The sequence below is a fragment of the Vitis vinifera genome, chromosome 7 (genome assembly GCF_030704535.1).
Source record: "Vitis vinifera cultivar Pinot Noir 40024 chromosome 7, ASM3070453v1".
Taxonomy (NCBI): Eukaryota; Viridiplantae; Streptophyta; class Magnoliopsida; order Vitales; family Vitaceae; genus Vitis; species Vitis vinifera.
The window spans coordinates 26,993,947-27,100,631 of record NC_081811.1 but is presented as its reverse complement, the minus strand read 5'-3'; the positions used below and the strand labels follow the sequence as shown (position 1 = coordinate 27,100,631).

The 106,685-nt window shown below is 34.8% G+C and overlaps 8 protein-coding genes across 13 annotated transcripts; 2 read left to right on the top strand and 6 right to left on the bottom strand.

Moving 5' to 3' along the window:
• Positions 1–6,789: 6,789 nt before the first annotated feature.
• AP2 (transcription factor APETALA2) lies at positions 6,790–10,690 on the bottom strand. Of its 2 annotated transcripts, none has more exons than XM_010654480.3 (10): positions 9,367–10,690; positions 9,191–9,216; positions 9,016–9,046; positions 8,802–8,889; positions 8,498–8,643; positions 8,350–8,394; positions 8,134–8,225; positions 7,872–8,032; positions 7,551–7,757; positions 6,790–7,453 (listed from the first exon to the last, which is right to left on the bottom strand). In XM_010654480.3, the coding sequence occupies exons 1-10, from the start codon at positions 9,882–9,884 to the stop codon at positions 7,244–7,246; spliced, it is 1,524 nt and encodes a 507-aa protein (XP_010652782.1). In that variant the 5' UTR covers positions 9,885–10,690; the 3' UTR covers positions 6,790–7,243.
• Positions 10,691–20,925: 10,235 nt separating this feature from the next.
• On the bottom strand, positions 20,926–27,977 carry LOC100262903 (polyadenylate-binding protein 2). Its single transcript, XM_002283069.5, has 9 exons — positions 27,271–27,977; positions 24,713–24,831; positions 23,889–24,545; positions 23,691–23,768; positions 23,530–23,619; positions 23,043–23,180; positions 21,898–22,077; positions 21,541–21,744; positions 20,926–21,427 (listed from the first exon to the last, which is right to left on the bottom strand). The coding sequence occupies exons 1-9, from the start codon at positions 27,524–27,526 to the stop codon at positions 21,185–21,187; spliced, it is 1,965 nt and encodes a 654-aa protein (XP_002283105.1). The 5' UTR covers positions 27,527–27,977; the 3' UTR covers positions 20,926–21,184.
• A 7,213-nt stretch (positions 27,978–35,190) lies between these two features.
• On the top strand, positions 35,191–41,563 carry LOC100257777 (CBS domain-containing protein CBSX1, chloroplastic). The gene is made up of 8 exons (XM_002283043.5): positions 35,191–35,635; positions 35,859–35,946; positions 36,027–36,091; positions 38,138–38,186; positions 40,305–40,357; positions 40,949–41,064; positions 41,160–41,217; positions 41,314–41,563. The coding sequence occupies exons 1-8, from the start codon at positions 35,396–35,398 to the stop codon at positions 41,383–41,385; spliced, it is 741 nt and encodes a 246-aa protein (XP_002283079.1). The 5' UTR covers positions 35,191–35,395; the 3' UTR covers positions 41,386–41,563.
• A 736-nt stretch (positions 41,564–42,299) lies between these two features.
• LOC100233129 (drought responsive element binding protein) lies at positions 42,300–43,006 on the bottom strand. Its single transcript, NM_001281194.1, is given in 1 exon segment — positions 42,300–43,006. A coding segment is annotated over 1 exon segment (459 nt). The 3' UTR covers positions 42,300–42,547.
• A 3,460-nt stretch (positions 43,007–46,466) lies between these two features.
• On the bottom strand, positions 46,467–53,424 carry LOC100247532 (RNA-binding protein L). Of its 4 annotated transcripts, none has more exons than XM_010654485.3 (10): positions 52,919–53,397; positions 51,736–51,798; positions 50,316–50,400; positions 50,157–50,225; positions 49,819–49,894; positions 49,557–49,605; positions 47,857–47,969; positions 47,687–47,756; positions 46,830–46,915; positions 46,467–46,734 (listed from the first exon to the last, which is right to left on the bottom strand). In XM_010654485.3, exons 1-10 carry the CDS (start codon positions 53,276–53,278, stop codon positions 46,692–46,694), a joined length of 1,014 nt encoding a protein of 337 aa, XP_010652787.1. In that variant the 5' UTR covers positions 53,279–53,397; the 3' UTR covers positions 46,467–46,691. The 4 variants fall into 4 exon arrangements, with proteins under 4 accessions (XP_010652787.1, XP_002283118.1, XP_059594664.1 ...); XM_002283082.5 differs by having other exon boundaries at positions 49,819–49,891; positions 52,919–53,383; XM_059738681.1 differs by having other exon boundaries at positions 46,467–46,915; positions 52,919–53,424.
• Positions 53,425–62,158: 8,734 nt separating this feature from the next.
• LOC100242395 (SUMO-conjugating enzyme SCE1) lies at positions 62,159–69,547 on the bottom strand. The gene is made up of 5 exons (XM_002283094.4): positions 69,213–69,547; positions 69,044–69,127; positions 64,700–64,852; positions 64,476–64,589; positions 62,159–62,690 (listed from the first exon to the last, which is right to left on the bottom strand). Exons 1-5 carry the CDS (start codon positions 69,279–69,281, stop codon positions 62,622–62,624), a joined length of 489 nt encoding a protein of 162 aa, XP_002283130.1. The 5' UTR covers positions 69,282–69,547; the 3' UTR covers positions 62,159–62,621.
• A 14,823-nt stretch (positions 69,548–84,370) lies between these two features.
• On the top strand, positions 84,371–100,862 carry LOC100247311 (kinesin-like protein KIN-4A). 2 transcript variants are annotated; one of them, XM_010654484.3, is made up of 26 exons: positions 84,371–84,866; positions 86,001–86,147; positions 86,255–86,404; positions 87,471–87,724; positions 88,836–89,023; positions 89,122–89,246; positions 89,984–90,020; positions 91,550–91,641; positions 91,784–91,894; positions 92,005–92,118; positions 92,309–92,402; positions 92,729–92,844; positions 94,143–94,238; positions 94,319–94,432; positions 94,523–94,639; positions 94,742–94,822; positions 95,027–95,098; positions 95,526–95,619; positions 95,696–95,727; positions 96,092–96,189; positions 96,272–96,370; positions 96,530–96,751; positions 99,087–99,249; positions 99,518–99,670; positions 99,748–100,053; positions 100,447–100,862. In XM_010654484.3, exons 1-25 carry the CDS (start codon positions 84,750–84,752, stop codon positions 99,958–99,960), a joined length of 3,099 nt encoding a protein of 1,032 aa, XP_010652786.1. In that variant the 5' UTR covers positions 84,371–84,749; the 3' UTR covers positions 99,961–100,053; positions 100,447–100,862. The 2 variants fall into 2 exon arrangements, with proteins under 2 accessions (XP_010652786.1, XP_010652785.1); XM_010654483.3 differs by having other exon boundaries at positions 84,372–84,866; positions 94,319–94,438.
• Positions 100,863–101,747: 885 nt separating this feature from the next.
• On the bottom strand, positions 101,748–105,208 carry LOC100264683 (probable inactive receptor kinase At5g67200). Its single transcript, XM_002283131.5, has 2 exons — positions 103,576–105,208; positions 101,748–102,433 (listed from the first exon to the last, which is right to left on the bottom strand). The coding sequence occupies exons 1-2, from the start codon at positions 105,020–105,022 to the stop codon at positions 101,865–101,867; spliced, it is 2,016 nt and encodes a 671-aa protein (XP_002283167.1). The 5' UTR covers positions 105,023–105,208; the 3' UTR covers positions 101,748–101,864.
• Between the last annotated feature and the right edge of the window lie 1,477 nt (positions 105,209–106,685).

The window sequence follows — 106,685 nt, the reverse complement described above, 5'->3', positions numbered from 1 at the left end:
CACCATAAGTAACACACCAGAACTTCTTCGCCAATTAAAAATTCCAACTGTCTCATATTCCAAATAACCCATCAAGACTGAATTTGAGCTTTCTGGACGATATGGTAATAATGGAAGAGCCCTCACTAGTCATGTTCATGGTGCATGTGACAGAAACTGACAATGCATTCCTGTAACATGTTTTGCTAATATTGCCTATCCCCTTTTGGAATCTAAGGTGAACCATTATTGACCACAATGATAATTGATTTTGGACCATATGATGTATGAACAGGAGTCCTGAAAACCAACCCTAAAATTGTGGTCCATTGCCTAATGGGGCATTTGGGTTAGGCTTTAGATATTTCAAACAACCCCTCCACTTTCTACCAGTCTGGGCTGGCCTCCCATTGAGTAGTTGGAGAGCATGAGGCAAGGCATGTCCCATTATTGGAGTCTAGAAGACCCCAACACATGCCAACAATGGCATATTTCAAAGAATCCAGAGAAAACCGTTCTCCATAAAATTGCTTTATTTTCATTCTTCGAACTTGCAAAATCAGGGATACAAACATGGGTTCCAACTGGTTGCCCATTTTCTAGCCTTTTCAAGGTTGCAATAATAGGGGTACATGCATTGAAGTGAAAAGATATCATAGCTTATAATTGTTAGGGCATTCTGAGTAAACGATTTAGTATAAAGAAAAGTAGAAAACTTTAGCTTAAGAAATCAAATACACTAAAATTGGAAGTTGGGTGAAGAGTATAGGTTGCGTTAAGAACCAAACTTTGTACTACGAAAGGAAAAGGACACCCCCCCAAAAAGTACATCCCCAAGCAACAAAGCTTAATAAAAAAACATACAATAAATAAGAGAAAGCTGTAAAGAGAAAGAACCTCTCCAAAAGTATAAGGCCAACCCTTGTGCTTTATTTAGCAATTTAGGTGCAAGTGTTTCCTCTTCGACCTTTATGGGTGCTACCCACTTTTATTATTTCTACAAGAGACTCTCAATGAGCACCATTTAGTGAAAAGCATTGGTTGAAAATTTAATGCAAAGTCGTCCTTCCCAATTTGGAAATTCCTAGTCACCTCTCCCTCCCCCCTCGTTCACACCCACCCACCCACATTTCACTTCTTCATTTGCCGCATACCCTCTTTTTATTTTTACTATTTGCTAACGATATTGTCCAAAAATAACATGTGGGTATTATTTTTAAGAAATAAGGTTCCAAGGATATTCATGGTATTTCAACTAAGTCCTGGCCCTACAAAAATCTTTGTCCGTTTGTGCCGACTCTTCTTCCTACACTCAAGATTTTAAATCTAAAATAACCCAAAATTAAGAAAAGATCAAAAGAATAAAATAATTTCGAAGTGCTTTAATAAAAATGCCAGGTATGCCAAAAGAAGAAATCACCATAGAAATACCTTGCAAAAAGTCTTTCTTCCTTTCCCATTAAGGTTACGTGTTCATCTTCAAATAAAAAAAGTGACGTGTAAATAATCATGTTAGAGAAGGATTTGAAGATAACCTCCAAGTGGGCCCATGTCTTTCTCGGAACGATCAATTTAAATGACTTCAAAAAATTGGTCCATTCCTTTGATCTTTAAGCTCATTTTTAATAATTTGAACAAATTTTCTTCTTCTAAATTTGAAGTCACAATGTGATAGTGAATATATTAATAAACAATAATACGAGAAAAATTAAAACATTAAGGGCTTTCAAAATCTAATCAACTCAAATGATTTATGTACGCACAAAATTTTTCAAACTTGTACCTAAATTAGTTAGGATATCTGTCATTTGGTTTAATATGAATTAAAAATATTTGATTGAAATTTTTCATTAGTTAAGTAGCATATCAAAAGTAAAAACCAAATCATCTCTTTTAACCTCATATAAGGTTAAAATATTTTTTTTAAAAATGCTCAATTAGTGAAAGGGAATTAACCCCACTTTCTCGATACATTGTTTTTATTTAAATAATATGAAAGCTACACTTTGCTCATGTATCATGGCATTTAGGACATTTGATATAAATTAAGTTAAGCCAATGTCCAAAAACTTCTGTAGGAAACTTGACCTTGGAAATAAAGTACAAAATAATTTATTCATGTCACGAAATTATTAATTATCAGAAAGTTGATTGATTTGGATCACCTATCTTTATTGAAGGTGTTAGATAATTTTGAAGATGGCCATGGCCACCTAACACATGCGACACATTGGTTTCATATATATATAATTTAATATTTCCCAACTTTCCATATTCATTCCACAGAATGGGAAACGAAAGGCTATAAATGATTGGCTTGTCGTGGCAGCTTAGAAGCCTCAACAAGCCCATCTATAAAACCTTTCTAAAATAAGAAAGTCATCCAAGAAAATAAAAATAATATAAGAAAAAGGCAAAGCTGTTGCCTTTTTTTTTTGGCCTGTATTTATTTATTAATTTATTTTTGTCAATCTCCTACAAGATCATATCCCACTTACCCCCTTACGCAACAACAAGAGCGCGTGGGAGACCCACCTCGACCCCACAACTTTATGATGAATCTGAACCCTGTGGACAATAATACCACGTGCATACGAGCCTGTAACACTCATTTATGGGTTTAAATTCATTCAAATGAGTCAGTAGTAAAAGCTATGAAATAGATCAAACCCCACCCTTTTTTTTTTTTTTTTTTCTTTTTTTCGTTTTAAAATTTTCTGGGGTTTGCTCAGTTACTTTACAGAAGGCGGCAGAGAAAGAGAGAGAGAGAGAGGAGTTATTAGAGTTACAGACGAATAATCACTTTCAATGCTGTTGTCTTCTTGTTGTAAGGGTAAAATAATAGGCATGGACGTCTTTTTTTTATGGAGTTTGGGGAGTTTTGTTTGTATCTCTCTCTCTCTCTCTCTCTCTATGCCTTTTTTGATCACTAAGAGCTAAAGATGAAAACCTCATTTCATCTTTTGCATTTATTGGACATAAGCTACGAGAGGTTCCCATATTATACTGCATGCTCCTCAAAACTTCAAACACTCATTGCTTTGGTTTATGCCCACCCCTCACCATTAGTTGCATTCATTCATGCACTACCCTTCTCTCTCTCTTTAACTCACATTATTCAAAATGTTTTTCATATTTTATTATAGCTAGCTACCCAGATTTTATTTAGTGCTCCTCCTTATGACATACCAAACATTTTTTGTAGTATGATTATTTACATCACATACATGCATATGCATCTTGATTTAACAGAAAATTAATGGAGAATCATAGAGGTTAAAGAAGTATAGTAGTAAGAGAATGATTGAGCAAAAGATGTTCTGTAAGGCCCCAGAAGATCAGAGAGAAATGCATTAACATGCGGCAGTGGTACGGTAGAAAGAAAGAGAGAGAGAGAGAGAGAGAGATGATTAGGGATTGATAAAGGGGCTGGGACAAGACGGCCACCTTCTCCGTTTCTGGGTGCTGCATGCATTTTTCAACTTCTTCTTCTTCTTCTTCTTTTTTTTTTTGTAAATTTTTCATGTGGTCCAACTGCATAAACGTAAGACTCCAGAGTGAGTTATGATCTCAATTGATTGAGCTATTTTCTACGGATGCATGCATGGTGGGGAATATGTATAGTGGATGCTCCTGCTTAATTATTTTCTCAGTTGGCTGATTGGGACATGACTTTCCTCTGCTTACACCCATGGTCCATCGGAATTTCCCATGACACTCAAGTCTCCTTGGAAATTGATAGTTTTTACTAACTTCAACTTCCTTACATATTCAAAAAAAAAAAAATCAATATCTAGAGATGGGCATTAATATTTGTCATTAATTAATTAGTGTACATTTGATTTGGTTCAAACATATTGATGGGGGGTGGGGGGTGGGGGGGAGTTGCATTGTTTGCATACAGATCATCTTCATTAATGGGTAGCTTAAAAAGGACTCAATTTGGTTTGATCCCTTCTAAACCTAACCTATAATTATTAGGCCTTTGGTAGACTAAAGTACTACACTTAAGGATGATTAAGAAGTGTAGATAAGTTGGGCTTCATGACCAAAGTGACGCAATGAAAAGAAAGGAAGACCAATAAATAGGAGACAACGGTGGGATTATGCAGGCCTACATATTAGATTACCAGAAAAAGAAAAAGCAAAAGAAGATTTGAATTATTAGTTTATTTAATGGGTATGATTGGGTTATTACTTATTACCCAACAGTTGTAAGCTTTTAATTTATTTAGATTTTGGCCTAAACCCTTTTGATATGGCCAATTTCATAAATGGGTATGTGGGTGCATGTGCCCCAGACAAGCCATAGGAGACACCAGCACAGCTGGATTTGGCTTATCTTATAACTCAGCTGGACATAGAGGATATGGGGATGCTGCTGAAGAAATCCACACACACCTTGGGGCCTTATGTTGATAAGCCAGATTCTGCTATGGCTATTTTCAATATCAGAAGTGTATACATAGGACAATTCCAAGATGTGGAGATGGTCACGAGAGTACTCAGCTGGATGGTCCAAAAATGATAACCCGAATGCTTCCGTAGTACATTGCTATCCTCCTCAAAAAGATGATCAGTCACACCTAAATTCATTGCATATGTTGAAAAAGTATTTTAAGTTAAAAGCGAAGTGGAAAGTACAAATGATGGATGCTCTAACAATTAATACTGAAAATGATGATATAACTGCTGAAAGGAGGGTGTGTTGGAGTGTTTTGATCTGGGGTCTTTCTTGATGTTAAGTTATTAGTGAAAAGGTGGTGGAGAAGTGTGTAAATTCATGGAAGGTAATTAGCAAGACACCAGAGGGAAAGGAGAAAAAGGGGCCATAAGGGGAAAGGATTGGGAATATATATATATATATATATATATATATATATATATATATATATATATATATATAGAGAGAGAGAGAGAGAGAAGGGGGGGGGGGGGGGAGGAAGGAATGGGAAATGGGGTTTGGGATTACAAGGTGAATCATGGAATTGGGAAGGGCGCGTCCCAGAAAGGGAAACCAAAAGAGTTGTTTGTCTGAGTAAATGTAGAAAGCGATCTAACGTTAACAGCAGAATTGGGGCAATCCAAGAGTGAAGCCCCAGTCGCAGTGGCAGTCGTATTCATCAGTACTCTCTCTCCACAACCCAACACGACGCCCCTCCCTCTCCTCATGTATCAAAAAAATTCCCCACCGTTGAAGAAATTCTATATATAGAAACCCACCCCCTCGTCTTCAAAAAGGCAATATGGTAACAGCACCAACCCTAATCCCACTTTGCTTTTTACTCTTTTCTGATTCCACCCCATCCTTTCCTTTATTACTTTCCTGTCCCCATTATCAATGCCCCTTCTCAGTTCTCTCTCACATTTCACATTACATCTCCCCACCACCCCTACCTTCAAAATTAATGGCATAAAGCAAAGAGACTAGAGAGAGAAAAAACAAACCAAACCAAACCAAAAGCCCAAAAAAAAAAAAAAGGAAATGAATCTGTCTGAAGTTTTGCAGTGTTTCATAGATCCAGTGCAAAGGAAAGAATCTAGGAAGACCCCTCTTCTTTAACCTACTACAAGACAGACTCACTTTGTTCCCATTATAAATGGAGCTTTTCTCCATGCAAATTTGGGATTAGCACTGTGGGGGAGAGAGAGAGAGAGAGAGGACATGGACATGGACCACCACCTCTAGGGGATGATGCTACTGGCTTGTGGGTGTGTGATGGAACAACAACAAAACCTAAGTATTTTAACTTCGTGGAACTAATGGTCAAAAGAAAGCACAGAGAGCTAAGAAAAAAAAAAAGAAAAAGGATGATAACGATGAAAAGGGGCACGATTCATTGGCCCCAAACTTGTCTGTCTCAACTCTTACATAGCAACAGTGTTGACACACACACACCAAAAATAAATAACAGAAGAATAAAATGAGTCATATTATAAAAGTGGGAAGGGACAGAAACTCTCTCTTACAATCTGTGTGATGACGTCCCTGATGAGCCAAGCATTCTAATTTTTATTCATTTCCACCTAACTATTCTATCACAATTCCATGTCCTCTTTTTTCTTAAATAATGGGATTCATCTCTTTGGGGAATGATCTCCCTCCTACCTCTCTCCACTCTATCTCCCATATTTTAATTAGGGCTACCTCATCAGTCATCACCACCCTCTTAACAACATTAAAAGAAAATTCCTCAAGAGGTACCATCATTTGCAGGAAAAAAAAAACCACAAGTTCAAATTCATTCCCAAGTCCTAATGACATGATGTATTATAGTAATTAGTACAAATAAGAGTTGCTCGACATTTAGGACAATCATGTTATTGGGGGTTTCATCAAAATTCAGAGTGCAGATGGGGAGGGGTTGGGGTTTCCTCGTAGAAAGTGGCCTGGTTAAACTCATTCAAGTCTCATCCAATTACCCTTTTGGGGGGCTCTCCATCTCAAGGCGTCCTTTGAGGCTTTGGGTTAAGATGATAGGTCCTTCTCGCCATAATAGCCATGTCTGACTGCTTTTGGCCGAGAGAACTGATTCAAAGGACATCATTGACAGCGACAATTCATCACCGTCCAGCGATATTTCCCAGAAAACAATCCCCAGTTTTAACCCCCAAGCTCTTTCTCTATCCACTCCTTGAAATGGAATTTCATCGGAAATTTTCTTTCTTATGTCACACTTTCTAAGATATTATTACTCGATCAGGGAACCATAGAATCAGTTCCAACAGCTTTTACAGTCCAAGAGGAATAGGTGGAAAAACAAAACAAAAAAAATTAAAAATAGTAAGAAATTCACACAACAATCGATATTCTTAAAGACATGGAAATTGGTATTGAAAAGGATGATAACTAAAATATTAGAAAAGGTGCAGTTATAAATAGCAGAGGGGCAAAACAAATCATCATCAATACATATAAACAGATCAGCAGTAGTTTTAGTCAGAAGCCAGAATATCTAGTTGAAGATTTAGTTCCTTTGTTAGTTTGACCGACGACCCACATTTCCCCAGAGACAAGGAATCCTTCCTCTTCATATCCCCCAACACCACCCCTCAAACCTCCTTGGTTTTGTTCTTGTCTCTGTAAAGGAGGTTTTGAGAGGTAGAAGACAGACAGCCACGTACACAACACTGATTTCCTTTCTTTTTACATGGTATGGTGGGGCTTGAAAAAGAATGGAAAATGGGAGGTGATGGCTGAGGCAGAAAAGAGAAAAAAGATTGGAAAGAAAAAAAAAAAAGAAAGAAGAATTGTTTGTATGGGTCAGGAGGGTCTGATGAGAGAGTGGAACCCATTTTTCTGCGGCCATTGTTGGTTGGGTCTAATCATCTGCGGTGGGAATCCTGATGATGCTGCAGCAGTTGCAAACAATTGTGGGGGACCGGATTGCCATTGTTGATGGTTTGTGGCCAGAGAGAGATCTCCTCCGTTGACAGCAATTCGGCCTCCGTTACTGCTGCTTGGAAACTGAATCTACAAAATTCAAACAATAATTGGGTTTCAGCATTTTTTTTTTCAGGCACCAGCAATTCATGAGATGGGTTTGTCTTGTCGATTTGTGGGTACCCACCTGATAATTTGGTGAGCTGAGCTGTGGCGGAAGTATATGAAGCATCTGGGTTTCTCCAGCTCTTCTGAATTGCCCATATCTGTACATTTCACCTGGCTTTAATGCCGCTGGCGATTGTAGGTGGGTGTGGCTCAGAAGCTGCATGGTTTCCATTTCATTATATCCATTTCTCCGGAGGGCATCCCCATCGCTTTTACACGCCTCCTGCTGCAGGTTGAACTAGGTTTCATGGACAAGTAGAGAACATCACCATCTAGGACTGAATATGCACAGCTTATAACACCTAATTATCCAGCTGAAAGAATCAAATCTGTTTAGTACCTTAGGTCTGAAGCCCCGACTCCGCCAATCAGCTTCAAATGACATCCCCACCGAATGCTGATCCATTGTAACAACTTGGCTGTCATCCCCCAATTCCAGATTGTTCTGCTTGGATGCGGAGCCACCCAAGCTCAAATCGAGATTGTGATCTGCAGCATTACCTGAGAATTGTGCCAGACATGATCTAATTGAATACACACCAATGCATAAAGAGACTGTTGATCACTAGAGAAGTGAAACGATTCATCTTTCCATTACTCACCGGATGAGTTGAGCTCATTTTCATAAATACTGGGATCGAAGTTGGTGACAGCCTCTTTGCCATTACATTTAATTGCAGCTTTGTCATAGGCCCTACAAAAATTAACGCTACATCATTCAAATCCCACTGAACTCTTATCTATTCCTTACCGATATGTGCATTGGAAATACTGTAATAAACCCAGGCAGAAAAATGAAAATAGCAATCAACACTAACCTAGCAGCTTCAATTTCTGTATCGAACAGGCCCAAGTACACATACCTGTGGAATCCAAATTCAAAAAACAGTCGAAGGTTAGAGCAAGAAATGAGACTCAAAAACAATAAACCCCACATAATCAAGAATTCAAGATGAACTAGATTACTTTTTGCCTAAAAATTGGCCCATTCTAGCTTCCCATCTTCCGCACTTGTGTAAGGTTACACCTCTATACTTGGAGCTTCCTCTCGGAAAACCAGTACTTTGTCGGCGAAGGACATGCACAAACTCTTCCTTGGTTAGATTGCCCATCTGTGCATTCAACATTACATGTATACATGAAAAACAATCCACTTTCTTTTTTTTCTTCATTTTTGCTATTTCTCAACTAGCAACAATCAGAAAAGCGAATCAAAATACTGTAGAAGATAAGGTGGAACTGTACAAGATAAGGTGAAGCCCCTCTCTACCTGTTTTAAGTCTTCCTCATAGTCTTCAAGGCTGAAATTAATGTCTGCCTCCACTCCCCGGAACTTGATAGCAGCCCTATCATATGCGCTGAAAAAGAAAAGAAGAAAAAAAATCTCTTTCAGTATCACATTCTCCTTAGAAAATTTTCATTCGCTCATTCATTTTTCGTATGAAACGAACAAAAGTTGGAAGGAATATAGAGGAAGAGCTCACCGAGCAGCTGCATGTGCGGTGTCAAATCCACCTATTCAGACACCAAAGAGAAAAAGGAAAAATGGAAAACCCATCTCATCAGTCATCACAATCGGAAAAAAGATTATGTTATCTACAATGTTGCCCTATCAACCAAAACAAAGTAATTTTATTTTTCTTTTTAGAGAAAACATACCTAAATAAACTTGTTTTCCACAGTCCCTGCATCAACAACAAAGGCAAAACATGAATTATGGTTGAAGAGATGAAGAAGAGATTTGCGCTGAAAAGAAGACAGAAAAACAATTGAACAAGAGAAAAGAAAGTCAAGGGAGAGGGAAAATGGATCGGTAACAGTGGAAGAGGACGAACCATATGTGGGACTCCCACCGGCCAGTTCTCCGGTAAAAGGTAACGCCGCGGTACTGGGAGCTTCTAGACCTGGGGCCACGGCGGCTCTTCTTCAAGGGCTGAGACGCCTCCAGTGACTTGGCGGTGGCAACGCCTGCGGTGTTGAGTGGCTCCGACTGGCAGAATTTGACACCAACCCAGTGAGCTCGAGGGAAGGCCGCAGCACCACCGCAGGAAGTAGTCCCCATTTCCGACTCCTCCATCGGAAAAAACTGCCGGGTAACCGGTGGCTCACCCTCATCTTCATGGGTCACTGAGAAGCCGAATATTTTACTGCTTCGCTTCCTCTGACCCCTCTCTCCGTCTTCTTCATCGGATCCGTCCTCGATTACTACAGCTGACGAGCTCGAATTCTCGTTGGAAACCGATCCGACCCTTTTGCCCTTGTCGTCGATGGAGTCCACCGAGGTCTTCTGTGAAGAACAGCCTTCCGATTCATCGTCCCTCCTCTGATCAGGCGAGTCGTTGAGATCCCACATTGAATTTTGGGGATTTTTTTGCCTCAAACCTCTCCTCCTCTCTCCCTCCAGAAAAGCGATGAAATACAATAATTGTTTCACCAGAGAAAACCAACCAAAAAATAAAAAACAAACCTCAAACCTCAGTCTTCAAAGAAGAAAACCTACGACTGAGAGCTGTGTGGCAAAAAGGCAGTAGGGGTGAGAGATGTTAGAAAATCGTCTATCCTCAACTGCCCAATACAGCATAGACGAGGCGTTTTTTCTTCAAGCTTAGCCGAAAGCAGCATCCTTAATACCCCTCTCCCTCTCTCTCTCTCCCTCTCCACTTGCATCCTTTTTTCAATAACTCATAATTCTCTCTCCCCCAAAACCATTCTTTTCTATTTTATTTATTTCTCCTCCAGGGGGTGATTTTCAATGATTCAGAAATTCACACACTCATGCCAGCATTAACCCCCCCGCCTTTAACAGTGAAAACTTTACTCTCTCTCTCTCTCCCACTCTTTCTCTCCATCCATCTCTCTATCTCTATCTTATAGGTGTTTAAAGGAACCCATCTCAAAGGAAAATAGGAAAGAAAGAACCATCTCTTTCTTACACAACTTTCCCACGTTAACCAAATCGAAAAGCACCCATCGCCCCTCTCTCTCCAGTGTTTATCTCTCCATATTACCCACTAATGGAAATAGACAGCGCCAAGACTAAAAGGATGGGTAATCACTCAATGCCCTTTATTAGCTACTAATAATTGTCATCATTCACACCTCACGTCACAAGTCATCTCCATCTCTCCATCTCTCCCCCTCCCCCCCCCTTCAAATATTTTCCCACTTTTTTATTTCATTTCACCTGGGATTTGCTATATTGCAAAGGTGAAGCAGTAAATAGTGAGCTGTGAAAGGGGTTTTTTTGGGAAAATGAAATGGGGGTGAGGGGAGAATTATTGTGAGAGAGCAGAGAGGCAGGCGGGTTTGGTTTCAGAAAAGGAAATGGGAATAATGGTAGGAAAAGGAAAATCTTTCCAGAAAAGTCCAATCCAAGAGTACGGGAGAGGGCCACATTTTGCTTGTTTCGTTCTTCCAGCAACCAATGCCCTTCCCACCCTCTGTACCTCGTATTTATGGCCCTCCCTCCCTTCCCCACTCTCTCTTCCCTGCGCGTCCTCCCCCGTTTCTTACTCAATTGTGTTTTCTCTTTGTTTGGGACAAGATTATCCCTTGGGACCCCCCCCCCCCCCTTTGGGCCTGGCCCAATAATCTCCCCACCAACGAGTCTTCATACTTAGCTCTGCCCCTTCCCCCTTCTCCTTCTTCTTCTTCTTCTCCATCATTGTCCACTGTTGATATCTCCCATCCAATCATTATTTTGTTTTCTCCCTCAAGTTTTGTCAATCAATATATATATAACTTCAACCCCCACCCACCAATGAATCCCTCATAGTCAAAAAATGAGGCCCATGTACCATGGACCTATGTTTAAGGTTAGAAGTTACAACTTTTTGTTTCAAGGTGGAATAAATACTTAATTTAAAACATTTCTAGAAAGGATCCAAAATCTTGTTTTGAACAATAAAATAGTGGAATATAATATTTAAATAAAGAAAATATCGACTAAAAATAATGTAAGTAAATGCATTTAATAAAATCAATATAAATAATAATTAGAGGTACGAAAACATAAAAGCTAAAAAAAATAATTGATCAGGTTTTGCTCATAATGGAAGTATTTTTAATTATTATTTTTTATATAATATATATCCGTGATGGATTTAACATCGATAATGTCGCTTATAACACATAAAATACAAGATTAAAAATGTTAATTATATGATCTTAATATCATTTTGTTATGGCCATAAAGAAACCTTTGAAGTCATTGAAGGGACAAAATCTTCAACGAGGCTAGCGTTGGTGCACGCGCAAGAGAAGACCGTGGGGAAGAGAGTACCAAGTGAAAGGAAAAATGGTGAAGCTAAACTCGAAGCATAGCATAGATTGATGGATAGATTCGTAGATTTAAGATATCATAATGTGGTTGACATCATCAACGTTCATAAATTTTTTTATTTAAATAATAAAAATAAAAATAAAGGAGGGTGCGCCTGATGGGAAACACAAAAAAACAAAAAATAAAAAAGAAAAAATGAGCTCAAAAAATAAATATAATATTTTTTATAAGAGAGAGAGGGGGAGATAAGCGGGGCCCACTCGGGGTGGGTAAAAGATGCCACGTCACAAGGGCACCCAGACAAGTCACAAAAACAGGGGCCAGCTCAGAAAAATTTGTGTGCTATCCGTCTAATCTATCTCTCAACCTTGGAATGGGTTCAAAACAAACCTTCCAATAATGGAAGTGGGACGAGGCTATGCTATAACACCCTGTTTTCCTCAAGTAGAAACAGTCCTCCTTCAAGTGCCTCTCTCTCTCTCTCTCCATCTCTTCAATTATATACAACTTTGGGCCCACCACTCCACTGAATATCAAGCCCTGACCCCACTCTCCTTTACACAGTCCCTAACCCCCACGCCTCACCTTTCTTTCTTTCTAACCCAACTGATGTTTTCTTCCCCTTTTGTGTGATTATGCAATTTTCATTAATTATGTTTTGTTTGCTCAAGTCTCTTGCCCTAATTTTAATTTATTCTTATAAAACAAAATAATGATTGATAAGAATAATGATTGATAAGTGCGGGATGGTTAGTACTATGGTATCTAAGTCGAAAGTATGCGATGAATTTCAAATAGTATTAACACTATAGTATCTGAGTTAAAAGCATATGATGAATCTTAAATAACGCCGCATTTTAAATAGTGTTATTTTTTTATATATAGTAAAAATGTAATAGATTTTTTTTAATTAAAAAGATTAAAAAAAAGACGAGATATTCTTCCATCATATACAAATATGGATCAAGATAAGGGAATGAATTTCTTTATGAAAGCTCATATAACTTACAAAAATGGGAAACTTTATGAAACAACATTTGAAATAATAAACATTAGATAAACTTGAGAAAGCATATAATCTTTAACAAAGGATATCAATTGATTTGCTCCTATTTTACCCTGTTCATTCTCCACATAATTAGCAAAGTGAGAAACTTTTTTAATGGAGCATCCTAGTGAGGAATCCATGAAATTGAGCATCCCAATTTTGTGACAATGTCGAATATTTGGCACACCACCCATCAAATCTCTATAAACCTTTTTTTCTTTTTATACACTCATAAGATAACAATAGGAGAATCCCGCTTCACCATAAAATTAGACAAGTTCAACGAATTACTGAATCTTAATGATCTTTAATGGCACACCACCCATCAAATCTCTCTAAACCTTTTTTCTTTTTATCCACTCATAAGATAACAATAGGAGAATCCCGCTTCACCGTAAAATTGGATAAGTTTAATGAATTACTGAATCTTAATGATCTTTAATCACATCGATAATTCTAAGTTATCCTAAGATCCCTAAAACACATCTATCAAAGTCTAATTCAATTACTTCGTCAATTGGCATTAGTTATACTTTTGACATTTTTCTAACCAATCTCTTTGACTTGTTAACAAGTCACGAGTTTTAACTTTATAAGGCTCAAATGGATGCCTCTAAAAGCATAAAAAAGAGATAAAGAAAAAAAAATCAGTTCTAAAACATATTCACTATTCCCTTAGTGTTGGGACGTCATTTGTTTGTTTGGCCCTGGTCAGCCGTACCACCGGGACTTAGCCGGAATGGGCCGGACCAGAGTGACCTCCCCAGGATTCGAACTCAAGACCAAGCCTTAAGGACGTTGAGGTTGCCCTCCTGGTACCATCTGCGCTAGGTTCGAATCCTGGGGAGGCCACTCTGGTCCGGTCCATTCCGGCTAAGTCCCGGTGGTACGGCTAGCGCAGATGGTACCAGGAGGGCAACCTCAACGTCCTTAAGGCTTGGTCTTGAGTTCGAATCCTGGGGAGGCCACTCTGGTCCGGCCCATTTCGGCTAAGTCCCGGTGGTACGGCTGACCAGGGCCAAACAAACAAATGACGTCCCAACACTTAGTATCTTAAAAAATTCTTTATTTATTTTCTATCATATTGACTAAATCATACCAATGCTTGCAATATCCTATAGAAACTTTCCTTTTGCATGATTTCCAAACTCTTTGAAGGAAATAGTCATCATCTCAACTAATAAACATTGTAGTAACTAATCCATTTTGATGAGGTTGAATAATCTATGTCATAAGGCTAAATTCATTGAATAGTGAAAAAAATATGATCAATTAATTTTTCATTCTAGTTACACAACATACACCACTCTAGATTATATAAGTTACAAAAGATATCAATTGAGCTAATTTCATAGATTCTTGATTTTTAAGATTTTAGTGAAAGTTAGAATTTCAAGTTAGGGTGTGGAATGAGGGTATAAAAACCTTGGCACCCGAAAAAAGATTGGGTACCGACTACAAAACGGTGAACTGTCACAACAAATATCTTCCCATTAACTTATGTTTCTTTCCCTTCCATTTTAGGCGTTATTATATAGACTTCAACTATGTTTTCTTTATTAAATTCTAATTAATTCTTTAAAAAAAAGGAAAAAGAAAATCTATCAATGATTAAGTGTGACATGTCCATGCTAATAAAAAGTATGGATGATAAGTAAAATATCAAAAATAAATTGTTTTAAGTTAAGATGATTTTCTAACTATGGTACCATTATGGAAAAAAAATTAAGATAACCTTTGTTTCCAATGCAAGTTACATTTCCCTCTTTTATATTATGTGTAATTTCTTATTGTATTTTTTTCATTAAACTTTCAAACCCAATATTTAATTATTTCTTAAAAAAATAAATAAATAAACAAACAAACAAATGGTGGGTGAAGGACATTGTAGTAATTAGCAAAGCATGAACAATTATTAATTCATAGAAAATGATCATTTCAACTATAGTATAAAAAAATTTATGAAGTAAGTTAGGACTATGACTATATGTATATATTTTTTTATTTTTTCTTCTACACTAATAATTATGCATTAATTGATGTGATTTTTGCTTGTATTTGAAGGGGCTATCAGTATTGTAGCATGATTTGTGGAGTTCTATCTTTGTCTTGGGATCAAATTCTCATGCTTTAACCACTTCTCTCTAATCATGGAGGATTGAACTCCAAGTGAGGAAGTTGAAGGTGGTGATATAACCCTATATGGTATAGAAAAGAAGTTTGTACATCATGTCTTATTAACAAAACAAGCCATGAGAAAGATACAAAGTGGTAGGTTTAACCATACATGACAATTAGAACAATGGTGGTTTTCTTCATCTTCATCTACACTCAAAAATACTTAGCTAGTGTGTGCTTCACAATAGCTAAGGTGGGTTTTTTTTCTAATGTTTTTTGAGTCACCATAACACCATGTACAATTAGGTACGTATATACCACATTTTTATCCTGATCTAGGTTTGAATTTACCAATGTGAGATATGGGTAGCCATCTTTCTCCATATGGGGCTCACCATATGTGACTTGTTCCTCTCAAAGCCAACCCCCACCAGCTTTGCAACCTTCCTCCCATACCAAACTCATGCTATGTATGAGTAAATCTATAAACCCCATCATTTTATCTTGAAGATTAATGTTATTATACATACAAAGGCTTTTGAAAGAAAAGGAGGGCCCTTATAAATGAGGTTAGAAATCCTTTAATACTATCCCTTAATTATTTGGGATGATTATTGTTATTTTTATAATTACCTTTATAATAATTTTGAAAAATTAAAATGGATAATTAGGATATTTATTTAATGATATAAATTAATTTATCTATTTTAAATTTCATATCTTGGCACATGTCATTCTCTTACTTGAGAACATAAAAGACACGATAGTAAAATTTAATATGCATCTACATTTGTATTATTAACTTGCTGATATCATTTTATTTGAAATCATGAATGTCACTCGACTTTTTTTTATTTATTATAAATTTTCTATGTGATATGACAAATTCTCATTTGCTATTCAAGACAAATATCAATTTATGATTAATAATTTATTAACTCGTGATAATTAATAAGTAGACAAATTTTTTCCTTTTATAGATATTTCTTATGAATAATTTTTTTAAGTATTTATTCTATTGTTAGGGTTAGGGTTATGTCCACTGTTTAGGGTATAAGTTTTTAAATTAAATTAACAACTTAATATCATATTTTAATCTTACATTATCGTGGATTCGAATTTCATTATTCACTTATTTTCTTTATTTATTATATTTATGCACAAGTCAAATAAAAAATTATCGATTCATTATTTATTCCCATGTTTGCAAAACAAATGTACAAACAAAAAGAAAACTATCAAGTAACAGGATACTTAATAGCTGGACACCAATAAAAATAATGCTAAAATAATACAAATCATCTTATTCTCTTTGTCAAGAAGGATTTTTTTTTTTTTTTTTTCTTTTCCTTCCTCATGGTTCTTGTTCTTGTTTAGCCTTATTTACACTAGGGATAAGAAGGCACAAAAGGCTACATGTGGCACCAGCAGGGCCTTCACTAAGTGGGGAGGGGAAGTCATATTCATTATTCCTAGCTTGTAGATCACACAACCCTTTCCTTGAGATAATGTAATTAGAACTCCTCATACATTGCATCATAAACACCAATTACAGCCAAATATTTTTTATTAGATTTCAGCAGTGCAAGTACTTGGAACATCAGGAAAAGATATGCGATAAGCCAACGTGTGTACTTCCCATAAAAGGAACCATTCTATTATGGGGATTTTTTTATAATATTTTAATTCAAAGCCAACCAACCCCTCTTGGGCATCCGAGGAGATTCATCTCTAATGGGTTTTCTTGAAAATTTTTATCATTGACAAGTTGTACCCAGATCTCCTCAAGATACCCATCACCACACCAATCAATGAGTGTGGGAAAGAAATGGGTTTTTGATTACCAATCAGTCAAATCAAATCAAAATCATCCCATTTTTTTAATTCCTTGTGGGGGGTCCAGACTCCAAACTCAACATATTTTAGTGTTGGGGGAGGACCTATCATATGGAGAACAAATAAATAAACAAAGGCACAATTCTACTCCACACAAAAAGGGGGAGGCCGTGTTGGAAGTTGTAAATTTTATATTAGATGTGATAAAAATTATATCATTGAAAGAAGTCAAGTATGGGATAGTGTTTGTCATACTCATACCCATATGGTTAAGGAATCAAAGATGTGGCTTCAGCAAGTGTGTGTAGATAAGATTTTGGGTATCAAATATGAACGTGAGTCATGTGTGTATATATATATAGTTTTAACACTTTTGTGTGGCCATGTGCAGTTGGGGGCTTGTTTTTAAATGTGATTTTATGACGACCACCTAACTGCTGCCTGTTAGAGATAAGGTATCTGAAAGCTTCCTAGTCCTATGATCTTATTCTTCCCTCAATAATTCTATTCAACAATTCTTGGTATTCATCAATACAAAAATGTTAATCAATCTTAGGTGTCGCTTGTTTGTGTATTCAATGCAACGATTTGATGAGTAGGTGGAACTCGTGGAATAACGTGTTGCTGACCTGATCGGATGATATTTTTAGTTCTAATAGAAATGACTTGCCATCTCATTTTGTTGATCGAAGAAGCAATTAGAAAAGAAATGATATTTATGAAGGAAGGGTCTTATCAATAAAGATTAATATGATTCAATTTTTTTTGTTTTATTGAATTAAGTATATGATTTTGATTTCAATGGCATGATGGGAGGAGGAGGAGGAGGAGGAGAGTAGTCAAGGAAATGCCTACCTTTGCTGAAAAGCCCACAAAACCAAAAGGGGAAGGAAAAATAGTATCAAAAACCAAATTGAATTGGTTGAATGAGAGTGGATAGAGTGGATCAAAACCTAAAAATTATTCATTTTAAAGCATGTTCAGGCCTTTGTTGACCATACCCAACCTGCCAATTGCCAGCTTTAGCTACCAAAATGGTACAACCATTTGTTAAAATTTTTATTTAATTTCCCCACATAGCTAGCCAATACCCAATACCCAATACCCAAATCCCACTTTACAAGCTGTAAAGAGAATTAAGAGAACTCAATTCCACCAAGGAGCCATGGTGTTGTCGTGTTGATGTCAACCAAAATAGAAGCCCATGTTCCTTTTTGGTTCCATTTGTATCATTTCTCAAAAATGGGGGCATACATTGAAAACAAATATGGAAATGTCTAGACGTATGGGAGAAAAAATAAGTAAGTAATGACACTTGGAACATCCAAAAAAGCACAAAATGTCACAAATGAAAAAACAAAAATAAAGAAAGAAGAGAAGGGAAGAGAAGAGAAACCACTTGAAATGTCCATGTTCATTCATACCCTAAACCACTTTGCTTCCCTTATCATTTTCATTGCTATTTTCTATTGTTTTTCCTCTCAAATATGAATCCCACTTGTTTTAAATCTTGCCCATTATGTTAAACATTTTGGAGCTTGTTTCTCATTTCTCTTTCCCTTCTTCAGCCATCTCTAGGTAAAGGGTCCCAATTTCCAATAAGTACAAGTCCACATTGATGAAGCCAAAGTATATATATACACACAAATACATATAAGAGCATTCTTCTTAGAAGGTGAAGCAGTTAATAATACTCTCTCTCCAACCAACCCCATAAACCAGAAAAAGAAAAGGAGAAAAACGAAGCATAATAATAGTGCAGCCCCTCAAGTGGGTTTACCAAAACAGCAACGGCATTGAATGGTGTCAAAAAGTTTGGATTGAAACCATAATGGTAAGTAATACCTTGTATATCCTTCCGCAAATGGGGTGGTCCCAATTCATAAAAACAAAAGAAATGGTCCCGGAAGCAAGGGACACCGACAACCCAACTCTCTCAGATTTTCTACCAGGGTAACTTGCTCCAAATATCAGGAATCATCATGGATTATTCTACGACAAAACTTTAGCTTATAAACATATAAAGGCAACAACCTCTCCGCTCAAATAGGAAAAGCCAGAGCTATAAGCTAGAGGTCGCTTGTTTTATATGCATTTATTGATTGATGTCAAACTTACAAAAGTGAAAGACAAGGCAAAAAAGAAGAGAAGGGGGAGGTGGGGTGGGGGACCAAAATTGAAGAAGAAGGGCAAGGCATCATGCCCAAATGCTGTGTATGTGGTGGAAAAGGCAAGAGCTTGTGGATCTCAGACCTCCTTCACGTGCCCCATATGTGCTTAAATTTACATTTTCAGCTCAACTCTAGATGCTTTTTTTTTATGCCTATCTTCTATTTCTTTATTTATTTACTTTTTTATTATTTTCTTTTTCTTTAAAATAAAAAACAAACCCATACTTTAATGATTGCAGCTTACTCATACTTGATTGATACGAGGAAATAGGGTGTTTGCCTAAACAGGAGTCGGATGCTGGGAGGGCATGGGGTCCATTGTCCTTCATACGCCCCCATGTGTCTTATCAAAACCCTACACCTTTTGATGCAGACTATTCATGTGTTTGGGACATAGCCCAAATTCACCCTGGCAGGGGGGGGTTTACCACTCCTACCCTACAGGCTACAACTCCCTTCATATTTGACAGTTTTTTTTCTTTTCTTTTTCTTTTAGAGTATAAATAAAACTAAGGTGGGTGTTTGGTTAGTAGGATAGATAGCTTCATATCTCTGTCTTTGGAAATTGGACGGTATGGCAGCAGCCCATTACCTATGATAAACAGGCCGGTTCCCCCTTTAGTTAAGGACCTGTGAGAGCCTAAATTGCCCTATACTGCATGGTACACAAGAGAATTTGAAGGTACAGGACTGTTTATGTTGAATGAATTTGGAGGGTGTAGTCCTTATTAAGGGAAAAAAATGGAAGGGTACCCAAGCAGTGTATGGCCTTCCTTTTAGAAACTTGCCGTTAAGAACAATGCAATTGATATGAACTAAACTCTCTTTACCTTTGCCGGTACAAGAGGTATACTCTAAATCATTGGCATAAGCATCTCTTTTGCAGCACCCAAGGTATATGCTTATTGAGGGATGGTCCAATTTCCTAAGCCAATTATAGGCAATCAGCTTAACTTTGTATGGTTTTTTTATTTTTTATTTATTTTTAATTACAAGGGCTATAAACAAAAATATCAACAAATAGTTAGCCTACAGCATAATTGCGTTTGGTGGGATTTGGGGGTCTGTCTGGATCTCAAGCATGGGGTCCCCTATTACTCAAAATTTCAATAAACAAGCATTTGTCACCTTATGATTATTCATTAAGTTGACAATTGATTATTTTTAATTAAAAAAAAATTAACTTGGGTAATTGAAACTCTTGGTACGACTCAGTTGATTGCCCTTGACACAAAAACTACGGCATAACTAACAACTAATCTGATTAGAGAACTCAACTGTTGCTTAATTATGCAGTCCTCATAACTTCCTTTATGGGAGGACGGCAGCCATTCTAACTTCTTGCTAAATTATTCTATGCATCTCTTCGGAGACCAGAACCCAAACTTAACAATATCCCACTTCCCAGAATCTGGTCCAAAGCCCACAACCCTAACTCCGCTCGTTGTATATCTAAATCCACTGCTGCAAGCCCATAACCAACAGAGTGTCCAACCGCAACTCAAAGCGCCTCTTCATTTGAGGCACAGAACCTGGTCGAGGACTCGGCCCAAGAATTTGAGCCTCCCTGGACCCAAAAGAGTTTTCAAGTACGACTAGCTGAGATGGTGGCAGCATTTTCTGCGCTCAAACCCCAACTCTTAATGGCCCTCGCATGGATTTTAATTGAGGTTTAGAAAGCAGAGCCCAGACCCAAGAAGATTTTTCCTTTGCCTGAAAGGCTCATTCTGTATGGGGAGAAGAGGCGCCAGAGACTCTACCCTGTTCTAGCAATATCCTATTCACCACTGCTACTCCAGATCTGCATTGAGATGAGAACAAGGAATGCTGAAATCAAATCAGCTCCCATGCCAAATGCAGCTCAAGCGATCACTAACATGGAAGCTACAGAAACATACTATACTATTTTGACAAGCAACAGATTCCACATAGATAAACATATAGCAAGCATTCATAGGATTACTTAAATGGAGAAGACAATAAAGAAGCACACAAACCAGGCATCAAGGGCGAGTAATTTTTCAAGTCCTAAAAGAAAAATTAAATAAATAAAAATCTCAGTCAAGTATCAACTTCCTCTCTTTAAAGCAACTCAGATTAAACTTAATAGAAGCCACACCAAAACTTTCGTTTGAAGTTAGGAAGCCACACCAGAAAGTATGATCCTAATGGTCATGCCCCGACTGTTGCAAGCAAATTCAGGAAGTAAGAGTGTCATTTAGCGACAGTGAGGCCATTCGATCCGTTGGGTTGTTCGCCTGTTGCTGAGCAACATTCCTCAGAACTTCCATAGCCTCAGCAACTTTTGCTTTTAAAGCTTCCGGTGATTCTAGCAAATGCAAAACCTCAGTCTGGTCCATCTCTAGTAGCATGCCTGTCACCTTAGCTGCCATTTCATGTTCCAGCTGATCCACAAGTGGGTACAGATTCTCACCCAACAACTGCACGCAACACCCCAGAGGAAGATTCCAGCAATTAGACACCACATTATATGAGGTTACAACAGTCATATCTAAGCATTTCTAAAAATATACTGAAGAAGTCATAAACTTACTGTCCTCTGCTGATCAGGTGGTGCATTTGCAAGGGCAGTAGCCAGTGCCCCAATCGGCATAGGTTGTGAGACTGCAGCATCACGGAATGGCATTCCAGCCATGTCATAAGGAGCAGAAAGCATGCCTCCAGGAACACCAGGAATGGGAACATCAGCCATGTTACGTCCAGGGGGATAACGGTAGACACGTCCCCTGGGTAGCATCTGTGACTCAAACAAAGAAAAATTGAGGGAAAATTGGGAGGGGAAGAGGACTAAGTAATGTTAAGAAGAGAGGGTTTTAGACACAAAAGGGGATAAATGAGACAAACCAAATTATGAGATGAAAGAACATCTAAACATACAAGTACAACATACCTGCTGCTGCATTAGTGGTAGTGGTTGCTGGGTTTGTTGCACTGGCCCTGTTCCAGAACGACGACCTCCTGGCCGCTGATTTGGCTGACCCGGCTGAACCATAGGAACAAAGAAATTTGGCATGGGAGCTGCACCAGGTCTCATCCCAGGAACTAGTTGGTGCTGGTACCCAAATCCAGGCTGACATGTATTATAGTCATGTTATTAGCTTCCTAGAATTGTCTATTAAGGTCTAACAACAGGAAAGAAGTAGCCACCACTTACATCTTCAGTTTTTCACAATCCTTCAGAAAATATATAGGTTGGTAATTGGAATATGCACTGATGTTCAAGTATATCTAGGCACAGATTAATGATTTTTCCAAGGATATGAAACAAGTAGCGAAATGGATGTATAAACATTCAAGCAATAATCATGAATTCAGAGAGAGGGAGAGAGAATAGGATTCACATGCACTACACAAAAAGTTGAAACCACCAACACTTAGCTATAGGGGTTTCTTAAAAGTAAAATTCAAGGAACACCCCAAGGCTTCTCCCTACCTGATTAAAAACATCAAGAGGACACAACGCGAAGTGGTGAGGAATGCATATATATGATCGTTCCACTTTGGCAGCTTTGATTTTCTAATAGTGGATGGCATGCTTGTTTAAAATCCATCCATGTTTGTAGAGGGTAGGGCTTATGATGCCCCTTTCCATGTCTGCCCCATAGCTGTCTTACATGCGATAGTTGGTACCAAAAGTAAAATAATAAAACTATATTGCCCTACACTGCCCCAAACAACTAGAATTGAGCATAGGGACACAATTAATTAGTAGATATTTGAATATGACTTAAGATGATTGTGTGCAAAATATGTGCCTCTTCAACAAAGAAGCTACTGTGTAAACCTTCTAAACTCCATGAATGATAATTCTTATAATCATCCAAATAAGCACATGCATATCATTATACCCAGGCCTTGAGGATATCTAATTAATCAACCTATATACCACACACAAAAATTAACCATACCAATTGCTAAGCTTAAATCATGCAATACGCATAAAACTTGAAAGCAAAAAAATTCTGCAACACAAAAATACACATAAAACTGAAATTGGAAAAAAGTGGTATTAACAGACAAGAAAATAGCTATTACTTGGGGAGGGATAAGAGCTGGGGGGCCTTGACCATAGAATAGTTGTTGTCCAAGACCTGGAGCACCAGGGGGATACATGGACATTCGAGGGCCTACTGAAGGTGCCATTGCAGCTGGACGCATTTGTGAAAATTGTGCCTGTAAAAAAAAATAATAAGACTCCTACTTAAGGAAGAAAAACATGGATAGTTAGCTACAATTTCTACCACTTACAATAAAATGCTTTGTGATTAAATTTCAGTAAAGATCCACAACCCCCATGAAGAAACTTTTCTATCCACAAACCACAGTGTATTTTGGAACTAAAAGTGGGTGTCTATTGATACAAATGTTACATCCCAGGATTTTTTTAGTGAAAAGGTTTTTATATTTCTACTTTTTTGCATGGGGACAGGGCAATTTCCTCTTTGATTTTTCACCAGTGCAACCTAGTAACTTCCAATAAGAGACAGTTCAACAATAGGCTCTCATTATTTAACATAAATACCTGCAACCTTGCTCTCCTATCTTCTTTCCGCTGTGCAAGTGCAACATAAAGGGGTTTGCTAGCAACCATTTTACCATTCATGTCCGCAAGCTACCAAAAAGGAAAAAGTTAATTTAGTATATGAACATATTTACAGAAAGGTACAGAAAGTAGAAGCCTACCGCTCGGGATGCTTCTTCTGCAGTCGAGAAGGCAACAAAACCCGATCCTCTACTAATACCATTAGGGTCACGCATAACCTGTTGAATACTCACAAGGGAGAAAATAAAAGAATAAGGTTTACCAACAAACACTTATATTCAAATAACTGATAGCACAACACGAATTCATAATCAAGGGACATGGGACATTTTATGTACCTTGCATGAAGTAATAGTCCCAAATTCTGAGAATAATTCCCTTAATTTATCATCAGCAATGCTATCATCTAGGTTTTTTACATATAAATTCAGTCCTTGAAATTTGTCTACAGCCTCCTTCAAACTCTGCTCAAACCGTCCTTTCAGTTCAACCTCTCTTTCAGTTTTTTTCTGGGCTTTCCCAACATACCACTCTTTATCATCAAACTTCTTTCCATTGAGAGCCTCGACAGATCGAGCAGCATCATCTGCATTCTCAAAGTTCACAAATCCAAAGCATTTAGATTTTCCATCTCCATCTTGCATCACTACAGCACTAGTAATCGGTCCATATTCACCAAATATATTCTTCAGATCTTCATCAGTTGTTGATTCTAGCAAATTCTTTACATAGACATTGTTGAATTTTGTCTTATTTGTAGCAGACTCCCTTTCCTGTTTACGTACAAAGGGTCCAACATAAACTTGTTTATCATTCAGTAACATGCCATTCAGCTTGTCTGTAGCATTTTTAGCAGACTCCTCATTATCAAATTGTACAAAACCATATCCTTTTGACTGACCAGATGCGTCAGTAGCTATCTTGCATGATAGAATAGCCCCAAATGTAGAAAATGTATCATAGAGTGCTTTGTTGTCAATTGCCTTATCCAAATTCTTCCAACACAAAATAAAAACATAAAACAAAAAACAAAAGAAGAAAGAAATTAAATATCAGAATCTGTCGGAGAGGGAAAAAGAATTAAAGAAAATCTTTTTATCCACCAGAGGCAAGAATCCAAGTACATAATCATAAAGAAGAAACAACAACAAAATTATAGTACCTTGATAAAAATATTAGCGGTCCCACTTCTACGAATACTAGGATCTCGAAAAGAATACATAATCCTAATTGGCTTCCCATTGAGAGGAGTGAAGTTCAACATATCCAATGCCCGAGCAGCTGCCATTACCAATAATCATATATACAAAAATTGGAGGGAAAGAGAGAATAGCAGTCTCAAATACAAAGCAAGAAAGTAACAAGTATAAAATCACTTTCAACAAAGAAATACACATGTTCATTGTGAGCAGAGGTGTGGCAATGTAAGGTATTTTCCAATTAAAAACGAAAAAAGGAAAAGTCATTTTGCAAACAGTGCGAATTACTTGTGTTTTTGTTAGGACTTCACCAAATATAAATTTAGCAAAAAAAACACCTAAAATTTTAACTATCAAATGGTAAGGATTGAACCCAAACTAAAAGATCATATAAGCAAACAACAGCAATGAACTCCAAATTCAAACCATGAATCATAAATAGATCATGTGGCAATATGGTGATGTAAATGATGTGGGTGGAGTGGTCATCATGGTAATGATAGACATAGTTGAACTCTGATGGGTGATTATGGTGTGGAGATGGCGATGGTGTTGTGTGGCCATTAGGAATTTTTTATCCCTGGAGAAGAGAGGGGACCCAGGGTGGTGATATGGGACACATAATACAAGGGATAAAGTTTTTTTAAGGTTTGAATCTTTGTTGAGGAGTTTATATTATATACTTTACAGTGTCCTTGTTAAGAGTATTACCATATTTAGAATTCTCTGTTGAATTTTTACTTCTCTTGCCTCTTTGCAGCTGCATAAGAAGTGCTAGTTCTGATCGAATATATTTTTTGGTACTTTGAATTGTTAGTTCAAACTTTTCTCAATTTATAGGATACCAAACCAATGCAGCCTGGTTGCTAGTTCTAAAACCATTAGGGTTCATATGCCCATCCAACTTAGAAATTAAGTTAGGAAGAGGTTATTCCCAAGTTTGTCTGAAAGATCTAGCAGTACATAATGATCAAAGTAACTTCTCATATCTTCCAATTGCAAAGTTGAGACTAGCTTACTGCTGCATCAAATTGGTATAATAGCAACTCTTTTAGTTTAGTACAACATCAAACTCACTTTACAAATAACTTTAATTCATAAATTTCAAGACCAGCGAGTGGCTTAACTTCACAAATTTTTTATAGGCAAGTAACTTTAGTTTATAACTGGCAACGAATTATCAAAAATCTCCTTAACACAAACAATGGAGCCGCAAGAATGGGAAATCCCACCATAATTAAAGGAAATCTATGTTTATATGGAGGATTAAAGTAATCTTACATTTATATGGAGAACAGATTGTAGTTTTAGAGTCACCGGCTATATGAAATGAATATTTTGAAGAAGCTTATTTCGCTGTTCCTCCCATTTAAAAGAACAATAACCCATATGAATACTTGTTTTATTTAACTTTCTACAGTGAAGCCCCTTGAATTTCAATTACTTCATCAACCACTTTAGTCATACAATAGACAATGAACTATACAACATTTTACTCCAAACTCAGACTTGATGGTGATAGGAAAAAACAAGGTTACCATGATGAATGCATGCTGCACATGATATTAGCTATCCTAATTTCACCAAATTCCATAACTCAAAACCCACTAAACTTCCCCATTGTTCACCTTACCCATTGACTCAATTACATCCATGATAATTAACCAAGGGCTAACAAATATGCACATTCACAATAAATAGACAGAATGCCACTCAACCCATTTATAATGATAATCTCTACCCACAATCCCAAAGCTTTCAGATACAGGAAGAATCATTCTAGATGTGGGTGTGAAAAATCTTGATCCCCCATCTCTCCAGAGAGTCAATGCACACACAGATCAATTATTCCAAACTATGCCCCCAAAGTTCTGTTAACAAAATAAAGCAAGCAATGACATTGTATCTCAAATCAAGAGATCACAAATAATCAGTTGGACATATGAACTTGATGGTGAAGCCCCTTGAATTTCAATTACTTCATCAACCACTTTATCCGTACAATAGACAATGGACTATACAACATTTTACGCCAAACTCAGACTTGATGGTGATAGGGAAAAACAAGGTTACCATGATGAATGCATGCTGCACATGATATTAGCTATCCTAACTTCATCAAATTCCATAACTCAAAACCCATTAAACGCTTCCCCATTGTTCACCTTACCCGTTGACTAATCACATTCATAATAATTAACCAACGGCTAACGAATATGCACATTCACAAATGATAGATAGAATGCCACTCGACCCACTTATAATGCTAATCTCTACCCACAATCCCAAAGCGTTCAGATGCAGGAAGAATCATTCTAGATGTGGGCGTGACAAATCTAGATCCCCATCTCTCCAGAGAGAGAATGCACACACAGACCAATTATTCTAAACTATCCCCACAAAGTTTTGTTAACAAAATAAAGCAAACAATGACATAGTACCTCAAATCAAGAAATCACAAATAATCAGTCAGACCTATGAACTTGAAACCCAAAACCAGGCTCACACAAAATCAACTAACCATCTTGGGTGTTGCCATAGTTGACATAACCGTAACCAAGAGACCGCCGGGTACTCAAGTCCCTGCAGACACGAACGGACACCACCGGACCCAGCTGACCAAACAAATCATAGAGATGCGAGTCGGTGACGTTTGATTCTAGGTCACCGACGTATAGCGACGTCGACACGAACTGGTTTCCACCACCATTGCTAGCCCCTCCATTTGCAGCAGAAACTGGAGGCTGAGCCTGTGCCTGGACCTGAACCTGTGCCATTCTGCAAATTCCACAGCGATTCCTTCCCCTTTTTGTAATCTCACTCGGCCCTTAAAACGGAACCCTAGAAATCAAAATGGGGGGATTTTGGGAGATTTTTCTAACTTTTTTAGGGATTTTTTTTTATTTTGGAGATGGGGATAAATGAAGTGATAACTGATCGGAGATCAGCGCCGAACGTAAGGACGACGGTAGAAGAGGGATAGAGACGACCGGAAGTGGGCAGCACTGACGGCACCGCAGCGACTGAGGTGGTGATGGGTGGCTTATATACCTTGAACAGGTGGTGACAAAACCCTAGTGAAATTTGGGGATTGGATTTCCACCGTCGGATGTTTAGACGTTTCAAATCTGACAACGGTTGCGATGTGCCCGAGGAGAGAACAATGCGACAAGAGCACCTTAGCACGTACGCATATTTTTTGGCGTCACTTTTTGATTCTTTTTAAAGAGTATAATAAAAGGAGGGTGAGTCCGGTGCCAAAATATGATTTAAGTTGTGGTATTTGATTTTATGGATATATCGATTAGATATTTTAAATATATATATATATATATATAATTGATTAAAATTTATAAAAATATAAAAAAAAATTTTATAAAAATGTAATTAAAAGTATAATGATATTTTTAAGTTGTTTTATTAAATAAATTGATATATGTATAATATGATTTATCATATTTGATAATAATATTATATGTATCGATAAAAATATAAATTTTATAAATGTACATTTATTATTAAATTACATCTAATATTATGATATTTGATTATAATACGTATAATTTTAAAATATATATTAATATTAAAATTATGATCTATTTAATTCAATTGTATTAAATAATATAAAATAAATTATGATATATGTACAATTTTTTTATATTTAATTAATTATTAATGATATTAAAAACAAAATTATATCATTTTTATATTTTTGGTAATTAAAAGAAAATTTTACATTTAATTATAAAATAATTATAATTAATTTGCTCTTTAAAATATTTTTTTAATATTTTCTTTATATAATAAGTTTAACTATATATAGGTTTAGTGCATATTATTTAACAAGGGTAAGTTTGCCCGCATGGTAGTTGGTTTGGGGTTCGATTCCCCTCATCAACAGAAGAAAGGTCATTTTGAGGGGACTATAGCAGCTTTGACTTCACTGTAACGCGTTTGACCCGTTGACCCGCTAACCCGCATTGACCAGGTGAGATATTGAGGAAAATCGCCACGGTGATTTCTCCCGAAATTTCGCCAAATCCGTTTTGTTGTGGGATTTAAAAATAAAAATTTGTTTTTAAAATTTTTTAATGTTGTTTGGCTGTTGTTCTCTAAAAATTATTTTTAAAACCAAAATGAAATAGAGAACAATTTTTAAATAACAAATATGAATTATTTTAATTAGTTTTAAAAAATAAAAGGAAAACACAAATTAGTTTGACCATGTTTTTTAAAATTTGTTTTTAAAAACTATTTTTATCTAACTATTCTCTTGATCTATTTAATTCACATAATTTTAAAAAAATATGATTCTGATTTTTGTACTCAACTCATATTTTGTGATTTTTGATTTTATACTTGAGTATCTATTTTTGTATTAAAGTTGCATTTTGAATTCAATTTTGATTTTGTATAAAGTTAAATATTTACAAAATGCAGTTTTTAGCAGTACAAAATCAAAAGTCACATTTTCAAAATATAGTTATAATTTGATTTTAAAAAAATATTAATAATAAATCATGTAACTTGGATAATTTTTGGGCCATATAGGTCATTTTGGCCCATACTCGATTACCTTAACATCTATGGTTAAGGTGGAAATAGTTGGTCCAAATGTACTAGGTAAAGTGTGGAATGAACACATCTTTTATTTCAACAGACTTTACTCGAGAAAAGCAATTGAATAAACTATATCTGGACGGGCTATGTATAGATAACCTATGTTTGGATAAACTATGTTTGAATAAGTTGTGTCTAAGCATACCATGTCTAGATAAACTATGTACAAACAAATTACATTCGACTCTTTCTAAACATGCTAAATTCAAACAGATTATATTTGAACATATAAACAAATTAATTAGCATAAAATGTTCGTTTATGTATAAAATGGCAAACCAAGGAGGAGAAAACTCTCTCCATAAAAGTCATATATCATGTAGTTTGACTTAATTTACAAATAAGTTTGCCCAAACAATAGTTCGAACACACTTTTTTTTATAAGAATACCTAAGGGAAATAGGCACGAAAGAGTAAGGTCCCAACATTTTTCGCTTTATTTTCAAAGAAAAACATGAAGATATTTTTTAGATGAAATAAGTGTTACAATCTAAAGTAAAATGTTTTTGCTAAAAACAAGTTGAAAAGCTCAAAGTCTAGTAAGATATTTTCTAAAATTAGGGATTTTAATTCCTCATGTAATCCTCAAATTGTCAAATTGTTGTGATACATAATGCCTAACACGCCCTATAAATATGGGTTGTAATAAAATAATAAGATAATCTTTTTGGCTCCTACACTTTAGTGTCGTTGTGGCAAAAGAACTAGGCGCCCTAATCTCGACAAAGGGATTAAACATCAAAACTAATTAGAAATTACAATCCTTAATGTAATGGAATAAATCTTGAGTTAGAGACGATAAGGAATTACAACAATAATTATGTCAATGATTTTCAGTTCCTTTCCCATTGACTCATCCTCTAGCATCATAGTCTCAATGAGGATACTATTTTCCTTCCTCAAATAAGAAGAAATCATTTTGAAATTTAACAACTCGATCCATCAAAGAACAAAAAGAAAAATATGCTTGTTAGTGTGGAAGAGTCTCTACCCAAAGGCCTACAAACATACCAAGTTAAAAGATTTTAACTATATAATTCTAATAGGAATGACCTAAGTACTTGTTTGGATCACTAATTTGTCATTTTTTCATTTGCCTTAGTTGTTTGTTGGGTAAGAATGACCCAAATATTTGATGTTCTTCCTTAGCAGCTAAAAAAAATTATTGCTTCCAAACACGGTCTCTAACAATAATAATACCAAACTTGTAGTGGAATCGCAACAGAATTTCTTTGGAAAATGGCCACAACTATATTTTTTTTTCCCCTATAATGGAACAAACTCTTCCAATCCAATGTTCTTCCTCAATGACTAAAAAAAATATACATATTTGCTTCCTCAAACACTCTCTCTAATAATAATAATACTAGATTTGTAGTGGAACAATTATCAAGTTCCTTGAAATATCTACATTTCATCTTCAAAGAGAAGAATCGTAGGTTGTAAATTCCTTGTTCTATATAGGATAATAATATCATCCCAACAACCAATGACCTATAAAAATGTTAAACGCATATTACACAAGGAGAATGACGGATAAATATAGAAATGTAAAGTTGTAATTCATAATCAAGATGCATGATCCATTTTTCAACATCACAATGGTATGCAAAGCATTGATAGTTTTCCCCAAAAAAAAAATAAACCTACGAGTTAAATAAGGATGCTAAGTGTGAAATCAAGGTTTGGTTAATCTCGGTTTTTATGATAACAAAATAAGGTTTAGAACTAATGATTATATTTCAAGTGTGATTAGGTAAGACAATTTCCAAATTAGCAATCACAAAGACAAATCAAGCCAAGGAAAAATCATGACGAAAAAGACCACCTCAAAGAGAAGTGTTTTTCAAGACTCAAGCTTCATAAGATCTCTTTGTAAGGTTGTTGGTGCACTAGAATTTCATGCATTACATTTTTTACTTATGCATCAAAATCATCAAAGAGTTATTTTGTTTCAAATATTTTAAAATTAGATGATTTCATGTTTTCAACTAAAACCTTATGTCAAATGTTTTTAAAACTTGTTTAAAAGGTTTTAAGTTAAAAAAAGTTGGTTATTGAGCCAAAAACGACTCAACCGGTCGAATCGGATGAGGAACCGATCGATTGCCAGCTCAACCGGTCTAGGAGCAGGTCGATCCCTAGTTCAACCGGTCAAGGGTGTGAATAGTAATCGGTCGACCGCCAACTCAACCGGTCGAGGAATGCAAAAAACTTTCTCTCTCTTCCAGAATAGTTGTTCAACTGGATAAAGAACCAGTCAACCCACACCTCAACTGATCAAGGTCTAACGGTCACCTACCAAACATTAAATGCTAATGGTTAGTTAACCAGTCGAACCCCCAACGGCTAGTTTGATTTTTTTTCCTCTATAAAAAAGCTCAAAACCTTTCTTGAATATATTTGAACCTTGGAATAGTGTTTTTTAGTGCACCATTGTTTTAAAACTTGCATACTTTTAGTGCACCATTGAATCCTAATTTTCTTGTATTATTTGAGCTTAAAGTTTTTGTACTAGGATTTTGTGAGATAAATTATTTGTATATCTTTGAGATGAAGATTTTCAAGTATGGGGTATCACTTGAGAGGTTGTTTAAGAGTGAGGTGTCTCTTGAAGATTGTAAAGGATGCTTAGAGACAAAAGTCCAAGATGGTAGATTGGAACCATAACTCAATTGTATTGCTTAAAGGTTTGGTTTGAAAGTCTTGAATTAGTGGGACCTCAAGCTTGGGATTAAAGTTAGAGGGAAATGGATGTAGGCTGGGTTGCGTCGAACCACTAAAAAATCTCGTATTTGCATTCTCTCTTTCCTACTCTTTTACTTTATATACAATTGTCTTTATATTATTTTATTATACACTTGCATATATTTGTCTCTTACATTCACATAGTTTAAATTTGCAAAAATATACCATCACCCTATTCACCCCTCCTCAAGGGTGATTACCATAAGTTGGATTAACCTAATTTTTCTAACACTAAGTAATATTGTAAACAAAACTTAATACATATATAATTTAATATTGGCCAAAATAAATATTATGATATTAGTTTCATTAGTCTGTTAGTTCATTTGTAGAGAAGATTGGGTAGAAAAATAAAAAAATAAAAATTTGACTACCAAAATTCTACTTAAAAGTAATACCTATATGTATATATCTGAGCCACCAGTAATTGATTGGTTTTCAGACTTGGTGTAATTAAATGGGATTTCATATGTTTAATGATGTTCTAACCAAATAGAATTAAAATCTTTTCAAATCATGAAAAAACACGGTATTTTTTAAGTTCAACATTAATTTCATGGTAATACAATTGGAAGTTTGAATTTTCAAGAAACTTAAGTTTTTTTTTTAGTTTTCCAAGAATTAGACTTATAACTAAGTTGAAAACTTACTAGTACAAAATGGTCAAAAAAAACATTTATACACGGAAGTGCATCATGTTTAGATAAGTCACAATCCATTGGTATATAGTGTAGATTCAAAAGTGAGAGTTATTTACACATCCTTATATCTATAGTATTACAAGAAGAATAACCTACTAGAAGTTTAGTGGATCATCAAAGACAATGATATGTTATCTAACATTTAGGCCTTAATCTATCATATAAAAGCCAATAAGGAGTACCACTTATTAAGATAAAACAAGAAAAATATAAAACAAAGACAACATGTTGGAATTGAAAGATGCAAGTTATGCTCATGATGACACTAAAAATTAAAGACACCAAAAAGATTTTAAAATTTTGACATAAGCATTGAAGTAAGTATTAAACTTTACCAAAGAATTGAGGTGATATGTGCTCCTTTCATCTAAACCTTCATATAGGATATTGAGATATATCTCAGTAGACAGAGTAGACAATGCTATTAATATGCCATCCGTGTTTTCATGGCCAGTCTCCCAAACAACAACTACAATGTCCAAACCAAAAACCATCAAAGATTTCCTAATGCTCATCATATAGTAGAACTAAATAACTTTTTATGACATGCCACATGCCATTATAAACACATGAGGAGGACTCGAAAAAAATTGTTGAATAGGATTAAGTTTTCTACAACCTCCTGCCTTTCGATCACAAGCCAATAGAAAATTTACGTTTGTTTGCTTCAAAAGCTAGTCAAATGAGCTATCCATGTGCTTGATATGAGTCCACATGAATAAAATAAGGTAAAAACAAACCTTTTTCCAAACACGGAGACCTTAACAACTTATGTATTGAAGTCTTAAGAAATAATTTTCTAAATGAGACATGTCTTCCTTACTATAAACACACTCACATATGTCATGCAAAGAAATGAAGTAAATTAATGATGTCAAGGCTCAATACCAAGATTGTAACATTTTATTCTTACTATAATCCATTTCACAATGATGGTATGTGATAAGCACTCATCCGTTGTACAATCCCAATTGTCTTTTTTTTTTTCTCATGGCCTAACAAATGACTAATAAAGAGATTCAAACATTTTAAACAATATTGAAACAACATAATGTTTTTCTTTATGCCCAAAAAATGTTTGTGCCTGCAACATTAATATCACAATTGAAATCGCATATTCCAATGTTTGACCTTCTTCATTTTGTAAATGAGAATAATGAAAAGCAATTTATTATTATAGTTGATATTAATATTGGAATTTTTAATGTAAGGGATGAGTCAAGTGTTTATTCGTTCATCCACTTCATATGAACATGACTTTGGAGGCTCAGGGTTTCTAAGATAGACCACCAAATACCAAATCACAAATGCAAAAATGAAATGAGTGGTAAAAGTGATAATTCACATAAAAATTTGTTAAATAATAACAAGAAGTACAATCCATAGTCTAATGACTTCATTGCAAAGTACGTCAAAATCAAAGTTCCATCGGAGATTCATTAAAATTACAAGATTTAATTTTCCATATAGTATTCAAATTGATGTGATGTATAATTGCTTCACTGTAGATACAAATTATAATATTTGAGAATAGCTTTATAGGAGTTTAAAATTTCTCAAAATGCTACAAGTTGCAAAACTATTCCATCAAAAGATATCTCTTCAATATACATTGGTAGGAAGTGGAAATATCCTTGGATCGTTTTCTTTCTATAGTTTCATTACATTTGGTAAGAGGCTACTACTCAACTTCACGTTTTTTTTGTGTAGGTGCCGTGATGTTCTCGAATTGTCATTGATTGGATCCCATGCCAAATTTTTTTAATTTTAAAATTTAGGTGGGTTTGTTCTTTTGGCTTTTTATTGAAAACAATTTGTCTTTATTGTGACGACGATAAAAAAATTTAAAAGACGTGTTTGTTTCCCTTCTCTCACAAATTTATCACTATGTAGTTTTCTAAATTGAGATTTATCACCGTAAAAAAGAAGCATGTCATAGCACTGTCTTAGGAGTCATAAAGGAAAGCAAGGAGCTAGAGAGAGTTTTTTTTAAAAAAATAAAAAATAAAAAATTGGACAATATATATATATATATATATATATATATATATATATATATATATATGTATCCTTGAAAATATCTATTTTCCATCTCATCGATTAATTCATTCCGATGAAAGTTTTGTTTGGTGACGTGGATGCACTCAAAATAAAATTTGGATGCACCCCGCATATGGAAGTAATCGCATGGAGCCAAAAAGCGACGCCCCTAACTAAACCCAGAGCATTATAAAAACTATATTTAATCCGTGATCCAATAATTACTATTTTAGTAACTATTAAATTAATGTAAAAATGAGAAGAGGGTGGTGACGTGGCAATAGACCCGCGACCACGTGTATCAAGCGTAGAGGTGAAGTGGAGCAAATTGCTACGGGCAGCTGAGAGACTTGCCTAGTTTTAATCACTACAGACATTCACCGTTCACCACCGTTTTATTTATTTTTTTATTTATATAAATCTGAAGGTAGGAGCTAACCCTCATTTTCGTTTCGGCTTCTGCGTTCTCCGCTGAAGCCACGCTTCGCGCTGAATAACAGTTGTCTCCTATCGTCAACCGCGCCAAGAAACCCTAAAATGGACGCGATTCTTCTGCCGGAAACTCTCGCCGTCGTTGGCATCCGTCCCGCTTTCGCCTCCGCATTCGGCTCCGGCTCCGCCTCATTTCCTCATCAGATGCCGTGCACACTCCTGTTTCAGCCTGGGCGGAAACCTCCAGTGGGTTCCACCGTCGGTTCTCGGTCCGAGCGTATTTCAGGGATTCGCAGGTCCCCCGCGCTGGCCGCCGCCGGCACCTTGATGGCCAATTCAGTACCGGTATGTTATCTTACCTTATCCGCTTCGTTTAGCATGTGTTTACCCGAATTGAACACACTACACACCATGGAATTGTACGGCCACGGCACGGATATCTTTTATTTTATCTTATTTTATATTTTTGAAGTATTCCTTTTTAGTGTTTTTTTTAGCATCTGTCGGTATTTGTTGTTAATTGTGCTCACTGGTAAAGAATTTCAATGTTTGAATTTTTTGGTTTCAGTCAAAAAATGGAGTGTACACAGTTGGTGATTTTATGACTAGGAAAGAAGATTTACATGTGGTGAAGGCTACGACTACTGTAGAGGAAGGTATTTCAGATGCTTTGATGAATTCTGGAACTGCTTTACAAGTCTACCTTTGTCTAATTCGTCTGCCTTTGTGGCCGCAGCATTGGAGATTCTCGTGGAGAACAGAATCACTGGTTTTCCTGTAATTGATGATGATTGGAAATTGGTAGGTTCTTATTGCTCTATTCCTTTGTCTTGTTGGGAGAAGGAGTAGTCCCACTAATTTCCTAAAAATACGGTACTAAATCAAACTCCTCATTTATCCAGAAATATGAAATAATCTTTCAATTATAATCATGCGGTTAGGAAAAGGAGTAGTCCCACTAATTTCCTAAAAATATGACACAAAATCAAACTCTTCATTTATCCAGAAATATGAAATAATCTTTCAATTATAATCATGCGGTTAGGAAAAGGAGTAGTCCCACTAATTTCCTAAAAATATGACATAAAATCAAACTCTTCATTTATCCAGAAATATGAAATAATCTTTCTATTATAATCATGTGGTTACTTTCATAAGGAATCACGGTGTAGAATTTTGAGACATCATTATTGATGTTTCAGTCACAGGATTCGTTTGAGCGAAGCATTGGATCATGTACATGTTTTTTGTTTATTTGGGAGGAATTGAAAGGGATAGACAAAATTCTATTGTTTCTGGGAAGCAGGGTTGATCAATGTATTTGTGCTTGAGATGTTAGATTAGTGGCATGTTTACTTGAATAGCAATATGCAATAATCTTATATTGAGAATTCTAAACAACACAAGTCAAGTACCATTTTATATGTCTCATGTTGTCCATTTTGCTTTATGCTTTGGACTGCATCTAAAAATCGATTTGAAGAAGTAGAATGTTTGGTGCTAGTGAAGGTGCAAAACTAATATATATATATATATATACACACACACACAAATATGTTTTGAGGAGCTAAGGTTTAAAACTTGGAGTAACTTTGGCCACTATGAGTGGAACCCAATCAAGAAATTTTAAAATCAAACTTCTACTGAAGTCAGTAATGTTGCAAATTCTAGTTCTTAGTTATCTCTTATTGGGAGTGGAATTTTCAAGAGCCTAGGAGTTATAATTGTTTATCCCATAGTTAGTTTGGTTTGTGATTGTCATATTAATTGGTCCACTATATGTGGACCAATCAAGAAATCTCAAAACCAAACTTCTAGTGAAGTTGATAATGTTGCAAATTCTAGTTCCCAATTATTGCTTATCAAGTGTGGAATTTGCAAGAGCTTAGGAGTTATAATTGTTTATCCTATAGTTAGTTTGGTTTGTGATTGTCATATTAATAAACTTTCATGCTGAGTTTGCCAAGTATAGGTATATATATATATATATATATTGATAGATAAAAGCAGAACTAAATTTATAAATGAAGAAAAAGGGTGCTCAATGGACAACCCAAGGCATACAGGATTGCCAAGTATAGGTATATCTTTAGCCTGCTCGTGATTTTGGCGGGGGTGGGGTGGGGGGGGGGTGGTTGGGGGGAGAGGGACTAACGCTTGATTCTGGAGTAGCTTTTTGGAAATTTTAGATGATTTAAGCCCAAACCAATATTGGTTATATAAAGATCTAAACTCATTTTTTGGTTGAACTCAGGTAAATGAGAGCACAGTATTAATTTAGATAAGGTTCTAGTTATTAATATGGATCAGGTTTTAGTCAGTATGTGGAAGCACTTTCAAAATTGTATTGGTAAGTCAATTCACTCCAAAAGTGGAGAGTTAATTCATCAAAGGTTATGAAAGCTATGGAAAAATGATCATGAGAGAGAGCCACTTGTGGACTGGTACCTATGAGGCCAGAAATGAAGCATGATATCCTTTTCTTCAAGATTCATTTTTTCCTCCCTACCAATCAATTTAAGTAGTCTTACTAAACTTGAAATTTGTGAATATTATTAGACTCAGGTGCAAGAACATATTTTTCAGTTTAATAGCACAAATATGCTGTCTACATAATTACCGATTTGCAGCTATCCTTTTTCACAACTTTTTGGTTTTTGCTTCAGCTTTTCAATGTTGTTATATCAATAGTTAGACTCCTTACTTTTGCAGTCAAATATCATCCCTGACTTGCTTCTGTATGGGTGTTCAATTTAGATTTTAAATTTATTTCTATGATTGGGCCTAAAGCATGCAAGGAGAATTATATCATTTTATATGTCTTCAAATGTTACTCTGTTGCTTCAGGTTGGTCTCGTTTCAGATTATGACTTGTTAGCACTGGACTCCATATCAGGTAAGTCAAAACTATAAAGCAAAACCTGATCTTGTCATTCCATGTTGTTGTAGAGAAGTTTTCATAATTTCCTTTTACTTGGTTATAGCAATTTGTTGAATTAATTTTAATTTACAGATTGCTGAAAGCATTCATCAAATCAGGTTAGTAATTGTAAACCTTGACAAATATAGGTGACGGTTTCACTTTTCTGGTGATAAGACAGAATAGGTTCAGGACATTGCAGTGCTATGGAAATAATAAGAAGTTCAAAATTTTATTGTATTGGGGGATAGGCATTTTTTTTTGTTGCATGAATCTCTAGAAATCCAGATGAGTAGGCTTGCCTTTTAGACAGATATTCAGCTAATACCTCAGAAAATTTTATTGGAACTTTTTTACTAATATAGCCTTTTGGTATATTACAAGATTGCAACTCGGTGTTTTGGGTTGGGTTGGTAATCAAACCATGCTCAAAATTTTCCAAGGGAATGGATTGTGGACAATCTGCATTGCTAGGAGATAAGAAGTTCAGAATTTTGTTATATTGGAGGAAGGGCAGTATGTTTTGCATGGATCTCTAGAAAATGCAGTCGAGGAGGGAGGTTCAATTTTAGCCAGAAATTCAGCTTACATGTTAGGAAATTTCATGGGAACTCCTTTATCAATGTGGGTTTTGGTCTATTACAGGGTTATAACTTGATAGGTTGGGTTGTTTGGTAATCAACCAAAAAAAAAAACCCTCAACCTGAAGCCAACCTCCAACCTAAACTCATGCTTTTAAGCTGAGGTTCAGTTCAAGTTAGCTAGAGATGGCAGGGTTGCACAAGTTGAGCAGGCTGGATGAGATCTTTTCTTTACTTAATTCAAAATTTTATTCTCATTGCTTTTCCCAAACTTTTCCTTTGCAACCAAGGAGAGCATGCAAGAGATTGTGTTAAAAAGAGAGTAAAGATTAGGAGAAAGAATTTATTCTTAATGCTGAAATTTTCCATTGAGGATGAGAAGAGGACCTGCCCATCATCTGTGAAGTGGCAAGAAGATTGATTTGGTACAAGAGAGGAGGGTGACAAACAGCTAAGAGGGAGGAGGAGAAGGTGGGAGGACATTGGCCCAAACCAAAGAGAGGAGAACGGAAGCAGTTGAGAGGGAGATAAGAGTACAAGAAAGCTCTATTAAAGAAGATAGATGGGGTGGGTGAAAATGAGATTTTTTTTGTGGGGGTGGGTGGGGGTTGGGGGGGTGTTTGAAAAAGGGGAAGAGGGTGCAAAAAAGGGTGTTGAGATTTGAGAGGGTTCGGGATAGCTGAGAGGTTGAGAGAGTTTTGCTTTTGATTATGCGTGTGTATCAAATAAGCCTAACCCAATCAAAGAATTCTTTTGTATGTGGCCTCCCAAAGGTTGTTTTGGGTTCAGGCAGGGTTGGGTTGACTTGCCCGAGTTGCACCCTGGTCTATTATGTTTTTTGATCCCATTTAGGAGGGTAAAATTCAAGTCACAATTTGTCAGGTGTCCATATTAAAAAAATTGTCTATGATTGGTTAAATTATGGTCATACCAGAATTACCCCAACTCAAGCATGTGCCAGAAGATATAAGTGGCAAATCCTTAGTTTTGCATGGATCTTTAGAAAGGCAGATGAAGAGTGTAAGCTTTCAGCTAGAAAGTCCTCCAATACCCCTAGAAAATTTCATGGGAATTCCTTTTATCAGGGTGGCCTTTCAGTCTCTTCTGTATTTGGAACCTTTATGGAGGGGTAAATTTGGAATCACATTTTGGTGAAGTAAAATTTGAAGTACTCACAATTTGTGTTGTGTTGTCCATATTAAAAGCCTGCCTGTAATCGTTTTAAAATTGCCTTACGTCATTCAGTTGTGAATGAAGAATATTGTTCAATTTGCCATGGCTGTTAGACAAAAATCTCATATGCACGTCTTTCCTTTGGGGAAGATTCAATACAATTCTTTCCTGTGCTTTCTTGATTTGTAATGCAATTGATGAATTGATTTTGCATTATATACATTCCAATATTTTTTTTCCATCTACCCTAGGCTGTTGTGAAGTCTTAAATAAAAATGCAAATTTTTTTGTGCTGGTCAGTTATTCCTGACTGCTGTGGATGTTCTGATATTTGGATCAGGCGGTGGACTAACTGATACTATCATGTTTCCTGAAGTTGACAGCACCTGGAAAGTAAGATAAAGCATCTCTCTTCTTGAATAGTTTCCTATGGTAAATGTTTACTTGATTGAATAACAATTTTGGCTAAGGTTTTTGAAACCATCAAAACTTCACTTTTATACCAAGATGCCTTTTTATGGTATTTTTACACCAAGATATTTCTTTATGATATTGGTGGAGGCTTTTACATGCTTCAGTCACTGTGTCACTACTTCATTTTGAAGGATTTTATGTGCCTAAGTTACTATTATAATGTCACTATCTGCACTCTATTTGGTTGGAATTGAACCACTTCATCCGTAGGATTTGTTATAAAGACTAGTGTAAAGTGATGCTTATCCAAATCACAAAGTGACTGATTCTATTCTATCATTTTCAAACGCCATCAGTATGGAATGCTCTTATTCGGTAACTTTTTGTGGTCTACAAGAACCTAATCAAATGATATGAACTATTTGACTTTTTCCTTTTCTGTGAAGTGCGTTAACACAATCAGACCCTGTAGATTGGAAAGGCAAAATAACTTGGGTTGTGTAGCATTTGTGACATCTGTAAAATGTCCAATCCAGAACTGGAATCTCAAATTTTTATTAAACATTGCAGACATTCAATGAGCTGCAGAAGTTGCTAAGTAAGACCAACGGAAAAGTGGTCGGTGATTTGATGACGCCAGCCCCAGTTGTTGTCCGTGAAACCACCAATCTGGAGGATGCTGCTAGGTTCTTTATCCTTTACCCTTATCTTATTTAGCTAAGATTCTTATGCCAGGGTTTGAAGTAGCATGTTTAGAACGTTGAACTTGTTTTAATGTCAGATTATTGCTCGAGACAAAGTATCGCCGACTTCCAGTTGTGGACAGTGATGGGAAGCTGGTAAGAAACATTAATCCTTTCCTTTTTTTGTTTGATGCCCATTTTTTTCCCAACATTTCTCACTGACTGTTATTTATTGATATTTCTACTTTAAAGGTTGGGATTATCACTAGGGGAAATGTTGTGAGAGCCGCACTTCAAATAAAGCGAGCTGTTGAAGGATTTTGAGGCAAACAAACTTTTGCAAGTGGGCTTTGCATTTGTCGCAACTGGCTGTTGTTATCCTTATGCCACCGAAGAGTCCAAGAATCTCCACTGATTGATATGTACAATTTTGGCTTACGTTTGTATAATTCTTGCAAGTTCTTCCTCAGCTTCAAAGAGAGATATATTTGCAGTCCTTCAACCCCTATAGTCCACCGTTAATGGCTCAACAACCCGGAATAAAATTATTAGCGTCTCATATTTAATAATCAGTAACCTGAAGTTAAAATCATTCATCAAAAGCAACACATCAGGATTCAGGGGAAACTTCAATTGGAGTTGTCACCATTCCAGCTCTGCCCTGCCCTGCTCACTTATTATTTTATTTATTTATTTATGTGTAAGAAGTTGAAAGTAAAATTGAAAATGAATCTTCAATCCTCCTGTTTCTGGGAGATGATGGAGGTTTTCACTGCTGAGTGTTGAATGAGTGGAAAAAGGTAAAAGGAAGAGCAGAAAAAGAAAGGTGGGGAAAATGGAAAACAAAAGAGGCGATGTGGGCACAGGAGGGGCCATCGCCATCGTCATCAATGGTGATTGTCATCCACTAGCTGGTGCTGTCACTCTCCAAAGCTGGTCATCTGCAATACACTGTAGAGAACCAGAAAATACCTAACTCCCCCATCCTGTCATGTAGGCCATGCACCTCTGCTCTGCCCCCCACAACCATACACCCCTTGCATTTCAGTTTCCCACTCATACTTTGTATCTCCTCTCTTTTTCCACAGCCTCCCCTCCCCTTCGTATATCCGATATCACTCTCATGCGTACATGTGTACAACCCTTATATCTATGCGCCTATGTATGTACAACCCTAATCCTAAAATTATTATTACTGTTAAAAGCATGAAAGGAAAATTGTGTATATGCAAAAAAAAAAAAAAAAAAAGGACCCAAGTAATTAACATTAACCCTTTTTTACAACACCAAAATTTCTTACCTAAAAAATCCAAAGAAACGTTTGAAAAAAAGAAAAGAAAAAAAGAACCAAGCAAGGAGGAAGAAGAAAGGACAGAAAATTCACACAAAGAAGTAAGAGAAAGAGAGAGGGCCCATCCTATTGTTTGGCCGCCAGCACTCAGCAGTGGTCTCCCCGGCGCATGTTAGCAAAAAAAAACAGGGTTGCTCAGAGATGATAGTGGTGGTCATCGTCAACATCCGAATTTTCAGGATCCGGTTCTTTATTGAGGTCGGGTTTCTCAGAGAAGGCGCAGGATTTGTATTGGTTGGAAGCCGTCCTGGCACATTCTATAGCGTCTACTGTCGCCCCCACCTCCGTAGCTTTTTTGCGTATAGACGCAGCGGAGGTGTCGTGGAGCCCACCTTCTCCCACCAGGTACTCCGGGAAGTTGAGCCTCGCCGACGGTCCTCTCAGGTGAAAGACGGCGGTGTCGTAAGCACGGGCAGCGGCCACCGGTGTGGAGTAGGAGCCCAGCCATATGCGTGACCTCTTGTTGGGTTCTCTAATCTCAGCCACCCACTTCCCCCACTTCCTCATCCTTATCCCCTTGTACCGCTTCTCACCTTGCCCCGTCACCCTCTTCCTCGTCTCTCTGCTCGAACAACACTCCTGTCCTCCCTCCATCTCACCCTCCTTTCAAACCCTAAACCTCTATATATCCAAAACCTCTCTCCTCACTCCTCCTCGACCCACTTGTCAAAAACCCAGCTTTTAAGGGTAATTTTTAAAGAGAGAGAGAGAATGAATATCCAGCACAATCTATCGACTGCAAATCACGCCAGCTTGTGGCATGCCCCTTTAGGCTCTGATGCTACCTGGACTGGAAGCTTGTCATCCGGGTAGCCTCCCACGTCTATATTCCGCAATACAAAAAAGCTATAAATCCAAATTCACCGACTCTCCCCTCTCAACACTTCTAAGAAATTAGAGGGAATTTCTTAAATGGGTCGTTTCCTCATTTGTAGAAAAACAGCTCGGAGACGTAGATGCTTTGCCCTTTGCATCTGGAGATCCCTCTGTTCGGCAAAACTCATCACATAAAACAATAAAATATGGATGGGGGGATGAGTGAAGAGTGAATGGGTGGTGTCGTTTGTGGGCTACTGAAGTGGAATTCAAAGCCCTTACAAAAGCAATTTGTCACCTGTCATGGTTGAGAGACCTTCAGAATAAAAACACACACAGTTTGTGAGATTTTTTTTTTATTTTTTTATTTCCCCATCAAATAAATAAATAAATAATTTATCATGCCCGTAGAGTAGGTCGGTGGTCGGTGGATGGTGGATAGATATCGTTAGGAATTGACTTTTTCTAACTAATTGTCTTCAATCACTCCATTACCCCTTCCTGCCCGTTCCTCTGTTTCATCAGGTAAGGGGCAAAATTGTCACATTTTAATATTTGCATGCTCCAATCTAGCAAAAGGTTGGGGTGCCCCTCCCCCTCTTATTATTATAAAACAGGGGCAGTCCCCATTTTAATTTTATTTTTTATTTTTTATTTTTTTAAATATATATATATATATATAGCCAATACCTAAGCTCATTAGATTTGATAAAGTATGGTATTATTATAATATATGATCCCCATTAAAAATTATAATGTGATATTGAAGAGTAAGTGAATCAATAATTAAGATTGATTATAAATTTTGTCCACAATTTAGTTGGTTGGACCCCTACCCAGGTATGGAAATTAGAAATATTTATGTAATTGTTTAGTATCCTTGGGCTGCTCTAGAGGTGGGCCTGGCCCAATCTGACCCATAGGAGATCTTGTTGGGCTCAGGTCGGTATGCCTCTAATTCCATATTTTAAAGAAATATTTAGTTAAAAGGATGAAATAATCTCCAAAATTAGAAATCTAACCCTTCCCATGTTTTTTCTAAAAAAGTAATCCATTTTTAACATAAATGTCTTTTTCAATATTAAGTATTTACATGTATGTTTTAAAAGAAATGATTATTTTTACAAGAAAATAATGATGATATTTTTGTCCAAATAATGCCAAAAAAGAATGGGAGGTTAAATTTCAAAATTTAGGTTTTAAGAGACTCTTTTAATAAAATAACCCTATTTTTAATCAGATGTCACATACAAATTAAAGATTTCTTTTTCTTTTTTTTATTAAAAAAAAGAGCTTGATAAGGGAGAGAAGAGTTTGTATTTTACGTAGCAGTGAGTTGAGTAGTAGGTGGTTGAATTGAATATAATTTAAGGATCAGCCAAATTTTCACTCGTGAGTCACACGTGAACTCATGCATGTTTGTCCCGACTCCCATTTAAGACGACCTTAATTTTGAACTTCTTACATAGTCAAAGAACTTTGCTGCACTCCAGTTGTGATTAAAGCACATTTATATATATATATGAAACTTAGAATTAATCAGTTAAAATAAATAAAATAATCTTAAATTTGTGAATCTAACCCTTCTTATATTTTTATTTAAAAAATAACTTATTTTTATATAAATATATTTTATTATTGAAAAAATATTTACATAAGTTTTTTTTTTTAAAATAGTTATTTTACAAAAAAAATTAAAGTATTTTTGTCCAAATGAAATAAAAAAAAATGACGGGTTAAAATTTACAATTTGGGTTTTCAACAAGGTAAAATTTAAGGATAAATCTTTCTTTCCATTCTTTTATAAGTTATATCCGATGATATAGGGCTGAATCAATCACGAAATATCACTTGAAATTTCCAAAGAAATAGGTTTTAGGCTATGGAAAACAGGACCTCAAATAGGAATGGGGAGCGGGAAAGAGAAAGCAGGTGAAGGCTACGACAAGGGCAGTTTGACTTTTGAAGGACTTAGAAAATTACCCTAAGAGAAGGGTGTAATGTCAAAGGAATCAATAATGCAGGCACATGGCAAATGATTTCCATTTGGTTGTGCAAGGTCGCGTGGTGTGACCGGAAAAAAAAAAAAAAAAAAAAAAGTCAAAGATACTTAAAGGAAAAATGTGACGAATGCCATTAATACATTTCTAAGGCACCCACTAAGAGGAGAGGGGGAGAGAGCAGTTACATAATGATGAAAAAGTCAAATTTAGGTGTAGAGAAAAAATATGTGAAGATTAGATATGGACTTCAATGAAGTTTTGACTCTGATTCCATCCAGATCATTCTAGGTTGTAGGGTTTAGGAAGTCTCTAGCTTGTATGAACGAGAGTTGGAGCCTGTCTGTGTCCTATGTTTATATCAACTCAAAGTCTCTTTCTTTTCTATGTTCACATTTGATTTGGTTTTGGACACAAGTTAGTCTCTTTCTTTTCCATGTTCACATTTGATTTGATTTTGGACACAAATTCCACATCTCATGGATGTTGAAATGAAACGGGGATGCTATATTGCTACGGGGTCTGTATCTGCAAATTCAATTCAATATGGTTGGATACATCCCACCCATTCTTTGAAAAATCTAATCTAATTGAACTAATTTCTCTCTCCCCCTCTCAGTTTTTCCAACCCAACAATATTGAAATGACGTATATATATTCAATCATATATCACGCCTTCTAGTCAAATTTCTAAATTCTTTGCTTAATGATAAGATGTTGGAATTTCCCTACCAAATTGGCAAGGTTTGTACGTCAAGATTTTGATTGAAGATGTAATTTGTAGAAGAGAGTTTGAAGGCCAGAAGAAACTAGAAAAATTGGTGGAAATTTGATGATATAAAGGCACGCCACTTGATAACCATATCATCGGTATTAATGTATTGGAAATAAGTCAAATTCAAGTGATGCTTATTGAGAAATGTCACCCTCACCGCCACCGCCCATCGACTACGACACTTTGTCCTCATTCAAAGACCAATCCGCAATCATCTTCACAAAATGAGTCTGTTTTTTTTACTGTGTTTACCTTTTCTTTTTTAATTAAAAAGCAGAGAAAATGACGGCTCTACATACACTACACATTTTTTAGGCGGCCAACCAATAATTGATCAAGCGTTGGGCTTTGAAGGTCAAGCCCAGCCCAAACCCCTGCCTCTAAGGCTGAGATTGTGAGCAAGGTACTGCTGCAGAAGATGAGTTCCAGATCCCAAATTAGAAAACAAGTAACACCAGTCCAATAATTGCTAAAGGGCATGAATTTATTTCCGGGTTGCATTATTCAACCGTCAAAGCTATCAAAGGTTATGAACTGTCGAGAAGGAAATTGAGTAATAACTAATCTGCTGATATTCAGTTCGCCTAGCTCTTGGTACAAAAACCAGGGCCAATGAGCATACCCTTAGGTGAAGGCTACAATATATGTGCATGGTCTGGTCATCTTCCCTTGCTTGTTCTTTTTGCATTTACTTCGGCTTTCTCCGCAATCCCATCCTTGATTTAGCATACCTGAATTCTCATTAAGCAAAATCTTGGGAGATAAAATGAAAGAACTTAATGGATGGGAAAAAAATATAAGGAAATTCAACTCATGAAAAGGATACTCTATTCGCATGCCTTCACCAGCTGGTGATGAGTATAGAACTGTGCCTTGGAGATGATTTAGGGCTCCTGTCGAACAGGGCGTATCCTGCACAAGTATTAGCAGAGATCGTTAAAAATTGGATGGATGAAATGGTGACCAGAAAAGTTGTATACTCGATACCAATAATAAAATAGCACGCACGTAAGTTGCAACTGCAGTGTGCAAATTCAGAAAATAACAGTAGCACTAATTTGGAGAGATAATTGTACAACTGAAGTATATGAGAAAAATAGGATGGGTTCTATACAGAAACAATTCATCCCAACGTTAACATCACAAAGTGCAGACCTCAATTAGTGCTCTCTGAGTTTGAGTCCCATTGGGAACAAAAAAGAGCCACAAGTGGTGTTGATGATTGAAACACGAGAATACCAATAAAATATTGCACCAACAAGACGAGATACCCATGAGAAATTTTATAGATAAAAAATAAAGATAGTGCCATTTTTTTATTTTTTACTTTTTATTTCTAATGCTGAATTCCAGAGAATTAAGCTGAAGATACACACCGACAAGAAAAAGAGATACCTGTGAGAAATTTTAGACAAAAAATAAAGGTAGTGGGCATTTTTTTTAATTTATTTCTAATGCTGCTTCCCAGAGAATCAAGCTGAACATACTCATTGGTCTTTCCTTTGTAACAAGAAAACAAAAAGTGAGATTCATGACCAAAATAAATACCTCTGATGTTTATTGTTGCAAAGGTTTAAAATTTAAGGGTAAAATAAATATGATCCATTTCTTTTATCAACATAAAATTTACCACAAGTTTCTTGCAAGACACATAGTTTAGCACCCATGGACAGGATAAGGTACCTGGAAGTCAACAAATGCAACTGGAGTTCCATATGTGCTCTGCATCTTCAATTTCAAAAATCCAGGGCATCTGAGATACACAATGGACAGGAAGAAAATTACATCTGAGTCGAGCAAATTTCTTAGATTAGAAAAAAGTTCATGGGCAACATAAAATTAGTTCTCCAAACCTTGAAAATATATCAATTAGCTCTTGCTCTGAACAAGTTGGCCCCAGATTAGCCACAAAAAGTGTCGGACATGGTGTAGCATTTTGTGGAAAATAAGGTGCTGAAGAATTATTCTGTCAATGCAAGTAACATCTTCAGAATTATCATGGTTCAAGAATAAGTATTCAGGTACACATCATGCATTTACTTTATGTAAGGTGATGGTTACCCAGAAGCAAAAGGAAGACATAACAGAATCTGGAAAAGGTTCCTACAAAAGAATGTTTTTTTTTTTCTTTATATTACTTTTTTCCCCATGATACATGGTTCCTACAAAAGAGTGTTGTTTAAAGAAGCCCTAGGAGTCTATTGCATAAGGGTAACGCAATCTTACATGTGAACTTTGAGAAAATGTTGGGAACATTTTTGGAAGAATCTTCAAGAAATGAACGGCTTATCATGATAATAAAGCAATTTTTAGGGTGTTATCTGAAGAGCTTGAAGTTATTGGAAAAATATAATGAATTTTAAGATTTTTGTTCCCAGGCCATGTAATAGATGGTGGCTGCTTTCCAAAGAATATACTCCCACGCTGTTTGATATAACTAAATGGAACCATTATGTACGAATGAACTAAAGAATCTGATAATATGCTTATCACAAGACAGTTGGGATTTCAAGCGTTAATTCCCCTGTAGATCAATTAAGAGAGGTCCAATATAATTATTTCTTTTCTAAAGTTTCCTTCAAGCCTCATCCCAAACAAAATGTTACTATTCAGAAAGAAAGAAAAAAGAATGTGGAAGATAGTGCATGATTGCGAAATTCCAGTGTCATCATGTCAGCAGAAATTGAATATTGGAATAACTATCACTACCAATCGAAGATGTGACTTTTCTCATTAATACGCATCATCTCATCTATCAGATCTATGTATGAAAATTTTCCCTAGTGCCTCGAGAATGAGACATTCAATCTCCAAATCTGCAAATTTTCTCAATGAAAACCTTTACCTCTGTTAGGAATTTGGAAAGTATAAGGTAAAAGAAAGAAAATAATAAACAATATGAAATTCTCTTGTGCCTCATTTGCTAGGGAATATACAAAGAGAAATGAAATATAATGCAAATTATTGAAAAACATACATTTTCACATTTGTTATTCTCTGTGTAAACAGATAATAAGATTTCAAAAAGATTGGAGAAGGAATTTATTATACTCAAATGTATTTTTTATTTTCCTTTCCTTGCCTCTTCTTTTTTCTCACTTCCCATATCCAAATGGCTCATGAATGGCTCTTTTTTTTAAATACTTTCCTTCTCAAAGATAAGCACTTCATGCACAGCATTTTTCTTCATATTTTCCTTTTCAAGGATGTGGACTTCATGCACAGACTAGTCAATCCTTACCCGCATCTCCACAATATAATTAAGAAGATTGAATTAGAACTGACTTGAAACTTAAGATGCCCATCTTTTCCCTATCTTCTTTTCCATATCTAAAATAATTTTTTGAGCATTTGATCACAATTTGAAATGTTCATGCTAGTTTTGATGAGAAGTGAATTAAAAATAAAAAAAAATAAAAAAAAATTCCAAGCAAAGATTAAAATTGTTCTCCTATCAAAAAGCAGAATGTGATTGGGAGAAAAAAAAATGAATAAGCAACTTAAGAGCAGAAACTAATTTAAAAATTAGAATGTAGACAAATGGTGACCTTACCAATTTTGCAGGAGTCTCATTTAAAGCCCTGCCATCAAAGTTTCCATGACTGAATCACAAAAAAGAATGAAGAATTAGACAAGGTTCCATAATACTAACAAGGCTAATAGTTCATTCCAACTTCAGGAAACAGGGCATGTAGTAACTGCTTTTACTAGGCCCTTAACCTTTCAGCTAGAAGTAATCATTTCAAAGAAGTGCTTATTGAGCTAGAAGTAATCACTTCCAAGTAATAAAGATGTGCTTAAGTAGTGCAGATGACCTTTGTGTAGATGGATAACCAATCATGCTGTAAGCAGAATTACCCATTCCAGGCATGTGTACGCTGCCAACACCTGCTAGTGCCCAAGCGTGAAAAACATGTGCAATGTGAGCTTTTAGAAGAATGTGTCCTCCATGTGATTAAAAAGCTAACTTGTATTCCAAGTAAGAGATCAGACTAGCACCACGTGACTAATGTTGAGCAAAGAGACAAAGAGAGCACGAATATGCCTAACTGGCACAAAGCAAGCCAGAAACAGGAACTGAAAGAAAAACATGCTAAGAGAGGTTTCTCATGAGAAAAGTCATGCTCTAAGCAATTCTAGGCACTGGTCTTACCAGAATCAGGAGGCCTTGAGAATCCAGCAGATCCTTTAACTTTCTTATCCAAGCCAGGTCTTTCATCATCTGATTAAAACAACCAACAAGTCCATTTAAAGAAAGAAATATAAGTAGATACAAAAGGAAGGCAGAGGGAAAACCCAATTTGAGAAAGACCTGCTCTTGAGCGTTTAGATCTGGAATTTGATTTTGCAAGGTCAATATAAAGGGTTGATCCCTTTTCAAGGTCAAACACCATCCCCTGCAAGCAAGGTTTAGAACAGAGAAATCTCAGTAAGGTTATTACATTTTTTTGTGCGGCACTGCTGCAGCACCATAGTGCTTCTCCATCAGACTAATTTTTATGTTCTACAATTACAAGCTTGTCAACAGCATCAACAAGAATGTAAAGCACACGGTCTATCTAGAGCAGATGCCAAAAGTTACTAAAGATAATCAAAGTTTCCTCCACATACAAGGTTCAAAATTTCAAAACTAAATGAGAATTCTCAAATTCATCAAGATTCTCGAAGAACAAACACAAAGAGTAATAATCATATAGGAGAGATGATTAATCCTATATAGGACCAACCCCTGCCATGATATTGAGAGAGTCCACTAGATTGAAATGAAAGAGCAAAAGTTGAACCTAAAAAATAGTAGATTTGAATTTGAAATGCCGGCACTAATAGTATTTGGGGAGTTTCTGGTTTTTCAAAGTTGTTCTCTGAAAAGGTAGCTAATATGAAATTAGACCAAATCTTCTCTTGGGATTCAATAAAACTGCAGTTGAAACTGTTACCATTGTCCTCACAAGTCCCTCTGTGATATGAGGCAAAGTGCCATATTAAAATTGCAATAGAGCTTTTAGAAATTCCTTTTATTGTGCATGGCTTCCTCAAAATTTTTTTCATTCTTAAACAAAATATATTAAACACCAGATAATAGTGGATGCTTTGACCCAATAGCTTGTGTAAGAAGCCTATAGAAACAAACTACACTAGCCAAATTTATTGATAAGTCGGTTATTCCCATTTCCCAGTCTTCTAAAACAATGGCTAACACTAGAATATAACATGAACCATTTTCAAAGTATCCCATTTGAAGAAACCCATACTTCTGTCATCACATCAGTAAGAAATGTACAATCTTCTTACTTATAAAAAAAAATACAGTAAGTAATGTACAATGTTCATTAATTCATCAATGCATCAGCCTTTATATATAAGAAGAAAAAGTCCAAAAACCACAAATTCCTCATGACATAAAAGTCTAAACAAAATCATCTACAAGTATAAGAATCAAGGAACTACATCCTTCATATAATTAAGCCATGGATCCAGTATCAACAATAAAGAGAGTTGATTTGTAACAACAAATGCAACTCCAAATATTGATTAATGATTTCTTTGCATTTTCCCAATTCAAACTGTGATAGAAATTTCATGTAAATACATTAAATTAATTTGCACAATGGAGCAACAAGAAAATACATCACTAGCTCATGTAAAGAGCTAAATAATTATAGAGTTTTCCAAATCAATATATATGCGTATTTGCAAACATTATATGATGAGGCACAGCAAGATGTTCTTACATTCAGCGCATGCATTGCTGCAATTGCAGACTGTTGATCCAAGAATACAGCAAAAGCAAATGGCTGCCACCACCACATTAACCACGTCAGAGTACAAGACATCAAGAGAAATACAGAAGAAACATATATACATGACAAAGATATTAAGGAATGCCTTTGATCACAAACTTGTAGAGAAATGTGGAAAATATTATTCCATGAACTATGATGAACATGGACAGCCTTTTTCCATTTTTGCTTGATGGAACATCAACAACTTTTCCAATACAGCTCAATGTCACTGATATGCCCCTTATAAGAGGTGCTGAACTTAAAGGCAAACGTCACCCTGATATTGTTTTTAAATCACAGTTATCAGTGATCAAAATATGTCTCTGAGCAAAGAGATACATCTAGATCATTCCTATGAGCAAATCAATAAGGGCCATTAATTAAAAAATTAAAGTCCCATTCTTGGTACAAGAGATGACCCTGCAGTGCAAGAGTTTTCCATATCATGGAATACAGTAGCTTCTTTCACATTCGATTGGTACTCAAATGACTAAAGAAAACTTGGAGGGAACCGAGGCCAGTACCAATTCAATGCGAAAGGGGCACAGGAGCACATCGGAGCATAAAACTACATTTTAATCCTAATTTGTAAAGAATATGGAAAAAAAAAGTTCGAATCGTCCATTCATTTTGAGCGTGCCACTCAAAATGAACCACTCTGGTGCATCTCACAAGCTCCTGAAATCAGTCTATGGAGCTTCTTGTATCATTCAAAGAGCTAAATGATTTTTCCAGATATTTCTTAGAAATAAGGTTTTGAACCTAACTCCATTTCTGACCCTGGAATCTGGGACCCCTTTACAAGATAAACAGACTCGAAAGGCATATTTGACTATTAAATTTAATATATTTACAACCATTTTCAGGATCCCTTCTCTGAAATGGGCCCATTACAGACAGAAAATTGCCACCTACAAACGGAAAGAAGTACTGGCATAGATGAATCCACATACAAGCCAAAATATCCATTGTAAGTTTGGCTCAAGTACATTCGACCGAGAGGGGCCCACGATCAAACCCTAACTTCGATTCTCCACCTCGAAATGCCACCACAGCGACAAGCCACCTCCCCTGGTTTTCATCAAATTCCCCTAATTCAACCCTAAAAACAATAAGATATCATGGAAAGTACCTGAGAATTCTGCGAGGGGCTCCGGAGATGTGAAGACTCGTACCCTGGAAACTCCCGAAATAGATTGTAGATTTCCCGAGGCTTGACGTCCTCCGGCAGCCCTGCAATGAACAGAGTCCGGACCTCATCGACCGACGTCTGCGGGTAAAGAGGAGGGGCATAAGAGGCGAATGGGGGTGGTGGTGGCTGGTGAGGGAAAAGGAATGGCTGTTGCTGAGGAGGCGGCGGAGGGGGAGGCGGAGCCACCTGTTGTGGCGGTGGAGCCGGCGGTCCCAGGGGCGGCGGATGGGGTTGGTAATAAGGGAAAGGTGGTGGCGGATGAGCCGAAGGCGGAGGGTAGTATGCAGCCATGTCGTCCATCTGTGGGGTGGGAGTGTTACTGCCCTAACCTTCTCCACTTCCGTTTTATTAATTTTGTTGTGGAATTTAAACACTCGGTTCTTTAAATTATCTGTACCGTTCATCTCAGCTGTGGGACCTCGATTGAGTGGGGTCCTATCATTGTGGACGGCTCAGATGCTAGGACGGGTTCCTCCTTCGATACATCTTACCACATCCGCCTACACAGAAGATCAAGACCCACTGTGTTCAACGTCCCGTCAATTTTATTTATAAAATTAAATATATAAAAATAAAAAGCATATTTGTCACCCTAAGTTGAGTGCTACGTGGCATCATTTACTATTCAGCACTCCCCTTAATGTTCACCGTAAGAAAAATTCACTATATTCTTAAACTTTTAATTTTTAAATAATTTTAATTCTATTTTATTTTAGTTTATAATTTTCATAAAACAATCAAACATAAAAAATAAAATAAAATCATTTTCCTTATTTAGTATGTTTTTTTCCTTAATACTTCCCAATGGCAATAATCAAACAAAATCTATTAGCTTAAGAAAAAAATATTGGGTTCATGTATTTCAATATCAGAGTTAGGAATGTGCTTTAGGAATAATTTTTTCCAATTGAGCAAAAAAGTAAGAGATAATGATATATAATACAACGGAAAGCATATGTTTTTCTTAAACATGAGGTCAAGGTTCAAAACCACTATTATGATTTTATCGTTGTCTTTCATAAGACCCGTTATTATGATTTTATTGTTATATTTTATAAGACCCTTTAACTAAAAATCGACTTTAATACCATTTATAATTATCAATGTAGATAGTTGCATTTATAATGTTAATAACTTTTTTCATAATTAACATAAGATATCATAATCACTTTCTCATTCCCTCCCTATTGAGATATTATGAATGTTTTCCTTATATCATTCTTTCCTTATATCATTTAGTGTTGAGATATTAGGAATGTTTAGATATTAGGAAAGTTGAGAAATTATGAATATTGAGATATTAGGAAAGTTGAGATATTAGGATATTAGTTGTTATTTCCTTATATCATTCTTTCCTTGTATCATTCTTTCCCATTCTTAGAATGACGATCACCCTCTATATATACTCTGTACATGAATGAATGAGAAATATTAATGAAAAAACTATTATTTATCAATTTGAAGATGGTATCAGAGCCATGGAATTAAAATCCTGGATATTTTGTTGTTATGGTAGTCCGACAGCGATCAACCATCCTAAGACAAGCCTTAATATTGATAAGTCAACCTTCAAATGCACTCACTGCAATAAGACTGATCCCACCAGTCTGGATATCCCACAATTTCAAAGCAACGACTCTTGGTATGACCAGGAAAACAATGAGGAACCGAGGGTTTGAACCATGGACCTTTAGATCATGTTTAGGCTATCACCACTTTGTTATTAATGATAATAATCGTGATCAACGGAAAAAGGATTCCAAGAAAACCTCGACTGCAACTGTTGCCGAAATAAAAACAAAGGCTAATGTTGCTAAGAAAGCCTCTGCATTGGTAGCCGCTACAGATCATGGTGGTAAGTTTCTAAATACTTTTACATCTGTTATTAATAGTGCATGGATAATTGATTCTGGTGCTACAGATCATATGACTTTTGATTCTAGACAAGTTTCACCCCTTAGACCTTCCTCCCAAAAAATTGTTTCCACAGCCAATGGTAACACAACCCCAGTCATTGGGGAAGGATCCTTAACTCTTACTGATAGTTTGAATTTGGATTCTGTTTTAGTTGTTCCATCTCTAGATTACAATCTTTTGTCAGTTTCTCAAATTACTGTAGCATTATCTTGTATTGTAATTTTTTGGCCTGAATTTTGTGTGATTAAGGACATCCAAACAAAACAGACGATTGGTTGTGGTATTAAGCGGGGAAAACTCTATTACTTGGACTTGCAGTCAAAGGATTCAAATAAGTTGCAACAAGCCTTGATGGCAGATGGATCTGAGGAGGAGAAGAAAAAGTCTGAAATTTGGTTGTGACATCGACGTCTGGGACATGCTTCCTTTGGTTATTTAAAAAAATTGTTTCGTAATTTGTTTGCAAAGAGCGATATTTTTGGTTTCCGTTGTGATATTTGTGAATTGGCTAAAAGTCATCGTGCTTCGTTTCCGTTAATTTTGAATAAAAGTCCGCTTCCTTTTATGGTTATACATTCTAATGTTTGGGGCCCATCCAAAGTCCCAACTTTGAGTGACTCACGTTGGTTTGTTACTTGTATTGATGATTGTACCAGAATGACATGGTTATGCTTGATGAAGACCAAAGATGAAGTGAACTTGTTGTTTCAAAATTTTCATAAAATGATTGAAACTCAGTACAATGCAAAGGTTCGGGTTTTGCGTAGTGATAATGGTGGAGAATATCAGAGTTCTGATCTTCAAAAGTATTTGGAAGAACATAGTATCATTCATCAGACTACTTGTTCCAATACACCCCAGCAAAATGGAGTCGCTGAACGGAAAAATCGGCACTTGTTAGAGGTTGTTCATGCTTCCTTGATAGCAGCAAAAATACTGATATCTTAATGGGGAGAAGCAATCACATCTGCCACATACTTGATCAATCGGGTACCTTCTAGCCCAATTAACTTCCAAACACCTCTCCAAGCTCTTACTAATGCCATAGTTGCCCCAACCGTCCCAAATCTACCTCCTCGTATTTTTGGTGCATGGCATTTGTGCATCTACACAAACACCAACGCACCAAGTTAACTTCTCATGCATTGCAATGTGTGTTTGTTGGATATGCATTGCACAAAAAGGGATATCGATGTTACCATCCTCTAACTCGACGAATGTTTATTACAATGGATGTGGTGTTTCATGAAGATTCAATGTATTTTCATCTGAGTCTGAACTTTAGGGGGAGTACCATAAGGAAATTCAGACTCTCGATTATGATTATCATATCTATGAGGAAGATGAATCTGGACAATCTGAACTAGTGAACCAGGAAGCGGGTGAGTTGGATATGAGTGGTCAACAATTTGGGTCCGAAGATGTCTTCACTGAAATACCAAACCAATCGTCGTTTGTTGAGGGTGTTCTTAATTTGGAACCTGATCCATTCATGAAACGGTTATCACACCGTCATAATAGAGGTATTCCTAAACCCACATATGAACTTGAATTATCTACCAAAGTCAAATATCTCATGAGCAACTATGTGTCTAACCATCGTTTGTCTGAATCAAATAAGTCATTTGTAAATCAATTATCTATTGTAGCTATTCCTAACAGTGTGCAGGAAGCCTTAACTGATCCAAGGTGGAAAACAGCCATGAATGAAGAGATGAAATCATTGCAGAAGAATGAAACATGGGAACTCGTAGAATGTCCACCAGGAAAGAAGCCAGTTGGGTGTCGTTGGATCTATACTGTGAAGTACAAGGCAGATGGTAGTATTGAATGATTTAAAGCAAGACTGGTAGCAAAAGGGTACACTCAAACTTATGGAATTGACTACACAGAGACATTTACACCTATAGCTAAGATCAACACAATTCGAGTATTACTATCTTTAGCTGCAAATCTAGATTGGTCATTACAACAGTTCGATGTGAAAAATGTCTTTCTGCATGGCAAGTTATCTGAAGAAGTATACATGGATCTTCCACCAGGATGCATGGTTTCAGAAAAGCAATGTCAGAAGGTGTGCAAATTGAAGAAGTCATTGTATGGGTTGAAGCAATCCTCGAGAGCTTGGTTTGGAAGGTTCACAAAGTCAATGAGAGCTTTTGGCTATCGTCAAAGTAATTCAGATCACACTTTGTTCCTGGAAAAACAACATGGTAAGATTACGGCACTCATCGTATATGTGGATGACATGGTAGTTACAGGAAATGATTCTGAAGAAAAAAAAGCTCTGCAAAATTATCTATCTAGAGAATTCGAAATGAAAGATCTAGGTCATCTGAAATACTTTCTTGGGATTGAAGTTTCTCGATCAAGTGAAGGAATTTTTCTGTCTCAAAGAAAGTATGCTTTAGATCTTTTACAGGAGACTGGAATGTCGGGATGTCAACCTGTTAATACACCAATAAAAGAAGGTCTGAAATTGTGTGTTGAGCCTAATCAAGTATCAACTGATAAGGGAAGATACCACAGACTTGTGGGGAGATTAATGTACTTAGCTCATACAATACCAGATCTTGCTTATGCATTGAGTGTAGTGAGTCAATACATGCATAATCCTGGAGAGCAACATATGAATGCAGTCATGCATATTTTGAGGTATTTGAAAAATGCTCCTGGGAAGGGAATTTTGTTCGCTAAAAATGTTGATCATCAGAGTATAAAAGTATATACTGATGTTGATTGGGCCGGTGCAGTGGATGATAGGCGATCTACATCTGGTTACTTTACCTTTGTAGGTGGTAATCTTATGACATGGAAAAGTAAGAAGCAGAATGTCGTCGTCCGTTCAAGTGCAGAAGCGGAATTTAGAGGTATGACTCTAGGACTTTGTGAGGCATTATGGCTAAGACTCCTCTTACAGGATTTAGGTTACCTATCTAGGCAACCAATCCGATTGTTTTGTGACAATAAAGCCGCATGTGACATTGCTCATAATCGAGTACAACATGATCGTACAAAGCATGTCGAGGTAGATAGATTCTTCATTAAGGAAAAGTTGGATGATAAGATTGTGGAATTGCCTAAGATTCGATCAGAAAATCAATTGGCCGATATCCTCACCAAAGCTGTTTCAAGTCAAGTGTTCTCAAAATTTTTAGACAAGTTGAGCATGTGTGACATCTATGCATCAACTTGAAGGGGAGTGTTGAGATATTAGGAATGCTTTCCTTATATCATTTAGTGTTGAGATATTAGGAATGTTTAGATATTAGGAAAGTTGAGATATTAGGAATATTGAGATATTATGAATATTGAGATATTAGGAAAGTTGAGATATTAGGATATTAGTTGTTATTTCCTTATATCATTCTTTCCTTGTATCATTCTTTCTCATTCTTAGAATGACGATCACCCTCTATATATACTCTATACATGAACGAATGAGAAATATTAATGAAAAAACTATTATTTATCAATTTGAAGACTCCCAATAAATACATTATATTTTCATAATGTTTTACAGGATTGCGAATTCATATAAACAAACATTTATTCTAAGACCAATTAAACAAATATTCATTCCAACACCGGATAAACAAACAACCATGCGGAGGACAAGGGTTTGACAATGATAGATTTTAATATCCTTCGTGAAAGTTTGTTTTTTCGCGTGTAGCTCTAAACGAAACCTATATAATTTTAAAATGCTTGAGAGGAGTTCACTACAAACTTTACAAACTTATCTCTATTATCATTTTTTATCATGTTCCACTAATTCTAAATTTATAACCCCATTAAATTTCAATATTTTTTACTTTTATATATTTACATATTTTAATCCATTATATACAAATCAAATTTAGTTTATAATAGATAATTACACCATATATATGCATTTAATTTTACTAAAATTGATTAAATCCCAACTTTAATATTCTCAATATAACGAGTCATAGATGTAACTAAATTCTCTAGTGATTTTATATAATATGTTAACATGGTACAAATTTGTAATAGAAAATTTTGACTAATTACCTAAGTCTAACCCATTTAATTTATACTTTCCTACATTTTTTTTTTTGATAAAAAATATGAAGGAGAAGGAATTTTATGAAAATTATAAGATTACAACTTTTTTATTATTAGTTAATTAATTGCTCACTATAAAGCAATGTTTGAAATATAAATACGGATTTATCGATAGTTGAATTTTACGGATATATAGGAAATATTGATGGATATTTTAACAAAAATATCGATCGAATAAAAATTGTTCAAAATTCATGTAAATACTTAAAAAACTTTCAAAAAAAAATAATAAAATAAGGAAGAATACACGTATTAAAGTTATTTTATAAGTGTAATTCACATAAATATGATTAAAGATAATATTTATCAAATTTTTATAAAAAAAATTAGTTTCAATTCCTTTATTTATTTATTTAAAAATTTTAAAATACTTTTATTAAAACATGTTTTATTATATTTTAAATAAAAAATTATACTGATTTATATAAAATATTTCATTTGAGATTTAATATCTAAGATTTTATTATAAATTTGTGGTGACAACTTTTTCTTAACATTAATTTATTTAAATAATTAAATTTATTAATAATTTATCTTGTCAAATTAATTTTAATTTATAAAATATTAGAATTTCATTAATTTTTTTATATTGTAGCCATTTTTTTGAGTAAAATTACATTTTTTTTAAATTTAAAAATAAAAATATTTAAATTTAAATAAAATTACAAGGATAAATATATAAAAAAATTAGAGTAAAGTGATAGTAATTTTTTAAAATATGATTAATGAGATAAATATGAAAAGTAGTTAAAAAAAAAAAAGACAATATAAATTTAAAACGAATAATTAAAAAATCATAAAATAAATAAATAAACTAGCTTTGTAAAGTCACCCCAAAAATCGGGCGACTTTTCATAAAAATCGACTCACTAACAAATCACTAGAAAAAAATCCAAGCGGTCATGCTCCTCACTTCTGATTTTTAGACAAAATTTTGGTTTTTTCGACTAAATTTTGGCCACGTCTAATATCCGATATTGAGCGAAATATCATAAAATTTTAATCATTGTTATTAGATAGCAAATATAATGAGAAGATGATGTCATATCCCTAAAATTTTAGGAATATGAAGGACCAGTGAGCAAGGCTCACGATGAAAACTTAAAACTTATTTTATAATAATTTTAGGAAACATTTCTAACATTTTTAATACTTAAAATCTTTATCATTCAAGTATTAAAAAATTAAAAATATTTCATAAAATCATTTTTAAACACATTTTTAATATAAATTCATTGTGAGATAAAATGTACATGCAGTTCACAATATGTGATCAAAGATTTCAAGGGATTTGATCCGAATGTAAGTTATATTTTTAATTACACCAATGAAGCTTTAACTTTAAATTTTATCATTTATAACTATTTTCCTCCATGAAAGAATAAATAAATTCAAGTGATATGTGAGCCATATATATATATAATACAATGTTTTGATTTCATGTCAAATTATTCTCAAGGGAAAAACACTATCTTGGAATAAAGTTTGGAAGAAAGAAATTCACTTGTGATTGCCAAGCACACAATAAAATCATAAACGATATTTTTTTTGAGAGAAAAAAAATATGTATTAAAGAAAAAATTTTTTTCTCGTGATTGAAGTATGTAAAATACCAAAAAAAAAAAAAGATAAAAATAAAATATTAACCTATAGGTGTTATTGAGCTTTCAATTTCTTGAGCTTCCTCCATTAATAGTCAAACTAAAAGTAACCTTCATCATCGTATGAGACGAATGGGTCCTCCCTTAATTAAGGAAGCAAAACCACAAAGGTCCAACGGAAGAAAGATTTCATACTCGAGGTGTGGGGAGCAAGTTGCTTAACGCCGCAGCTACAAGATATTTGCTTTGCAGATTAGGTTGCCAAACTACAATGAAAGTTTCACCTTTGGAAAGGAGAGTGAGGAGACGAGGGGACAGTTCCCGGGTCTATCATCCAATTCACTCCTAGACAAACATGGCTTTGCAGTAAAAAGATTTATATTCTATTTTGATCAATTAAGTACTTTGTTAGAGACAATGAAGGAAAAAGATAATAATAATAATAATAATTTTAACGAAGAAGGTCCCTGAGTTTCTTGTATCATGAGTTATGAGTTTAGTTATGATAACATGATAAATAAGTTTACTAATTAGTGAATGTGCGGTAAATTAACTTAATAATTAAATATGACTTAATAATTTAATTTAAGTGATTAAGTAAATTAGGTATATTTGATAAAATAAATTAATGGTATGACTTAAAGTTAAAATTAATAACTTTAAGTAATAAGTAAAAATAATTAACTTATTTTTAAATTCACATATTCATTTTACTTTTTTTTTTATTATTTACCCAAAATTACCTTAATAATCTCTTTTACTATTTCATAACTCGACAAACATATTAATTTAACGATTTAAAATAAATTTTAAGTTAATTTTATCAAACAATCTTAATACTTAAAATAAGAAATAAGTAATAAATTTTAAATTAACAATTTAAATATATTTTAACTTAAAGTCAATTTAAATCATTAAATAATAAGTTTTTTTTTGCCTAATTTTAAAATAAAATTTTCTATATAAAATCAAAATATATTGTACAAATGGTCTAAACTTATCTTATATCTTGTATAGAGAAAAACAATTTTATTTTAAAATTTTAAAAATTTTAGAATTTGAGATGAGCAATTTTTTTGAACTGTTCTTAAAACCATGAATTTTTTTAATGGAAGTAAGTCTTAATAATTTTTGTTTTAAAAACAGAAATTAATGTAAGTCTCTGGATTCTTCCTGTTTACCAAGCAGAAAACGGAACTGATATGCTGGTTTTATTATCATTTGATAACGCGCTATACATTTTCAACCAATTCTAAAATATCAATTATAGTTGGAGTGAGACATTTCCGTTGATGTTGTTTGGTTTGAGGTAAAATGGAGTTTAGATTTCTTGAAGAATTGTAAAAACTTATTACTATGAACTTGAATCCTTAAAATTCTAGAATTTAACTTAATTTTGATTTTTGTTGCTCACAAAAGGATAATATTGGAATAAAGGTGATTCGAGATTTTCAGGATTTGTGTTTGGGATGCAAGAAAACAAGAGAAAGTGGCCAAATGGAAAATTCACAAATAAGATATATATTTTGAAAATATAGCATATGACATGTGTCTACGGGAAGAGTGAAATCCAGATAGCAAACATGAACAAGCATTTCAAGCAATAAACGTACGGCCATAATGGTTTTACAATAAGTGAAATTCCAATCAAGGAATTGGAATAACCGATAGAAATAGAAACAACAAAGGGAATGGGTAAAATCCAATGCTCCTCCCATACCATTCAGTGAAGCTCACATGATACAATACTTGGCAACAACACGCTAAGGTGTCTCTGTCACAGTTTGGCCAATTTTCAGTCCACAGTGGAGGAAACATTTTAGAGAAATCACACAAAAAAAAAAAGAGTATCCCAACATAGCAGAAACTTACGTTTATGATTTAAATGGAATGCCAATGAGCATCATTGGCGGGGCGGTGTACTGTCAGATATCAACAGAAGATGAACCAAATAAAAACAGTTAAAACTATTGCAATCTACACATAATGGCAACTCAGGAATCACCAAGCACCAACGGTCTCTAATAAAATAAGGATTAGTATCCAACGAGAGGTGGATATTGCTTGGCCTGCTGCCGCACCCTTCTCTTGTACTCAGCAGCATCCTGCGTATTGTCAGTGGCAGATAAGTTAGTGTCTGTTTGCTTGGTTTTTTTGATAATTGTCCTGACAAATAGTTTTTAAAAAACAATTTTTAAGAACATTTTTAGAAAAAAAATTATGTTTGATAACTGAATTCAGAAAAACATGTTTGTTTGAGTTATAAAAAAGAGACCTTGAAGTTGGAGCTTTCAAAGGAAAAATGAGCCATTAAATCAATTTGCATGGATCAAATGCACTAAATGGATTGTAGGGATTTTTTTTTTCACATATTAATTTTCAGCAATTATGATTTACTTTTTATCAAAAACAAAAACATATTCATTAAAAATAAGAGATTACAAGAATGCAAAACCTGATCAAAAACAAAAGAAAAGAAGTTCAACACTTATGATTATCAAAACAAACACCTTAGTCAAGGAAGGAAAAACTTCTCCCATAGATCAAACAAACAACTGATCAAATCCCACTATATGTCCCTATATATTTTTCCATTAATAATACCAATTAAAACACAATGCCAAATGTAAGAACATAAGCTCCAAAATTTATTTTATTTTCTTCTCTCCTTGCTTATCCTAAAAACCAAACAACAACTGATCAAACACCACATAAATCCCAATATATTTTCTAATGACAAAACCAATTCCCAACTCAAAGAAATGAGAAAGAAAAAAATTTAACTTCATTCAAAATCAAAGAACAAGAATAAGCTCCAGATTTCCGTTCTATTTTCTCCTCTCCTTCAGTTTTCTCAGCAATTGAACAAACAACTAATTAAATTTCACCATAAGTAGTCTTTTCCAATTACAATTCCAATTCCAAACATAGAGAATGGAAGAAAGGAAATTTCAAAACCTGTGCAAAATGTATAAACAGGAATAAGCTCCAAAATTTCATTCTAATGTCTTATCTCCTTGGGTTTTCCCATAAACCAAACAAAAAGGCTAATCAAGCCCCAGAACAAATCTTCTAATAACAACACCAACTCAAAACTTGAAGAATGAAAAGAAAAAACCTTCAAACTTAATGCTTTTCTCCTCAAATTTGAAACAAAAAACATGATCAAAATTCATAAAAATTATAGATATATAGAAAAAAAAAACGGCTACAAAATCCAAAATATAATCGGATTATGTTCTAAAAACAGAGCAGAACAGACCCACAAGGAACAATAATTCATAAAAATTATTGAAAATTCTTTGATCTAACATTTGTCCCAACTAATTTTTCCAATCTACCAAAATCATCTAGATTTAGGAAAAAAACTTCAAAATATTTGGAAATAATGGAAATAGGAGATGTGTTGGTGGAGATAGAACCGACCTCGCTGGTGGAGGAAAAATCACAGAGAAAACACGGAGAATACCGGATTGAAAACACGGAGGGATGACCCATTTTTTTTGTTCTTTGAATAGCAGGAAAAACAAGGGAAACAACATTTTATTGTTCTCTGAAAACACAAAGAACAATGGGAACTAACAGCACACCCACTTCCCAAACGTGTTTTTCTTTCTTGAGAACAAAAAACAGTTCTTGAAAACACTAACCAAACAGGCCATTAATCTCCACCTTTCATCTATGTTTTCCTACCTCAATCGCTCATTTATAGATTGTACAATCATATCACATGTCATCAGGAATGGAGGGATTTACCAACAATGGTAGGTCAATTCCATATCTCTAAGTGGGACTTTAATAAACAAGATACATAAATTTAATAAATAGATTTTCCTTTCCTCCTAAGAATTTAGATTTATTTTGGAAGAGGAGGTAATTGTTGAGAATACCTGGATGAAGAGATGATATCCTTCTGTCTGTGCAGGATCGGCAGGGTTAGGCTGGTCCAGCAAATCCTGGATACCCACAAGAATTTGCTTCACAGTAATAGCTGGTCTCCATCCCTAGGAATATGCAAATTTCCAATTAATATTAGTGACTAATGCATCCTAGAATATACACCAAAATTGGCGTACTTGGAAAGCATGGCTTAGGGAGTAGTACGAGCACTTACGCTATCCTCATTGAGGATCGATAGACAAACAGTTCCAGAAGGGTAGACATTAGGATGGAAGAAACCTTGAGGGAACTTGCATTTTGGGGGCTTGCTAGGGTAGTCTTCACTAAAGTGGAGTGTAAGAGGGAAGTAACCACCCTCCCAATCAGTCTGCCACCATTAAAGAGTATATTATGAAAATGCCAATTTCGCCCAATGTAAAACAGCAAAAATGGGATAATTAAACAGAAGCGGCTGCATTAACTCATAATCATATCATGCATTTTGTATCTTAAGTTTTGTCTACATAATGAAAAATAAGTAGAAAGGACATGTATTTAAAAATATTAACTCCATATATATGTAGGAAAAATGAAGCATATAACAATACATAACCAATTTATAAAAGATGCTAAGATTCAAAGAGTCCAAACATAAGCATTGATTATATACATAAATACTAAAGGTTTAACAAGTTCAGTTCAATATCATTTTAATGTAAAGGTTCATCATAACATCCGCCATTTCATTATTTTATGTTTTTATTTTCATCAAAAACAAAATGTGTATTAAATATGATAAAAGGGTACATAAAAAGGATGAAGAATCATCCTCGATAATAGAAAAACCGATAAAAAAAAAAAGTATATGACTGAACTCCTCCATTATACCAAGGAGACCTCAACATCGACATACTACCACATGGGAATATACTAATAAAGCAATTCATCACTCCACAAGGGTCATCTCATCTCCTTCCAACAGAGATCTAAACAATGCTTCTCTCCTTGCTATCCACCATTTCAATTTTTATTTCCAAGATTCAGCCGGTCAGATATACCCTTGTTCATTGTTAATATATAAATATTTATAAACCACCTTCAAAGTTCTAACTTTACTTGCTCATCATCATTCCCTCCCTAAAAAAGCAAAATATCTGAAAAACAAAAACTGACTTTTTTTCTTTTTGATAGGAAAATTTTCTACTTCCAGTTGATAGAGGAGAAACTAATTTATTAAGCAAAAGTTTTTATTTACCATCATACTGAAAATCTTTTAAATAACAACCCTCCAATATTCACTATAAGAATGAATTTACTTAAATAACAACTTGCCAATATTCACCACAAGAATGAATTTAATTAAATTTCAACATTCCAAGTGTGCATCCTTTCCTGGAGTTGATGATCATTCACAGTCATTACCTTGACACAATCAGGGAGTTGTGGACCTTACCTTTGTCATTCCCTTTTTCTTCATCAATTCTTAATGTACATTCTAACCAAAAAATCTAATAGTTTCTTTAAGGAATCCTTTTCATCTTTTTCTTCAAATTCCAATTTCTCAGAAACTATTAAAAATAATTAAAGATCCTTTATCATTATATCACACATTGCATCATGTATCTATGTACAATAAGATGAAGCTAAGATAAGATACTTTTTTTTATAGGCAAATTTTTGTCCCCAATGGAACTTGAACCTGGAAACTCCCACAAACCCTCCCAATCCCTTGACCACTTGAGTCCGGCCTCAAGGACAAAGTTAAGATAGGATACTTGCTATTGATAAGTGTCATTTTATCATGTAAAGCTTACTAAAAATAATCAAAGAACTTAATTGTTATAACATGCAGTGCATAATGTATCGTATTTGTCTTATAAGGATCCATTTCACCCAAAAAATAAAAATAAAAAATAAAGAAAGTAAGTATTATATGCAAATTTTTGTCCCCAATGGAACTTGAACCTGGAAACTCCCACAAACCCTCCCAATCCCTTGACCACTTGAGTCCGGCCTCAAGGACAAAGTTAAGATAGGATACTTGCTATTGATAAGTGTCATTTTATCATGTAAAGCTTACTAAAAATAATCAAAGAACTTAATTGTTATAACATGCAGTGCATAATGTATCGTACTTGTCTTATAATGATCCATTTCACCCAAAAAATAAAAATAAAAAATAAAGAAAGTAAGTATTATATCTTTGTGTTATAACATGTAATGTAATTTTTTTAACATCTATAAATACAAGTATTAATGTACAAGAGATGCATAATAAATTCATGTTGAATGCAGACAAAGACATCTCAACAGCTTGCCAGAAATATTTGATATTTGTTATAAACAGATTGAAGCTCACTCAAGCAAGAGAAAACTAGAATTCAATTTCCAAACACGCCAGCATAAGAAAATTAAGGTTCAAATTTAGCTTTCCAAATTTATATTCAGAAAACAAGGATGATAAGAAGCAATGAGCATCTCCCAGTAAAGTTGGCAAGCAATTTTGATCCTTAGCCTAGAAACGTAAGCGATTAATTGAAGCATCAACAGAATCATCCCTTGTGCTACCTAGCCACAATCAACATGAATTGTGGTCTTCACAAATTAAATAATCCAATGTTTAATGTGGATGATGTAATCTCATCAATAAAAAAAGAAAAAGCCAAATTAACCTTCAGAGCACTAGTTTTTAATAAGAAACTATATTGATGGTAGTGCCCTTTAGTGATTAACCAAAAGTCTTGAGTTCAAGCCTCCCACCATTTAACTGGTGTGGGGTAGAACAGTGGACTCATATCCCAGGGTTTGCTTCACCAACAATTCGAATAAATTTTTTTCTTTCAAGATGGAATCCCCATTACAAAAATATATATATAAAGAAATAGTAATAATAATAATTAAAAAATGGTTTTGAACAAGAAGCTTTAACCATGCATGATACAGCCAACCCAAAAAAAGGCATTGGTAGAAAAGGTATTCATAACTATAAAATGTTGTAGATGACTTCAGACGTAGGAAATAAATTTTCTATATACTCTTAAGCATATGCAGGGGCTTCCTAAGAATGATGGTATCCACAATACCAAAAAGGGGATCCATAATTCAGAAAAGGTATCCTACAATACATAAACATAATGAATGAATAAATATTTCACTCTTACCAAAAACCATATCACAATTATAGAGCTAGAACTCATTTGTTCTTACAGCATTATATAGTTTATCTTGGTCAATTTTGCAGTTGTATCAGACCAAACAGATAGAGAACCTAAGTGGAGAAAACAATAGATTTCACTAGAACACAATTTTCATTGATTCAACTGTGCTTCTGTCCTTTCCAAGGAAATATCATAAGATCAATGAGATCAGTTAAAATAGTGGCATGTCAAGTTACAGAAAGCTCAAACACTAATTAAATGACATAGCACAAAGGTAAGAAAAGTCTGGTCAGTGTCCTAGACCCACAGATAGGCTACTTTAGCCATCAAAAAGCCAAAGAAAGCAAACAAAAGAAAAGGGAAAAAAAGACAAAATCCTGCACATATTGATTGTTAAACCAAACAAGACACAAATGGTTCAAAAATAGATACAACATAATTCTTTTGAACTGTCTGAATTTATCTTATTTTTTCGGCCCCATCTTTACTTTCCTTAAAAGTAAAAAAACCCTGCACAGATCCCATGGATTCAATAATTCTAACCCACAACATAATCCAGAGTATCCCAATTTTAACAATGATTTGAAATCAGTATCCGAAATTCCTTCTGAATTGATAAGACACCCTTCTTAGGCTCTCAGATGCATTGCTTTGCTCACACTCAGATTCATGTTATGCTTTCTTCAAACAATTCAATTAAATCCCTAAGTTTTCTGGAGAAGAATGTTTCCTGAATTCCAAATTTCTGACTATACTCAAGTGGTGATTATTCAACTAAACGAAAATCGGTTCTCAAGAAATTTTTCGTTTCTCAAGAAAACCATAACCCTTCTAAGAGTGTGTTTGATAGTGATTTTAGGAAGCGTGAAACATTTCTAATACTTGAAAGATAAAAAAAAATTAAGTGTTAAAAAGGATACAAACACTTTCTAGAATCACTACCAATAGCACTCTAAATCGTCTAAAGAACTTCAAAACCTACCTCAGTACAAACCATAGTCTCATTCACAATAGTAATCATCCAAATTAAAAAGAAAAAAGAAAAAAAAAAGGGTATACAAATGCTTCCAACTTTGCAGACTTAAAAAATAAAAAATAAAAAAAGCCCTTCTATGTACTGAATCCAGAGGAGAAGCATCTGAAAAAGCCTTAACAGTTTCATAACAACAAACGATAAATGCATCCAAGGATCATATCAAAACCCTCGGTCAAAGGACTAAACAAATGGGAGTAAGCAACTAGGAGACTAGTCAAAGTTCATAAAATTCGACAACAATCACAACCCCAACCCTGGAGATTAAAATCCATTATAAATGGACAATTCAATCCCAAAAAAGAACGAGCACAAACCCACCTCGATTCTCTCGCACACCGGTACGTTTACAAAAAAAAAAAGGGTTCTCGCTAAGATGAAAACTTACCCCAGGCTTACCAGGGATAGTGCACTGCCACACCATCAGATTCACCTGCCCATCTGGAAGCGTCTCTGGCTTAGCCACAAAACCCTAAAACACCCAAAAATTACTATAAAAATCCAAAAAAAAAAAAAAGGACAAATTCAAACACAGAGGGAGAGATGATTTTACGAACATGAGGATGATTCTTCCGCCACGCCTTTCGCTCCTCCATGAGACGGCCACGCGCAATGCCTGCAGACATGTTTCCTCTCTCAAGAACCGTTTTCTCTTTTTCCTCCTAAATGCTGAAAGACTTCGTCTTCCTCAGCTGAGAAATGTGGGCCTTATATAAAAATACAAAAGGCGTTTGGCTGGAGACAAGTCGGCACTGAATTTCAATTGGGGAGCTGCGAGGATTGTACGGTCCAGATTTGATCAAACGTGGAATGGTGGTCAGTAACCGACCAATGCTCTGCTTTTTTGTGCCATTTTTCTCTATAAATTTAGTAATACGGTCCCTCCTAAAAGTCAATGGTTCCATTTTCCATCTTGGCGTAAGAATAACGCCACTACGCACCCCACGTGACCGGCGTTGCTCTTCTTGGATTATTCCCTTATTTTTAATAAAAAATAAAATAATATTTTTAAGTAATTTCCTCCCCATTTTTTAAAAAAATTATCGATTATCAATTTTATGGATAACCTTCTTTATCCCTTTGCACAACATTTTTAAATATAAACTTTATCTTTTATTTGTAAAATATAGTAGTTTTATTATTATTATTTAATTCAAAATTTCATATAAGAAATTTAATATTTTAATTATTAAAGATACTTGATAACATAAAAGTCCTAGTAAAGAATAAATTTTAATTAAAAGTTTTAATAAATAATATTTAATTAAAAATTTACGATGATGTTTGTTTATTAACTGAATAGAAAATATCAAAATATTTGATTTTTTCTATTCACCCAAAAAACAAATACTACTATAAATTGTTGCTTACCACAATTTTTTCAAAATTTAAAATTTCAATGGTTTTTTCAGTATTCATCTTTAAGATAACCTTGAAAATGATATAAGTAAATAAAATTGTAATTTTTTAAATAATAGAGGATGGAAATGTGTAACCATTTATTGATAAAATTAAAAAAAAAAATCTCCTTTGATTATCATTTTAATAGTAAAATATTTATAAAATTAAAATATTAAATAATAATTTATAACTTTTATCTTTTTATTAATGCTATTGGATTAACAAAAGTCAGTTAAATATTACAAATATATATATAAGAAATGATAAATTAAGCCATGAAAATACTTTTATTATTATTTAATTTTAATAGAAGTTTAAAAATGAAAATTAAGTATGTAAAAGACTAATAAAAATATATATAATTATCAATGTTGATGTGGCGTTGGATCATATTCAATGGATCCAATTTAATGACTAGTCTTATCTTAAAAATATTAATGATAACTATTATTTGTTTTTAAAGAAAATTGAAAAGAATGGATGTGAATTGGTAAGATAATTGGTGGTAGAGATTTAGATGCCAAATAGATGAGAATACATGGATAATTTAAACAATAAAAATAGAATTCCCTCAAAAAGTACGTACCTAAAATTCTTCTTTTGCCTCAATTGAATTCCATTTTCTTTGGTATGTTTGTGTTTGAATTCCCTTTTCTTTTTTATTCTGCGTATTTACATAAATTGGAAATCAAATCCATTTAAGTCAAATCCATATGATTTTGGTGAATCCATATAAGTTCGATGATTCAATATGGTAGCACCTATGGGGGATGAATAAGTGATTCGACTCTTTTTAGTTTAAAATTTGATTTGAATTTATTTTATTTTATAATGTAAGGTTGATTGAAAACCAACCAACACGAGACAAATTTTTTTTACTTAAAAAACCTCGACACAATGTATTAAGATAAAAAAAATTAGAAGACTGAAAACGGTGTGGATTTCTCTTTAGTGCCTGAAACGATACAGATCTCCTTCATAAGTTAGCAAAATTTTGATAACCTCTGATGGAGAAAGCCTTTTAAAGTTTATTTGAGGAAAAAATGGAAGATCTAAATAAACTTTAAGTATGATTAATATTAATTAGAATTGAATTGAGATTGGTATTTATTGGAGTATGATTATGATTAGCTAGTTGAGTTATAGTATAATTAGAATTTGAGTCATGATAGGTTATTAGAATCCTAGTAGACTTTGGATGTTATAATTAGAATTAGAATCATAATAGATTATTAGAGTCCTAATAGACTTTGGATTTCTTAAAGAAACCTATAAATAGACTAATCAATGTAAATAAAAAAGATGAATTAATACGAATAATATTATATTTTCTTTCATTACAAGGTTGCAACTCTCAATGGTGAGACTCCATTGATTTTTTTCTAGGTGAGACTCCTAGAAGGCCTTAGTGAGACTCTAATGTTTTTCATATTTTCTTCATTGTTTCTTCTTTCTTTCTATTTATCTTATAATTTTTTCTACCATAAAATTTATTCTTTATTCCTCTCCTTACACCCTAAAAAATAAAACCCTAGTCCACCTACCCTTGAGTGTAGGCAGCCATCCTAGGGCTGTCCTACATCAATTTTGGTATCAGAGCCAAAGTTATTGGCTTGAAGGCATATGCAATTAAGGAGTGGAGCAACTTAGGCAAGCATGAGTTCAAAAAAAACTTCTAGCAATCAAGATGCCGCTACAATACGCTTGGAGGAAATTTCAATCACACAACAATTCCATCAAGATGCTATAATACAACTAAATAACAAACTTGATGAGATCATGAAGTTATTAGAAATTAGTTAAGAAAAATGACCAATTGAAGAGGAGATTGCAAGTCATCAATTTAGACAATCGTCAAGTCGATCACGCGAAGAACAAGACAATTTTATGATGGAGAATCAAAGAAGGACCACACTTTTTGAGCTATATGATGATGTGACAAAAAATGTATGTCTTGAAGTTGCTGAATTTTATGGAAAACTAAATCCAACATCTTTTCTTGATTGAATTATGTCAATGGAAGATTCATTTGATTGGTATGCAATATCAAAAAATAGAAAAGTTCATTTTGTGAATGCAAAGTTGAAAGGAGCAACATGTCTATGGTGGCATAATATTGAGAATCAAGTTCATAGAACTGATCAACCACCTATTGACACATGGGACGGGATGAAGTTGAAGATGAAGGGGCACTTTCTCCCAACTAATTATGAACAACTTATGTATACAAAATTGTTTTCCCTTAAACAAGGTACCAAGTTCGTTGAAGAATATATAGAAGAATTCCATGAATTGAGCATTCAAAATCGAGTGCGGGAAAGTGATGCTCAACTTGCAACCCGCTACAAAGTTGGACTTCGAATGGAGATTCAACTCGAGATGATAGTTGCACACACTTATACCGTAGATGATGTTTATCAACTAGCCCTCAAAATAAAAGAAGACCTCAAATTTCGGGTTTCCAAGCATCCAAGTTCACAAATAGGGAACATTTTCTCAAACAGGACAACAAGCAAACCTTCAAGGACATCAAGCTTGAGAACTTCTAATCATGTGAATAGTGAGGGCAACATTCAACAGACTTCGAATGTGGCTCATAAGAATGGTAATAAGGGTAAAACTTCAATGAGTATTAGAGATAGAAAAGTAAATGTGACTCCTTTATGCTTTAAGTGTGGTGGGCATGGTCATTATGTTGTTGTGTGCCCAACCAAAGGTTTACACTTTTGTGTTGAAGAACCAAAATTTGAATTGGAAAATTACCTAAATGAAGAAAATGCCTACAATGAAGATGAAGTTAGTGAAGAATGTGACTACTATGATGGTATGACGGAATGACATAGTCTTATAGTACGACCTTTATTAGCTATTCCAAAGGTAAAATGAGAAGAAGATTGGTGACGTACTAGCATTTTCCAGACTCGTGTTTCTTTCCAAGGGAGATTATGCACCATGATCATTGATGGAGGTAGCAATTTGAACATAATTTCACAAGAACTTGTTGAGAATCTAAACTTTAAAACAGAGAGACATCTAAATCCATTTAGAGTAGCATGGGCTATGACACCTCTATCCCGGTAAGTTTTTGTTGCTTAGTAACATTCCTTTTTAGTAAGGACTTTGAAGAGTTTGTATGGTGTGAGGTTTTACCCATTAAAGTAAGTCATATTTTACTTGGAAGACCTTGGCTCTTTGATAGAAGAGTTCAACATGACGACTATGAAAATACATAAGCTCTCATACACAACAGATGTAAGAAGATCCTTCATTCAATGAAGGAAGTCCCTCTAATTAAGAAGTCAGAGGAGGAGACACAACAAAAAAATGTACTTACTATGTGTCAATTTGAAAATGAGAGCAAGAAAACTAAAGTTATTTTTGCTTTAATGGCTCGGAAAGTGGAAGAATTTAAAGAACAAGATAAGGAATATCCAACAAATGTACGTAAAATCCTTGATGACTTTTTTGAGTTGTGGCTTGCAGAGTTACCTAATCAACTCCCTCCTCTGCGTGACGTACAACATGCCATTGATTTGATTCCCGGTGCATCATTATCAAATTTACCAGCCTACCGAATGAATCCAACAGAGTATGCTGAATTGAAAAGGCAAGTTGATGAATTATTTACTAAAGGCTTTATTCGTGAAAGTCTAAGTCCTTGTGGAGTTCCTGCCTTACTAACACCAAAGAAGGATGGATCATGGCGGATGTGTGTGGATAGTCGTGCAATCAACAAAATCACAATCAAGTATCGATTTTCAATTCCAAAAGTTGATGATATGCTAGATATGATGGTTGGATCAATAATCTTCTCAAATATTGATCTAATAAGTGGATATCATCAAATATGTATTAGACCATGGGATGAATGGAAGACATCGTTCAAAACTAAGGATGGATTGTATGAGTGGTTAGTCATGCCGTTTGGACTAACCAATGCTCCAAGTACCTTCATACGGGTTATGATGCAAGTATTAAAACCTTTTATTGGACGGTTTGTTGTTGTCTATTTTGATGATATTCTTGTTTATAATCGATCTTGTGAAGATCATGAGGAACATTTGGAGCAAGTAATGCACACTCTTAGGGCTGAAAATTTTTACATTAATTTGAAAAAATGTACTTTTATGAGCCCTAGTGTTGCATTTCCTGGCTTTATTGTGTCTTCTAAGGGTGTTGAAACAAATCCAGAGAAAATTAAAGCTATTGTTGATTGGCCAATACCAACAAATATCCATGAGGTGCGAAGCTTCCATGGAATGACTACATTCTATCGACGATTTATTTGAAATTTCAGTTCTATTATAGACCCAATTATTGAATGCATGAAACCTGGTTTATATATTTGGACCAAGTCGGCCAACAAGGCATTTAAAGAAATAAAATCCAAGATGGTGAACCCTCCTATCCTACGTCTACCAGACTTTGAGAAAGTATTTGAGGTAGCCTGTGATGCTTCCTATGTGGGAATTAGATAAGTTCTTAGCCAAGAGAGACATCCTGTGGTTTTCTTTAATGAGAATCTCAATGAGGCAAAGAAAAAATACTCCATATATGATCTTGAATTCTATGCGATGGTGCAAACAATTAGACATTGACAACATTATCTCAATTACAAGGAATTTGTTTTGTATTCGGATCATGAAGCCTTGCGATATCTTAATTCTCAAAAGAAGCTTAATTCTCGACATGCAAAATAGAGTAGTTTTCTTTAGCTGTTTACCTTTAATTTAAAGCATTGTGCAGGAATTGAAAATAAAGTAGCTGATGCCCTTAGTAGGAAAACCCTTCTCTTAGTAAACATGTCAGCCACCACAATTGGATTTGAAGAATTAAAACATTGCTATGACAATGATGCTAATTTTAGAGATGTATATTCATTTCTTTTGAGTGGTTCAAAAGCAACACGTATTGATTTCCAGATTTTAAAAGGGTACTTGTTTTATAAAAATTGTTTATGCTTACCAAGGACTTCCCTACGTGAAAATAACTTAGTGATCAATGCATCTTCGGTACCCACCTTTTGAAGTGGCATATGGGTTGAAACCTAAGCAACCTATTGATAATATACCATTGCCTACTTCTGTCTGCACAGTCAATATGGTGATGCATTTGCACGTCATATATGAGATATACATGAAAAGGTACGAGAAAAAATCAAAATCAATAATGAGAACTATAAAGAGGTAACAGATGCACATCGAAGATATATTTAGTTTCAAGAAGGTGATCTAGTGATGGTTCGTCTACGACCAAAAAGATTTCATCCGAGCACATATCAAAAGCTTCAAGCTAAGAAAGCGTGTCCATTTCGTGTACTAAAGCAGTTGGGTGAGAATGCTTATTTGTTATAGCTCCCTTCATACTTGCATTTTATTCCAATATTTAATGTGGAAGATTTGTATATCTACCACGGCTATCACAATGATGTAAGTGAAGAGTTGGATCTTCAATTACCACCCACTCTTAACCCATATTCTGAGATCGAGTATGTTCTTGATGATCAATTTGTGTCTACTCGACAAGGTGGATACCAACATTTTTTGGTGAAACGGCGAGGTAAACCACACTCTGAAAATACATGGATTACGACAACGGATTTTCAGAAGCTTAACCTTGATCTCTATGAATTGTATCAAACATCTAACTCATCGGAGACGAGTTCTTTCAAGCCGAGGAGAATTGATGGGAGAAAGTCTTTAAAGTTTATTTAATGAAGAAAGGGAAGACCTAAGTAAACTTTAAGTATGATTAATATTAATTATAATTGAATTGAGATTGATGTTTGTTGGAGTCTAATTAGGATTAGCTAGTCGAGATATAATATAATTAGAATTTGAGTCATGATAGGTTATTAGAGTCTTAATAGACTTTGGATGTTATAATTAGAATTAGAATCATAATGTGTTATTACAATCCTAGTAGACTTTGGATTTCTTAGAGAAGCCTATAAATAGGTTAATCAATGTAAATCAAAGAGATGAATTAATATGAATAATATCATATTTTCTTTCATTGCAAGGTTGCAACTCTCAATGGTGAGACTCCATTGATTTTCTTCTAGGTGAGACTCCTAGAAGGCCTTAGCGAGACTCTAAGGTTTTCCATATTTTCTTCATTATTTATTCTTTCTCTTTATTTCTTATCTTATAATTTTTTCTACCATAAAATTTATTCTTTGTTCCTCTCTTTACACCCTAAAAAAAAAAACTCTAGCCCACCTACCCTTGAGTGTAGGCAACCATCTTAGGGTTGTCCTACATCAACCTTCTTTGAAAGTTTTGGAAATTGAAAGACAAATTAAGTTTTTTAGGCAAAGTATACATAGGCTTAAAAACCTAGTAGACCAAAACTTGGAAAATCTTCAAATTAAAACCTTCAAAAAATGCATAAATAAACCTTTAGAATTTTGGGATTTTGTTGCAAACACTTGAGCACCCTTAAGCACTATTAGGAGTGTTTGACCAATTGGGACAATTTTTAAAAGACTTCAAAAAGTAACTTTGCTTAGTTTTAAAAACTCACACTATATCATATCATACTAACCACTAATTTGCATTTCCTAATCTTTCCATACTTACCTATGTTATCGTGATTGATCAATCAACAATGTTGAGTGTTTAATGGAAAGTAAGATACAGTTTAGAAATATCCTAAACCAAAATGAATAGAACAAAATTATCAAATCTTAAACTACATAAAATAATGTACCAATAATAAAATATATATAATGGGGATTCTTAAAATCCTATTAGTAAAACTTGATAAAAATATTATTGGGATTAATGTAATTAGTTGAAATCAAGTTTACATAATAACATATAAAAAATAATTATATTTTCTAAAAATAAAAACATTAATGACACAATGATTAAAGATATTTAATTATTTGTAATGACAATCACAATATATTTAATCATTAAAACTTTAGCTAAAATATTTTATTGATTGAAATGTTTATAAATATTGCATGTTTGTTATAAAAGTTTATATAGTTTTAAAAGTCTAACTAACTAAAAGGGTCCGTTCACGGAGGTTGTTGTAGCTTTTATAGTTGTTTGTAATTTTTTATTTTTTTTTATGGTCAAGATGGGGTTGGTGTTCAAGGTACCACATCGAAACTTATGTAACCTGTGCGAAGTAAACCTACATATTTAGCTAACTGAAAACGTACGTTCATAGAGATTGTTGTAATTTTCGTAGTTGCTTGCAGTTTTCTTTTTCATGGTTGAGATGGGGTTGGTGTTCAGGGTACCGCACCAAAACTTGTGTAGCATATGCGAAGCAAGCCTATATATATATATATATATATATATATATATACTTACGTATGTGTGTATCTATGTAACACTAAATAAAATGTTGGAAGCAAGAGTGTTTTTCCAATAGAAAACCCAAGTGAAGACGTTGAGCCCAAAAGGCCTGCAAACAACTAACCACAGTTGTGCCTCACATAACCCAAAATAGAATTTTGATACTAGGGCCAGGCCCATTACATCGATAAGAACTGGATTAAGTTTGGGCTCATCAAGATTTGAGAATCATATTTTGAAAAATCTTTTATTAAAAATAAGAATAATTTAATATTTCTAAAAAGTAAAATTCGCATATTTAAATATTTTTAAAAATTGGATTTAAATTTTAAATACCATTAATTAAAAGGGTTTTTCCAAAACTCAAGAGACTCTCGTGTGCATATCTTATCAACATCGCGAATGAAACAAAACCAAAAATTTGGTACGACGTCGTTTTCCAAAGGTTGGTCCACGTCCCCTGAAAAGAACGAGCTAATCTTTCAAGCCAAATTCATTCACCGTTAAAAAGTTATTTATACAGACAATGACTGCTCATGAAAGTCACAGTGGAATGCCATCATAAAAGCGGATTTAATCGAAGACTTTCTTTTATACACATGGAAATAAAAAGCTATTCCGTTTGTCGTGATTGTTTTATATGAAAACCTAAAATGTTTTTAACCCATTTCTAATATTTTTAAAATAATTTTATATCTATTATTTATTTTTAATTATTCTACATATTTATATAATTATTTTTTAAAATAATTATTAAAAAATAAATGAAAAAAAAACACTAAAAAATATTATTAAAAAACAAAAAACAAAAAACTGTTAATTTTTTTTATCATCAAACGAGTTTTTTTTTATGTTTTTTTGTTATAAAGAATAGAAAATTGTTTTAAAAAACAATTGTAAATATGTCATTTGGCTTTGTAAGATTTTGGGTGTTTTCACAACTTTGGATAGAAAACCATTTTTTATAATTTAGTCTAAAATTATAGAGTATTTTGACTTACAAATTAAAATATGGTATATATTTTGAAATTTTTTACATTATACATAAGTATGCATTATCTTCATGAAAAATAAGCCTAAAAAAAATTATTTTTAAAAACAATCAAACATGATTTGAAAAACAGCTTTTTGAGAGCCCTTTTTAATAATATTTTCAAATAGACGATAAATTTTGGTAAATATGAGTTTATTTAAATGATGTTTGATTTTTACTAGAAAGAGATTTTGATCATATTTGGTAACTGTTTTCAAAAACACAGTTTTAAAAAACGGTTTTTAAGAATAATTTTTTAAAATTATTTTCAAATATCTTATAAAACAAAAGTCTATTTGTAAATTTGAAATGTTTTTAATATGTTTTAAAATTAAATTTTATATATAATGATTTATTTTTAATTTTTTTTTTCATATTTATATAATTAATTTTTAAAACAACTCTTGTAAAAATAATTTAAACTACTAAAAGATGTTTTCTAAAGACATCTTATTTTTTGTTTTTAAAACCAAAAAATAGTTCTGATTGTCAAATACATTTTTCAATTTTTTATTTTAAAGAACAAAAAATCATTATAAAAACCAATTGTCAAACAAAATCTTCAATTTTTTTCTACGAAGTTGATTTCCTTTATTCAATCTCATCAATGATCTATAACATAGACGTGGCATAAAACTTGCCTTTTTCACATGATGAAAAAGAAAAGAAAGTAAAATAGTTGGTTTAAGAATAAATATTTACTAATAGAATGATTATGGGTGGTGAGGTCCACCAGTCCATGATTATGTTTTGCTAGGATGTTCTAATAAGCTCAAAACCCTTTAATTCAAGATCTTTAGAGTAATGATTCCACATTTTAAGGTGGAAAAGACCTATGCCCTCTAAGGATAAGCCCTCCTCCCCTCCACCCATCATCTACTTTTTGTGTCACAATTTATTAATATGACCCTTTAAGATCATACATTATTACATTTTTTTTTTCTTTCAATGGATCATTTAAATATGGATCAACAAAATCATAAGTGTAAAGGGAAAAACCATCCTCCAATGTCCCTGCCCTCCCCAACTGCTGGTCCTACCTCACTGAAAATGGCTTATTGTGGATGTAATAGATGAACTTTTTCATTTCTTTTCATTTCTTTCAAACTCATCCTTCAATGCCCAAAACCCTACTTGGGGGGTTTTTCCTTTTTATTTATTTATTAATTTCACTAACAATTTTTTTTATTAAGGTAGCTTAAATTTTGAATTAAAAGGGATGTGAGTAAAAATAACAAATAAAAATGATAAAAAATGTATTTAATGAAATTTTAAATTTCTGATAAAGATTAATGATTTTTTTATGTATATATTTTAAATCAAATTGGATAAAAGGCGATGGCTAAAAAAAACTCGAGAATGACATTCTATTCTAATTCTAGTGCATTTACAAAAGAAAAATGAAAAAGAAAAAGGGGTCATGAGCGGATCATTTTAAAAAATAGTTCTTATAAAATGTTTTTTAAAAACAATTTTCAAAATAGTTTCTTGATGCTTTATAAAATAAAAGTGTTTTTGGTGATTTAAAATATTTTGAATTTGTTTTTCGTATTTTTAAATATTTTTTAAAAATGATTTTATTTGTAATACTTTATTTTCAAACATTCTCCATATTTTATGTTAGTATTTTTCAAAAAAAGAAAAAAAAAAAAAGAAATGAAAATAACTCTAAGAGTGAGTTTGGAAATGTTTTCTAAAATAGTTTTCTGATCTTCAAAATAAAAAACACACAAAATATATTTGGTAACTATAAACTGTTTTCTATTTTCTATTCTTAAGAATAGAAAATAGAGTGTTTTTAGATAACATATTTTAGTTGTTTTTATTTATTTTTTGAGAGTTGTTTTAATAAATAATTATATAAATATATAAAATGATTAAAAATAAAACATTATATATAAAAATTATTTTCAAAATATATTTAAAAATATTTAAAATATATTAAAAATATTTTAGGTCGCCAAATAAACTTTTATTTTACAAAAATCAAAGAATAATTTTAAAAAATTGTTCTTAAAAACTATTCTTCAAAATTATTAATTTAAAAAACAGTTATCAAACAAATATTCTAAAAACACTATAGTTTCAAAATAATTTATCACAAAGCTTTTTTATCAACCAATAAAAAGATTAAAAATAAAACATGCTTCTAATGATCTGAAAAACAAATCTCAAATTAATTTTAAGAAAACTGATTTTGAAAACAGTTGGCAAACAGGTCTTAGGTTTTTCTCGAGCGAGCTTGCTTCTTCTGGATAGAAAACTTTACCAGTACTAGAGCATGCAATTACTTTGCTTTGGGATGCCTGGTGAGAAAGCTATCTAACTCCATGAAAGCAAGGTGGAGGTACAAAAGTTTATCACTCAAAAGTAGAGTCAGTATTCAGAAAGAGGTTACTCTTCATGGAAGTTGCAGCCAAGGACTGGTTAATTCAAAGGGGCACACACACCATGATAAAAACTTGCAGTGGTGCACATGTATCTGTTGCCAAAACACTTTAAGATTTAGCTCAAAAGAGAAGATAAAGAAGAAAGATAAAGCTTAGAGCCACTGTAGTATGTGTCAAGACAATGCATGATTCATACCATAAAGTAAGGAAATGAAGTTGGGCTGTTTCGGGATAAATGCCCAGAGGACCACCAGCCATGATTGCACTGCAAATGGATATATGCCCACTTTTTATGCTCCATGTACTCAAATTATCGCACTGATTAACTTAATTTTTTTTTAGTTTTTGGGTCATAATTAATTATATAAGTTCAGAAACAATCATAGGGATGCACTCCTATTGGATTAAAAGTGGGTTGAGATAGATTTTTAATCATAAAATTATCAGTAATGAAGAACAGGTAATCAGGTGAAAAGATGAGATCCCATGTGATGAAAGAGGCCCACAAGGGTTGAAAGCACAAGAAGTGGAAAAGGAGGATGGCTGTGGAGTGCGCTCCCTCGATCTCTCCAATATCAGGAAAAGCTAGCTCTTTGGACCAGATGATGAACATGGTTTAATCTTCTGCAACATGTGACCTGTCTCTTTTTAAATGAACTGAACTCCATCTTTGATGGAGATATATATAGCTTTACATATCAAATCCCACTACAGTGGTTGAATATATAGCAGTTCCATATTTTGAAACACAAGGTGGAATAATTGTTAGAGTTGTGGAGCTTGAATAAGTTTTATTGCGCTAGGTAGAGTATGTCGGGTCAAGCTCCCCGTCGAAATCATGATGGTCAATCTATTCGATCAGTGCAGGGGTTGAAGGAAGGGGCAGTGTCTATTTTTTATTTGTCAATGAGTTTGACATGTTGGTGCGACCGTAATTGAGAGAAGAATTTGAGTGTTGGTGCGCTTCATGGACGATAATACACAGACATTTGATCTAAAATAAGGGAATTAATTAATGATTCCTGTTTTCAAAAGCAATCTTGATGATGAATCCATCCAACACTTCCAAATAATTCCTTTTCTTCTCTGGTATCCCATGCAATGAAATTTTATGGTTGGGACTTCCGGATGGAACTGCCCTTTCAAATGATCAAGAAGCACTTGATAACCCTCCAAGAACAACACTTTCCCTTTTAGAAGACATGGACACAGCAACAATTGGAGCCACTCCAAAGAATGGAGTCATCATCATTTTCTTGAAACCCACAAGATCCTTCACTCATCAACACCCATCTACATACAGACTCCACTGCGCGCCTACAGGCCAAGCAAAAGAGAAAGGATACATGCACACGCTTCCATCATCCTTTCTTCAAGGCATTCCTCCCTTGGATAATTCATATCAACTCCAATTTGAATTGTCCTGTTGTCTATACAAAAGGGTATGCATTGAAAATTTTGTGTAGTCATAATAGAAATTTGGGACATACAACTAAGTAAGAATGTTTCTAAAATTGGTACTCATGCTGTTTTGGAGTATTAGAAATGGAGCTGATGGGTTGGTACCGACCAAAACATATTAACAACTAGATTATGACACAACCAATCACATCCTTAAAACTATAACCAATTAATCCCAAAAATTAATTTTTTTTTTTTTTTTTGGCCATTTAGTTTGAATAAGTGGGGGCCTTTATTGTTGTTGTATGTCTCTAATTGAAGCTAACGGTCCAGTTTTGGTAGAATCCAATGAATAGAAAAGTTAGGTAAAGAAAAGGAAACTTAAGGTTGAGATATCTGTATTTTCCCTCTCTTTTCCCTCTTTCTCCATTGCTTCAGGTTGAAGAAGGTTTGGATTAATTCAAACTTCCAAATAAATCATTACATATGTATATACTTCACTTGCATCTAAATTCTATCATATAGAAGCAATGTGAATCCATAAAGCGACTTGATAGTAACATTATTTACATGGATTTTTTTAGTATCCCACACTATTTTTCTTTTCTTTTCTTTAAGCAAAGAAGTAAAAAAAATTATAAAAATTTGTTTTTTTTTTTTTTTCTGATTTTTTATGCATCATGATTAAATATAAATAAATATGAAAAATTGAAAAATAGAAAAAAAAAAAAAAGGTTTAAACTAATTGAAATTTTTTACATACTTTTCCAAATTTATTTATTTATATTGGAGGCAGAAAATGAGTAATACGTGTTGTTCTTTTCTTGGGAACAAAAAAAAAAGAATACATTTTTCTTTCAAATATATATATATATATATAAAAGTTATTTCTTGAAATTTTTCATATTTTTCTCTATAAAAACGAATGTTAAAACTCTTTGCTTTATGGTGAGAAAAAAATGATTCTCATATTGATAGTTAGTTTCATTCATGATTTGAGACGAAAAAATTGGTCAACAAAATAACTAATTCAGGTTTTTGGATATTTTAGAAGATAACTAAAAAGCCTTATTTTTTATTAATTTGTTTTTATACTTTTCATAATAAATTAAATGAGATAATTTAGATTATTTTTATTTATTTTCTTATTTTATTTTTTCCATGATATAAAAGGACAAACGAATTTGAATAATCAATATTTAATTAAGAAAATTGATTGAAATCTAATAACAAGTCAAAAACAAATTAACTGATTTTTAAGGTTCCTACCAAACCAACCAATTGTGAGTCATCATGGACGGGGTCTCACTCCCCTTATAACAATACTTAAATAGCATGGTTCTATGAGCCCCTAACCCTCTTGTTTAACCCTTAAATATGGTTTGGGTCCTGGCTGATGGAAGGGAAGATTGGGCCCACCCGTAACTTTCCTGTTCCCTTTTTAATTCATATTTTTTCAGAGTGTTGGGCCCACCCAATTAAGAGCCAGGGAAAATACAAGAGCATGTGACGCAGGGCCCAAAAGCTGCTTGTAGTTGCGGCTACGTTTAATTTGGTGGTCTCGCTTTCAGTCTCCCTTCTCAACCAATCTCCGCCGTCCAAACTGCAACGTGGCCTGACGTTTTGCCGTCCTTTCTGTGATTTATAGTTAGTTAGGCAGGCCACCTCAGATTTTACAAAAGAAGCTTGGAATTTAATATTTGTTCAATATAGTAAAATAATTTAATAAATAAATTATTTAACAATTATTTTATTTTGATTAATGGCTTTAAATTCTGGGCTCTGCATTATTACAAAGTCTTTTGTGTAATTAATTTGATAAATTGACATATTATATAATAAGTCTACGTGGCAATTATTTGTGATTATTATAAACCAATTTTAGAGGAATAAGCCAATTTAGGAGGAATCTGAGGTCCAAATCATATTATTAAATTGATATGAATTCTCCAGTAGTTTTTTTGTCTTCTTTTAATAACACAAAAAGGGAAAAACATTAATGGTCAATTATCCAACTACTCCAAATAGATTACTTGAGAGGAAATGAGATTCCGCAAAGGAAAATTAAAAACAAGGACACGTGGATGAGACACGTAAGCATTTTCTGAAAAAGAAAAAACAAATACTAAAAACCATAGCGCGTTTTACGTAGATACCGCATGATGGTACAGTTGGCGTTATAAACTTTGGGGTGGGCGACGGGGAGAAGGGCATTTTGGGAAAGAGTGGGAGGGAAGCACTACCGCCATGGCAGGGAGCTGAGGGAGTGAAGGGAAAGGAAAATGATAGTGGTTGTTGTCGGCCTTCCGCCACGACTCCTTCCTCCACCTCCGCTTTTTAAATACAACCCTCTCTAACCGCCTCTGCTTCCCCACTCCCAACCACCACTCTCTCTCTCTAAAATCTCCTGTTTCTCACTCTATACTGTTAAAACCACTTTCCTCTTACATCTGTTGCTCTATCGCTTTCTTTCTCCTGACAATGAGAGTGATTTTCCTAGAAAATTAATATTCTTCTCTGGACTTGTCCTGCTCTCTTGCTAAACTTCTTCTACCTATGGAAGCGCCGGAGAATTGCTCCGTCAAGGTCGCGGTTCACATTCGTCCTCTCATCGGCGATGAGCGCCTTCAAGGATGTGAGGATTGTGTCACCGTTGTGCACGGGAAGCCTCAGGTTGTTTTCATTTCCTTTACTTTGTTCTTGACTGGAATTGCGGCCATAGTTGTTTGTTGTTTTGAATTTGTTGCTCTGGTGAATTGATGGTGTTTGTGGACTTGGGTGTTTCATGATTTCCTTTCCATTCTGTGTTTGCATTGCCTGTATTTGTTTTAAGGGTAAGGCATTGGAGAATCAGAGGAGCCGGTTGAGTATATTTTTGTTTTTATCATACACATACATATGGATTGGGAATAATCCATGCAAAATCTTTATATATAGGTTCTTGGTAGTCTGGTTATTGGTCTTCATGTGCATGACAAACCGGGTTGAAGGTGCATATGAAGTTGTTGCTTCTGAACGCCACGCTATGAAAAGGAGAAGATCTTGACGTTTGAAAACGTTTGTGCTTTTGAAAGTTTTCGGACTGGTTTGGCTGAATGCATTTTTGGAAGAAGTTGGCCGAAATTGTTATTATAACTATTTATTATGGATAATCAAGTGATTATGATGTCAATAATTACAGAGTCTCTACTATATTGTGAGAATTTTTACTAACTACACTTCAAACTTTTTAATGAATTGAGCGCTGATGAACTTTATCTAGATTTGGTCGTTCATAGCAGGGTGGATTTTAATTTTGGCATGATGTCAGTATATTCTATTCAGGCCTCAGGACAGAGATATTTCAAACCTAGCAATTCTCAAACTGAAGTCCTCACATGTGAACCCAAAATTGTAGTGGGTTGGTTGATCTTACATGAAGGAAACATTAAATTAGCTGTAGTAAAAATTTAAAAGGCAGACAACATAATCTGCAAGGACACTAATTTGTGTAATAGTATTTAAGATGGGTAAAAGCGAAATGAAATCCATATTTGTTCTGTCTAGAGTTTCGAAGATATATCAATGTTCTTTAAGTGACTCCTACTAGTTGGTATGAAATTAGGATGATTATGATGCTGATAAAGTGATATCAGTGCACCATTTGTATTAGTTTCATAATTATAACGACTGTTCTGGTTTAACATGAATGAATCCAATCTCTTACTAAGATAGGAAAAAGAATTTCGTAGATCCTATTCTTTCTGTTACATTTTGGTTGCCCGCCCAATTACTGAGGATTTAATCTTGGTTTTGATTATGATGCAGGTGCAAATTGGTACTCATTCATTTACATTTGATCATGTCTATGGAAATAGTGGTTCTCCATCATCTGCTATGTTTGAAGAATGCATCGCTCCTCTGGTTGATGGTTTGTTCCAAGGATACAATGCGACTGTTCTCGCTTATGGTCAGGTGAAATTCAATCCCATTCAAGAACTGTTTTAAGTGAGATAAGGTTTACTTCATGCAGCTTCCTTTCCTATTAAGTGGTTGACACTTGACAATGACATGTGCTGCAGACGGGGTCAGGTAAAACATATACAATGGGAACTGGCTTCAAAGATGGTTGCCAGACAGGACTGATTCCTCAAGCTATGAATGCATTGTTCAACAAGATTGAAACACTGAAACATCAATCTGAGTTCCAGTTGCACGTATCCTTCATTGAGGTTCATTGATTTTATGTGTTATCTTTCTTTCTTTCTTTATTTTGTGGTACATCAAATCTAGGTATTCACTCATTCATGCACTGAATATTATCATTTTTTCTTTGGAGCTATTGATATCCTACTGGAAAGATAAAATTATTGACCCCCAAAAGGAAAAAAAAAAAACTATTTTAGTTAAGCAGTGGTCATGTATTCCTTGAATTATTAAATTGCAGAATGATAATAATTGAAATCATTCATTTTATATCACAAGGGCAACTTATGTTGCTGTTTTCTGCCTCACTAGGAACTTTTGGGGTCACTGATCAGTGGACTTATTTCATTCTTAACTTTTGAGTCCTTGATCATAGCTTTAGGCTCTAGTTATTTCTTTTATTTTCTGAACTAAGGGCAGATTTTAATTAAATATATATATATATATATATTTTTTTCTGAACTCTAATTTTCTGAATTGGGAGTTAAGACAGCTTTGGAAAAATTTGATGTTTTCAAAACTTTAATTACTTGGTTGAATTCATCTGAATATCCATCCAAATTAATAAAGAAATATTAAAATGACTAATTTTCAAATCTTAATCGATTTTCCTGAATCTTGGTGAAATTTATGATTTTATTCCACCTAATATTAATACAGTTCAAATTGTGGGCGGTATATTCGGAGTCTGAGTTCGAATGGCTGGTTATTACTGGTTCTGGAGTTTTAAAATCATGGCTACAGTGAAAAAAGAAAAAAACGGCTGATGTTGATAATGTTGTCCTCATTTACTGACTTCACTTTCTGAAACAGAACTTTTGCCCACAATATGACAGTTTGATTTTATGCAATATGCTTTTATGACATTCTGTGCATAAAACAATTTTGCATTAGGTCTTTTTCTCCGGTTTAACCCAAACTCCTGGGCATGTTCTTAGAATAATTTCTGTACGTCACTCCTACCGACTCTGGTTTATAATGAAGAAACATTGATTCTTCTAATTCTCATCTACTCTTTGTAAAGTTCCATGACTACTATGTTATTTATCTACTGTCATAATATGGAACTAATAATGGGGTTTGAATTTGAAGATCCTAAAAGAAGAAGTGAGGGACTTGCTGGAATCCCCAACTGTGAGCAAACCAGAGGCTACTAATGGACATGCTGCGAGAATTGCTGTCCCTGGGAGGCCACCAATACAAATTCGTGAAACATCGAATGGAGTTATAACACTGGCTGGATCAACTGAAGTTAGTGTTAGCACACTTAAAGAAATGGCTTCTTGTCTTGAACAAGGATCATTCAGCAGGGCAACAGGGAGTACAAACATGAACAACCAGTCTAGGTGAACCTTGCATCCTTAATTTTATCTTCCCTGATTAATAGAAATTTGTTTGCTGCTTGAGGAGGACTTTTATTAGTATATGTTCATAAAAACTGAAGCACTCATGTTTTTCATTAATCAAGTCAGAAAACTGAGATCATAGAAAAAGTGGATGGTGCATGTAGAAACTAAGACCTTTTGGTTTGAGCTTTTCTTTTTTACTGGAATTTTATAACATCATCGTCATCATTGCAGTAGAATGGTTAGCAGCTGGCATAAAATGTTTGATTAAGCTATGAGATTGTGAATTTATGATTTATCTTTTTTTATGCATCATTACTTAGGCCATTGATTCCTGGATTGAAATCAATAATAAAAAAATGGTGACTGCTTAGACATTGATCAGGAAAACAATATTGTCATCAGCTAAGCAGTCTGTACTTTGTAGATAGATGATGGTATTGTCACAGATGGCCAGCCTATTTTAGGAACTGTATGACATGTTAGACAAACTTTGATGCAATGAAGTAAGCATATCCCCTTAATTATCACCGGGCTCCCCTGATTCCTGTGCATCATATCAGCAAGGATCATGCCACAATGGTACCTGCCACAGTTTTTGTCAATCTTCTATCAAGGGATGTGACTTTATTGATGAGGATCCATTTTTCTGATTAAAAAATGGGGGGATAGTTTCTCTTCCATTGATGCCAATCCTGCACCTTTCATATAATCTTTTCAATCTTGCCAAACTTCTGCAGAACCTGTTGTACATGAAAGGAGATCATTAAAGGAAACAAAGAAAAATAATAACGGGAGAAGTTTATGGAATATGACCTCCGAAAGAATGTGAAAGCACCTTGGACCTCATAAAAGAGAGCATCATTTTCTTTGGGCAGTTGAATTTATGAAATATTTTGCACACTGGGACCTTGATACTGAGTATGTTTCTTCGTTGCATTTGGAATTTTTTTTTAATCCATGTTGCATGGTTGTTTCTGAAATTTAATATTCCATGGTCATCTATTGTAGAGAGCTTTAAATTCTAGGAAGAACTTAATTCACGCCTATTAGCTTATCAGTAAATCTTTATTATCTAATGGTGTGATTTCCTTTTGCATGTTTGTAACAGTCGGTCTCATGCCATCTTCACAATCTCATTAGAACAGATGCGCAAACTCCATCCAACTTTTCCTGGTGATAATTGTTCAAATGAGGAGATGGGTGAGGAGTATTTAAGTGCAAAGCTTCATTTGGTAGATCTTGCTGGATCTGAACGAGCTAAAAGAACAGGTTCTGATGGCCTTCGTTTCAAAGAAGGTAAGTAGTAGTATAAGCCTTCTTATCTCTTTAATGAATTCCATCATTCTTTTTGAGCATATAAATGATGAAAATAAGTTTCCCCCCTAATTTTTCAGGCATTCACATTAATAAGGGGCTTCTTGCACTTGGTAATGTCATCAGTGCACTGGGGGATGAGAAAAAGCGGAAAGAAGGTGTGCATGTTCCTTATCGAGATAGTAAACTTACTCGACTTTTGCAGGTTTGATCAATATTGTGCTTATCTATATGATGTTTCTGAGATATGAAGTTGTTTAGGAATAAATTCTGCATTCCTGATTTTTTCATGGCAAAGTGATCAACTTGATGACAGTTTTATGCAATTAGTATCTATCTCTGGCTTGTTTATGGCTCGTGTCTTGACTCTTTTATATGGCTTAAAAAATGCTTGTAGTACATTGTCCAGTAGTACTGGAGATATTTTCTTGACTTTCTAATATTTTTATTTTTTATTTTTTTAATAGCAATAGTTATTTTTAGATTAACATACACTATCTTGATCCATTTCTTAACGTGTTGAAACTAGTGATAGTTTAATATGCTATTAGAACTTTGATTTTTAGAAGTATTGGAATGTAATGTTTCTTCATTTGTTTGTGCATGTTGGTTGTTTGACCTCCATGTGTAGGTTTGGGCTGCATGTGAGGGGGGTTTAAGTTTTAGGGTAGGTGGCAATTTAACAGTTTATTAATATCAATGACAAATTATAGCTCAGTTCTGAATTAGATTCGTCAAAATCTCGGTTAATTAGGTGTCAAATTTGGGGTTTTGTATTTCTGAAACTTGTTATACAGGATTTAGCAATTAAATGTCGGATTAGTTGATCTTACACGAACTACTTTTGAAGTGTTTGAGTGACATATATTAAGTTTTGGCTTTTGTTTTGTTTCTTCCTTTTTATAATTCTTCTATTCTGAGTTCAATTATGCATTTTGGCAGGATTCACTTGGTGGAAACAGCAAAACTGTTATGATAGGTAAAATCTTTATGTTTCGTATTTCCTTTTACTGATTGTTTAATTATTGTGACGTTATGTTTTAATGCTGTTCTGTTTTATATAGAAAATTTGAATTGTGTAAAGTCTACCTAAACAATTCTATGGAATTTAGCTTTTTTCCCATAGGCTCTATTTGTTTCAATGGAAGTCATTGCCTGAGCTTTGGTGATTACTTCCACTAACAAGGCAATTCTAAATTACATATGATGGCAGCTAACACTTACCTCATAGGATTCCCACCCTGCCACTCACAATCTACAATAAAGATTTTCCAGAAGGTGGTGGAAAATGTTTCTGGATTGTGTCCATCATGAGGAATCATGTATCACAACTCATGATGCTGTTTATTATCACTTTTATGGTGCATTTTCCCAAGAAATGATCTCCATCATAAACAAAGAAACCTTTAAGGTATAAGTGAAAATATCTAAGTGGGAGGGGTTTTGTTAGAGAACCACTAATGTTACAATAGTATGGCAATTGTATGACCATTTACCATGATTTATGATCTGTCACAACCCAATCTTTACTTTTTATTGGGTTATATTAGCCTCATTGATCTATCAAATATTTATTGAATTATCCTTTTCTAAAATAGAATAAATGAATGAACATAATAATCAATTTGATATGTGAAAGTATTTCGGTTGTCAAAGTTGTGGGTTGGATTGCTGATTTGACGAATGCAGCCCTACTGTATGGATGAGTTGCCCTACTCTGAATCAGACCCACAACCAAAAAAATGTATTCCTGCACTCAACCTAAATAAATGGGATAATATATTTGGTTGAGTTGATAATTTGTTGACCATGAACTCATGTTGATAGTTTCCTTCTTAGCATCCCACATGTGGATAGGGAAAAAAAAGCCTACGGCCTTGAAAATTGCTTCTGCAGAGCATTGGTGGCTTGAGAAATGCTATTGCATCTCAGAATCTATCTATTTCAACAAATTTAATGTAACAAAGTACACCTTGCTGTTTGCCCGTGATGGATTTTAAAGAGAAAAAAAGTAAGATCTATGTTATGGAATATGCTCAATATTATCAGAAATAGCATACAGGATCTCAAAATACTCTTTGTTGGTACTTCATATTACTTCTTTCTTTTTTTTTATTAGGGAGGCTAAAGTCGTTCCTAGTAGAAGTTGACATTCTTTTCTATTCTTTTTTTGCTCACCTCATCAGTTGCATGAGCTATTATATTTTCCCCATTTGTTTCCTTGTCTTGTTTTAATTATGATGAACTGGTATTGTTATAAAGGGAATGAGATTATATGCATCCAGACACATTTGACTTCACCTACACCAATACAACCTATGCCCTCTAATTTTGGTTATGGGGTCTGCATTCTGATTCTCTTTTTTTTTTTTCCGCTTTTATTGAAGTGTTATCGTCTAATAATTGGATATAATGCTTGACAATTTTGATTTGAATGTGCCCCTTTGATTGGAAATTTAAATTCTTCCGTGCTTCTCTTATTAATCCCAAATGCTGTTCTCCTTCCAGCTTGCATCAGTCCTGCTGATATCAATGCTGAGGAAACTCTTAATACTCTCAAATATGCTAATCGCGCTCGTAATATCCAGAATAAGCCTGTTGTAAGTATCTCAGATTACCTTATCTTTTTCCCTTATTTCTTGTCCTATTTTCCCCTCCTTCTCCTCAATGTAATTGGAGAAACTTGGTATTGAAACTCCATACGTTCTGGTGCCTAATGAAGAAGCCCTTTATCTTATTCAGGTTAATAGAGACTTGGTATCAAATGAAATGCAGAAGATGCGCCAGCAGCTAGAGTACTTGCAGGCAGAACTTTGTGCTCGTAGGGGAGGAACTTCATCTGATGAAATGCAGGTATATGACCTATCTCATCTTAGACTGTTTTGAGCTAGATTAGATGTTTCTGCTTCTTTAAGAGGTAAATTACATTTGATTGGTTCTTTGTAATTTTTCTGGTTGTATAGGTTCTTAAGGAAAGGATTTCTTGGCTTGAGACTACCAATGAGGAACTATGTCGAGAACTTCATGAGTACCGAAGCAGATGTGCTGTTGTAGGGCAGTGTGAATCCAATGCTCAAGTAGGTTAATATAAAACTTATTTCTTTCCTCTCTTTTTCTTCCAAGAGAGCATTGTTTTATCCTTTCATGTGTATAAATTGCAATTTGGAGCCTTCTCCTTATCACTATATTTCAGTAGGAAAAGATCTGAATATATTAGCTGGATTTAGCTGGATGGAATGTTGTGTGACACTGGTTTTATTATTTCAGGAAGGCAGCATTTGTTTTGTAAAAACTGATGGACTCAAGAGGGGCTTGCAGAGTATGGAATCATCTGATTATCCAATGGGTGAAGTTATAAGTGGTAAACCATTCACCTAGCTGTATTATTAAGAACTATTCTGAAGAATGACATGGGAAGTGATGTGGTATAAACTTCCATGCTCAGCATCTTAATATATTATAGAAGAGCTTGGTTTCTGGTCCTCTAGTTCGTGCTTTGCTACTTATTCCTATAATGGATATTCACTTTCTATTTTTATTTATTTATTTATTTTGGGTGTGCTTGTGCATGGGAAATGCCAGCTTTTTATTGGTAGGACTAATCTATTGGAGGTTTCTTATTAGATATAACTTATTTTAGTTTCCTAGTCCACTCAAAATTGGAGGTACAATTGCCAATTTCTGCAGGTGAAGATTCCAGGGAGATGGATGAAGTAGCCGCAAGAGAGTGGGAGCATGCGCTTCTGCAGAATACCATGGACAAAGAATTGAATGAGTTAAACAAACGCTTGGAGCAGAAAGAGGTTTTACATCTAGGCCTTGGTTTATGCATTTTATTTCCATGTACTTGGTTCGATATAGTAAGACAAAGAATAGTATTGATACAGATGGTATATACCTTTTCTTGACCAACTAAAATCGTTTTTATAATATCAACGGCATTTTTGTGGAACTCTAACTCAGGATCATGCATATGCGAATCACTAAACATTGGCCATATATGAGCTAACATCTCCTTTCCTTATTATAATCATGATGCATTGCTTTTTTCTATCTGTCATGATGCCTATGGAATTTGACGGTGGGTGAATTTGCAACCAACTTTGAGGAGCCAAAGAAACAAAACAAAAATAAGAGTTACTAGGCCATTGGGAAGATTTCTGATGATCTATTTGGGCCTCTGTGGAGCCTTCTTTTTTTAATAAAAAAAAATTATTTATTCATCACAATTATCAGCTGGTGAAATTTTCCACAAGATACATAGGTATCATGTTTGAAACGAATGTTCGGATCCTTAATCTCAAATTTTGATTTTAAAAAAATAAAATCAAAGGATGATTCTCTATTTTTCTTACATTCCTTTTAGAATAAATGCCCAAAGCAAAAGTATATATCTCATGGATTTGATATCTGAAGTTCTCCAATGTGTTGTTTTAACTTTTTCTAAACAGCTTGACATTGATGTCCAAATATGTTTACAGTGAACTAGTTTTATGATCGCCTAGAAAACTACCTATTTAAAGCCATTCTTACTTCTGAACAGTCACTCCTTCCTTTTCCTTTCTTCTTCTTCTTTTTTCATAGCCCAAGTGCTAGGAGCCCTGTACCATGGAGAGGAGAAACTATAAAGAATCTCATGTTTAACTGTTAATTGAATCACAAAATATTCATTTAACAGCCAATGTGCATGTAATTCCCATGCATAATTAATATTAGACGAGTTTGATTCTGATAGTCCACAATGTTTTCATCTTCTCTATGCTCTGTTCTTGCAAGGAGTTCTAGAAAACTTTCAGTGATCTTGTTGTTTTTGTTTCTTTGTTGTGAGGAGATTTCTTTCTTATACTCTCTTTACTTGTTATGATATTCCTATATATAAAAGAATTATAGTAATAAAGTTTCACAGTTTTCTGTTGCCGAACATTACTGGATCATATTAGAATAATTTATTCATTTTTCCTACAGCCATTTTGAATATTTTACACTTTCCTATCAAATTCCTTGAGTGTTTTTGACTTGAGCAGAGTTCTGGTATGGAGTCTGTATCTTGTTCCTCCATCCCTATATTCAACTTAGTTTGGCATTTTACATCTTTTTGTAGTCTGAGATGAAACTTTTTGGGGGTGACACTGAAGCACTTAAGCAGCACTTTGGGAAGAAAATCATGGAACTTGAGGAAGAGAAAAGAATTGTGCAGGTGAAATAGGAAAATCTTGAATTTCTAAATCAACTTTTTCTATATTCTCTCTTTAAAGGATGATATTATATAACATACAGCAAGAGAGAGACCGTTTATTAGCTGAAGTTGAAAGCCTTGCTGCCACTTCTGATGGACAAAGACAAAAGGTGCAAGATGTTCATGCACAGAAACTAAAAGCACTTGAAGCACAGGTGACTGTATGTTTTCTCCAATTATATCAACTGTCATGAACATGTGTTCTCGTTGAAATTATAAGGAAACCCATAATTTGTGAACTTCAGATTTTAGATCTTAAGAAGAAACAAGAAAATCAGGTTCAGCTTTTAAAGCAAAAACAAAAAAGTGATGAAGCAACAAAGCGGCTGCAAGATGAAATACAGTCTATCAAAGCCCAAAAGGTTGGTTCTCAGTCTTGTGCTTTGGTAGATTCCGACATTCTCATAATAATAAATAGTTTTTCATATGTTCTTAGAATTGATCCTGCCATTACTCTTTTGCAGGTACAGTTGCAGCACAAGATAAAACAAGAAGCAGAACAATTTCGACAATGGAAGGCCTCTCGTGAGAAGGAACTGCTTCAGGTCCTTCACTTCCTCTTTTCCATGAACTAGAAGTCAGGGTTACTTCCATATTATGCCTTTCGTCTAGGTGGCCATAAAAATAACCTTGCCTTAACAATGCCTGCAGTTTTATATCCTTATACCTTTCAATCAAACAGATTTATTGTTGCTTTATTTACCTGTAACATGTAATTTTTAACAATTATAATGGTTTTTCTCAACCAGCTGAAGAAAGAGGGTAGGAGAAATGAGTATGAGCGACATAAATTGCAAGCCCTGAATCAGCGCCAGAAAATGGTAGGGATTTCTCTCTTACAATTGATACATCTGACACATTGTTAATGCTTAACTCCCATTTGAGATATATTCTACCTGTCTACTTCTGTAATGTAGGGGAGGGGTTTATCTGTATTGTACAATTCCATCGTCAAATTCTCATTCCTTAGTTTCAGTACTTCTTTTGCCTTTACCCCCTTTCTTGTGCTAAGGTGGTTGGATGTAGACCCATGCATGATAAAGATATCCAGTCTAGATCAATTAGAACTGCCACTATCACATAGTGAAAACTATTGACAAGTATTAATTGTGGCTTTGTCCTAGCTGGGAATCAGAACAAATGCCAACCTCCGGCCCTTCTTTGGCTTGTCCTATTATTTGGTTGCTAGGATTTCATAGAAACACAAAGATTTGTGGCTAATTATTGGAAGAAGCTCCTTTCTTTCAGGTTCTTCAAAGAAAAACAGAAGAGGCTGCAGTAGCTACCAAAAGGCTGAAAGAGTTACTAGAAGCTCGCAAATCTTCAGCACGTGATAATTCCGGTACATAAATGTTTTCTCTTGAAAATTTTCCATCATCCTATATTCTTATTTTCTAATCATGTGCTTTCTATTTCAGTTTATTCCAATGGACATACACCAACAGGGCTGGTAAATTCTCTATACTTGGTTTTTCCATATACTGGCTTATTTTATTATAGAGCTGGCAAAAAGCTGTCTCAAACCACCAGCTTGATTTTAAGCAGGTTGGGTTTGGGTACTCAAATAAAAAGTTGATTTCAGTGTTCTCTAATTTGATCAAACAGGTTAGCGTTTTTCATCCAACTGAAACCACCAAACCCATTGTCAACTCTAAAATATTAACTTTGTTGCCAAAATGACGTCATTAGATAAGACTTTTTTGGAATCAATACCTAAACAAATATAAGGGCATTAGCCAATTTTAAGTGAATGTTGTTGAACCAGCTCTGTCAGTATCATTTCTAACCATTTTAATTTTATTTTAAATATCTAGAACAATGAGAAGTCTTTGCAACGGTGGCTTGACCATGAGCTAGAAGTCATGGTGAATGTGCACGAAGTTCGTTTTGAATATGAGAAGCAAAGCCAAGTGTATGTAGCATATAGTTTTCTTGCCATTTTCAATAAACTTGCTTAAATGTGTTTAAACTAATTAATTGATATTTTTGCTCAGACGGGCTGCACTGGCTGAAGAGTTAGGCTTACTGAAACAAGTGGATCAGTTGTCTTTGAATGGGCTCAGTCCCCCAAGAGGAAAGAATGGACATTCTAGGTATATAATTATTTTATCATCTCCAAAATTTACTTGTCTATTTCCCTTTTCTGTATGAAGCATAACAGAAATGATGAGATGAAATATTTGTTATGGAGTATTTTGGTTTGTTTAATAAAGGGATGTTGATTACTTCACATTTGAGTGTCCTATGTTTAGAATGTCCTCTATGTCACCAAATGCAAGATTGGCAAGAATAGCTACACTTGAGAACATGCTGAACATCTCTTCAAATGCGCTTGTGGCAATGGCTTCACAACTATCTGAGGCAGAAGAGCGGGAGCGTGCCTTTACTGGTCGCGGTCGTTGGAACCAGTTACGCTCAATGGGAGATGCAAAGAACCTGCTTCAATATATGTTTAATGCTGCTGGAGATGCAAGGTGCTCTTCATGCCATAGTGAAAATCTTGAATAATTTCATTTGATTTCCATTTTCTTTCTTCCATGACGCAACTTAATTGTCTAGTAATTTTCTGACACTTAATTCACTTGAAAGCTACAGAGCTTATGCAGCATAGTTGAACAATAAATCCTATACTCTCTCAGTTGACTAAAAAAAAGGGTATAAATGATAGGAAATAGCATGAGGTTGTATAGAGTCCACAAAACCAGAAAATATAACGAATTGAGGGCGCTTTTTTACTGAATGGGGACAATTAACATACAGAAAGGAGAGGAATTTTGCTCAAAATCTCTTCCCTACCATTTCACCCTCTCCTACCCCACGCTGGTGGTTGGTGAGGATGATAAGAGAAATGCCTTCTAATAACATATCCTCCTTTTCTTTTTTCCTTTTTTCCACGAGAAAACAAATGTTATTTTTGTAACTTCATTGATAAAAATACTGTCTCTTGCATTTGATGTGACTGCTGCTGTGGTTCTTTCTTATCTATGATCTCCCAGATAAGTTGGTAAAGGTGTTGTGCTGAATAGCAGCATGTGGATAAAAATATAATTCCTGACTTCCACTACCTCCTACAAACTCTTTCCAGTTGTTAGAAGACAGTAAATAATAAATGCCTAATTCTAGCTATTTGGAGTTTTCACATGAGCTCTACTCCTGGATTTGTGCTTGTAAAATATCTTACCTTTAGTTAAATTATGTAATCTCTCTGGATCCTCCTGAACTTTTGCCAGTTGCTAACCTGATTCAGTATTCCTAACAAGATTGCATGGATATTATTTATTTATTTTATTTTGGTTGTTACTTTGAGAACATTGGTAAGAAGCATGTATAATCAAGGGACTGGGAGGAGGGGGAGATGAAGGAGTGGGAAACTAAGAAAAAAAGAGGAAAATAAGAAAGAAAATTTACATCTTTAAATTTATTGGAGGATTACCTGAGAATATATTTAGTTGTCAAATGATGTTCAATGTTGGATGAGGATTTCCCAGGGAAAGTCGACAGAGAGGTCATAGCCAAAATTCCTTATAATTTGAGGCATGTACAGATAATCATTGTTGTTAGCTCATAAGGCGTATTGTGTATTGTTTTTCTATTCTTTTGTATTGTGTATGGTATCATATTGTGTACCATCAATTTTTTTATATAATAAAAAATAAATAGATAAAATACATATCCATGTACATATATATTGGAAGCATGAAGTAAGAGTGATATATAATCCCATTTCATGAAAAATAGTGCGATTTAATAGTTAAACTATGTCATACCATATTAAAGCATTGAATACTAGAGTTGTGAAAAGTACAGTTTGACAAAATATGAGTTTAATACTTAAATTCATCACAAAATCCACAAAAACTAACTTTTTGTATTCTTATATATGATTTTAGTTCCAAATTTTAACAAGGCATACTTATTTGTGTTGTCAATATGTTTATCCTTTTGTGTTATCTCCAAAGTCCCAATTTGGGGAATTACCTCCCTTTCCCTATTGTGATCAATTTCTAACTTGACATACATTTTAAAAAATTAATATAATAAATTTTTTAAGGAAAAAATATTTGAATTTGATTTTTCTTAAAAATAATGAAAAATAGTTAAAGGTGGATTTATCCTTGTATTTTCATATTGCTTATCATATTTTGTATCATATATTTATTGTAAAATATGCTTAAGATAAGATACGAACCACTATGTGTGTCGACTTCCATAAAAAAATTGTATCATACTGTTGTAACATAGCATATTGTAAGTTTTTAACAACTATGCAGATGACCTTTTCAACTTGTAGTTTAACTAAATAGTAAACCATTATATTTGTTGCGTTCACTAGAAATCCTGTCATTAGTTTTTATTCATATCTTAATCCACACGATAGATTTTCTTGCAACAAATCCTTTGGAAATACCATGTCAAGTATGTGTACCTAATCTTTGGACACTTATTATACGCATTAGTCATAACTTGGTATTCTAGAATTTATGCTAAAATAACTTGGAGCTTTTCTTACTATTAGAAATGGTGACCTGCATTATGCATGTGCACATGTAACATATATTCTCTCAAAGTGTCAGAGAGAGTTGATTGAGATGTTGAGAAATTTTTTAGGGAGAATGGGAGATTTTAGGACAGCTGCTTCCTTTTGCTATTTAGAAGTCTTTGAAACTCGAAGTTTGATGGCTTTTAATTTCTTTTATCAATTTGCATTGAACTAAAATGTTGATAATCAGTACTAAGCAAAATTTTAACTTAGCTGTTTCCTTTCACCTTTCTGTTAAATAACTTGTTTTCTACATGTATGGTTAACAGATGCCAGTTGTGGGAAAAGGAAATGGAAATCAAGGAAATGAAAGAGCAACTGAATGAACTTGTAATTCTACTGAGACAAAGTGAAGCACAGAGAAAAGAAATTGTGAAGGAGCAAAAATTGAGGGAGCAAGCCGTTGCTATTGCCCTTGCTACCTCAGCTTTGGTGAGATTATCTGCTCAATATTTCATTGATGTTGCACATTACAACCATACCCTCTCGCACGATATTCATGATGTCTGGGATAACTTTTTGTAGCTTATTTTCTTCTGTCTATTTGTAGCAACATAGTTTTATTGGCAAGGTATTTGAGATAATTTCTTGAGCTTGTACAAACCCGTTCTGTAAATCAGCATAGTTTACTGGCCAAATACCTTTGCTAACTCATCTGCTACTTCTTGTCTGTTGTCTTAACGGTTATGGTATTTGACAGGGGAACTCAAACAATTCATTGAAACACCTTGCGGATGATATGAGTGATCCCTTATCTCCAGTTTCACGTCCGGCACAAAAGCAACTGAAATATACAGCTGGAATTGCCAATGGTTCAGTCAGAGAGTCAACAGCTTTTCTGGACCAGAAAAAGGTAAATCTCTAGCCTTATGCTATTTTTGGTGTGTTCTCCCCTTTTGATTAAGAAACTAGAGATCGTTGTGGGTGCAGATGGTACCAATCGGGCAGTTGTCCATGAAAAAACTGGCCACAGTAGGTCAAGCTGGAAAACTGTGGAGGTGGAAGAGGAGTCATCACCAGTGGCTGCTACAGTTCAAGTGGAAGTGGCAGAAGCCATGGAGACTATCAGAATGGATCAAGCACAGTGATGAGACAATCATGAGGTCGAGGCCTCGTCCAAGGGCTCTGGTTGATACAATGTGATAATGCCATACTCACCTGCATTTTGCTCTATATACATCTTGACTGCCATATATGATCCAACACATGGTTCCATGACCACACAAATAACTGCAGGTAGGCAATCTTCCTCATGTGGTTTTTTCTTTGCTTGTGAATGTTGATTGCTTTTTCCGTGGAACCATGGAAGGTTTGTTTTTTTTACAGTGGTATGGTTGATTGAATTTCTTGAAGGCTCATTTCTTCAATTCATAAAGACTCGCTCCTGCAACTTGCCATAGTTCACCTTTTTTTTCTGGAGATTTTTTATGACTCTGTATGCTTTACAAGTTCTAAACTTGGTCAAGTTATTATATTTTATTATTGATACCAAGTGAGATACATTACAAAGCATCAAACTTTCTTTATGTTAGATAATAAATTATGATCTCTTAGCTTTTTGAGTGGTGAATTTCACTCCACCCACCATCAGGGTCTTTACTAACTGGCAGGTTTGGTTCTTGGATGCAGGTATGAAGATGGAGATCGATGCTCTCCACTATCTTTGGCTGAGACTTGTAAATGGGGATTGGGATTAGTTTTGGATGTGTTGGCTTTGGATAACTATTGGTTCAGAGACATCTCGTCCGGGTGGTGGCTCACAGATTGTGGATGAAAAACTCTGTAAAGGTGGGGTGATTTGAGTATCATGCAGATAGAAGAAGATATGGTTGGAGATGCTTCGTGCTTTCCCCCTTTTTATTTGCCTACATAAAATGACAGTGAAAGAGGAAAGTTTCTGTTAAGTTTAGTTTTGTGTATAAATCATCGCTTAGTATTGATTCCTGTTTATACACACGTAGTGCTGATTTCATTAGAAGTTGTTGAAATCTCTAATTTGCGCCTTCAGAAATTATTATTATCATCATCATCAATTTTTGGTTTTATATGAAGTTGGGTTGGATTTGGATTGTATGAAAAATTAGGTTGAACATGTCTGAGGACAAAATATCACCTCTTAATTTGCTTTCTAGTTTTCTTTTCCTCCCTAGGCCTGGTCTGAACACCAATACCGTAAAGAGCTCACACCTGGGTTGTTCAGCCTCAAACCTGAAAATTTTCATATTTGAAGCCATCCTAGCAAGTTCGATACGGAATCAAACTGATAAGCTGATAAGTAATTAATATACCAAAGTAGACTATTTGACTGTACTGGTAGGAAGAATTATAAATTGAAATCTAATATTCAATGATTCACAACTAGGTTTGACTGGGACTCCGCTATTGGTTTCTTCAAAGTCAAAAAAATGGATGCAACTTGCCAACGTCTATAATAAATTAAGGGCATCGGGAACCAAAATGCCTTTACTTGCGCTGAGTGAAGGCTGATGGAATTTTGCATTGGTGAATGGCCCACCGCCCATTTATCAATTTCCGGAAGAACAAAATCAATGGGTTTCTCCTTTTCGTTGAATTTTCAATTTTGTATGGTGGGCTGATGTTCCTTACCGGAATCATACGAGCCGAGCGGCTAAATAATGGAAGGGCCCACCAACTGAGGTAGAATTAGAAGCCTAGTTCGCTTCATACTGACCACAAGGTTAAGGGTGCGTCGAACCACCCGGAGAATGAAAGAAAAAGTACGAGAAGAAATTCTAACAGTGTTTAGAGGATAAAACCTATTAAAAATTTCTAAAATTTTGTATTTTTGAATAAAGTTAAAACTTTTTTTTTTTTATAATTTTTTCTTACATCTATTTTCCAAACTTTTCATGATCTTTCCTGTCGGGAACTCAAAAGAAAAGGGAAGGAAGAAGCATCATGTAAATGGATTCAAGTAAAATCCTCAATCTTAGGCCCCATGATATTAAAAAACTTGTTCAACATGTACAGTTGACACTGCCTCTTACCTTGCATATCTTCTTTCCATCAGTAAATGCAAATCAAAGCTATGAAAATCCAAAAGAAGCACCTCCAGAATTATCCTCTACCATTATACTGTTCTTTATCTCCTGTATCATCTTCGACACTTGCCACATTGCCGGCCTCTGCTCAGGCGAAGTCAAGCTACAAACACTTGCAACCTCAACAAGCAGTGCCAGCCGGTTATCTTCACCACCATCATCATCCCTCATTGCTCTCACCCAACCTGACATGTCCGTAGGCGCAAGGAATGGATGCTGGGATGGAGGTTTCCCGGACAGAAGCTCTAATAAGAGAACGCCAAATGCATAAACATCAGACTTGGCAGTGGCTCGGCGGCTGGACTTCCGTGTCTCAGGGGCTCTATACCCTGCAGAGTCAGGATTCTCATTAGCAGGGAGGTCTGCAAGAGCGGCAAGGCAGTAGTCTGTGATGCAGGCCTCAAAGTCAGCCCCGAGGAGAACATTGGAGGACTTTAGGTTTCCATGCACGAGCTTTGATGCTTGGTGGATGTATGCAAGCCCCTGAGCCACATCCTCTGCTATCTTTAAGCATGATGTCCAGTGGAGAGGCTTTGCCCTGGTTGATCTTGAACCTATCCACATTTGCAATCTTATCAGCAATGAATCAAAAATACAATCAGATTTTAGAGAAGTGGAAAACATGGAAAGCATTCAAATTCCAATTGGTTTACAAGGACATGAACTCAGGAAAGAAATCAATACTGCTGTTGGGAGCCTCATCTTGATCAAGAATTTGGGAAAAAGGACTCAATGAGGAAAGCCAAATCTTTGTTATCGAAAAGAGGCATCTGAAATTTAATTATGTATGCGTATCCATCATCCTCAAGTAGTCAAAATTTTGTTGCTATGAAACCAATTTCTTATGCTATCAGGTTTTTTTCACCATCATTTCCACAAACACTAAACACAGCCTAATAGAAGACAATCAACATGTGAAGTTTGGATAATGTTCTTGCAAATGTTTCAGAACGAAGAAAATTGACAAGGGAAATGCACGACACAAGCAACAAAGACTTGGTTTCTTCAAGGACATCCATCATGCAATACAATACAGAAGATGTTACAAAAGTGGCTTCCAATTGCGACTTTTAATATTTGATGCATGTATCATTCTCGTCACTGCATCAGGACCACAAGAAATAAGAATCACAATCCACACCATGATAGGTCCCACTGAGTAGACTGATCAAAAAATAAACATCATTAATTTGATGACTTTTACCCTACAGTCTCAATCAATGGCTCAATAGTTTCCAAAGGCGTGAGATCCTTCAAAAAAAAAACGCCTAAAGAAAGCATAAAAAGAAAAGAGGAGACCCACCCCATCCTTTTCCCCAATGTTAATTTTCAATTCAAACAGTCGAATCCTAAAAGGAGTGAGCATGAAGAAGATTACAGAACCATGACCCTCAATGAGTGATAAGAGATTTTTCACGGAGATACAAAGTGAGTTTACTAGTGATTGGGGCACCCACTGAGCTCATACCCTGTAGTTGATTCGTGCTCAACTCCTTGATTGTCTAGGCTGAGAACCCAATGCCCATCACTAAGCTACCGTCACTCTTATCTTTTCAACTACATTTTCTTAAACCCCATTTGATCAAAAGTTATGCAACCTTCATAGGAGAAAAGAATTGATAAAAATATCAATTAGATTCAAGTGCAATGCCATAATTCTTTGAACTAGGGGGATTGAGAACAACAGAAAGCTCACCGTGAATGAGAGAGAAGAGACTCCCATTCGGTTGATAATCATAGATGACAAGCCTTTCCTCCTTGGCCTGAAAATACGCTCTAATTGGAACCAAATTTGGGTGGCGAAGCCCTCCCACAGACTCCATGTGCCGCTCAAACACTTCACCGCTTGTAATGGCTGTCTTGCTTGCATCAAGCCTCTTCACTGAAACGATCAATTGATTATCCAACACGGCTTTATATGTAGTTCCTATTGAACCCCGCCCAAGCATTTCTGCTGAAGCCCTCATTAGCTGGTCCAGGTTATACAACTGTGGTTCACCTACGCAGAACACCAGGTTCCCACTTTTCCCAACTACTTGTTGAACCCTCTTTGCCTCCCCCTCCATTTCGTTTTCTTGTTGGCGCATTTCAGCTGTATTCGTATTGCACATGTCTAAAGCCGCCATTACTGGCTCTGGTTCTGCTTCTGCTTCTGCTTTTGGTTCCGGCATTGGATTTGATTTTGGGGTTTTTCTACTGTGTTTGCATACCAACGCAAACAGGCAAACAAGGGACACAATAAGAACTCCCATCCCTATTACAAACCCTAGAATTAAGGGGGTTCCTACGTGTTTCTTTGAAGATGGAGTCGATAGAACAACCCCTTGCGCCTGTGTGCTCTGCCAGAGTGGTGTCGGTGACGGAGCGGCACCGGCACGGACACCGGGGGACTCGAAAAATGGGGAAGATGACCTGCACTGCTTGTTTATAATCTCACCGCATAGATTAGGATTCCATGAAAACGAAGAAACCCCAAAGCGGGAGAGAGTAGGGGTTACCGGTATTGGCCCGGTGAGGTTGTTGCCGGAGACATTGAAGATTAGAAGCGAGGACTGGTTCAACGGAGGAACTGTCCCGTTGAACTGGTTCCATTCAAGTCGGAGAGAGCTGAGCCGGTCCAACCCAGACAATTCCACCGGGATTAAACCGGTTAGATTGTTGTGAGAAAGATCAAGAATACGAAGCCGGTGAAGGGAGAGAATAGACGGCGGGAAATACCCAGAAAAGGAGTTGTGGTCCAAAAACAGCGACTTGAGGTTGACGAGTGCGGCCAGGTCAGGAATGGGTCCGGAGAGCGAGTTATTATGGAGGCTCAGAACTCGGAGCTGATCAAGACGAGTCAAGGTGTTGGGAGCGAAGTAGCCTCTGAGACCAAACCCTTGAGTGTCGAAACGCACAACCCTGCCTTGCACACACTTCACGCCCCGCCACTGACAGTAGTCAAAGCGCTCATTCAGCGTGTACAGAAGCTTGTTATCCAAGTCCGCCTTGGCCTTGAAAGACAGAAGCGAAACGGCGTCGCTTGGCAGCAGAGAGCTCACCGACGGTGCAGCAGTAGCGGCGGCGGCGGCAACGGCGAAGGAGAAGAGAAGAGAAAGGAGGAGGAAAGAGAAGAGTTGAAGGGAGTTGCTAGCAGTAGGCATTGCTAATGAAGATGGTGAAGAAGGGTTTGGCTTTCATTCTCCTCTCTCTCTCTCTCTCTCTCTCTGTGGGGTGTGTGCGACAGAGAGGAGAGTCGGCGAGTGGGACTGTGGAAGAGTGAGTGTTGCGGAGCAGCTGGCTTTCCCTTCGTGTTTGGGTCAGACTCAGACCGAGTGAATCACGGGAGAATAGAAATTATCATTATTCAAATATGAAATACCCTTTTCACATTCTCCAATTTTCCCCTTTTTACCACTTTTAAAAATATTTTTTTTTAATAAAACCAATATTTAAAAATTTTTGTTGACCTCCCAAATGTATACATTGTATGCAAGTTTAGAAAAATTATTTTTAAAATATTAAAAACAGATTAAAAGTATTTTAGATTTATAAATAGATTTTTTTATATAAAATATTAAAAATTTATTTTTTAAAAATAATTTTTTAGAACTATTTTGAAAAATAATTATCAAACAAATTTTATAACAAATATATGCAAATGGTTAATTTTTTATTATGAAAATATTTTATTTTTTAGAATAATGTTTTTAATTATTTTTGATAAATCATTCCATATAATAATTAAAAATATTAAAAATGTTTTAAAAAGTTTTGCATTACACATTTTTTTTCTTTTTTTATGTTTAAGTTTTCAACAAAATTTTATTCATAAAAATAATAGAAAATTATTATCAAATACCATTTACAAAAGAGAGATATCCATCTTTTCCTTCATTACATGTGTAAACAATGGAAGGTGAGAAAGTTTTCCAGAGACTACAAATTAAAGAAAAGTTGTTAACAGCAGTGTATTCATTTATGATCATTGATGTGAGTTAACACTACACCACGACTCAAAATTGTAGAATCCACGAAAATGTTCATTCCTGCAATGATTATCCTCCCGTAGACGAAGAAAAGAACTGCCCCACCTCTACTATTCATCTCCCTAACTTTACCAAAAATCACAAAAATATCTGACAGTCTTTCCCAAGCACAAAAACGCCTGCATGTACTGTGTTTAGTTAAGTAGCTAGTCCTCCAAAAAGCTGCATTGGAAAGGCATTAGAAAAGCTGAACATGTAGAAAAACCTGGACTAGGGTTTGCCACTGATCATGCTGAAGCTTTGTGGATGATCTTCAATGGAGCTAATGGCACTTTTGCTCCATGGGACCCTAGCATGTTTCCCACTCACCTTCATCTGCGTCTTTCGATAGGACAGTTCACCTTTATACTGTTTTTCCTTCTATTTACAAATATTTTAGTTTAAACTCTCTCCATTTTCAAGTTCTCTATTGGCCTCCTTTTGAAACCCCATTTCGGCTGCATGTGAATATTGTCAGGTAAAGACGAAGGAAATATTCAAAAGAAACAGATCACTTGGGGGGGGTGGAGCTGTAAAGTGTAAAGGACCACCTCAAGCTCACAGCCACATGAATGTATGTTATATGTGAGTGTATAGGAGCAAGAAACTGGCAAAAGAATCTTAGATCCTCTAAGGCTTTTGAAAACTATTCTCATAGGACTGCTACTGTGAATTTAATAGCCTTGATTTGAGTTGGTGAATGGGTGATCTAGATCTGTACTGTGGCACAAGGATATCCCATGGTTGTTGATCCCAGATGGCATTTTCCCATCTTTGTGCTTATTTACCCAGGATGGGA

Excerpts from the sequence above, each read along its gene's own strand:
- LOC100247532 (XM_059738681.1), bottom strand. The coding sequence starts at position 53,278 with ATGGACGACATGGCTGCATACTACCCTCCGCCTTCGGCTCATCCGCCA. Across the intron at positions 50,401-51,735 it reads CAGCAATGCATGCGCTGAAT|GGGATGGTGTTTGACCTTGA; the intron begins GTAAGAACATCT and ends CCTTGCTTGCAG. Across the intron at positions 49,606-49,818 it reads GGTTATCCATCTACACAAAG|TCATGGAAACTTTGATGGCA; the intron begins GTCATCTGCACT and ends TTTGTGATTCAG.
- LOC100264683 (XM_002283131.5), bottom strand. The coding sequence starts at position 105,022 with ATGCCTACTGCTAGCAACTCCCTTCAACTCTTCTCTTTCCTCCTCCTT. Across the intron at positions 102,434-103,575 it reads TCTCTTCTCTCTCATTCACG|GTTCAAGATCAACCAGGGCA; the intron begins GTGAGCTTTCTG and ends AAATGTGGATAG.
- AP2 (XM_010654480.3), bottom strand. The coding sequence starts at position 9,884 with ATGTGGGATCTCAACGACTCGCCTGATCAGAGGAGGGACGATGAATCG. Across the intron at positions 8,644-8,801 it reads ATGAGGAAGACTTAAAACAG|ATGGGCAATCTAACCAAGGA; the intron begins GTAGAGAGGGGC and ends TTGAATGCACAG. Across the intron at positions 8,226-8,349 it reads ACAGAAATTGAAGCTGCTAG|GGCCTATGACAAAGCTGCAA; the intron begins GTTAGTGTTGAT and ends TAATTTTTGTAG.
- LOC100242395 (XM_002283094.4), bottom strand. The coding sequence starts at position 69,281 with ATGTCTGCAGGCATTGCGCGTGGCCGTCTCATGGAGGAGCGAAAGGCG. Across the intron at positions 64,590-64,699 it reads CGATCCTCAATGAGGATAGC|GGATGGAGACCAGCTATTAC; the intron begins GTAAGTGCTCGT and ends GCATATTCCTAG. Across the intron at positions 62,691-64,475 it reads GATATCATCTCTTCATCCAG|GATGCTGCTGAGTACAAGAG; the intron begins GTATTCTCAACA and ends GACAATACGCAG.
- LOC100262903 (XM_002283069.5), bottom strand. The coding sequence starts at position 27,526 with ATGGCACAGGTTCAGGTCCAGGCACAGGCTCAGCCTCCAGTTTCTGCT. Across the intron at positions 23,181-23,529 it reads ATAGGAGAGCAAGGTTGCAG|GCACAATTTTCACAAATGCG; the intron begins GTATTTATGTTA and ends TTTTTTTTACAG. Across the intron at positions 21,428-21,540 it reads CACCTGATCAGCAGAGGACA|TTGTTGGGTGAGAATCTGTA; the intron begins GTAAGTTTATGA and ends TGTTGCGTGCAG.
- LOC100247311 (XM_010654483.3), top strand. The coding sequence starts at position 84,750 with ATGGAAGCGCCGGAGAATTGCTCCGTCAAGGTCGCGGTTCACATTCGT. Across the intron at positions 89,024-89,121 it reads TGGCCTTCGTTTCAAAGAAG|GCATTCACATTAATAAGGGG; the intron begins GTAAGTAGTAGT and ends CTAATTTTTCAG. Across the intron at positions 94,239-94,318 it reads AAGAGAAAAGAATTGTGCAG|CAAGAGAGAGACCGTTTATT; the intron begins GTGAAATAGGAA and ends TATAACATACAG.
- LOC100257777 (XM_002283043.5), top strand. The coding sequence starts at position 35,396 with ATGGACGCGATTCTTCTGCCGGAAACTCTCGCCGTCGTTGGCATCCGT. Across the intron at positions 35,636-35,858 it reads TGATGGCCAATTCAGTACCG|TCAAAAAATGGAGTGTACAC; the intron begins GTATGTTATCTT and ends TTTTGGTTTCAG. Across the intron at positions 35,947-36,026 it reads TACGACTACTGTAGAGGAAG|CATTGGAGATTCTCGTGGAG; the intron begins GTATTTCAGATG and ends TTGTGGCCGCAG.